The 144,179-nt window shown below is 45.8% G+C and overlaps 1 long non-coding RNA gene and 2 pseudogenes across 1 annotated transcript; 1 reads left to right on the forward strand and 2 right to left on the reverse strand.

Annotated features, from left to right (window-relative positions):
• Positions 1–55,211: 55,211 nt before the first annotated feature.
• LOC134944564 (5S ribosomal RNA) lies at positions 55,212–55,330 on the reverse strand (annotated as a pseudogene).
• A 1,679-nt stretch (positions 55,331–57,009) lies between these two features.
• LOC134947651 (5S ribosomal RNA) lies at positions 57,010–57,128 on the forward strand (annotated as a pseudogene).
• An 8,733-nt stretch (positions 57,129–65,861) lies between these two features.
• LOC134948636 (uncharacterized) lies at positions 65,862–102,313 on the reverse strand. The gene is made up of 3 exons (XR_010182990.1): positions 102,158–102,313; positions 89,230–89,294; positions 65,862–66,533 (listed from the first exon to the last, which is right to left on the reverse strand). It is a non-coding gene; the product is annotated as an uncharacterized LOC134948636 (long non-coding RNA).
• Between the last annotated feature and the right edge of the window lie 41,866 nt (positions 102,314–144,179).

The raw sequence follows: 144,179 nt of genomic DNA on the forward strand, positions 1-144,179 counted from the left end.
AGCTATTTACATTTGATTGTATTTTATTATTGAGGAACATTTTCCTTTTATTCTTACGAATGTGCAGAAATTAAATTTGAGATTTTTAATCATATTGGTATAGTTAATTTTCTTTGAACTTCAGCCGGCGCCAGTACTTATACTCCCCAGGAACGTCAAGAGTACTGCAGGCCATGTCACTGGCAAGACTGAGGAGTCCTCTCCTATCCGGGATTCCTCCGGAGGATCCTTGGGTGGTACGCCTACTGCTACTGTTGCCGCTGCTGTTGTTGCTGCTGGGATTCGATCGTCATTCCAGAGGGGAACTCAGAAGACCACTTGTACTACTTCCAGTAAGCAATTGACTGTCCAACAGTCCTTTGTGAGGAAGATGAAATATGACAGCAGTCATCCTGGTGCAAAGCGGATAACTGAGGCCTTGACAGCTATGTTGGTGTTAGACGTGCGTCCGGTATCTGTCATTAGTTCAGTGGGACTTAGAGAATTGATGGAGGTAGTGTGTCCCCGGTACCAAATCCCATCTGTGTTCCACTTCACTAGGCAGGCGATACCGAGAATGTACACGGACGTCAGAAAAAGTGTCCTAAAAAATGCAGTTGTACCCACTGTCCACTTAACCATGGACATGTGGACAAGTGGAACATGGCAGACTAAGGACTATATGACTGTGGCAGTCCACTGGGTAGATGTATTGCCTCCCGCAGCAAGAACAGCAGCGGCGGCACCAGTAGCAGCATCTTGCAAACGCCAACTCGTTCCTATGCAGGCTACGCTATGTGTCACCGCTTTCCGTAAGAGGCACACCGCTGACAGCCTCTTACGGAAACTGAGGGACATCATCGCACAATGGCTTACCCAATTAGACTCTCCTGGAGATTTGTGATATCGGACAACGCCACCAATATTGTGCGTGATTACATCTGGGCAAATTCCAGCACGTCCCATGTTTTGCACATACAATTAATTTGGTGGTGCAGAATTTTTTGAAAAATGACAGGGGCATGCAGGAGATGCTGTCGGTGGCCTGAAAAATTGCGGGCCATTTTCGACATTCAGCCACCGTGTGCCGAAGACTGGAACGCCAGCAAACACTCCTGAAATTGTCCTGCCATCACCTGAAGCAAGAGGTGGTAACGAGGTAGAATTCAATATACTTCAGTGGATGGAGGAGCAGCAAAGGCTATTCAAGCCTATACATCCACCTATGGTATAGGCCAGGGGTGGGGAACCTCCGGCTCGCGGGCCGTATAAGGCCCGCAAAGCCGTTTGCTCTGGCCCACCCGCTTCTCTCAGTGAGACACGCCGCCGCTCAGTCCGGCGGCAGTGTGTCTCAGCTGCCAGGACAGGGAGGAGAGCGCGGCAGCGGCGTGTAGGACTTGAAACCAGCCGCCGGTTCGTGAGCCAACCAGAGCTCGCGGACTGGCAGCCAATCAGGAGCCGCAGCTGCCGGTCCGTGAGCTCTGATTGGCTCTCGAACCGGCGGCTGGTTTCAAGTCCTACATGCCGCCGCCCAACATAGCCGCGCTCTCCTCCGTGTCCCGCCGAAAGGAGCAGCAAGCAGCGGTAATCAGCACTGGGGGGTGACATTTGTATACCTGGCACTGTGGGGGGCATCTGTATACCTGGCACTGTGGGGAAACCTGTATACCTGGCACTGTGGGGAAATCTGTATGCCTGGCACACTGTAGGGGGCATCTGTATACCTGGCACTGTGGGGACATCTGTATACCTGGCATGGTGGGGGGCATCTGTATACCTGGCACTGTGGGGACATCTGTATACCTTGGCACTGTGAGGGGCATCTGTATACCTGGCACTGTGGGGGCATCTGTATACCTGGCACTGTGGGGACATCTGTATACCTGGCACTGTGGAGAAATCTGTATACCTGGCACTGTGGGGACATCTGTATACCTGGCACTGTGAGGGGCATCTGTATACCTGGCACTGTGCGGGCATCTGTATACCTGGCACTGTGGGGGCATCTGTATACCTGGCACTGTGAGGGCATCTGTATACCTGGCACTGTGGGGACATCTGTGTACCTGGCACTGTGAGGGACATTTGTATACCTGGCACTGTGGGGGCATCTGTATACCTGACACTGGGGGGGGGCATTTGTATACCTGGCACTGTGAGGGGCAATTGTGGATCTGGCACTGCACTATTAGGGGCATATGTTTATCACGTCCCATTTTAACTGGTCACACCCATTTTTTGGGAGCGCGCGCCTTCGGCGCGCACGCTCAGTACCTCTAAGGGGCAGACCTACTGGTGGGCAGGGTAATTTTTTAAGTTGAGAATTTTTGTATGGCCCCCGAAGGATTTTATAAATATCCTAATGGCCCTCGGTAGAAAAAAGGTTCCCTACCGCTGGTATAGGTAAAGGAGGGGGAATGCACCTGACTCAAGCGCAGTGGAGAATGATTTCCGTCTTGTGCAAGGTTCTTCAACCCTTCGAACTTGCCACACGTGAAGTCAGTTCAGACACTGCCAGCTTGAGTCAGGTCATTCCCCTCATCAGGCTTTTGCAGAATCACATGGAGAAATTGAAGGAGGAGCTAAGATGGAGCGATTAAGCAAAGAATGTGGGACTTGTGGATAGAGACCTTCATTCACTTTGCCAAGATTCAAGGGTGGTCAATCTGTTGAAATCAGAGCACTACAAGGTCAATCTGTTGAAATCAGAACACTATATTTTGGCCACTGTGCTTGATCCTAGGTTGAAAGTCTACATTGTATCTCTCTTTCTCTTATATACTAGAGGATACTGGGGTCCATTTAGTACCATGGGGTATAGACAGATCCACTAGGAGCCATGGGAACTTTAAGAATTTGATAGTGTGGGCTGGGTCCTCCCTCTATGCCCTTCCTACCAGACTCAGTTTAGAAAATGTCCCCGGAGGAGCCAGTCACGCTAAAGGATGCTCCCGAAGAGTTTTCTGCATTTATTTTTCATGTTTGTTATATTCAGGCAGGGCTGGTTGGCACCAGCCTGCCTGCTTCGTAGGACTTAGGGGGTTAGAACGGTCCAACCTCTTGAAGGGTTAATGGCCCGTTCCCCGCTGACAGGACACTGAGCTCCTGAGGGACATATTTGCAAGCCCCACCACGGTGAGCGTACAGTCCCGCAGCACGCCGCCATCCCTAACAGAGCCAGAAGAATGAAGAGTGGTGAGTACTGAGCTGGCGCCCCGTCTAGCGGGGCGCCGGCCATTATGGCAGCATGAGGGTACGGAGACGCACGGCATCTACACGGGGTAGAATGTGTCTCCGGACACGGTACACGACTGTGTCCCCGTACACTGTACACAGTACTCATACTGGCACCACAGCTTTAAAACGGTTTTCTCCATTTTAAGCACCAGATTGCTCAGCCAGTATAAAAAAGGGGGGAAGACCGCACGCCATTGAAGGGGTAGGGCTTCACTATGAGAGGATCCAGCAGCTCACCAGCACCATTTTCCCTCTGCAGTGGACACAGATGCTGACAGGACAGGGACGAGCAGCTCCTCCAGTGTGACTCCAGATTAACTCAGCGGTACCAGGCGGTCTTAGAAACCCAGCTAAGCTTGGCATTAGTGATAAGGGTGCAGTGGGGGCTGGCTCCAAACAACTCTGTGTCTCCCTGAAGGGCTCTTTGTGGGTTAATTGTGCTTAACCTTTTCCTGTGTGTGTGTGCGCTGTCACATTACATTATGTCAGGCAGAGAATGCGTTTCTTATACCGCAGAGTGTTCCTCTTCACCGGGGGGCTCACTACTGGGTACTCATGGTTCACAGTCTAGCGGGGCTGAACCGAAATGGATTCATTCTCTTAAGGGAATGATCTCAACTCTTTCTACAAAATTGTCCTGCAATGAGAAAGAGACTCAATACTTAAAGCAAACTGTGAATGAGTTTATGAACAAAGACCCAGTCCAAAACAGCGTCTCAGTCCCCTGCCATATGTCCGCAAAAGCTCATCTCTGGTCCATATCCTGCAGTCTGACTCTGACAGGTCAGACATGCAGGAGGGGGAGGTGGACTCAGAGGGGAAGGGATACAGCTCTGTCACAGGGAATAAAGGCTCTTATAGAGGCTATCAGAGATGTTTTGCATATTCCCGATAAAGTGTCAGAAGAGAGTGAGGTATTATTTTAATGTAAAAAAGAAGTCCTCAGTCACTTTTCCTGCGTCAAAGTAACTGAATACCCTGATCGAAGAATCATGGGTTAATCCTGATAAGGAGTTTCAGATCCCTAAAAGGTTGCTCTCATCTTTTCCTTTTCCTCTGGAGGATAGGAAAAAATGGGAAAATCCACCGATAGTGGACACATCAGTCTTTAGGCTGTCACGTAAAATTGTATTGCCTGTTACTGGTGCAGCCTCACTGAAAGACACGGCTGATCGTAAAATTGAAACTACACTGAAATCATTGTACACAACTGCTGGGGTGGCCCAAAGACCCACTACTGCATGTGTGTGAATTACTAAAGCCATTGCTAAATGGTCAGGTAACCTAAGTGAGGGGTTAGATTCCTTATCTAGGGGGGATGTTGTCTTACTCCTGCAGCATATACAGGACTCTGTGAACTTTATGGTGGAAGCCATAAAGGAAATAGGAGTGCTTAACGCACGCACCACCGCTATGGCAGTGGCAGCACGCAGGGGCTTGTGACTGCTGACGCGGATTCCAGGAATGGCATGGAAGGCCTACCATTCACAGGTTAGGCCTTGTTCGGAGATGAATTAGACAAATGGATCTCCACAGCTACTGCTGCTAAGTCTACGTATCTTCCTTCTGCAGCCCCCCCAACCAAGAAGACTTATTCAGCTTCTAAGTTACAGTCCTTTCGGACGGCCAAGTTCAAGGGCAAATCCAGAGGTGCTTGAACGTCCTCCAGCGGCGCTGGAGGTAAACCACACAAACCAGCAACAGCAGGTGCTCAGGAACAGAGTGCAGGCTCTGCTTCCTAAAAGACTTTAGCATGATGGTGGACCACAATGCCTGGAAGGCTGTCAGGTGGGAGCACGCCTACAATTCTTCAGTCAGATCAGGTCAAATTCGTGCCATAAATCTTATTTCCCAGGGCTACAGATTGGAGTTCCAAGAGCTCCCACCTCACAGATTCTTCAAATTAGGCTTGCCAGTTTCACAAGAATAACTTTACAACATGCCATCCAAAAACTGGTACAGACTCATGCCATTGTTCCAGTTCCATCTCATCAGTTAAACAAGTGGTACTATTCCAACTTGTTTGTTGTGCCGAAACTGGACGGTTCGGTGAGACAAATTTTGAACCTCAAGTCGTTGAACTCATACTTACGAGTGTTCAGATTCAAGATGGAGTCTCCGCGAGTGGTGATCTCAGGTCTGGAGGAGGGGGAATTCTTAGTGTCTCTGGATATCAAGGATGCGTACCTTCATATTCCGATCTGGCCGCCTCATCAGGCTTATCTATGGTTTGCACTGCAGGACTGTCACTACCAGTTCCAGGCCCTGCCATTTGGTCTCTCCACGGCACCGAGGGTGTTCATGAAGGTGATGGCAAAGATGATGTTTCTACTCCGCAAACAGGGAGTGACTATAATTGCGTACCTGGACGATCTCCCGATAAAAGCACCATCCAGAGAAAGGTTGCTGGACAGCATTGCTCTCTCAAACTTCTCCAGGATCATGGGCGGATTCTGAACCTTCCAACATCTCACCTAGAGCCAACACGGAGGCTTCCATTCCTGGAAATGATACTGGATACGGAGTCGCAGAAGGTGTTCTTTCCGTTGGGAAAGGCATTAGTAATCCAGTCGATGGTTCGGGATGTCCTGAAGCCAACCCGGATATCGGTGCATCTGTGCATTCACCTTCTGGGGAAACTGGTGGCCTCTTACGAGGCTCTTCAATACGAAATGTTTCACGCAAGACCCTTCCAGCTCGATCTGTTGGACAAATGATCCGGATCGCATCTTCACATGCACCAGAGGATCCATCTGTTGCCAATAGCCAGGATCTCCCTTCTGTGGTGGCTACAGACTTCTCACTTTGTCGAGGGCCGGAGGTTCGGAATTCAGAACTGGATTCTGCTAACCACAGACCCAAGCCTCCGAGGTTGGGGAGCAGTCACTCAGGGGGTGCAGTTTCAAGGAAGATGGTCAAGTCAGGAAGTCGTCCTTCCAATCAACATTCTGGAACTCTGGGCCGTATTCAACGTCCTTCTGCAGGCCTCACATCTTCTTCAAGATCGGGCAATTAAGGTCCACTCGGAAAATGTGAAAGCAGTAACGTACATAAACGTGCAGAACGAAAAGCAGAGCAGCAATGTCAGAGGTGTCAAGAATTCTCCTCTGGGCAGAAGAAATGCTGTGGCGTTGTCAGCGGTCTTCATTCCGGGAGTAGTCAACTGGGAAGCAGACTTCCTCAGCAGACACAACCTGCACCCGGGAGAGTGGGGCCTTCACCCGGAAGTGTTCAGGTGCTTGACAAGTCGATAGGGATATCCACAAATCGACGTGATGGCCTCTTGTCTCAACAAGAAGCTCATGCGGTATTGTTCCAGGTCAAGAGACCCACAGGCGGTGGCGGTAGACACCCTGACGACTCCATGGGTCTATCAGATGGTGTACGTGTTTCCTCCACTTCCTGCACTGCTACTTAGTTAAGTAATGTTGGTTCAGCCGTTGCTGTTCCTGTTTCAAGTTTGGTTAGCTTGGCTTTCCTCTTGTTCTGTGTGCTGGTTTGTAATCTCACCACTATCCTTATCTATCCTCTCAAAGTATGTCCATCTCCTCGGGCACAGTTTCCTACACTGAGTCTGGTAGGAGGGGCATAGAGGGAGGAGCTAGCCCACACTATCAAATTCTTAAAGTGCCCGTGGCTCCTAGTGGACCCGTCTATACCTAATGGTACTAAATGGACCCCAGTATACTCTACAGACTATGAGAAAAGGATTTATCGGTAGGTAATTAAAATCCTATTTTCCTGCATACACAAGTCTGCAGAGGTTCAAAGACCTGCTGGTGAGAAAATTCTCAACTCAAGCGGAACGTGACCCGTCAACAGCTCCTCCTTCATTTTCTCCCGCAACTGGGACTGCGATGAAAAGGATAAGATTTCCTAGCCCACACGCTGGCAGTGATGCAGGGCAGTCAGGAGCGAGTGCTGACATCTGGTCCGGACTGAAGGACCTGTCAACGATTACTGACATGTCTACTGTCACTGCATATGATTCTGTCACCAGTGAAAGAATGGTGGAGGATTATATGAGTATCCAAGTAGGCATGTCAGACTGGCAGGAAAAAGAGGCAATTTGGATGCCCTTGCACAAACTGGCTTTATTTTACCTAAGTTTCCCCCCCTCCAGTGTGTACTCCGAAAGAGTGTTTAGTTCAGCCGGTATCCTTGTCAACGATCGACGTAGGATGTTACTTCCATAAAATGTGGAGAAGATGATGTTCATCAAAATGAATTAAAAATTCTTCCGGGAAGATGTTTACCAGAAATTGCCTCCAGAAAGTACACAGGGACCTGTGATGGTGGATTTCAGTGGGGACGAATTAATACTCTGTGAGGAGGAGGATGTACAACATGAAAGAGGTGAGGATTCGGAGGATGAGGATAAGGTCGACATCTTGCCTCTGTAGAGCCAGTTTGTGCAAGGAGAGACTAATTGCTGCTTTTTTGGTGGGAGCCCAAACAAACCAGTCATTTCAGCCACAGTCGTGTGGCAGACCCTGTCGCTGAGATGATTGGTTTGTTAAAGTGTGCATGTCCTGTTTATACAACATAAGGGTGGGTGGGAGATCCCAAGGACAATTCCATCTTGCACCTCTTTTTCTTCTTTGCATCATGTGCTGTTTAGTTTTTTAAAGTGCCATCCTGTCTGACATTGCCATACAACTCCAGGGGTACTGCCGTATAAGTCCAGGGATACTGCCATATAAGTCCACTCCAGTGGTGCTGTCTTGTGCTGCATAAGTCCAGTGGTGGTGTCCTGTGCTGTATATTATTTACTCCAAATAAAAGGGTTATATACATTACTTATATTTCTCATACATCCTAGAGGATGCTGGGGTCCACTTCAGTACCATGGGGTATAGACGGTTTCGCAGGAGCCATGGGCACTTTAAGACTTTTTCAGAGTGTGAACTGGCTCCTCCCTCTATGCCCCTCCTCCAGACCTCAGTTTAGAAAATGTGCCCAGGCAGAATGGATGCACTCCAGGGGAGCTCTACTGAGTTTCTCTGAAAGACTTTATGTTAGGTTTTATATTTTCAGGGAGGACTGCTGGCAACAGTCTCCCTGCTTCGTGGGACTTAGGGGGCAGAAGTAGGAACCAACGTCCTGAATAATTTCATGGCTCTGCTTCTGGCTGACAGGACACCATTAGCTCCTGAAGGGTACCAAACACTAGCTGCGGCTATGCGCTCACTCCCACAGCCCGCCGTCACCCCCCTTACAGAGCCAGAAGTCAGAAGACAGGTGAGTGTACAGAAGAGGATCTTCAGTCATCGTGATGGCTAAAAGGTACCGTGCAGTGGGTGGGAACGCTGCGCTCCATGCTACCCATCAACACAGGCACAGCAGGGCACGGGGGGGGGGGGGGGGGGCTGGGCAGCATGAACCTACTCAAAACTGGCTAAAAAGGGGACATAAGATGCTGAGGCACAGTACTACCCACGCCAGTATAAAAAATAGTATTGGAAAGTATGAGGGGAAACGCGCCATTACGGGGGCAGGGCTTCCTCCTCAGTCAGCCAGCACACTACTCAGCGCATTTTTTCTCCTAGCAAGCTGCAGAGAAGAACGCTGGTCCTCCTCCACTTCTGAACCAAGTATCAGGGTGCAAAACAGGGGGGACACAGTATAATTTGGTGCTGTATGGTGAATTTGTCATTATAAAAGCGCTACAGGTCTGTGGGCATTTTGTGTTACACAGGGATTATATCACTAGCGCTGAGTTGTGAACTGGCAAATCCTTTCTGTGTCCTTCTGACAGATTTTACTGTGGGTCTGTCCCCTATAAGTTCCGGAGTGTCTGTGGTGTGGTTGTGCACGTGTGTGACATGTCTGAGGCAGGGAGCTCTTCCCTTGAGGGAGCCATTTTAGGGACACAGAGTTGTAATGTGGTGGTGCTGCCGGCACACCACGAGCCTGAATGGTTGAAAGAATTGGGTGGTCTTCAGTATGCCAGCGGTCGGGCTCGCGGCGACCAGCATACCGGCGCCGGGAGCCCGACAGCCGGCATACCGACACTTATTCTCCCTCGTGGGGGTCCACGACCCCCCTGGAGGGAGAATAAAATAGTGTGGCGCGCGTAGCGCGCCACCGTGCCTGTAGCGTGGCGAGCGCAGCGAGCCCGCAAGGGGCTCATTTGCGCTCGCCACACTGTCGGTAAGCCGGCGGTCGGGCTCCCGGCGCCGGTATGCTGGTTGCCGGGAGCCCGACCGCCGGCATATCGTAGTGAACCCGAAAGAATTATGTGATAGTGTGAATCATATCAGTAAGAGATTGGATAAGTCTGAGTCATGCAGAAAAACTGGAGAAAATCAGTGGAAGATGTGATTTTTCATAGTTCTGCCTTTTCATCCACAGGGGATACCTCTGGGTCACATAAGAGGCCATTTGCACAAATAGTACATACTGATACCGACACGGACTCTGATTCCTGTGTCGACACTAGTGATGACAGGGGAATAGATCCTAAATTGGCAAAAAGCATTCAGTATATGATTGTTGCTATAAAGGAGGTCTTAGAAGTTACGGAAGCCCCTCCTTTACCTCAGGAGAAGGCTTATTTTTAAAAGGAAAAGATAATTAACGTAACTTTCCCTCCTTCTCACGAGCTAAATACTCTCTCTGAGGGAGTTTGGGCAGGCCCTGGGAGGAAGTTTCAGATTCCCAAAAGAATTCAGGTTGCTTATCCTTTCCCGGCAGAGGACAGGAAAAGGTGGGAGTCACCCCTCCCGTTTTAGACAGTGCCCTGTCACGATTAACTAAAAAGGTGATTCTCCCTGCGCCTGGGACGGCTTCACTAAAGGAGCCGGCAGACCGCAAGTTGGAGCCTACGTTAAAATCTATTTATGTGGCCAATGGTACGCCACTCAGACCCACCATTGCTTGTGCGTGGGTGAGTAGTGCTATCGAAAAATGGTCAGATGATACGATAGAGACGAGATACTCCTAACGTTAGGTCATATCAAAGACGCTGCTGCATACATGCTAGAAGCCATGAAAGATATTGGGCTCTTAGGTTCAAAAGTCGTTACCATGGCAGTCTCAGCTCGGAGGGCGTTGTGGATTCGCCAATGGAATGCTGACGCAGATTCCAAAAGAAATATGGAGGCTCTTCCGTATAAAGGTGAGGCCTTGTTTGGAGATGGGCTGGATGCTTTAGTATCTGCGGCTACCGCTGGTAAGTCGTCATTCTTGCCTTATGCTCCTGCGCCGGCGAAAAAGACACATCACTCTCAGATGCAGTCCTTTCGGCCCAACAGATACAAAAAGGGTAAAGGTTCCCCTTTCTTTGCAGGTAGAGGGAGGGAAAGAGAAAAAAAGTCCACAGCGTCCCCAGGATCACAGGAGCAGAAATCAACCCCTGCTTCTGCCAAATCTGCAGCATGACGCTGGGGCTCCCTTGCGGAAGTCCGCTCGAGTGGGAGCACGTCTGAAACTTTTCAGTCAGCTCTGGGTTCAATCTGGCCTGGACCTATGGGTCTTGCAAATAGTGTCCCATGGATACAAACTGGAGTTTCAAGACGTCCCCCCATGCCGATTTTTCAAATCGACCTTGCCAGCTTCTCTCCCGGACAGAGAAGTAGTAACAGCTGCAATTCAAAAATTATGTCAGGATCAAGTCATTGTCCTGGTGCCCTTGTCACAACAGGGAGAAGGGTTTTATTCAAGCCTCTTCGTAGTTCCGAAGCCGGACGGCTAGGGCAGACCAATTTTAAACCTGAAATCTCTGAATCTCTACCTGAAAAGGTTCAAGTTCAAGATGGAATCTCTGAGGGCAGTGATTTCCAGTCTGGAGGAAGGGGACTTCATGGTGTCAGTGGACATAAAAGATGCCTACTTACATGTCCCCATTTATCCTCCTCATCAAGTTTATCTGAGATTCGCAGTACAGGATTGCCATTACCAGTTCCAGACGTTGCCGTTCAGACTCTCCACGGCACTGAGGGTATTCACCAAGGTGATGGCAGAGATGATGGTCCTCCTTCGACAGCAAGTGTCAATATAATCCCTTACCGGGACGATCTCCTGATAAAAGCAAGATCCTGGGAATGGTTGGTGCAGAACTTTGCACTCTCCCTGTCCATACTCCAACAACAGGGTTGGATCATGAATTTTCCAAAGTCACAGTTGAAACCGACGACAAGATTGTCCTTTCTGGGGATGATACTGGACACAGAAGTACAGAGGGTATTTCTTCCAGTAGAAAAGGCTCTGGAAATCCAGAGAATGGTCAAACTAATTTTGAAACCAACAAGAGTGTCGATCCATCAATGCATTTGGTTGTTGGGAAAGATGGTAGTGGCCTACAAGGCCATACAGTTTGGCCGATTCCATGCCAGAGTATTCCTGTGGGACCTGTTGGACAAGTGGTCCGGATCCCACCTACACATGCACCATAAGATAATCCTGTCTTCCAGAGCCAGGATTTCGCTCCTGTGGTCGCTACACAGTTCTCACCTACTAGAGGGACGCAGGTTCGGGATTCAGGACTGGGTCCTAGTAACCACGGATGCAAATCTCCGAGGCTGGGGAGCAGTCACACAGGGAAAAAGCTTCCAAGGAAAATGGTCAAGTCAGGAAACCTGTCTTCACATAAACGTTCTGGAATTGAGAGCCATTTACAACAGCCTTCTACAAGCGGTACATCTTCTTCAAGAGCAACCCATACAGATCCAGTCGGACAATGTAACAGCAGTTGAATACATTAACCGTCAGGGCGGATCGAAAAGCAGAGCGGCGATGGCAGAGGTGACAAAGATCCTCCTCTGGGCAGAAAGACATGCAAAAGCTCTGTCTGCAATTTTCATTCCGGGAGTGGACAACTGGGAAGCAGATTTCCTCAACAGACACAATCTCCATCCAGGAGAGTGGGGCCTCCACCAAGAAGTCTTTGCAGAGGTGACAAGTCTTTGGGGAGTTCCTCAAGTAGACATGATGAGGACTCGTCTCAACAAGAAGCTTCAGAGATATTGTTCCAGGTCGAGAGACCCTCAAGCAATAGCAGTGGATGCACTGGTGTCACAGTGGGTGTTTCGGTCGGTGTATGTCTTCCCTTCACTTCCACTAATACCAAAAGTTCTCAAGCTCATAAGAAGAACAAGGGTTCGAGCGATCCTCATTGTCCCAGACTGGCCAAGGAGGGCTTGGTATCCAGATCTTCAGGAGTTGCTCATAGAAGATCCTCTGCCTCTTCCTGAGGACCTGCTGCAGCAGGGGCCGTGCGTGTATCAATAATAACTACATTTGAAGGCATGGCTGTTGAGCGCAGGATCCTAGCCCGAAAGAAGTCATCCCCACTCTTATTCAGGCCAGCAAAGGAGTAACGTCTAGACATTACCACCGTATTTGGAGAAAGTATGTGTCTTGGTGTGAATCCAAGAAGGCTCCTATGGAAGAGTTTCAGTTGGGACGTTTTCTCAATTTTCTGCAGGCGGGTTTGGATGCTGGCTTAAAATTGGGTTCAATCAAGGTCCAGATTTCGCCTTATCAGTTTTCTTACAAAAACAATTGGCCTCCCTTCCAGAAGTTCAGACATTTGTGAAAGGGGTGCTGTACATCCAACCTCCATTTGTGCCTCCGGTGGCACCATGGGACCTTAATGTGGTGTTGCAGTTCCTTCAATCGGATTGGTTTGAACCTCTACAGGAGATAGAATTGAAGTTTCTCACTTGGAAAGTGGTCATGCTGTTGGCCTTGGCATCCACAAGGCGGGTGTCTGAGTTGGGGGCCTTGTCTCACAAGAGCCCTTACCTGATCTTCCATGAAGATAGGGCAGAGTTAAGAACTCGTCAGCAATTTCTTCCGAAGGTGGTTTCGTCTTTCCATATAAAAAAACCTATTGTGGTGCCAGTGGCTACTGACACCTTCACTGCGTCAAAGTCTCTTGATGTGGTCAGAGCTTTGAAAATTTATGTTGCTAGAACAGCTCGGATACAGAAAACAGAGGCTCTGTTAGTCCTGTATGCTCCCAACAAGATTGGGTGTCCTGCTTCTAAGCAGACCGTTGCGCGCTGGATCAGAGGGACGATTCAGCACGCTCATTCCACGGCAGGATTGCCGATACCGAATTTGGTAAATGCCCATTCTACTAGAAAGGTGGGCTCATCCTGGGTGGCTGCCCGGGGGGGTCTCGGCATTACACCTTTGCTGAGCAGCTACTTGGTCAGGGGCAAACACGTGTGCAAAGTTTTACAAGTTTGACACCTTGGCCGATGAGGACCTCAAGTTTGGTCAATCGGTGCTGCAGGGTTATCCGCACTCTCCCACCCGTACTGGAGCTTTGGTATAACCCCATGGTACTGAAGTGGACCCCAGCATCCTCTAGGACGTATGAGAAAACAGGATTTTAATACCTACCGGTAAATCCTTTTCTCCTAGTCCATAGAGGATGCTGGGCACCCGACCCAGTGCGTACTTTACCTGCAGTGGTTAGTTTTGTAGTTACACAAGTGATGTGTAACACTTATTTTCAGCTTGTTGCTGCAATTGTTCATGCCCGTTGGCATGGGTTATGTTGAATGCCATGTTATGCGGCATGGTTGATGTGTGAGCTGGTATGAAACTCACCGTTAAATTAAAAGTAAATCCTTTCCTCGAAATGTCCATCTCCCTGGGCACAGTTCCTATACTGAGGTCTGGAGGAGGGGCATAGAGGGAGGAGCCAGTTCACACTCTGAAAAAGTCTTAAAGTGCCCATGGCTCCCGCGGAACTGTCTATACCCCATGGTACTGAAGTGGACCCCAGCATCCTCTACGGACTAGGAGAAAAGGATTTACCGGTAGGTATTAAAATCCTGTTTATTATCCAAATAATTTTTACAAGGTTTACCCTGTGTGGTGTAGGGGTACGCTCGCCTGTGCTGAATATTATTATAATAGCTCCAAATAAAAGGGTTAATATTGTCCAAATTAAATTTACCGGCTTTGCTGTGTGTGTGTTTGTGTGTGTGTGTGTGTGTCTGTGTGTGTGTGGTTTAGGGGTACGCTCTCCTGTGTCACCAATATTGTGTGCGTGTATTACATCTGGGCAAATTCCAGCACGTCCCATATTGTGCCGCACACTTGTGTCGCTTAGCTTAGTCATACAGCTACCTCATTACACCTCTTTTTCTTCTTTGCATCATGTGCTGTTTGGGGCCTAGTTTTTAAATCTTACATTCTGTCTGCCATTGCAGTGCCACTCCTAGATGGGTCAGGTGTTTGACTGTTTGTGCCGCACACTTGTGTCGCTTAGCTTAGTCATCAAGCTACCTAATTGCACCTCTTTTTCTTCTTTGCATCATGTGCTGTTTGGGGCCTAGTTTTTATATCTGCCATGCTGTCTGCCACTGCAGTGCCACTTCTGGATAGGCCAGGTGTTTGTGCCGCACACTTGTATCGCTTAGCTTAGCCATCAGCTACCTAATTGCACCTCTTTTTCTTCTTTGCATCATGTGCTGTTTGGGGCCTAGTTTTTAAATCTGCCATCCTGTCTGCCACTGCAGTGGCACTCCTGGGGGTACATTTACTAAGATGGGAGTTCTACTTAAGATGGGATGTTGCCCATAGCAACTAATCAGATTCTACTTCTCATTTGTCTAGCACCTTCTAGAAAATAATACCTGAAATCTGATTGGTTGCTATGGGCAACATCCCATCTTAAATAGAACTCCCATCTTAGTAAATTTACCCCCTAGATGGGCCAAGTGTTTGTGCCGCACACTTGTGTCACTTAGCTAAGTCATCCAGCCACCTCGGTGCAACCTTTTGGTCTAAAAACAATATTGTGAGGTGTTCTGGAAAAGACTGGAAATGAATGTTATCGAGGTTAATAATACTGTGGGATCAAAATTACCCCCAAATTCTGTAATTTTAGCTGTTTTTATGTTTTTTTCAAAAATCATCCAGACAGATCCAAAATCAAAACACGAAAGGGTGGTTTTCGCAAAACCAATCCAGATCCAAAACACGCACATGGAACTAGAACCAAAATCAAAACACAAAACATGAAAAGTGCCCACTGCATTCTCTACTAAATATAACAAGCATATAGAACATTAACAAGTTTGAAAATAGTCCAGTAAATGGGGGAAAGAAGAAGGTAATATGGCATAACCCTTGAAAAAGTCTAGCCAGAAGAAAAGTGTTGTACAAGTATACATGTCCACTTACCAACCACATGTACTTTTTGTTATTTTTGTTAATACATTGATTGTTTAACTTGCTAGCAGAGATTGATTTAACATGCTTAGCAGTGCTCTCAGTGGAAGCTACTGCAAGTAGATTTAATTTATAACACCCCAATAAAACTGTGTACATTTTATTAAGTGCAGTATTTTTTTATTAATACATAACCTTCCCCATCCCCCCAATAAGAACAATGAGACACCAGGACTAGCAGAAGCAGCAGAAACTACAGTATGTAGTCACCCGGGTAAGTAACACCATTTTACCTATACCCTGTGCAGTAGTGTCATGCGTTAGTTCCTAATACTGTGTGGTTGGATTATTTAAAGTGGAGAGATGGTGAGATTATGGAGCGGTGACATTACCACATACGGAGAGATGAGATCTGCAGACTATTATAGTTTACAGAAGCAAGATATAATTAGATTTCGGAACACTGCCAGCATCAATTTATATTCTAAGAACACCCCACCTACAGATTTTAAAGTAATTTTCATTCAAATTGAATGAAGATATTTCAGGAAATTTACTTTACCATATTGTTACACAATGCAGTATGGTAAAGAGCTACTTTTGCTGTGGTAATCGTTTAACCAGTGTTCATGGTCTCAAATCAAAACAGATCTTGAATAACACTGGTATCAGTTGAAACACGTTGGTGGAGGGGCCTGGCGACTATTGCCATGACTAAGTGGATCAGAACCTGAAATCTCTTTAGATCTCCTTATTTATACCCAAGACAAGGATCCATTACTTTACAGTATTAGGCCTCTGATATGCAGTGATGAAAGAGATACTCTTGTGAGTAGGACCTATAGTGTGACATATTTTTTACATAGGTTAAGTTATTACTACACAGAGGTGTGCTCTCTTTCTCTCTTTTTGACATTTGTCAAGGTCCGATCTGTTTTGGCTTGATTTGATACGACGAACACTGGTTAAACTACCCCAGCAAAAGTATTACTTTGCCAAAATGCATTGTGTGACTTTATATTCTACTGGTGAAGGTGATCACCTGGTGGTATCAAGCGACTACTATAGCAAGCACAGGAATACATAGATTCTTTTTACCATATCGTTATCTATACTTATCATCAGGACATTTGGGCTAGTGGTGATAGGGTGATATTGCAATAGACTTAGGTACCAATATTCCTATAACAGAGCAATATTTCCAATATTAGCCTCTGCTACCTACTGATTACTTCGTCCCACTCCTGCCTCCAAGATTTTTCATGTTCTGCTCCCTATCTTTGGAATTCTCTACCTCTTCCTATCAGACTCTCCACCTCGCTACAAAACTTTAAATGAGTTCTCAAGACCCACTTCTTCACCAAACCCAGGCATCTCTCAACCTAACCCTTTGTTACACGCTTACTGTCTACCTCATCTGTGTAACCCCTGTCTGTCTGCCCCTCCCCTTTAGAATGTAAGCTCTCACGAGTAGGGCCCTCTTCCCTCATGTGCCTTTCCTTCTTACTTAAACTATTTTCTACTCCTAATCCCATCGATGGCACCAAATCCCTCAGTTTTCTGCCACCCTGATACTTATTTCAGTGTCCTCTGCTGATGCAGATATGTTTATATACCCTGTACTTGTCCTTTATTATCTCTAACTTAAGTCACTGTTTTCTTGTTTTGCTTATTTGAGTACTTTGTAACTAGGCACTGCAAATCCCTTGTGGTGCCATATAAATAAAGGATAATAATAATAATAATAATAATAATAATTATAATATTAATAATATGTATTTGACTTTAGAAATGTAATTTAGTAAAAAAACCGAGTGGGCAAATTAGAGAAGAAAATACCCATGGTAACTATGCATCAGGCCCTGTGCGTGCTATATAAAATGCTGACTATAGAGCTAATCATATTTACTGCTTTAAATGGAGGCTCCTATAAAAGCTGTTGATTCTATGGAGGATATGGTATTGTGTTTTATATTCAGCATATTTTAGCGAATTATTATTATTATCCTTTATTTATATGGCGCCACAAGGGTTCCGCAGCGCCCAATTACAGAGTACATAAACAAATAATCAAACAAGAAAACAGCAACTTACAGTTGACGACAATATAGGACAAGTACAGGGTAAATACACATAGCTACATCAGCAGATGACACTGGAATAAGTATCAGGTGGCAGAAGACTGCTGGATTTGGTGCAGTTGAAGATTATTAAAGTAAGAAAAGGGTAAGCACATGAGGGAAGAGGGCCCTGCTCGTGAGAGCTTACATTCTAACGGGGAGGGGTAAACAGACAGGGGTGAGACAGATGGGGTACATAGAGAGCGTGGAACAGAGGTTTAGGATGAGATTTGGCTGGGTTTGGTGAAGAAGTGGGTCTTGAGAGCCCGTTTGAAGTTTTGTAGAGAGGTGGAGAGTCTGAGGGGGAGAGGTAGGGAATTCCAGAGAAGTGGTGCAGCGCGTGAAAAATCTTGGAGGTAGGAGTGGGAGGAAGTAATCCTTAGGCAGGAGAGTCGGCGAGCATTAGCAGAGCGAAGAGGACGGGTGGGAGTGTAAAGCGAGATAAGATCAGAGATGTAGATGGGAGAGGAGTGGGTGAGGGCTTTGTAAGCAAGTGTGAGAAGCTTGAAATGGATTCTGAAAGGGAAGGGGAGCCAGTGAAGGTCTAGTAAGAGAGGAGAGGTGGACGTAGTGCGTTTGGTGAGGAAAATGAGCCAGGCAGCAGCATTGAGGATAGATTGGAGTGGAGAGAGGTATTTGTCAGGAATGCCAGTCAGGAGGAGATTACAGTAGTCCAGTCTGGAGATGACCAGTGAGTGGATAAGAGTCTTAGTAGCATCCTGGGTCAGAAAGGGTCTGATCCTGGAAATATTTTTTAGATGAAAACGGCAGGTTTGTGAGAGGTGCTGAATGTGTGGTTTGAAGGAGAGGGAGAAGTCAAGAATTACTCCAAGACAGCGCACTTGGGGGGTAGAGGAGATAGTAGTGCCATCAATAGATAATGAGATTGTAGGAGGTGAGGTTATGCGGGAGGGAGGGAAGATGATCAGCTCGGTCTTAGACATGTTAAGTTTAAGAAAGCGCTGGGACATCCAGGAAGAGATAGCAGACAGTTGGAGATACGAGTGAGGAGAGTAGGGGAGAGGTCTGGAGAGGAAAGATAGATTTGAGTGTCATCAGCATAGAGATGATATTGGAAACCAAAAGAACTAATGAGCTTACCTAGTGAGGACGTATAGAGAGAGAAGAGAAGAGGACCAAGGACAGAACCTTGGGGTACCCCTACAGTTAGTGGAAGTGAGGGGGAGGTGGAGTCATGAGAGGAGACAGAGAATGAACGGTCAGAAAGGTAGGACGACAACCAAGAGAGGGCAGTGTCACGCAGACCAATGGAGTGAAGGATTTGCAGTAGGAGAGGATGGTCCACAGTGTCAAAAGCAGCAGAGAGATCAAGTAGAATAAGTAGAGAGTAGTGTCCCTTAGATTTATAGAATCAAAATGACTTTTCAGGAGTATCACTGATATCGTCTTCTTCTTTGAGGAAATCATCTCCTACCAGGTGTAACCCATTACTGTTGTAACCCAGATTTACATTATCATCTTTTCAACACGGTTACTTGTTAACTTGATATGTGCATTGGCTAAAAAAAAAACCATCAGCTAAGAAAAGCATTTCCACAGACTATTGTACTAATCAGAGGAAACTTACTAAACCATAAATAATCATAATCTCTTGTTTCCTGTGTTGTTGTTATATCATCCTTTAGTACTTTGCTAAAGTCTAGTTGAAGAACAAAGCAGTTTGACCATGCTCTCAGTGACCTTGGCAGACTTTGCTCTGTGCTGACAGCATACATTTATTTAGATATTTTAAATGCAAAAATATAATTAGTTACTTCCATGTGTCAACTAAGCCTTAAAACAAGTATTCCAAAAAGGCGGATATCTTACTACATTTTCATAAGGGGAATTGCATTTAACATTTTATTTCTTTTAATGCTTTTCCCATCTGTATCTGACGCAGGTAAACTGATATGTTGTAATTGTCTAGTGCAGATTTGTACTGTAGCTGTCATGCAATTGTGAATGAGATGTCACTTCTGCTTAACTGTTTCCTCCAAGTTAGCTGAGCCTTGACTGATGCGGTCTCCAGAAAAAAGAATGCTGGATCGTCATACTATGATTTTGTCCAGTGAAATATGAAATAAAATTAGTTACAAGTAATTGAAGGGCACTCAATACGGTAGCTTTGGTAGGTCAGCAATCACTCACCCATTAAATCACAGCATTCCTTCCTGGGAAGCACAAGGGCTGGAAAATGTTGCCAGTGGCCTTGATCCAAGTCAGCTCTGTTGGATGACACAAGCTGAAATGTTGCATTAATGACTAGAGATCTCTGTGGTGTAATTTCCCTTATTTCCATGGATCATATTGGTCTGCAGGCCTTACTGTTGATTTAGTTTCATAGCAAGGCCAGCAAATACAGAAATACCCTAAAGTGTATTTACAAGCTTTATGCAACTTTTTCAAAAGTCATATTTTAAATATTGCATTCATATTCAATTTTCAGATTGCATAGGCCTGCTGAGTGTTATGGTATTGTTTTTAGCCCACATATATTTTAGGTAATGTGTTAGACAGACATCAAGCATTTTATGCTGTATGAATATGGAAGAACAAACACAGTTATATACATATATACAATGTAAAGGGATTTATTTAGGAATTCTTATCACTGATCTGCGCAATTTGACATCTAAAGATAAAAACAACTACATTTTTTCAATATTAATTACCATTGTAAAACTAACTTTACTAACCCTCAATTAAAATACATGGAAGAAGCGGATTTAGGGGGTCATTCCGAGTTGATCGCTAGATAAAAATGTGCGCAGCGCAGCAATTAAGTGAAAAAGCGGCCCTTCTGCGCATGCATATGCGGCGCAATGCGCACACGCGACGTACTTTCACAACAGCCAATGTAGTTTTACACAAGATCTAGCGAGGCTTTTCATTCGCAATGTCCGCCGCAGAGTGATTGACAGGAAGTTGGCGTTTCTGGGTGTCAACTGACCGCTTTCAGGGAGTGTTCAGAAAAACGCAGGCGTGCCAGGAAAAATGCAGGCGTGGATGGGAGAACGCAGAGCGTGTTTGTGACGTCAAATCCGGAACTGAACAGTCTGAAGTGATCACAAGCACTGAGTAGGTCTGGAGCTACTCTAAAACTGCACAATTTTTTTTTGTAGCCGCTCTGCGATGCTTTCGTTTGCACTTCTGCTAAGCTAAAACACACTCCCAGTGGGAGGCGGCATAGCGTTTGCACGGCTGCTAAAAACTGCTAGCGAGCGAACAACTCGGAATGACCACCTTAATTGTAGCTGTGAGATGTTTTATATCCATCTCTACCCGCTTTGCACATCTTGACAATGCAAGTGTGCCCATTTCTCTTTGCAATATCACTTGAGTTCCATCAGTATGGATCTGTCCACATATTTTTGAGGTCTGTGTTTTGACTTCATCACTCGAAGACATTTTTTTGACAAAAAAATGCTCTAATGTTGCTTTAGCTTTATGCTTTGGGTTGTTGTCCTGATCTATATATATATTAATGTGAAAGCACTCACTCACTCACTCATCACTAATTCTCTTACTCCCCGATACGCTAGGAAGCTGAGATTTAGCCAAACTATTTTTCAGGTGGGAAATTGGAAAACTACGTGATTAGAATTTTAATAAACTTCCCCTAAGAGGATGAAAAGGGGGTTGACATAATGACATCATTACCAATGCGTGGACCCCCAAGAGGGAAAAAAAGTGTTGGTATGCCGGTTGTCGGGATTCCGGCTCTGGTATACTGTGCGCCGGGATCCCGACTGCCGGCACACTGAAGACCACCCATATAGAATATAGTGAGCCTCGCCATAGTATAGAATATTAATTGCCTTCCCATAGTATAGAATATAGTGACCCTCCCCATAGTATAGAATATAGTGAGCCTCCCCATAGCATAGAAGAATATAATGTGCCTATCACACCCCTGTAATATGGAATATAATGTCCTGCCCCCTTCATATAGTATATAATGCCCACCAGTAGGTACTGTAACTTTCCTGGCCTCTGCCTGTCTTGATCCTGGCCTCTGCTTGTTGCTGATGCGCTCTGTGTCCCTGCACAGCCAGCTCCTCTCCGCATGCGCGGGCTTTCGCTACTCACGCGAAATCCCCACTGCAGTCCGGAGCCGGAATCTGCCACAGCCTGAGGCATGACTGTCCCTGCTGTGATGTATGGGCATCTACACCATGCAGCTGTTGAAATCAACAGCTGCAGGTGTCAGAACGGTCAGCGATGCTGACCGTTCATACATTGCCCAAGCATAACGGCCTGCTATCTTATAGATAGCAGCTCCGATATGGACAGGAGCACTGATATCCCTAGCCCCCATATCGACAGTTCTTATGTTTACCCCTATGCACCTTAAAGTTTGACCATGTTTTTGCCAGCCCCGCCATCTTACAACTGATGTTGGGATAGTATGATACAGGGGGAGACAGAATTGTGTTCTGTCAGTTATATTTGGTGGTGAAACTCTTTCCAACTCCACCTTGCCTGGCTACAGGACTCAGTACAGACAGTGCTGCCTGATTGATTAGACTGTCCCCTCTCTGTGCTGCGGCTCACACATTAATAGATGAAGCAGGCTGGTAGCGCTAAACAGTGACTCCCTTAAGTTGGAGGTCGTGGCTTGATTTAGCATGGAGTACAGAGCTGGATTAAGGGGGGGGGGGGGGCCTGGGGGTAAGTACCCCGTGCCCCCTTCCTAAAAGGGCCCCTGCCATCTGTCACAGGTCGGATCTTTACCGATCCGATCTGCAGTGATCCCGGATCCCCACGGGACTGGCAGGCAAACTCGTAGCCGCTGGCACCGCATAGAAGACAGGACAGCTGAGCGCAGCAGGAGGTGGAGGAAGTGGCCAGCCTGCTGCACTTATAGATGCTGCTCCCGTCCCTACTGTAGCCCTGCCGGGCACCCACGTGCGATGCACCCGGCTCTCATCCTTGCTGCTGCCGGGCTCCCACGTGGGGTGCTCCCTGTTCTTGTTCCGGCCGCCACCGGGCTCCCACGTCGTGGTGTGCATGGTGCACCCGGTTCCTGCCGCCACTGGAGCCATGCAGTGCGCCCACTGGTAGGCTTTAATTTTAAATCAAAATCATCATACAGTATATGTTCCTTTCCCACCCTGCACAACCCCCTCTCACCCTGCATCCTCTATCACCTTGCACACACCCCTCTCACCCTGCACAACCCCCTCTCACCCTGCACACACCCCTCTCACTCTGCGTCCTCTCCCACCCTGCACAACCCCCTCTCACCCTGCGTCCTCTCCCACCATGCACACCCCCTCTCACCCTGCATCCTCTCCCAACTTGCACACCCCCCTCTCACCCTGCGTCCTCTCCCACACTGCACACCCGCTCTCACCCTGCGTCCTCTCCCACCCTGCACAACCCCCTCTCACCCTGCGTCCTCTCCCACCCTGCACACCCCCTCTCACCCTGCATCCTCTCCCAACTTGCACAACCCCCTCTCACCCTGCATCCTCTCCCACCCTGCGCACCCCCCTTTCACCCTGCATCCTCTCCCACCCTGCACCCCCCCTCTCACCCTGCGTCTTCTCCCACCCTGCACAACCCCCTCTCACCCTGCGTACTCTCCCACCCTGCTCACCCCCTCTCATCCTACATCTTCTCCCACCCTGTACAACCCCCTCTCACCCTTCATCTTTTCCCAACCTGCACACCCTTCTATCACCCTGCATCCTCTCACCCTGCACAGCCCCTCTCACCCTGCGTCCTCTCCCATCCTGCACAGCCCCTCTCACCCTGCGTCCTCTCCCATCCTGCACAGCCCCTCTCACCCTGCATCCTCTCCCACCCTGCACAACCCCCTCTCACCCTGCATCCTCTCCCACCCTGCTCAGCCTCTCTCACCCTGCGTCCTCTCCCACCCTGCTGTCGAAGTCGAAAATATTATAGTCACACACATCACGTGCAAACACCACACAAAGTGGCCTCCGTGCGCGTGCTTGTTCTGCCGTGCGTGCGCATACTTACATGTTGCGTATATTGGCTCACGAAGTCCTGCGTATTAGCGCGTAGTATGAGTAAATACAGTAGCATATGCATTCGCATGGAAAAGCCACAAACACATCTCATATTTAATCCACATAGCACATAATTTACACATAGCTTACATGCACCACACCAGCGAGTTACATTTGCTCCAAAGGTGCAACAACAGAGGGATTTGACTTTACAGGATATGAGGGGATAGAATTAGGTTAGGAGGTGGTGTTTGGTATCCAGCTGTACAGTATTTCAAGGGCAATATTCCGATAACAGTTTGCAGAAGGTAGCATGCTCCTGCGCATAGATATGCGCAGGACCAGAATATTAATATTACACTGTATTAACTGTACTCTTGATATTCGGCGAGAACCCAGTGGAAAACATCTGCAAGTGCACCTGAACCAGGCATCGCCCACCTATTCAAACCGACCTATGACCCCTCCTGTACTGTAAATGACCAGCCCTTTGACCTATGGGTGAAGAGATTACAGTTTCCATTGTTTCATGATTTGGACTAATGTATAAAAGCCAAGCCTCCTGGCCGGTCAGACACATTCTCTGAAGGTCATCTATCCAGATTGACTGAGGACCGGAACCGGGTGGCGCTGGCGAACAAACATATGTATCCATTGATTGTAGCCTTTTCTCTTATGTGATTGTATTTCTGTTGTACCCCCTTTTGAGTAAATATTTGTTGCTGGGTTAGACATCAACATTACATATACAATTGGTGTCGCATTCCTTTCCTGTTAGGGATTATAAAGTGTATTCCGCCACACGTGTAGCTACTTTGTGCTTACAGCGTGACTGCGTGCTTACGCAACGTGTATGCATTTGATAGGGGTTTCACAAGCACATACGCTTGGCGGTCGCAGCGGCCTGAACATTTGTGCATTTAAGGTATTGCTGTTTTCCTGAAAGTTAAGCGAACTTAACAATTGGGGGCTCTGTCCGGTTCTCCACATACTTATAGACTTACAGGCCATAACAGACTTTGACCTACCAACAAAGGGTGGAGATGCATTGTGTTTGAAACTCTCTTTTGTGTTGTTAGGCCACGTCTGTTCTGTAGTCTTGGAGGTGCTGGTGTAACCCGAGGGACACAAAAAAAAGTTGTTTATTATCTATGTGTAATTTTTGGCACGAAAGCGTACACAAAGCATACCGATACTTTGCATGCATTCTCACATATTGTTGACATAGGTTATTAGTCATTATAGATCTGTGTGAAATCGGATACATTTGTTTGCTACATATATATATATTTGAAATAGTGTGTTAAGGGTGTAATTGTAAAACACGAAACGCAGGTCCGGCCTAAAATGTTTAGGTTTACACTCAAAAGAGGATTGCCCGTGTGGGTCACTTCCGGCGAGCATACGGAACAAATGTGTGTTGTGTTAGTGAGCAATAGTAGTTTTACTGCTCACATTTATCGAGATTGTGTGGTTTATTGAATTGCGAACGCACGTTTGTACACGTGGTACGGAACGTGAGGACAGCATACAGAAGCGTGCATGTGGCGCAGGGTCACACACGTGGCATAGAGACACGGATGGTCACGTGTTTACGAAAGGTTGCGTAGAGTTGCGTGCGCAAGGTATAACCACATGATAGCTGTTCAATTTAAGGCGGGATAGTATACATTTAATACTGTAGCATATAACTATCCGATTTCAAAAGCAGATTATTGTAAAACTTTGTTTAAACTGTACTACCTCTGGGGTAAACCTATCAGTCAGAGGGAGTGATATTTTTCTGTACAGAAAAACACTGTGTATTTGTGTGAGCTGAAAGTAAGAGTGAGAGGATTTAACCCCAGAAATTCAGGATCCTGTGGAAACACTTGAGTTGGCAGAGGCTCAGTGGTGTGAGGTTCGCTACCTTACGTTAATTGATAAATAGAGAAGTACGCAAGTTGTGAGGAAACTTGCACAGGAGCGTGATAGAGTATAGAATTGTGAATTGAAGTATAAGGTTTTTGTGTTACGCTCCAGCTGAGGAGTGCAGCTTGTGAATTTGACTCCCGTGATCGTAGGGCATATAGATAACAAGTATCTATAGGCCGTGCGATTGACCCACACATCCGTGTGTTCTACACAGCACAACGTGATACCATTGTGTCATATGCGCTGTGGAAAGCATACGCAGACGTGACTGTGTAAACAAGGGTTTTTTCACTTTACAGGAAATCTCCCTGGTGGGCGTCCACTGGAAAGGGGGAGCGATAGTCTGTTTCTCTCCCTACAAAAATTCCAGTGGAAAGATACCGAAAAGGAATTTTTTGCTGTTTCTCTTTCAGGAAAATATTCCAACAGAACCTCCACCTAAAGAAATTACGGTGCTAAAGGGTCTGATAGGAGTCCAAAGTTGGGTACACTGGGTTTTCCACTAGTGGAGTGGGTCGGAGTACTGGCCAGCGTGGGCAGGAGCGAGTGAAAGCGCTAGGTTGATTTTCACAGTCTACTCGTATTGTGCATTTGGGTATTGTGTTTAAGGAAAAAAGTCCGCGATGGGATCCAATTGCACAAGCGGTGGGCGTTCGGTAGCCAGGGTTCAGGCTGGAGAGTTGCGGCCCAGGGGGTTAGCAAGGTTGATAATGTGTGAGAAGTATGGTCCACACACAGATGCTTTTTGTGACGAATGGGTACGTATGACTGCAGAAGATAGGGCATCATTCCCTAGTGTGGGTAGTTTTGAAACAGAGGTACTGCAGAGCATAAGGATTAGAATATGTCTGATCAAATCTAGAAAACAGAGGATCAGACATACTGACTGTTTAAATCTGAGGCAACAAGAGGGAGATGTGCTCGCACAGCAAGTTCCAAACCTGGCAGGAAAACGATTGCGAGCGCACCACCACCGCCATATGTCGATGGGGAGAAATTGGCTACAACCAATGGTGCATCGGTAAAAAATATCAAAATGCTTAATCAATGTGTTAACCCTAACCCTTGCCAGTTGTATCCCATTTTGAATTTTCCCCAAGGTTGTGAGGAAGATGACGAGCCCAGCACGATATCGGCACTCTCTTTAGCAGCTACCATACAGGACACAGGTGGGCACGGCCCAACCACCAAGAGCAGTGATGATGCCCCCCAGTGGAGGGGTGAGTGAGGTCATGTCCACCGGTAAGTACGGCACCATACATTATGCAGAGACAATAGTTCCCCATATTATAGAGACAAACAGAAATGAAGTGGTTGAGCTAAACCCAGTCAGGGTGATTGCAGTCCCCAATGGGAAGACAGATAATTAGGGAGTAACTCCCATCAGGAACATTGCAATGCATTGTCCTTGGTCCCGATCAGAACTGAGATCAATTATGTCAGAATTCCCTGATCCCAGCAAAGATCTAGTCGCATGCCAGACATTTATTAGAGAATTGGGTAATGCCCATGAGCCCACAAACAAAGATTGGCAGACAGTGCAATGAGCAAGTTTACCCTCAAATATTGACATCCCAAAATTCATAACTGATTGTAAACTAGATGTAGAATTGCCTCTCACTGATGAGTACAACCCGGAGAATGTAAGGCAAATTAACATACAATTAGGATTGTATTTCCCTACTGTTGTTAAGTGGAGCAAACTTTTCTCCATAAGACAGAAGGACAGTGAATTGGCATCCAAGTACTTCCATAGAGCACTACAGGAAATGGCTAGATACACAGGGATAGTGGATATAAAGGAAAATGCCAACCACAGGGAGGTAGCTGTCTCTGTACTAATGGATGGACTGAAGGAGGCACTGAGGACCAGAGTGCAAACCTCTCTGGCAAATTGGAGAGGTATCATGGTAGCTGCACTGAGAGAGTCTGCCATCGAGCATGATCGCAACATCAGTAAACACAGGGAGTCGCAAGAGGATAAGCTGATGATGGTAAGTATACAGGCTCTTTCAGGGAAGTCCCATCAGCCTAAACCCCAGACCCCTGATGGTAAGCAACGGTCAATGATATGTTTCTTTTGCAAGAGAGAAGGGCATTTTGCAAGGGATTGTAGAAGTAACGGGACACATAACGTATATAGAGCCCCTAGACCTGAATATGAACCATGTTACCAGACACATAGTTGGGATCAGGGAACACATAGAAGGGATTATGAGCTGCATAGAGGGGAAACAAGGAGGTACCCACCGAGAAGGGACTGGCAGACCCCCGAAAACCCACAGTTACCACCCAAACTTATTGTAGCTGCCAATGCCCTGCTGGAGGGTCCCACTACACAATAGAGGTTAGGCCATACCTGTAGTCTGCAGCCAGTGAAATTGATTGCTGGCCTTGGTAGTGAACCTGAAGTCATGGTTGATGTAGCTGGTGTACCACTACCTTTTCTTGTAGATACAGGGGCGGCCACATCAGGGTTAAATTCAACCACAGGTGTAAAAACCACGGGTAAAACGATTTCGGCAATGGGAGTAATGGGAAAGGTGCAGCAATACCCTTTGAGTAGACCTGCAGAGCTTACGATAGGGCCCTTGCAAACCAAACATTCTTTCCTGTTGGCTGCATCGGCTCCGACTAATCTACTTGGCAGAGATTTGTTGTGTAAAATACGGTGTGTCATATACTGTACCCCTGAGGGTGTGTTCTTAGATATCCCTGAGAACCATGCACAGGAGGTACAAGACATATTAGACACCCCTCAAAGGCTAATGTTACACTCCACCGTTATAGACACATGTCCATCGCAGGTAGAGGAAATGATCTCACAAATACCGGGTTCCCTTTGGACCAAAGATGGACAGGACACTGGATTGATGGCGAATGTAGTCCCAGTAGCAGTACAAATAAAAGATGGCAGGATAGCTCCAAAAATCCCTTAGTACCCTCTGAAACCAGAGGTGGAATTAGGAGTATACCGCCCTCATAGAACGGGTGCTACAGCAGGCCATCCTAGTCAGGACGTCCAGAACAGCCAATAGTCCCATCTTCCCTGTGAAAAAGAGTGGGGGGAGGGGTTACAGGCTAGTGCAGGATCTAAGGGGTATAAACAAGATAGTTTAGAGTCAATTCCCCGTAGTGCCCAATACAGCTGCCAGATTACGAGAAGCCCTTTGAATTGTACGGTACTGAAAGCGCTGGGTGCGCGGCAGGAGTCTTAACACAGAAACATGGTGATGCCAGTAGACCGGTAGCCTACTACAGTGCACAGCTGGACACTGTAGCACGGTCTCTCCCCACTTGCCTGTGAAGTGTTGCAGCCATAGCTTTGTTGGTAAGCAAAAGCGAGGACGTAGTGTTAGGACACGACTTGACCATACATGCACCGCATGCAGTATCAGCCTTACTAAACTCCACCCAAACCTGACATGTCTCATCCGCTCAGTTTACAAAGTGGAAACTATCACTGATGCCCCCTGTAAACATCACCATAAAGAGGTGCAGCACACTAAATCCTGCAGCTTACTTGCCGAGTGTGCCTGGTCATGCACAAAGGGTGGAGGATGAGAATGATGGTGAAGGAGGATTTAGTGCAGACACTATTACGCATGATTGTATGGAATACCTGAACCAGACATTCACTGCGAGACCTGACATCAGTGACAACCCACTGGAAGGAGTAGACTTTACCTTCTACACTGATGGTAGTTGCCACAGACAGACAGAATCAGGAGACCTGTGCACCGGATACGCAGTTGTAGATGACGAAGGTATCATAGAAACTGAACCCCTTGGCCCACCTCACTCAGCACAAGTCGCTGAGCTGGTAGCACTGACCAGAGCATGTGAGTTGGCAAAGGGTAAGTCAGCTAATATATACACGGACTCTAGGTATGCCTTTGGAGTGGTGCATGATTTTTGGCCCCTGTGGCACCGCAGAAATTTCATGACGGCAGCTGGCACACCTGTAGCGCATGCGTCATACATCAAGAGGCTTCTGACAGCCATACAGGAACTGGACAGAGTGGCTGTTAACAAGTGTAAAGCACACACTTACAACCAAGACCTAATTTCACTTGGTAACAGCCGGGCAGACGAAGCTGCAAAATCAGCAGCTAGCATCATCACGCAAACCAACATCACACAACTGACAACATTTAACACAATAAACATGCAACAGTTAATTGAAATGCAAAATTTGTGTTCCCTACAGGAGAGGGCGGTCTGGAAGGCAAAAGGATATGGTCAGGAGTCCTCAGAACTTTGGACAGATGGACATGGTAAGCCAGTGGCCCCCAGGGCATATCTCCCGAGCCTAGCTGAGGCGGCACATGGTCTGACTCATCTGGGTAAGGAAGGTATGTGGAAATTGGTAAGAGCCTACTGGAGTGCACCAGGGTTCTCTTCTCATGCAGGTAAGAAAGCAATGACATGTCTTACTTGCTTGAGGAAGAATATTGGTAAGACAATACCAACGGAGCCATCCCATATCCCTCCTACAGACGGACCTTTTCAGGTAATACAAATCGACTTAATACAGTTACCACCCTGTAGGAATTTAAAGTATGTGTTCGTTTGTGCCGATGTCTTTTCAAATTTGGTAGAAGCATTCCCCGCTGCAACAAATACTGCCCTGTTCACTGCAAAGAAAATCGTGCAGGAATTTGTGTGCAGATATGGTATCCCTAGAATGATTGAAAGTGATAGGGGTACACATTTTACAGGTGAAGTCTTTCAGGTCATGTGCAAACTGATGGGTATTAATAGTAAGCTGCATACTCCATACCGGCCACAGGCAAGTGCGAAGGTGGAGAGAATGAACAGCACTATTAAGAACAAGCTGAGCAAAGTGATGGCTGAAACTGGAATGTTGTGGCCAGAGGCATTGCCACTAGTGTTGTACAGCATCAGAACCACTCCCAGGTCACCGCTTAACTTATCACCCTTCAAAGTTCTTTTTGGGCGACAACCCCATGTAATGATAGACCCCCTGGATGATTTGAAGTGCAATAATGAAATAACTGTGCAATATTTGGTTAGGATGAGCCAGCACCTGAGAAACCAGCAAAGTAATCTAAAACTGGCGATTCCTGACCTACCGAACAGTAATTGTCATGACATTGAACCTGGGGATTATGTGATGATTCAAAATTTTCTACGCTCAGGTTGCCTTATTGACAGGTGGGAAGGACCGTATCAAGTTTTGTTGACCAGCACGACAGCACTAAAGGTCGCCGAGAGAGAGACTTGGGTCCACTCGTCCCACTGCAAGAAGGTTGCTGACAAGGAGAAAACTCATGACAAAGAGAAAGGTGAAGAGAACCTCGAATCACTAGAGAATCTGTTCCGGGAAAGCTAAAAGGCAGGACTGTTGGAAGGCACCTAAGCAAGGAGAACAACAAAATCAAGGACGGTTGTCGTACTATTTTTCTTTTTTCACCCCCCCCCACTGCATTTTTTTTTCTCTCTTCCTATTTTTTTTCCTTAACGAAATGGATCCACACCAAGAGACTGTGTTCCGGCTTTTTCTTGTGACTCTGTTTTTGATCAGGACAATCTGTTTTTGTGAGGGCCCCCGATATGTCGAGCAAGGATCTGGAATGGGTTCTGATGGAGAGTACGGATTCGTAGGACCCCAGGATCAGCGCATCACTTTGGTCAAGGCTGGTATCAGTAAGAGATCTGGTAGTCACGGAGCTTGGAGGCAATGTGAAGGGTTATTGTCTGATGAATATTGTATATGTAGGTATTGCGAAAACATAGTCGAAGATGGGTGCATCCAGAGATGTCAGTCAAACAGTAATATCGACATTGGCCGACATCCTTTGAGTGATTACCACTCATTAGTGGGTACGGTCTTAAACCAAACAGAATGCTGGGTGTGCTCACAAGTACCTCAAGGACAGAGTAAATCGGGATTAGTGCCATACCCTTTAACGATAGATGAGGTACTCGAATTACGAGGTGGGAGACCGGTGGACAAGAAATTCAATATATCTAGGCCCCCTAGCTTGAAGCTCCACCAGTACCACATAGATAGGTCACTATTGTGTTTTAACGTGTCCAATTTCCAGAAACCAGGAAATTGGGAAGTGACATAGAATAACCAGACAATGACCTTTTCACATAGAGCTGATAAAGTACCTATCGACTCTGAACTTGTATGTAAGATAGCCACAAGTGGGAAGTATTTTCGGAATAGGTATACACGTGGGATCAAAACCATGAGGGCTGGAAAAGTATCGCAGGGGTATTGTGCCCACATCATCCAGCCCGATACTTGTACTGAGCAAATGAGAGAACTGGTGATGGTTTATTTATCAGGAAAATATGTGATATGGTGTTGTTGCATTTTGTACCTTATGTTCTCCCAGATGATGCCTACTTCATATGTGGAAGGAAAGCGTACAAGTGGCTTACTTCGAGCTCTGAAGGGTTGTGTTATATTGGCAGAGTACTACCAGAGGTTATGACCATAGCACACGACAAAATGAAAGACATTCACCGCAACGCTCAGACTCCTTATACTCATACCTATTATGAACACATCATCAAGAGACACCTCATAGATAGGACAGAGCACGCAGCCTCTGATTTGATCCATGAATCCACCGGGATTCAGTTCCTTCTTGCATTAGATATCACCCGTACTGCCAGAGGAACTATAAATTATAGGTACAGCCATGCGCTAGCGAGCTTGATAGCTAATATCACCGAGATGTATGATGACACCTTCAGGTATACGGGTAGGGAGCTACAAGCCTACAAGAAGGAGCTGATCCTGCACAGGATGATCCTGAATTATGTCACGACTGTGACAGGTGGGTACTGTGTTACTCTGGCAACTCAATATGGTGTGAGTGCTGTACGTATATTACGAATAGCACTGACGACCCCACGGAGATCATCGATCAAAAGATGGACGAGATCTTGAAGTTAAAGTGGGAGTTCAGAAGGAAACACAACCTTACCTTGACGGCTGTGGGTAATGAATTGACCGGCTGGGCCTTGTGGTTGAACCCACTCAAATGGTTTTCTGGATTAGGAGAGTGGGCGCAAAATGTAATTGCGAGTGTAGGAAAGTTTCTCCTTTGTATCCTGGGTGTCGTCATAATTATTGGTTTGATATTCAGATGTGTTCAAATTTTGACGCAGCGCAAACACAGGACAAATTTGATGAGTCTAAGGAGTGAGGGCATTGTTACAGTAGCAGATTTGATTTATGACCCATCTGTAGAAACAGTGGTATGATAAGGATTGCAAATGAATTTCATGGCCTGTTTCACCATCTCTTTCTGTTTCCCCCTCTACCCAGAAACATCCAACCGGAAAAGACTTCAACCATACCCAAATGTGAATGTATTTTTATGTGTCTTACCTTCATCTCTGCAATCTTCAGTTAATGACACACATAGTCGATAAATGTTATCTACACAGTCGATAAATGTTATCTACATATAGTAGCATACACATACATTTCCCTTCCATGTATCATCAGAAAAATGTGCTCCCCATTTGTTGGTATAAGAAGCCGGAAAGGTGAGGGCTAATGGCATTTGCCCGAAAAGAGCTCGGTAGTGTTTGTTTGCCCATGTACAGACCCTTAATACGGGATGAGAAGGATTTAATGTATACTTTGCAATACCTCGAAGCTTACTTAGAACATATACGGCACGATGATACATGCCCCTCAGACATTAATTCATACATACATGCTTTTTCCTATCCCACTAGGCTATACATTTCCCACCTACAACTCTCCCCGGTCACCCGAACTTTGTATATAATGTATATATAATATTTTCAGTTTTATTAGTAATATGTGACAGTTATTGTTGACTGCCAAAGGGTGGACTGTCGAAGTCGAAAATATTATAGTCACACGCATCACGTGCAAACACCACACAAAGTGGCCTCCGTGCGCGCTTGTTCTGCCGTGCGTGCGCATACTCTCACGTTGCGTATATTGGCTCACGAGGTCCTGCGTATTAGCGTGTGGTATGAGTACATACGTAGCATATGAATTTGCATGGAAAAGCCACAAATACATATCTTATATTTAATCCACATAGCACATAATTTACACATGGCCTATATGCACCACACCAGAGAGTTACATTTGCTTCAAAGGTACAACAGAGGGATTTCTGTTGTACCCCCTTTTGAGTAAATATTTGTTGCTGGGTTGGACCTCAACATTACATATACAATTGGTGTCACATTCCTTTCCTGTTAGGGGTTATAAAGTGTAATCCGCCGCACGTGTAGCTACTTTGTGCTTACAGCGTGACGGCGTGCTTCGCAATGTGTACGCATTTGATAGGGGTTTCACACGCACATACGCTTAGCGGTCGCAGCGGCCTGAACATTTGTGTATTTAAGGTATTGCTCTTTTCCTGAAAGTTAAGCGAACTTAACACTGCGCACACCCCTCACCCTGCGTCATCTCCCACCCTGCACGCACCCCTCTCACCATGCATCCTTTCCCACCCTGCACACATCCCCTCACCCTGCGTCTTCTCCCACCCTGCACACACCCCTCTCACCATGCGTCCTCTCCCACCCTGAACACACCTCCTCTCACCCTGCGTCTTCTCCCACCCTGCACAAATCCCTCTCACCCTGTGTCCTCTCCCACCATGCACAAATCCCTCTCACCCTGCGTCCTCTCCCACCCTGCTCAGCGCCTCTCACCCTGCATCCTCTCCCACCCTGCACAACCCCCTCTCACCGTGCATCCTCTCATACCCTGCACACCCCCCTCTCACCCTGCATCATCTCCCACCCTGCACAACCCCCTCTCACCCTGTGTCCTCTCCCACCCTGCACAACTCCCTCTCACCCTGCGTCCTCTCCCACCCTGCACAACTCCCTCTCACCCTGTGTCCTCTCCCACCATGCACAAATCCCTCTCACCCTGCGTCCTCTCCCACCCTGCACAACCCCCTCTCACCCAGCGTCTTCTCCCACCCTGCACTACCCCTCCTCACCCTGCACACACCCCTCTCACCTGGTGCCCCTCTCCAATCCTGTGTCCCCACTCTTCCTCTTTCAATCTTCTTTGCGGTCCGTCCTGCGACCGCTTTCTTCTTTAGCCGTGACGTAACCCGGCGACCCCTGTCGCTGGGCAACGTCGCGCACATGCACTGCATCCACCACGCATGCGCATTCTGCACCCGTTCGCACCACAGCGATAAACCTCTGCGTGCGATCAGGTCGGAATGACCCCCATAGTCTAATGGTTGTGAGGGTAAGCAGTGGTCTACCTGCTCTGGCCTGGCATATACACAATATGGTTATTTTTTTTCAGTAGTCAATTAATCCACGTGTTTTTAAGATTGTGGGAGGAAACCGATAGGCTCTTGGTAGGTAATTGAATTAATGAGCTCAGAAGTTGTGAGGCAGTGACGCTAACCACTATGCAACCGTGCTGCCCAAGACTTGCATTTTTACTATATAATACATGATGCTTTGACACATGTTAAAATTAAAGATTTCAAAACATCAGAGCAGATTTCATTTCCCATGGCAGTGGGAACATATATCTAAATTAATTGCTGAATTTACACTTACACAAATTGATTTATGATTATAATTTAAAAAAAAAAAAAAAACAACAACGGGTGATGTTTATTAACCTTTCTGCATTTTTCTGTTGATAGTTTGCCAGTTTTAGAATCCCACCATAGACACAGTCCCAGACATGTTAATACAGGACAATATTTTATTAGTGTTATGTATCACAGAGAATACATCTAAAATCATGGCATGTAGTCACTTGTTTAGTTTTGTATTTTTATCAGTGGGCATAAGATACTATTCTTTGTATATATAATGCAACGATAAATCAGTAGAAATGGCATCGGTGCCCTCACAAACATATAATCCAAACATGAAAAAATTTGACATAGTGATGCTGTATTTCAGATAATACAAAGGAATATATATACATATATATATATATATATATATATATATTTATTTATTTTGTATTTGAAAGCTGAGCTGATGTTACAGAAGTGTGACTCACTAACGGAGGGATCGGGGTCACAATTACTTGACAAATATACACAATCCATTTATATGAGAATTGTCTCTGTGACATGCATTGCCATGTAGCCAAGAGTGCGACATCCATATATAAAAAATTATATCCAAGAGGGTACACCAGGGATATATTAAAGCCAGAGGGGCCCCATTTGAAATGACCCCCCTCCTCTGAGCAGCAGGCCACACCTCCAGCCCGTATCTTAACTTGCGCCAACTAGCGGGTCGCTACTCTTCTGCAGTATCATTTTACCAGAGATATTCAGGAAGATGATGCATGCACACAAGAGAGTCTTTGCTCTCACTATGTGGCGCCATCTTCTCGAATAAGTCACTGGGAAGATGATGCAATGGAGCAGGAGGGACCTGCTAGCCTGTGCAAGGTGAGTATACTCTGGGTGCAAGTTGTGCGGTGCAAACCCCCATGGGTCCATGTGGTACCATGCCCCCATTATAGGTATGTCCATCAGAGCTGGATTAAGGCTTTGGGGGGCCTGGGGCACTTAAGACTGGTAGGGACCTAAAGAGCATTATTTGGGACATGGATCGGGTTCTCATGCGCAAGCTTATGGCATACACAGGAAAAGGGAACATGGCCACACATCATGTATCCATTTTATGTAACACTGGAGATGTGTAAATCTATTACCTAGCCTCACACAGCAGATAAGATAGTTCCCTCCATACTTGTTCCCCCCTTCCGAAATGCAGGATATTCCCGCCAAAGGGGGTCATTCTGACCCGTTCGCACGCAGCGGTTCTTCGCTGCGGTGCGAACGGGTCGGGACTGCGGCCATGTGGTACCCGCAATGCGCACGCACGTCGTTGCCTGGCGACGGTCGTCGCCGGACAGCGACACAGCCAGCGCTGAAAGTGATCGCAGCGGCGATTGCAAGAAGATTGATGTTGGGGAGCATTCCGGGGCGTCTACTCACCGTATTCCAGATCTGAACGCAGGCGTGTCCAGGCATTTGGAGGGCGGATATCTGACGTCAATCTCGGGACCTTTGTCGCTGGATCCGTCGCACAGGATAAGTAGGTCTGACCCTGGTCTTGTTTTGCAGGAAACTTTTTTAGCATAGCAGGGCTGCACAAGCGATCGCAGCCCTGCTATGCTAAAATACACTCCCCCATAGGCGGCGTCAAGTTGAACGCACGAGCACCAAAAAGTTGCTTCGTGCAATCAACTCGGAATGACCACCAAAACTGGGGTGGTATTGCTTTTGAATGCAATAAATCTCGCCACTTACTGTATGCTCAGCATTTATTAACGCTGTCCTTTGCAAAGTGTCCTAAATGTAAAAGTCCTACTGTGCATGTGCAGCTGCGGGGGACACTGGGAAGAATCCTGTTGGAACTCTTTTGGGGATTTATGCCAAAAGAAGCTCATAGTTTCTATATCTGTAGAAGGCCTTGTCTACCGGGTACAAACTTCACAAATGTTTGCTTTCCAGAGCTTGATACATATAGGAAATGTGGTCAAACCGCATTTTGCCATTAGTACATCCCACACATAATCACACACACACATATATATACTTTAGTTACACACATGCGCACCTATATAGATATAACAAAGATATATACATACAGCCACCTACAAATTGGAGGGACACTGAGCCCCCTACACCCACGAAGCCCCACTCCCAGGTTCTGATTGGCCATCGGGCCAGTCAGTGAAAAAACAAGGAAGACCATAGGTGGTGAAACTATCTAAGGTAAACACAACGATGGCCGTACCTACCTCCACCCCCTCCTCTCTCTCACCATGCTGTTGGCTGGGCACTGACTGAATGCCATGTAGCCCCCAAACCCTGCTTTGACTCCACCTCCCTTTCAGTCTCCACTCTGTAGTCAGTTCGAAGCCTCGCTGTGTAGTCTGATGCACTGCAGTTGTAATCAATGGCCGGGGAGCGCCTGAGAAAGGGAGGCCCTGTGTGACGTGCCCCAGGTGTCCCCATTTATACATATGAAGAAGAAAGAACAATTATTATAAGGAAGTAAATATTAAAATGATGGCAATTGTAACCTTTTATTGGCTGTGTTATTCTTCTCTTGTAACTCGCTAAATATCAGAGATAAATTAACAGACAATTTCTGGGGGGGGGGGGGGGGTTTCTGCAATGTAGCTGATTTCCTCGGTTTCAGAAAGATTGCACCTATATATTTTTGGGAAATCACACTGTCACATTGCATGATGTGAAATGGAATCTGTTTCATGAAAAGGTAGGAAATTCTCTGGTGGGGATAGTATAGTGTTAAATTTTGCTGTCTGAAAGGACTGCAGAGTTGGCGCAGAATAGGTTTTCGTAGCTGAGGGGGGCTGTGGAAAGAAGGTATGTAGTCTTACCTGCCGTAGCCTTGGAAATCATCGTACCAGTTCATCTCCAAACAGGGCCTCACCTGTAAAGGGTGGGTTTTCCACGCCTTTCCTGGAATCCGTATCCGCAGTCCACTGGCGTAGCCATAGGCCCCTGCGTGCTGACACTGCCATGGCCGTGATGCGTGCATTGAGCAAACCTATTTCTTTTATGGCCTCTACCATAAAATTTTCAGAGTCCTGTATATGCTGTAGGAGTAAAACTATCTCCCCCCTGGATAAGGAATCTAACTCGTCAATTAGATTACCTGACCATTTAGCAATGGACCTAGTGATCCATGCGCAAGCAATAGTGCGTCTCTGGGCCACCCCAGCAGCTGTGTACAGGGATTTGAGAGTGTTCTCAATTATGCGGTCAGCCGTGTCCTTTAAGGAGGATGCCCCAGGGACAGGTAAGACTATCTTACGTGACAACCTAGATACCGATGCGCCATCAATTGGTGGGTTTTTCCCATTTTTTTTCTATCATCCTGAGGAAAGGGGATGGATGTGAGTAATCTCTAAGGGATCTGAAAATTTTTATGAGGATTAACCCAGGTTTCTCCAAACAGAGCTCTTTTGATGCAGGAAAAGTAGCAGAGGATTTCATTTTTACATTAAAATAAGATACCTCCTCCTCCTCTGTCACCTTATCAGGAATCTGCAGAACGTCTCTAATAGCTTCTATCAGAGCCTGTACCCCCTGTGACAGAGCTGCCCCCCCCCCCACCACCACCACTGAATCCACCTCACCCTCCTCTGAGTCTGATAAGTCATCATCAGTATCAGCATGCAGGATTTGAGCCAGTGTACGCTTTTGTGGATAAATGGAAGGGGTCTGAGGCGCTTTTGTGATGCCTGAATCTCTATTCATCAGGTCATCCACAGATTGTCTTAAGGATTGCGTCTCTTTCTCATTCTGGGATCATTTGTTAGAAATAGTCGAGATCATCCCTTTCAGTGAATCCAACCATGCTTGTTCGGACCCACTAACCTGAGAATGTGTACTATCCTGAGTACATTGTAGTGATCCCCCTGGGGAAAAACACTCTGCCGTGCATGAAACACACTCCTTTGACATTGTAATTGTGAAATCACACCCCACACACAGGAAAAGGTTAAGCACAAGTAACCCACACAGAGCTCTGCTAGGGAGACACATAGTATTTTGGAGCCAGCCACACAGCGCCCTTACTGCTAATTGCAAGTTTAGCTGGGTCGCAGTCTAAGTACCCTGATAGGTGTTTAGTACACTAAGACGCCCCCCCCCCCCCCCTGCTATGACCCCCTGGGACCGCTGAGGTAATCTGGAGTCCCTCCGGAGGCGCTGCGCTTCTCTGTCAGTCTGTCACTGTGGAACTGCAGAGGGAAAATGGTACTGGTGAGCTGCTGAATCCGCTCATAGTGAAGCCTCGCCCCCTCAATGGCGTGCGGTCTTCCCATTTTTTTTAATACTGGCTGAGGTGTTTGGTGCTTAATACAGTGAACCAGGGGCCCTGTAAGCGTATTGCCAGGGTGGGTATTATTATTATTATTACATTTTATTTATAAGGCGCCACAAGTGTTTTGCAGCGCCATACAAAGGACAGTACAGGGAAACAAAAACTTAGCATTACAGTAAATAACAGAAATAGAGTACAGGTAACAGAGAGCACCACAATTCTCAAGACATAATACAGCTAAGATGTAAGTAGTGAGGGAGTGATCATCGTACTACTAGGAGCTGGCGGCCATAGGTAGAGATGAGCCTTTACCAGCAGGAGAAAGAGCGGGTAAAGATGGTCGCTGAGTAGGTGAGAGCTGCAAGTGAAATGTGTTGAGAAGAGGGCTTAGATAACAAGAGGAAAGAAGGCCCTTCTCTGAAGAGCAAACAATTTAGTGGGAAGGGTCAACAGACAGATGACATGAGGTGCAAGCGGGAGGTAGCCTGAAGGCAGTATGTAATAAGAATGCCAAATTGATTTCTCACAAATATTTAAAATGCTCGCTCTAATATATATTGTAAATGCCTGCACCTCTTATTACCATATACGATAAAAGTGCGCTGTACATCGCAAAACACTGTATCCCATAAGAGAAAACAATACACCCACACATTATCTGAGTTCCAAAGCTCATTGATGTATATATTTGTTATTAAAAAGGATATGGATTTAATATATATTACAAAGTACAGTATACCTATAGTTACATGGTTACACTCACACAGTAAGCAGTTAAAACATAGTTAAAACACAGTTACATATAGTTACAGTTAAATGCCAGCGATACAATACCATATCTTTCTCATATAAATTTGTCCCTCCATATGACTCTCTCTCTCTCTCTCTCTCTCTTTCCTCTGTAAAATCATGCTGAGACTTCAGCTTCCTCTGAGACCAAAAAGGAACTACTTTCCTGTGTGACCAGCAGAGTGTGTTAACTAGTTTCTGGGGGAGGGGTTCATGTTGAGTCACTATTCTCTTTGTATATGCTGATCAGGTTCAGCCTTGAAGACTGACAAAGGGCTGGCCTGAGTTCCCTGTCCACTGTAACATTCATTGTTCTAACAAAGTGATTTTAGCTTTAATACATGTAATCATAACTATTTGCTGCAATGTCCTACAACTTCATAACAAGTATCAAATTAATCCACACATTAAGCTGGTTGTTTTAATAGTAAACATGACCGGTCTATCTTGTTTAGTTCAAATAATACACATTCATGACATTAATTCATTAGATAATTTTAAATCATCATGATGTCTGGCGCTTGATATTATTATAATTATGTACTGTATGAAATAAGTGTCGAATCCATCTCTGTGTCATGTCCGTGTAAATGCGAGTGTTACCATATATGGCTGTGCTCGCTGCGCGTATTTGCAAGTATAGCGACTTAAATGTGTGTAGTTTGTATGTTCTCTTTATGTAATATTTTTGACTTTGACAGTCCACCCTTTGGCAGTAAACAATAACTGCCATCAATTATTAACATAAGAAAAAAATATTTCATACCATAATCGGTGACCTAGACACAAGTATGTATGCATTTCGCAAATCAGACACTTGACTATATTTGGGGAAGACAGGGAGGAGGACGAGACATCCTCTATATGCACTCGGCGGTCACGGGACCACTGGTTGGGTGTGGGACAACATTCAACCTATAGAGTATGCTGGGACAGTGCTTTGGCCTATAATGTCTGATTTGCGACGAACATTTCACACATACATGTACCTACGTCTTTGTACACTGATGTTTGTATTCAATTGAGGTTCTGCTGGGTAGGTGAAGAAGACACAAACAAATCGTGACAGTGACATAAAATTTTCATGATCAACATATTCCTATCATTTTCTGAACATTGTTTCCATTTCTGGAACGTATGCTAGGTCTGTTTAATCATTGAACAAGGGTTATAAGTAGTGTCCTTCCTAAATAACGTAAACATTCGGAGTTCGGGGAGAGCCACTCATAAACCTTTCTTCCACATATATTAGTGAGCTCTTTATCTGCAATGTGTGAATAGCCATTGTCTGGCTGTTCCTGATTACCTCTGAACTCCATAACTACTAGAACTTTGATTTTTCTCTGACTTTAACAAACTGATCAGCGAATCCTGGGATCCTATAAGGAAATCACTCCTTCCTACAGAACCAGTTCCAGTCCCACACTCGACTCCTCATAAAAAAACCTCGCAAAAATAGAATATCCTGAAAGAAAATGTTTGTCAGCGGGAAAGAGAGAAAAGAGAAATAGAACAAAACAACTCTTGTTCATAACAAATCAATTACAATGACCGGTCTTTCTGCAGTCCTTTAGTACGCTCAGGTAGTGTTCAACAGTGCCGCCTCTCAGTCTTCACGGAACAGAGTCTCTGGTGATACTTTTGCGATCTCTTTGCCTTGCTCTTTGAATACACAGTTCACTTTGAACACACAGTTCACTTTGCTCTCCACCTTGCTCTTTGAACACACAGTTCACTTGGAACACACAGTTCACTTTGCTCTCCACCTTGCTCTTTGAACACATAAACTCGATGAATGTGAGCAATAAACTACTTTGTCACGAGTTCTCTCCGGGTCAGCGACCTTCTTGCAGTGGGATGAGTGGACCCAAGTCTTTCTTTCGGCGACCTTTAGTGCTGTCAACAAATCTTGGTATGGTCCTTCCCACCTGTCTATTAGGCAACCTGAGCGTAAGGGCAATCACACAGTCTCTTGGTTCATAATCAATACAGTTAGCATTTGGCATACCAGCAATCAACAGTTTCAAGTTCTTTTGTCAAGTTTTCAAATGCTGGCTCATCTCAACAAGGCACTGTACTGTCACCTCATTGGTGTATTTCTGATCATTGTGCAGATCAATCATGACATGAGGTTGTCTTCCAAAAACAACCCCAAAAAAAACACAAATACCAAAACCAAAACAAATTTCGAAGAGGGTGATTCGTAGAGTGAAGATCTGGGAGTGGTTCCGAAGCTACATAATTCTAGTGGCAGTATCTATAATCTCAATAGTACAATTTCAGGCTTTGCTCCTACTTCTAGGCGTACCATTATCTACACACAAATTTCTGCGCAATTTTTCTTTGCGGTAAACACAGCAGCATCCGTGGTGGCAGGAAATGCCTCTACCCAGTTTGAGAAAACATCAGTGCACACCAATACATAACAATAATTCCTAAAGGGTGTTAACTGTACGAAGTCGATTTGTATTTCCTGAAAAGATCCGTCTGCAGGAGGGATATGGGATGGCTCTGTTGGTATTGCTTTACCAATATTCTTCCTCAAGCAAGTAAGACAGGTCATTGCTCTCTTTACCTGCATGAGAATAGAATCCTGGCACACACCAGTAGGCTCTCATCAGCCTGCACCTACCCTCGTTGCCTAGATGAGTCAGACTGTGTGCCACCTCAGCTAGACTTGGAAGGTATGCTCTGAGGGCTACTGGCTTACCGTGTCCACCTGCCCACAGTCCTGAGGACTCCTGGCCATACCCCTTTGTCCTCCAGACTGCCTCTTCCTGCAGGGAACACAAATTTTTGTATCTTAATTTAACTATCGTGTGTTTGCAATGTAGAGTACCATGAGCATAACTCCAAAAAAAAAGAAGAAGAAAAAAAAAGAAACATCTCTAGAGGAGAGAAGGAAGAAGAAAATGAAAAAGAAAATGTCAGGTTCGCCATTCACCAACAGACATATCAGTGTCTATACAAAATTTCCCTTCACCAGTTTTCCCATTCTCCACCCTTTGTGCATGACAAGGCACACTGCAGTAATACTGGTGTCATCGTGCTGTTGAGATATACTGGGTTCGGGCAGAACTCTGAAGGACCTAGGCATGTGGAGTTTGAACTGTACTTGGGTCCATGTATTGTACCACCCTGTGTGAACGCAAAAGATGAAGAGGAAACTGTAGAGAAACAGAATAGAGGTTGGTGACAGATGAGTTTGTAGAGGTGAAGAAGATTTTATAAAAATTTGACAACTGGATTGGGCACTACGGGGAAGTGATTCTCTACTTGGTCTACTCCTTAAAAAAATTTCTGTGTGTCTTATCTCTACTGGGACTATCCCAGCCATCAATCCAGTGTCCTGTCCATCCTAAGTTCATAGGGAACCCGGTATCTGTGAGTTAATTTTCTCTACCTGTGATGGACATGCATATAGAACAGTGAAATGTAACATTAGTAAGTTGCATTTATTCTGTTCGTCCCATTAACCGAATCTGTGTTTTCTATATGGCTTATGATTCCTTACTATATGTCCCTTGGTCCCGTCTATGTGTTTAATAATGTGTCTTGTGTTTTCTGTCTAGGGGATCTATATTGACTATGTGTCCTACTACTCCTACAATCTCTGGCAAAATGCCCTTCCTTCCTACAAGTGTAACATATTATTGACCATTAGGGATCTGGGGTTTTGACTGATGGGTCTTTCCTGTATGTGCCAGTATACTTACCGTCCTCAACCTCTCCACCTGTTGTTCTCTGCACCTAGCACTATTCTTGTGATGTTTAATAGCACACTATCTAAAATTAGCTACTGTGACCCCTTTCCAATTTTGCAAAGAAGTCTGCACCCTGACACTCAATGCCTTATTGAGCCCGTCCATTTGCACAGAGACAGCCACCTCCCACTTGCCGAATTAGTGTTTACCAGTGGTCTTATCCAGATGGAGAGTTTTCTATTTCTGCAAAAGACAAAAACAAAATTTTTTTTAACAAGCTTCTAGGTCATGCAAAGTATTTCATTCAATCCTTCTCATCCCGTATTAAGGGACTGTACGTGGTCCAACAAACATTTCCAAGCTCATCTTTACTAGGGGCATTACTAGGAATGAATACTTCTTATATGGTAACTGAAAGAAATACCCTGGGGTTTCCTTGTCTCTGTCCGCTTTCCTACTGGCAAATACTAATGTGCGGACAGGTTTTTCTCCATTTCTGATGTTACTTTCTTTATTTTTTTTATTTTTGGGTTTTACTATATATGTACACGAATTATACCATACTTACCTGTTCCACTGGTCTCAGCCACTTCCCCCACAGGATACTGCTCTTCTTTTACCGGTTGGATACTCCTCTGGGTACATGATAAATGGCTGAAAACGATCAGGTCACCTTCTCCTCCTAAATAAAACTTCAACATTCATTAGTACATATATAGGTTACAGTCATATTTTTCAGATTTTTTATTATTTTCTATAGTTTGTATGCTGGCCGTAACTGCTTCCACATCTACATAAGGCGGTGTACTTGCATTCTCTTTTCTTTTTTTCCTACTTATTTATTGTTGCTACAAGTTCAAACAGTTCTTATATTTCCATTCTTGTCTTATATGACTTTGGTTAGACATACCACCTGCAATACCTTAGGATCAAACTCACCAACCCCTCTTGCTGTCACAGTTTTAAACAATTTGTATGTCTGACCCTTTGTTTTTTGGATTTTATCAGACATATTCTTATCCTTAAGTTCTGCAATACCTCTGGTTCAAAGCTGCTCACCTTAGGGAATGGTACCCTATTTTTGTCAGTCATACATTCCCATTCAGACAAAAAGTCTTCAGCGTGTGGACCATATTTCCCACACATAATACTTTTTCCTTTAAACTTTGCTGACCCCTTGGGCCGTGGCTCTTCAACCTGAACCCTGGTTACAAAACGTCCATCGTTTGTGCAATTGGATCCCATCACAGACTTTTTCCTTTTACGCAATCCCCAATGCACAATACGAATAGACGGTGAAAGTTCTCAGAGCGCTTTCACCCACTCACCGCCCACGTTGGGCAGTACTACCATACACTGTCGATAGCCAAGGCAATGTACCCAACCTAGGGCCCTATCTGACCTATATTTACTGGAAGTTTTTTAGGAATAACTTACCCTTTCCAGTAAAGTATCGGCCGTTGCAGATTATCCTGAGAGAGACCAGCGAAAACTCCCTATGCACTTTATAATACACAAATCACGCTTTCGTATGCTCTATGCAGCGCTAATGATACCGCGATTTTATGCAAAAGCTCGTAAAAAGGATATCAAGTTGCGCTACCTATCGCACCCACAAACGCGCGGTCCAATCGCACAGCATATAGGTACTTGTTACTTATCTGCCGTACAACCACGGGTCGTTATACAAACTGGGACCCTCAGTCCGGAGCGTAATACCAAAAAAACAACCTTTTAACTTCAATACTTCGCAATACAATGCACTATCACGCTCCTCTACAAATCACCTCACGATTTGCGTATTAAACCTTATACTAATGTGAGTCAGCCTTCTCACGCCACCAAGCCTCCACTCACTTGATGTACCGAACGACGGGATCCCGAATTACTGGGTTCGAATTTCACTCACTCCTACGTTCGCTCACTCAAGTATACTTGGTTTTTCTGTACAGAAAATATTTTCATACAGATAGGCAGCTTTACCCCAGAGGCAATACAGTTTTTTTAAACTAAATTTAGAGTAACCTGCTATTGAAATCTGATAGTTATGTGCTATTGTATTAAATGTCTACTATCCCACCTTTGAACTAAACAACACTATTGTATAATTTGTACTCAGCGCACGCATTCTTATGCACTTTGGCAAACACGCGACTGTGCGTGTCTCTTACGCTGCGTGCGCAGTCCTTTACTTTGTCCGAGACACGTGTACAAAACCCTGCGTCCGCAATAAAACAAATCATACAACTCTATAAATGTGAGCAATAAAACTACTATTGCCCACTAAACACAACAGTTTCTTTCTGTATAAACCTTTACAACTAGGCCAGACTATGTTTGTGCTTTACGCTTACTTCCTTAAATATTTATTTTAGTTTTAACTATATAGCAACAAATATCTCCGGTTTCACACAGGTCTAAATGAATCTAGCAATAATCAATCATTTAAATGATATGATTCAGATTTGATAGCTATCTTGCAGAACATACACTGATATAAATATACACATAATTATAATAATATTATATATAATATATATTTATATAATATATATCACTTGACTCTCATAGAACCCCCACACAGTACACACCTACTGAATGAATGCATTTCCTTTAAAGTCTCTAATTTGCATATCAACAGAGGTTCATATGCCTGTTCAAGAGAGTAGTGGGACAGGTTAATTAACATTTCAATGTCTATCCTAAACTAGCAAGCAGAGTTAACTGAATCCTAGAGGTAAAAGAAAAAAAAACTTTTTTTTTATCTGTGTGTAATTCTTACACTAAGTATTCATCTCTTAACTCTCACTAGGCCCAGCTGAAACTATTTGTAATTGACTATGGCATGGGTTAAATAAATGCATTGGTAACTCATAAATGGTGTTTCATGTGACCAAGGAAAGCTGATTATTGAAAAGCAGACTGAAAATCAGCCATTTAGAAAAATGACCTTCCCAAAATGGCCACTGCTCCTCCCCCTTCCACATCCATGAGGGTTACACAAAATGGTGGACAGGCCATGTGGTTAGTCCAAAATGGAGGACAGACCATGCGGCTTTCTTTGTCACAAAGTAATCACACATCATTCAAGCATCAGAAGTTATTTTAGGCCTGAGTTAAAAATAAAAACTATATCAAGGCTATGCAGCAACTTTTAAATGTACTTTTAACCCTACTTAACAGATAAGCAATCCAATCTGAATCAAACACAATATGACTTATTTGAACCTTGTTTTGCAACAATAAAAATACATTTTAGCATCTTAAATACTATGAGAAACGCATTGTCCCTTGAATTTCATATCAGCGGCTTACTGATACCACAACAATACATTAACGTGGATGTTATTTTCATCAGCTTCTCAATGCGCCCATTGGAGCCGGTCAATTACAGCCGCGTTTGTAATGTACAGTGCATCATTAAGAACGTGATATCGCGGACCAGCGCCCATCTAAGAATGCCAAATTGATTTCTCACAAATATTTAAAATGTCCGCTCTAATATATATTGTAAATGCCTGCACCTCTTATTACCATATACGATAAAAGTGCGCTGTACATCGCAAAACACTGTATCCCATAAGAGAAAACAATACACCCACACATTATCTGAGTTCCAAAGCTCATTGATGTATATATTTGTTATTAAAAAGGATATGGATTCAATATATATTACAAAGTACAGTATACCTATAGTTACATGGTTACACTCACACAGTAAGCAGTTAAAACATAGTTAAAACACAGTTACATATAGTTACAGTTAAATGCCAGCGATACAATACCATATCTTTCTCATATAAATTTGTCCCTCCATATGACTCTCTCTCTCTCTCTCTCTCTCTCTCTCTTTCCTCTGTAAAATCATGCTGAGACTTCAGCTTCCTCTGAGACCAAAAAGGAACTACTTTCCTGTGTGACCAGCAGAGTGTGTTAACTAGTTTCTGGGGGAGGGGTTCATGTTGAGTCACTATTCTCTTTGTATATGCTGATCAGGTTCAGCCTTGAAGACTGACAAAGGGCTGGCCTGAGTTCCCTGTCCACTGTAACATTCATTGTTCTAACAAAGTGATTTTAGCTTTAATACATGTAATCATAACTATTTGCTGCAATGTCCTACAACTTCATAACAAGTATCAAATTAATCCACACATTAAGCTGGTTGTTTTAATAGTAAACATGACCGGTCTATCTTGTTTAGTTCAAATAATACACATTCATGACATTAATTCATTAGATAATTTTAAATCATCATGATGTCTGGCGCTTGATATTATTATAATTATGTACTGTATGAAATAAGTGTCGAATCCATCTCTGTGGCATGTCCGTGTAAATGCGTGTGTTACCATATATGTCTGTGCTCGCTGCGCGTATTTGCAAGTATAGCGACTTAAATGTGTATAGTTTGTATGTTCTCTTTATGTAATATTTTTGACTTTGACAGTAAGCAAAGCTGAGATGTTCAAGGCATGAGGCAGGGGGATGGAGGGAGGAGGGGGGAGTATGAAGGGAGAGGAGGTTGGAGATATAGGGAGCAGTGGAATTAGAGATGGCCTTGTATGTGAGGGTGAGGAGTTTGAAGAGGATTCTGTAGGGGAATGGGAGCCAGTGTAGATTTTGTCGAAAGGGATTGACAGATGTGGAGCTGCGGGAGAGGAAGATAAGCCTAGCTGCGGATTTCAGGACAGATTGGAGGGGAGCAAGATGGGAGCAAGCTTGGCCAGTGAGAACATTGAGTAGTCAAGCCGTGAGATGACCAGTGAGTGGATGATAAGTTTATTTGCACTGTGGGAGAGACATGGCCTGAACAGTTGCATTCTGGGAGAGAAAACTGGGTACAGTTTTAGATGGCTCAGTACGCCCCCTCATAAGCGATGCAGCCACGCTGTTCTGAGCTTGGAGACACAGCCTGCTCTCAGAGCCGCGCTCCGTACCCTCATGCCGCCATAATAGCCGGCGACCCACTAAACGGGACACTGGCCTAGTAATCACCACTCTTCAGTCTTCTGGCTCTGTTAGGGGTGGCGGCGTGCTGTGGGAATGTATGCTCGTCGTGGTGGGGCTTGCGAATGGTTCCCTCAGGAGCTCAGTGTCCTGTCAGCGGGGAACGAGACCATTAACCCTATAGGAGGTTCGGCCGTTCCCCAAACCCCTAAGTCCTACGAAGCAGGCAGGCTGGTGCCAACCAGTCCTGCCTGAAAATAACAAACAGAAAAATAAATGCAGAAAACTCTTCAGGAGCTTTCATAAGTGTGACCGGCTCCTCCGGGCACTTTTTCTAAACTGAGTCTGGTAGGAGGGGCATAGAGGGAGGAGCCAGCCCACACTATCAATTTCTCAAAGTGCCCATGGCTCCTAGTGGACCCGTCTATACCCCATGGTACTAATGTGGACCCCAGTATCCTCTAGGACGTAAGAGAAATATAAAGAAGCTAAATAAATATACTGTACTGTACATGCTGGGAATTAACGTTAACAAAAGTAGTGAACCTTTCCCAATAAAACGAGAAGGTAGCCATTTTCTCATTTGAACTTATATATAGCTTATTAATTCATTTGAAAGTAGTGAAACCACAGAAACATAATGATGTTACTACTACATATTAGGGAGCTAAGTTGCATGTTCATAAATACTGAGACCACAAAATACTTGGCTCCACTGAGAGAAGGAAATGGGTACACATGAACACACTATTACAGCAAGACTAAACTATATAAAATGTATTGCTCAATAATTGCTCCTTGAGACAAAAACAAACATATTTCTCATGCACTACGATTATCCCCAGAGGTATTTGAAGAAAACCAGTAGCTAATTAGATAATAAAAACGTCAAAACTAAATAACACAGAATTTCTTTTCTTTATATATAAATTCATTAGGGGAAAGTTTATAAGAAAATCAACCACTGTAAATTATATACTATTTATTGAACTTAATAATACATTATTTAAACAACTTTTACTTTCATTAATCTGACTACGTATGGTCCTATCCTTTTGGTCAATGCAAGCTCTGGGCAGGACACCAAAGGCCCAAGGACATAAGCAGACTTAGAGGCGCAGCCTTAATTGCACTGCTTTGCAAGTGCAACCCTGCCTATGGGTGGAGGACAACGTGATCATAGCCCTGTCTGAATTTTAGTACTAAAGCTTTATCACATACATTCCCTGTGAGAGGTAAAGAGACAGGCAAAACGGTGAGGATCGCAAGAGCTGACCTGAGTATAGCTGGTGTAGATTGTATATGTATGCTGTATGTGGAAGGATGGAAGTCGCATCGTTATCATCCATTTGATATACAGGAAATGCCTCTGCAGCTGTTAGTAGAGACACACTTCTGCAGATCACCTGAGTACTATGGTGATTTGCAGAAAGGCCACTTTATATGTTGTCAGAGGTCTGGATGTGATGAGTCTGACACAAGGTTTCCAGCACATAGATCAGTCAATAAGGAATGGTGTGTATACTACTGTGAAGGACTCTCAGACAAGTCAAAAAGGTACATTCATATACCTTGCTCATCCTAGCTGGGGCTGAGGCTGTTGATAAGGCAGACCTATTTATCTACTCAGAGGAGGAAGATGAGGAGGGTCCAGAAACTGTAATAAAAAATGTTTGATGTTGTAATAGACAGCTATGCATTTAACAGTGCTGCAAAGACTCTCTCTCTCTCTGAGAATATCCAGTCATATGCTGCCAGATTGAAACTACTGTAAAAGGAAAAAAAAATGTGATTATGGTACATTATCAAGTGAGCTCATCAGGGACAGGATTGTGTTTAGTACTTATAATGATGTAGCTCATGCACATTTATTAAGTGAGAAGGAATTAACACTGGACACTACTATACTCATATGCATGTGGCATGAGCAGTATAATAAAAGTGTGGAGTTTAATAACAGTCTGATGTATGGAATACGTGCAGCAAGATACACACTGTTCATATATTGGCATCCAGTGGTGGTTGTGACAGACGACCAACCCCTGATTACCATTCTCAGCAAACACCTGCATACTGACTCAGCACAAATTCAATGTTTCATGCTCCAGCTCCAAAGGTACCATCTGGGTGTGGTGAACAAACGTGGAAAGGGCCTACATGTCGCTGATGATTTATCACATGCTCACCTCCCAGACTCCGGTGTTCCTGATGCTGATAAAGACCTTGATGGCATGGAGGCACTGGCGTATCTATAATGGGTACAGTGTGTGCAGTGCACACGGGCCCTTGGGTCCAGAGGGGGACCACACCGCACACACTGCACCCATTTCTTCTATACTTACCTTTTAGGGGTCCATCGACAACTGTGTGTGGGCCCCCTCCACTCCTGTAGCCATCACCGCCACTGCTAGCGCACTGAGCACTAGAGACTCTGGCACTGTGGCAGAGTCTACAGCGCATGCGCAGGACTCTGAAAAAGTGGCGTGGTGGCCATTTTTCTGAGTCCTGCACATGAGCTGTAGACTCTGGCACTGTGCCAGAGTCTCAGGGCTGAGAGCACTAACAGAGGCGGTGACGGCTACAGGAGAGGAGGGGGCCCACACACGGAGTCTGCAAACGGGTCCCTCCTCTCTAGAAATGCTGCTGCATGGAGGAGATCCGTGTTGCGACACTCAAGGATGAAATCTGCCAGCAGTTGTCTTGTGTTGGTCTGCATAGCTGGCCTTCGTCCTTCAGGGACCTGCTTCATGATCTCAAGTCTTTCTTTGCCTTCTGCAATGAATTAACCCTCTCAAGCAATGCCAGAAGATGCAAAACGTAAATCTCCTAGAGATGCTGCCATCTTTTCCCAATCATTTCTGTATACCTTATAGAAAAGCATAGATAGATGCATAATGTCAAATAATGTAACAAAATGGCATTAGTGCTTTGAACCTGCTGATTGCTCTTCTATAAATTAGACAATAAGGAGAAAAGAAGACTCTTTTGTGGGCGCACTCTTAACTTTAAACAATATGTAGATTAGTCAGAATAGATTAAAAATCAAATTTTAATGGTTTCACAAAATTAAGATAGTCAGTGGTTTATGAAGAAAGTAACAGTCAAAAGGTGACAATATATTCAAATAGCACAAAGTGCTGATACGTGATGGAAACTGAATTCCGGCTGACAGAATAAGTTCTGAGTGTTGTAAGCAATAGCTTAAATATTAGACGGTACGTTCCAATGGTAAGCAAATCCCTGTTTTGTGTTCCATGTCAGAATATACAAATAATACAGTATGGATACTGATTTATCTTAAGGGCAGGGCCGGCGCTACCACTAGGCAGCTTTAGGCAGCTGCCTAGAGCGCCGGCCACTGGAGGGCGGCACTTAGCACAGCAGCACATTAACATGAGGGATGAGCGGGATGTCCCCACGCAACCCACAGTACCAGTTTTAAAAAATATAGATTTCTGCGGGTTCCGGAGGGGCGGGGTGATTGAGGATAAACGCCGGCAATTGATCAGCGGCTGCAGCCGCCCGTCCCTCAGCAGCTGCAGCCGCCCGCCCCTCACTAGCCGCAGCCGCCCGCCCCTCACTAGACACAGCCACCCGCCTCTCACTAGACGCAGCCACCCGCCCCTCACTAGACGCAGCCGCCCGCCTCTCACTAGACGCAGCCGCCCGGCTCTCACTAGCCACAGCCGCCCGCATCTCACCAGCGTCAGCGTCCACTATGGACTATGGAGCCGACACAAGCAACGGGAGCAGTGCCTCCCCGCCAACAGCAGCAGTGCTATCCTGGACGGCATCGTGATCCGGGAGATGGTGGCAACAACAGCATGGAGCAGTATTCCCACCATGGCTTCCTGGCCAGCGGTAAAAGATGCCGCTGCCTGGAGTCACACCCTGGACAAGTGACCAAAATTCACCCTGGCTGGGGGAGCAGGAGGGTTGGATTTATGTATATATGACTATGTATATATGGAGGCAGTGTATATATGGAGGCAGTGTATATATGGATGTATATATGGAGGCATTGTATGGATGGATGTATATATGTATGTATGTATGTATGAGAGAGACAGTGGATGTATGTATTTATGTGAGAGGCAGTGTATGTATGGATGTATGTATGTATGAGAGACAGTGTATGTATGTATGTATGTATGAGAGACAGTGTACGTATGTATGTATGTATGTATGTATGTATGGGAGAGGCAGTGTATGTATGAGAGAAGCAGTGTATGTAGGAGAGAGGCAGTGTATGGATGTATGAGAGAGTCTATGTATGTATGAAAGAGACATTGGATGTACGTATGTATGTATGTATGGGAGAGGCAGTGTATGGATGTATGTATGGGAGAGGCAGTGTATATATGTATGTATGTATGTATGCATGTATGTATGAGAGAGACATTGGATGTATGTATGTGAGAGAGAGGCAGTGTATGGATGTATGTATGTATGTATGTGAGAGACAGTGTATGTATGGATGTATGTATGAGAGAGACAGTGTGTGTATGTATGTATGTATGTATGTATGTATGGATGGGAGAGGCAGTATATGGATGTATGTATGGGAGAGGCAGTGTATATATGTATGTTTGTATGTATGTATGTATGAGAGAGACATTGGATGTATGTATGTATGTATGTATGTATGTATGTGAGAGAGAGGCAGTGTATGGATGTATGTATGTATGTGAGAGACAGTGTATGTATGGATGTATGTATGAGAGAGACTATGTATGTATGTATGTATGTATGTATGGGAGAGGCAGTATATGGATGTATGTATGGGAGAGGCAGTGTATATATATATATATGTATGTATGTATGTATGTATGTATGTATGAGAGAGACATTGGATGTATGTATGTGAGAGAGAGGCAGTGTATGGATGTATGGATGTATGTATGTATGTATGTATGTATGTATGTGAGAGACAGTGTATGTATGTATGTATGTATGTATGTATGGGAGAGGCAGTATATGGATGTATGTATGGGAGAGGCAGTGTATATATGTATGTATGTATGTATGTATGAGAGAGACATTGGATGTATGTATGTGATAGAGAGGCAGTGTATGGATGTATGGATGTGAGAGACAGTGTATGTATGGATGTATGTATGAGAGAGACAGTGTATGTATGTATGTATGTATGTATGTATGTATGGGAGAGGCAGTATATGGATGTATGTATGGGAGATGTAGTGTATATATGTATGTATGAGAGAGACATTGGATGTATGTATGTGAGAGAGAGGCAGTGTATGTATGTATGTATGTATGTATGTATGTATGTGAGAGACAGTGTATGTATGGATGTATGTATGAGAGAGACAGTGTATGTATGAATGTATGTATGTATGGGAGAGGCAGTGTATATATGTATGTATGTATGTATGTATGTATGTATGTATGTATGAGAGAGACAGTGGATGTATGTATGTATGGGAGAGGCAGTGTATATATATATGTATGTATGTATGTATGTATGAGAGAGACAGTGGATGTATGTATGGGAGAGGCAGTGTATGAATGTATGTATAGGAGAGGCAGTGTATATATGTATGTATGTATGTATGTATGTATGTATGAGAGAGACAGTGGATGTATGTATGGGAGAGGCAGTGTATGCATGTATGTATAGGAGAGGCAGTGTATGTATGTATGTATGTATGAGAGAGGCAGTGTATGTATGGATGTATGTATGTATGTATGTATGTATGTATGTGAGAGGCAGTTTATGTATGTATGTATGTATGTATGTATGTATGTATGAGAGAGGCAGTGTATGTATGAGAGAGGCAGTGTATGGATGTATGTATGTGAGAGGCAGTGTATGGATGTATGAGACAAAATCAAATAGAAAGAGATAGGCAGCTGGATAGTAGGGTGCCAGGATCTGGGAAGGGGATACCCATCAAATAATTAAGGATGTCTTTGAGAGGGGTGGTATTCATGTGACCGCCGGTCAGCTGACCGACAGTCACATGACCTCCTCCATGAGCCCGACGGCTCACTATCCCGATGGTCGGCATGCCGACCAACAGGGACTATTTCCACTCGTAGGTGTCCACGACACCCATAGAGTGGGAATAGAACCCGTGGCGACCGCAGGTCGCCACCGAGCCCGAAGCGTGGCGAGCGCAGCGAGCCCGCAAGGGGCTTGCTGCACTCGCCCCTCCCCGCCGGGATCCCGGCGTCGGTATGCTGCCGGGATCCCGGCGTCGGTAAGGTGACCGCCGGTCAGGAGACCGCCGGTCACCAGTACTACACCCTTTGAGAGATACATCCTTGTTGTAGTCAATGCAGTCAGACGACTGGGAAATGTATAAGACTCTGCCTAATCACTTTCACCTTACTGACTGGGAAAGTGATAGTGTTGGGGGGCAGTAGGCAGATGTTTTGCCTAGGGTGCCAAGAAACCTTGCACCGGCCCTGCTTAAGGGCAGTATATATATCTCTCATATCCAGCCAATTTATGAAAGGAAAGAAAAAGAGTGGAAAATGAGATGGCAGTGTGAATATTCTGTCAGTGTTAGACACTGTGCGTGCTAAACCAATGAGCTCTACTAAACTGAGTATTCCTCACTGGTCACCCACTTGAGTACTGACCCAGCCCAACACTGATTAGCTTCCGAGATCGAACGGCTTCGGGCGTTTCCAGTGTGGTATGATAGTAGAGAGAATGAACAATGATTGGAAGCTCTGTAATCACTGATGAGAGTTCACGAATTTACATAGTTATTCAGGACAGATTACAGAGATAAGCCAATAGGGGAAACCAGATGGATCTGCTGCCCATGTTAGACAGGGACGTGGCCCTGAATCAATGGTGAGAGTGATCATAGGTAATGGAGTGATCCTTATTGCTGGATTTGGCAAATCATTTTTTTAATAATAATTTACGGCCAAAGAGCCTGAGATCTTTTTCCCATTAAACCTATTGAATGGTAATGTGGGTGAGAATGAGAGTCCTTTACTTAGGACTTCCACCTGATCTTCCGTTAGGATTCTGGTACTAAGATTAATAATTTGTAGCCTATCTGTGGTCAATACTTCCTGGTTTTCCGTATTGGGTAACGAGAGGTCCTTGGGGGATCCCAATCGCGATTGTTTTTGTCGGTGTTTCGCCCCCCCTCGTCTTGTCTTCCTCGATATTTGTTTCTGCCTCTTGAACGTTGACCTTTCCCTAAAAAAGGATCCTCACTGTTGTAGCGTTTGGATGTCAGTGAGGCTCCTTCCAAATGTTCTGTGGAGGAGTCTTCACTGTATGAGGATTCTCTTTCAGAAGAGGTGATGTCCTCCCTTGTGGGTCCTCCTCTACCTCTTGGGATGTAAAAATTCCATCGGAATATATTTCCTTGGGAGAAATCGCTTTTATCTCTGTGGAACTTATTGCATTTCCGTTCTATTATAGAGGTTTCATACGTATCTAGTTCCTTTTGTACTTATCAAATGTATTTTGGAAGGTGAGGTCCTTCTCCCAGGTTTCTAATGTTGTGCCTAGTTCCTCAATACTCTTTTCAACTTGATCTAAAACTAAATTGTCATGTTTAATGAGTATCAGGGTCAACTCATAGGAGCATTTCAGTAAAGCCGCTTCCCACTCAGCCTTTAAATTCTCTGTGGCCAGGGGAAAGGAAGGGGAAAGGAAGGGAAAACACGGGGTCATAGACCTCTAGGTGAGATTTTGGTTTTATGATAGTTCTCTAAGGTAGTAATGTCCCACATGAGTCTAATCCTTTTTTGTAGGTTTTTCTGTAATTTAGAAAGATATGATCTCCAATCTTTGGGAGTAGCTGGGTTCTGAAAGGTGTCTGAAAAATATCGCCGTATTCATCTAAATTTCTGCGTTTAGATATAAGTACTGTCTTTAATGAAAATGTAGTCATAGTATTCAGTAAGGTTGTGAGTATTAAAAACAATTGTAGGAAGTGTAACAGTTCTCATAGAACCACTGAGAAAGAGAAAGGTTATATTGTTATCTTCTTCCATTTGTCTCTGTTTTCTTTATCTCAGACATCCTGTACTTAGGCATTTTTTTTATTACTATTTAATAGACAAATCCAGCCAATTTCAGAATTAATATTGCATTCCATTCAACTATTGCCACCAATTAGATTTTTTGTGAAAGAATTCTCATCAGTCTAATTAGACTGGTATCATTGCTTACTTATTTTTCCCCCTTTCCTCCATTTCATGGACTCTCACCATTGATTCAGGGCCACGTCCCTGTCTAACATTGGCAGCAGATCCATCTGGTTTCCCCTATTGGCTTATCTCTGTCATCTGTCCTGAATAACTATGTAAATTCGTGAACTCTCATCAGTGATTCCAGAGCTTCCAATCATTGTTCATTCTCTCTACTATCATACCACACTGGAAACGCCCGAAGCTGTTCGATCTCGGAAGCTAATCAGTGTTGGGCTGGGTCAGTACTCAAGTGGGTGACCATTGAGGAATACTCAGTTTAGTAGAGCTCATTGGTTTAGCACGCACAGTGTCTAACACTGACAGAAGATTCACACTGCCATCTCATTTTCCACTCTTTTTCTTTCCTTTCATAAATTGGCTGGATATGAGAGATATATATACTGCCCTTAAGATAAATCAGTGTCCATACTGTATTATTTGTATGTTCTGACATGGAACACAAAACAGGGATTTGCTTACCATTGGAACGTACCGTCTAATATTTAAGCTATTGCTTACAACACTCAGAACTTATTCCGTCAGCCGGAATTCAGTTTCCATCACGTATCAGCACTTTGTGCTATTTGAATATATTGTCACCTTTTGACTGTTACTTTCTTCATGAACCACTGACTATCTTAATTTTGTGAAACCATTAAAATTTGATTTTTAATCTATTCTGACTAATCTACATATTGTTTAAAGTTAAGAGTGCGCCCACAAAAGAGTCTTCTTTTCTCCTTATTGTCTCATGTTCCCATACTGACTCAGGGTGCACCGCCAAGTAACATTAGAATTAGAAAACAGCGTTTTCTTTCAATCATTCGATTTTGGTATTTAGAAAATCACTCTCTGACATCTACTATATCCTGTGCGGTATTCCCTCCTTTCCATCTTCTATAAATTAGTCTTTAATCAGGAAAATTAACTGAGCAGGATATTTATATGCAGTTTCAAACTGCTGCGCATCACACAGTTTTCAGAGCTAAACCACCGTATTCACAGTCCAGCGTTTGAAGTCTAAAAACTCAAACTGGATGGGATATGCTGTCCTAAGGAAACCACATGCAGCCAATTGCCAGATCACCAGTAAGAGGGTGATTTATTTTTTTGTCTCAGCTACTTATCTCACCTATTAGGACCACTCTGGAAAAACCTACCAGTTTTCAAGAGCTTTAAATAATGTGGTTTTGATTTTTGTAAATCACATGCTCAATAAACACATTTTAGTAAATCTCTTAACAAGTTAACTCAGAGTTAACTTAGAAATCTGCATCTACATTGAAAATAGATCAGAATTTGTATATCATCTATGGTACATCCCATGACAATGGGGGTAATTCTGAGTTGATTGCAGCAGGAACTTTGTTAGCAGTTGGGCAAAACCATGTGCACTGCAGGGGAGGCAGATATAACATGTGCAGAGAGAGTTAGATTTGGGTGGGTTATTTTGTTTCTGTGCAGGGTAAATACTGGCTGATTTATTTTTACACTGCAATTTAGATTGCAGATTGAACACACCACACCCAAATCTAACACTCTTGTTATATCTGCCTCCCCTGCAGTGCACATGGTTTTGCCCAACTGCTAACAAAGGCCCTCATTCCGAGTTGTTCGCAGCAGATCATCGCATCGCAAACGGCAGGAAACCCACAAACTGCGCATGCGCAAAAGCGAAAATACGCATGCGCAAGCATAGCGATACGACACTTGTGCAGAATTACTACAAAGAAAACTGCTCGTACTACACAAACGAAAACGGGGAGTGACGGAGGCGTGGCAGAGGTACGGCTTCGCAATCCTACGACATGGGCGTGAAAGTGGGCGGCTAGTGTGGGAGTATGCATCCAGCAGTAGGCGTGTTTTTGGCAAAAATGCGTATCCTATGTTAAAAGTACATAACAAATTTTCGCTATCTTCACGCAGCAGAAGAGTGAGTCTGCAGCTACTCAGCACTTGCGAAGTACTGTTACAAGTGTGTGTGTGCTCTAATTAGCAATTAATTAGCAACTGAATTCACCTGTTGAGCATTTACTTGCAAAACACTGCTCTTACAAAATAATACAAGCAGCAATTATATGGCCACTTCATATTTGTATTGTTAGCACAAACAAATCTGACAAACTCACAAATAATGCACTGTATTTTTTGAACTAATAAAAATTAACTGATGTTAAATGCATGTTTAAATTATTTGTTTTATAATCTCAAATGTGACTAAACTAACTAATAAACTACATCAGCTAAATCTTCTCAACATAGACATATTCCTTTGTACACACCAAATAACATGAGCACCATAATGCAGCCTACATTTAATGTGACTTATTTAAAAAATAAATAAATAAAATAATAAAAAAATATGTGTCCATATCTAATACTATGGCATGTTGCCCCTAGTAACCCAAGTTTTTTTTTGGTTAATTTTTTTGTATATGTTAATTTAAGTGTTGTGCAAGGCATACAGATTTAAAATTACACTATGCAATGTTTGTCTTAATATTCTGATTGTTCCCTTGTTCCACAAATGTCAATATGCCATGTTCAAGTTTACAGGGCACAGTTTTCATGAGTGCATAACCTTTAATAAAACACACAAACAATTGTAAAGTAATTTTTTTTTACTTCAAATAAAGTTCAAAATCAACACAACATGGCTACAAATGAGCATCACATACAGAGATGGACATAGCAGCAAGCAGATGGCATTGGGCAAATGCACATAGCAGAACCCAGTACTATGGTAACCCCTTATTCTGCCAGAATTAGTTTTTTTCAATTAAGTAAGTGAACCCCCAGCCAGACTAAACTTTTAGGGGAACTGAGGTAGATTCCGGAACAAACACACAAACATACACAGCACGCTAGGGAGAGGAAGATGGCTCAGGTGTAGGCACAAATAACTCACAGGCTACAATTTAAAGAAAACATTTCACTTTGAGGGAGTTCTACATTCTGGCCACACAAGCCAAAATAAAAAAACACATCGAGGCAATATGTAAAACATGGGTGCTGCCCATCTGGAGAGACATCACTTTCTCTTTTTTCCCCCCGCCTGATGATGTTCTTCTTGGCTTGGTCTGCGGAGCGACCTTCGAGGGCCCTGCCCAGTGGGATGTTCTTCCTGGGCAGGGGGAGGGGAGGGAGCCGATGTGGCTGGCTCTCTGCCACTGTGGGCAAGGGAGACAGCGATGTCCTGGAGCCCTTGCCGCATGGAATTGGCAAGTTCATGGAAGGAGGAGGCGAGTTGATCTTGTCCCTGCCTGATCTCTGCCAGACCTTGGCAGAGTTGAGCTACACCTTGCTCCACACTGGTTCTGTGCTCAGTGAGCCGGAGCATCCTGTCCTGAAAAGCATTCAGGCTCTCACCATACCTGGCTATTTCAGTCAGGATTTCCGGGATAGCAGAGGGTTGGGTGGGGGGGGCCAGTTGGAATCTGGATGGGTGGGATTTGTGGTCCCACGCTGCCAGACACACTAGGTCCCTCCACCTCAGCCTCAGCCACATAACCCTCCTGTGACTCTACCTGCTCACCCCCCTGTGCTGTGTTATGTGCAAAGCAAATAGAAGAATGAGTGGAAAAAGAGTAGATAAAAACAATATGAGATTTTTGTTTAAATTAAAAAAAAAAATGTGTGTAAATTTACCTGGCAAGTCATGTGCATGGAGTATTTCAGGCAGGTCCGTGTCCATATAAGACACCCCAACCCCCTCCTCGTAGCTCACACAGTCCATCGCTATCTCCTCCAGATCTGTGTATTCCACAGTGGCAGCTGGTCCTCCCCCTGTTGCCCTCGAGGCATTCCACTCCGCAGACCTCTTGCCCTTCAGGCGGGATTTGAAGTCGGCCCAACTACATATGTGGTGAAAAACAGGGGCAAGGTAGTGTTACATTTTGGAAACCTGCTTTAATATATAGTACACATGCTATGCATTTGGTTGCTATAGGCAACATCACATCTAAGTTACTTTTTAATAATACTTGGCACAGAAAATGGACTGGCAATATACACTTACCGTCTTCGAACTTCCTGCGAGGTGCGGACTATTGAGCCAACTTCATTAATAGAATTAGTGATGTCCCTCCAAATTCTGTCTTTGGTTGCAGCACCCATGTTTTTGGGTCCTCGATGTATTTTTTGCATGGCCTGTGTGACCAAAATCCGTAACTCCCTCTTAGTGAATGCGGGCTGTCTTTTTTTTTTCTGGAAGTAGCCTGTGAGCTATCATCCTGACCTTCATCACCATCTTCCTCTTCACTAGCTGCTTGTGTAGTTTGTGTTTGAGCTGTTAGTCCAGAATCACCCTCAGTTTCCCCACTAGCTATGTCTTGCAGGGGATTCACTCCTAACTCCTGGGTAGCAGAAGGAGTTTGTATAGTACTGGGTCCTGGTATTTCTGAGTCTGCATTTGCAAAATCAAGCATCTGCCTCCGCAGTGCTAATCTTCTCTGTGTTAGTGCTGCCATCTGCTTCTGCACCTCGTCCATCTCTGCTGCCGTCTGCTCACGAGTAGCCACATTGCTGGTAGCATGTGTGTATGCACGAGTGTTCAGGTATTTATAGCTGCTTGCGTTTTCCGGTGCGGAATTCCGCGCAGGTGTATATTATGCTAATTGGTGCAGTAATTGCTGCACTGGCTATATGAACGCCTTGCATGCAGCCTGTGTGTGGGTGTATGCAGAAAATTACTAAAGCACGGTGGACATTTCTGAGTGAGCACATTTGAGTGAGTTTTGAGAGTATTTTTTTATTTTGTTTCAGTACATTTTTTTATGGCAATATTCTCCTTTTCATGTATGTTGTGTAAGATTGTTGTATCCAATAGTTTTTAATAGTTTATAAAGTATTTATTTTATATATGTGTGAAGACTAATATGTTTATGATGTGAAGTCATATTTTAATAATACGTGTGTGTGTTTGTGTGTGTGTGTCCGCATGTGCCCGTGAGAACTATACAAACTGTCCTGCACATCAATGTACACATATCAATAAAGTTGATTACAGATGACACCATACATTTCCAACCAATCACATGCAACCACAAACTATAAATATAAGCCCATATATGGAAAACGCCATTGCCATGATGCGCGCAGCAGCATTCACACGCCGCGAGCTGCGCGTACTAGTGGCAGTGATGGACCGCCGCGTAGGCCGCGCAGGGCCCTTTGTCCCAAATAGGGTGAAGCGTGAGGCCTACGCGGAGGTCCGGCGCTTATTGCGGACCCGCGTCCGCAGCCGGAGGACCGTTACACAGTTGGAGAGGCGCTGGAGCGACCTCCGCAGGCGTACGCCGGACCTGTTGGCGGAGCTCCGCCAACAAATCCGTACCCTACGTAGGCGCAGTAAGTAAAATATTACAGTGCATAACAGATTTTTAGCAAATACTTTGCATACTTTCACTAAGTGAGAGTGTGTAAATTAGCACACTTACAATAAACTTGTACAATAAACATGAGTGTGTGGGTAGGGCAAGCAGTACTGACTGTGTAGCAAGGTGCTTCTGAAAAAGTGCATGTTGTTGTACAGAGTTGCTACACAGGCTGTCAATTGAACCCAATAACTTGCTCAGTGTGGTAATTTTAATAAGGTTGGTTTTTTTTAGAACTGGAGATGTTGCCTATAGCAACCAATCAGATTCAATCTATTATATTCTAGAAGCAGCTTAATAAATGTTACATATAATCTGTTTGGTTGCTATGGGCAACCTCACCAGTTTCAAAATAAGAAAAACCTATTAATGTTACCCCTGTGTCTTTAACATGGGACAGAACAGAGTAATTGAAAAATGCTGTTGTTAAAAATTTTCATGCTACAAACAAAATATTACATATGTCATTCTAGGCCGAGCACAACGGCAAGCTGCTGCTGCTGGGAGCCCCGACCAGTCCCCTTCTGAGCCCCCCTCCCCTTCTCACACCCATTCCCCCTCTCCTTCCCAGTCCCCTTCTCAGCCCCCCTCCCCTTCTCACACCCATTCCTCCTCTCCTTCCCAGTCCCCTTCTCAGCCCCCCTCCTCTTCTGTCACCCATTCCCCCTCTCCTTCCCAGTCCCCTTCTCAGCCCCAATCTTTTGCCTTCGGAATGGGCAGCAGAGGCCCCGGAGGCACTTCTGGTAGGTGATCAAGTGGCACAGGACAGTAAGTTGACACTCATTGACATTTAATTTTTAACCAAATTTAACTACACATCCTAATAAATGCAGTGTTGTACTGGGTAAAATCTTTTGCCAAGGTAAAATGTTTGTCTTCTTCATCATGGTATGGATGTTGCATTTACATTTGTGTGAGGAACATTAGATGTACAGTGTCTACGTCTGCAATGTTGAGGATGCCCACTCTAGGTCGACACTCATTATGTCGACAGGGTTGCCCAGGACAACAGGGTTTGTATGTGCAACATTATCTGCTAAACAGTTAGACGTGAGTGGAGTGTAGTATGTTGTTGGACTTTTACACTTGTGGTTGGGTATTCCAATATTTGCACATTGAATTCGCATGCTTCACTTTGTTAGGCTGGCTAAGGACACAGTGATTTTTGTTGTGAAATTTACGCTCAAAAATAAATAACATTTAATTTAAAAACATGTTGGAACTTATGTAGTAAGTAAGGCAGGCTTTCAGGGAGTGTGGGTATGCTACGATATGTTGTCCTTCTGAAGATGTTGATATGCAGTGTGATGATGCAGGGCCAATCCCCAAAAAGATAAGTCGGCTTCACTCCAGATGTGAATGAATGCCAACATGGTGTTACATTTACTAAGATGGTAGTTCTCTTTAAGATGGGATGTTGCCCATAGCAACCAATAAGATTATACTTGTAATTTTTGTGGCCCCTTCTACAAGATAATATGTTGAATTTGATTGGTTGCTATGGTTAATGTCCCATCTTAAATAGAACTCCCATATTAGTAAATTTAACCCATGGTGTGGTACACTTTATTAAAAAATAATAGTTAAAAACAAACATTGCTGAGCAGGCTTCTGTGTTGTTCTGCTACTGATTTATCCTTAAAACAGACATGATGTAGTCACTTAGGCATTAAAGCAGGCCTGTCCAAACTGCGGCCCTCCAGCTGCTGAGAAACTACACATCCCAGCATGCCCTGACACAGTTTTGCATTCTCTGACCCCAAAACTGTGTCTTGACATGCTGGTATATGTAGTTTCACAACAGCTGGAGGGCCTCAGTTTGGACATGCCTGCATTAAAGTGTGCTTTGTGCCTTGCTTGTAAAATAAATAATGTGAGTAAGTTAGTAATGTTTATGTTGCCTCTTAATTTCAGATGTTGCAGTTGGAGATCCCACAACTTTTGTGGGCATTCTGGCCACCATGTTTCAAAATCTGGAAGCCTTGCTGGCTAATGTGGACCAGCTGCAAAAATTTGCATAATTTTTATTTATAAACATTTTATATTTTCAGTTTAAAAAAAAAATATGACAAACAATAAAAACTATATATTTCAAGTTAAGCGGGTGTTGTGTTTATTAATGCAATAAAGGAACAGCAGATTGCCTAGCAGAAATTGATTACCTTAAACATTTCACACATCTAACGTAAGATTTATTTAAAAAGCAAAAATACAGTTAGGAGGTTATTGTCTAAATAAACATGTAAACACCTTCATTCACAAACTAAACCTCTACACAAAAAACAAAAACAAAAAAAATTAGACCAGGCACATTTAAAACATCTATATTTATAATTTAAACATTTAAATGTTGATGGCCAATTATGCCTACAAAGTGTTCTTCAGGTATTTTTTGAAGACTTAATTGGTCATGAACATTATCATTCATTACACTAATTGGATTCGTAATTAAGGAGGGCTTGTGGACTTTAAACTGAAAGGTGTAATTTCACTTAATAGAAAAAAAACCCATTGTTGTGCGTTTTTCCGCAAAAGTGTGCACTTTTAAGAAAAATGTGTAAATCTACTAAAACTTAGTAATTTTACGTTGACGTTTGTGTTAATGCGATGCCTTCGCATTGCTGCGATGTCATTTGGCGTACGCCCACATTGTGTAATACTGCGAACGAATTGGCAAAAATATGTTGGTGGCGGATATTCACAATTTTGCAACATGTTGGCAATTTTGCTCATACCTTGTGCGAACAAAAAAATAGCGAACAACTCGGAATGACCACCAAAGTTCCTGCTGCGATCAACTCAGAATTACCCCCAATACTATTTCTATTGATGAATATTGCATTTTTACCTTCTTTAATTATTATTTTCTAGTATCTCATAGGGGAGATGCTGTGATTGAGAGAATATGTGGGGCAATTAAGTGCGGCAAGAGCTGATACATCTAATTCTCTTTCAATGGGCACTTCTTAGACATGGTACAGTAGTTAGCAGACTTCTGGTTCAAACCTTTCTGTTGTTTTTTGTTTTGTTTTTTTGAAGTTCAGAGTTTGGATGACAGCCCAGAATTCTGCTGGTATTAGTTTAATTAAATATACATTTCTAGTCAGCGACTGGAGATTAAATACACAAGAGTTAGTAATTGTGTGTACTATGTACATGCTTATGTTTAAACAGGTGTGAACAGAACTATGTATATTTTAAGGTGTCTGGCCCCAGTCTATCTGGTTTAGACTGAAATGCCACAGTTTAGTGTCCGCTTGCCATTTGCTGGTTCATCTTTTATTGTTCTTTCTGTGGTTTGCTGCTTGGCGTTGATCCAGGAGGAGAGGAAATGTTGAATTCACTACCTGAGGTTTACAGACAGAATGGTGACAACTCCACTAACATCTCTCATCACTGTGATGCTATTCTGGTGTTGTGGCTTTAAAATCTGATCACACATAGTCACATACATCTTTGTAAACTATTTCACATCTCGGTTCATTATCCCTTCTGCACCTGCCTACAGCCCATTACTCACTTTTTGTATGAAGAGATTACAGAACAGGTGCAAATGAAACACATTCGTATAACTCTTACATTTTAATCACGCAGTTTTATTTAGAACTGCATTCAACAGACTACTACGGCTACGGTATTGCTATTATTTTTAAGGATTTTACAATGTTTCTTTGTCTACTGTTATCAAGTCTAATGAGAGAACGATTAATAAGATGAGCAATTATGTAGTAACGATCTAGATTTGTTGCATTTTAATTAATGGGTGACGATTTTCCAGATATCTTACTGTACATCTGTTGCTGCCGCTACTCTTGCTGATAAAGGCTGCAGTTTAGGGGCAATTTATCAATTTATTCATGTCAGGATAGCTGCTCTGATAAGCAGTGAATGCTGAAACCTGAACTTTCGCTGTTGATTGCAGTGGTTAAAGATTTCACTTCCAGGATCAGACCCTGACCTTGCTTTTGGCTAGCGCAGATCGTAAAAATACAAAATTAAATGAAATAGCAAAGAGACAGAACCTATCAAACCAGAAGGGCGTGTTACTAGACTCAGTCAACTTTTTATAACAATTATCGACCGGTTACCAGGAATTTAAAAGTTGATGATTTGTGTCAGTTTTTAATAAACACCATGATTTTGTACTTCTTTTCCCATTGATTTTTAATGCAACTGACCAGTACATTCAGTGATTTGATTGCTGGTGTATTGATTTAGCAAAATGGCTTATTTCATTGTTCTTTCCCAGATTCCTTTAGATTAAAAATGAGCCAACTTCTTTATTGAGCAGGTCCTGAAAATACACAGAATTTCTGCCTGAAGCAAAGAGGAAAGTAAATCTGGTTATAGTTCTCAAAAGAAGTGTGAACGAAAAATAAAGTGTATATCCACTCATATTTGAGTTACTGTACAGTATATACATCTTAAGATGGCACTGTCTCTAATGCCCTTATTTATCAATGAGTGATACATTTCACTGTTAGTGATAAATTACACCAGCCAACCCGCTCCTGTCATTTTTCAAACCCAGCCTGTGACATGGAAGTTAGGAGCTGATTGGCTTGTGCAATTTATCACTCACAGTGAAATTTTATCATTCATTGATAAATAAGGGCATTTGTGTGTACCTGGTATGCTATTAATCATCATTATCAGAGAGCACTGGCGCCTGTCCTACACTAGGTACATTAATACACCTTCAGACAGGGATATTTTCCCTTAAATCCAGGTCTGCATGGTTGCCAGAGTTGTCCCATTCATATGGGCCGGGATGTAATGAAGTACAAGTTTGGCAGCCGTGTTGGATGCCGGCTGAACTCGGACGTTTTTTTAAAGGAGCAATCATGTACAAGGCTAAACCATGCCTTATACATGATTCCCCTTTTAAATCAGTTAATAACCCTCAAACCAACAGGAAACAAAAATACTAAACCAAGTCTACAAACCTAGGGGTTTTGCCTTTGAACATCAGTCAGACTCGGCATACAGTTGCTTATAAAAATACTTCCCGTTCAACTATTGGGCCATCACCATCATTTATTGTTTGTGGAAGGCATGTAAATGTTCTTTATTTTATTGTACATCAGATGTATGGAAAGTAAACTTTATGACAATTTCAAGTCAAGTGTCTAAAATTTGGGAAAAATGGCCAAGAAACGGTAATAAAAAGCAGTAGCTTCGTCTAAAATAAATCTCATTAAAGTGTTCCCAAATATCACATTGGGGAAAACAGTATTATACTAGAGTAAAATGTGAATTTCAACCTAGTATAATAAACTTTGATTACATTCTGATAAATTGGATCCTAAGATTCATTGAACATTATAAGGTCATTGACATCATTAATTACAGTATACAAATGCAATTTACTTACTGTACTTACTGAGAATAACAAATGTATCCTGAATCCAGCTAAAGGTTTTGTTCAAACAGCTAAAAACTCAGTTATGGCTAAATTGTAAAAGGCTAAAGGACCTCTGACATCACTACCCGTGACCCGTGCCAAGAGGTGGGAGAAGGTCGGAACATGGGTCCCTAAATTTACCCCTGCTACGCTTCAGGCTCAGTGGCTAACTCTGCTTCGCTCTCCACCAGGGGCTATATTTACTAAAGGTCGATTTTGTTTGTTTTTGTTCAATGTTAGTTCGATATATTTTTTATTATTATTTTTTTCATCTATTTTAAACGATGTTGGGCTTCCAGGGTTAAAACACACATTTACTAGCAGATGATTTTTTATATTAATTTTCAAATGTTAGTACTGTAAATGTGTGTTTTAACCCTGGAAGCCCAACATTGATTGAAATCTATTTAAAATTGATCTAACATCAAATGAATACAAACAAAATCGACCTTTAGTAAATATCCCCCCCGGTTACTAAAGGGAATAGATGGTGACATGGACAGTGAAAGTGCAGCCCACCGACCTTACTCCTCCCACAGTAGCGTCAGAAGTCCTTTAGCCCACTAGGATCTACTATTTATCAAGGTTATCATCTATTCTGTTCTAGTACACAGACAACCAGATTATGAATTGCAGAAAATCTCCTTTTCAGTGAGGATTCTTGCAATATTTGAATCACTAGAAGTAATGTGGGCGGAAACAACATTCCTAGATATTGTAGATGTACAGTTGATATTGTAAAGCTGCATCCCAGCAAGCCCAGCTGATGACTCTCCAAGTACCAGATGCTGAGGTTTGTGCCCCATATAGTAGCTGCTGGTCATGAGTAATTGACAAGCAGACCAATGCCATTGTGCCCGGTGCAGGGTCAGATTATCGACAAGGCAGAACAGGAACTCACTTAGAGGGCCCACATACTGACTTTATGTCAAGATGTCTGGATTTTTCAAGGCCCCATTGTCCATTGCAACATCACAAAGCTTCACAGTGCTAGAAGTGGTCTGGACATGAGTGGGCATTGCGATCGTGCACTACACTGTGAAGCATTGTGGTGCTGCAACAATGGTTTATGCAGGCATGGATGTGTCTGTGTTGCTTTGCACAGGCAGAAGCAGAGGAGGTCCCAGCAATGCTGTTACAGAGTTCCTCTAATCAGAGCACAAAGATAAGGAGATTGTGCTCTCCAATCTCTCTCCATAGGAAGATAAGATCCAGCAACACAATTCAAGTGGAGGAGAGAGAGAGATGGAATATAAGTGGGTACACACAAGGTTTTGTGGGTACATCTCATGGACATATAAGGGGCATGGGGTATATCTGCTGAGCATATAAAGGGTTATGGGAACATTTGGTGGGCATATAAAGGGCATGGGCTGAACATCTGATGGGTATATAAGGGACATGGTAGGTCATGTGATGGCCATATAAGGCATGGGTATGGGGGACATCTGATGGGTATATAAGGGAAATGTGAGGAACAGCTGACAGTCATATAAGGATCATGGTGGGGTATAAGTGATGGGCGTATAATTGTCATGGGGAGAACATCTGATGACCATACAATGGGCATGGGGAAGTCTAATGATGTGCATGAGGTCTGATGGAATGTGGGTCGATCTGACAGGAATGTTAAGGGAATTTTGGGAAGGTCTAATGGTATGTGGAGGTCAGATGGGCACAAAAGAAGCATGTGGTGATGTCTGATGGCATATAAGGAGAAGTTGAGTGGTCTGATGGGCATGTGGGTAGCTTCGATGGCATGTAGGTATACTGTATATTATAGGCATGTAAGTATTATGTGTGAGATGTCTGATTTCATTTAAGGAGAAAGTAGGGAGGCTCAATGGGTCCGTAGAGAGGCCTAACGGTGTCTGATGGGCATGTGAGAGTCTCACTGCATGTGTGAGGCTTATGGCATGTGTGTGTGTTAAATGTGTTTGGGCGAGTGTTGGAATCATAGGACTAGTGCATAAATGACAGGGGCTTGTGGCCGTGTTCGCTTTATTTTTCCCCCTGCTTGTGTGTCTACATGTTTCCTAGGTGTTCTGTTAACTCTTGTATTTTTGGTGCTTCAACTCCACCTAACTCACAAACCGGTCTCTCTAATCTCTGCCACGGTGGTCCTGGGTTGGTGGACATGGGGGTAGGTGTTGAGCGAGGGGCTGTTGTCGGCTCCAGGTGCTGACAGTATTTTTTTGAAGAGTCCTATGAATCTAAGCAGAGCTGGTGAAATGCAGACTTGAAGTCAGCCAGCCACAGGACATGTGTATTTCATGAGTGTCCTAGTTCAAAGGTGGTTGGGTATAGGGTATTGGCAGTTAGGATGCCGGCGGTCAGAATTCTGATCCTGGCAGCTATAATCCTAACTGGGACGAGAAACTAAGCTAACCGTTACCCTCCCCCTATCTCTCCCTTCCCACAGCCTAACCCTTACTGTTCCTGCCTGCAGTCTAACCCTAACCCTTCCTACCTGCAGCGTAACCCTAACCTCCCATCCCCCTCACCCAACGGCTCCTCCCCCTCACAGCCTAACCCTAAATTCCCCCTTAAATTCGGGATTCTGGTGGATGGGATTCCGGCGTCGGGATTCTGACAGGTGTCGAGATTCCGGCGCTGGTCTCCAGACCGCCATATCCCATTCATTGGGATGCCAACTACATCCCTTTAAAGGGATAGTATGGTAAGCCTAATTTTTAGGGTCACTCATTGCTGTGAAAAATGCTATTTTTATTTTACAAAATGATATATTTCACAGCAGCTCAGATCTATCACAAATGCTATATATAGTAAGGCAGTCTTGAGGTCTCTTTGCTCTTATGATTTAGACCATAAACAAAACTAAATAGTGCAATATTTTCTCTGGTTCACCTCATTGTCGCACACTGTGATGTTGTGCATGGAAATGGTGTGACGGCATGGACCAGTAACCAACAGCAAGCATGGAGATCTCTGTATTTATTCTACATTGCTGATTGCTCTGTAGCGTCATTAGTGCTACATAAATCATTTGCATTGTTTGCAAATATTTTTGAGTGAATAAATTGATATATAGAGGATTCTGATATATTCTGACAGATTTACTTTTGTTGCTTACGAACACTTGCATATAGCAAATTTATATTAATATAGACAAATGCTGAATACGCCGTACTATTCTTTGTGAAAGATGAGCCACTTCTGTTGTCAATTGACAATACAGTTTCACAGCTGTTGTCGTTGTGTTGTAGTCTGAATACCAACCACAAAACATTTGCATCAAGTCCATTAGATATTGCATTCTACAATAAGGCTAGCAAAATCCACTTTCACATCTCCAGTTTCCAAGTGCAGGCAGGACTTTGGAGCAGGAGACTGACAAGAGAGACAGGTGTATTAGGGCTGACAAGCTTTCTGGCTTAGCTGCACTTTGACAGAGGCAAAACATAAAGCAACTGGCAGCCAGGCACTGGTTTGTCTGATTCATAAGGAATGCAAGCACAGATCTCAGTCTGTTTAATAAAACATGAAACTCACAACACACATTTATGTTTGAATAAAAGTATAGTTAAGTAACAGCACCATGCCAAGAGATGCATTTTTCCCCAAGTAACATATACAGTAAGTATGTTTATTTATTGCTTTAAACTAAACAGGAATTCCTGTGAATACAAATGAAATAGAACCCAAAGGGTCAGTGGCGTATCTATAATGGGATAAGTGTGTTCGATGCACATGGGCCCCTGGGTCCAGAGGGGGCCCACACCGCACACACTGCACCCATTTCGTCTATACTTACCTTTCTGGTGTCCATCGGCGTCTTCGTGTGTGGGCCCCCTCCTCTTCCGTAACCGGCAGCGCAGTTAGTGCTCTGAGCACTAGTGTCTAAAGCGCTTGTGCAGGTCTCCAGAAAAATGGCCAGATCCGAAGACGCAGTATCGGATTACCATCGTAAAACGGCCCTCAGCCATCCCAGAAATCTTCTGTCAAGGCAAGGAAGTCTGCATCTAACAAAGCAGACCCTAGGCTTGGCTGTCGCTGCCCCTGCTCTATCCCTCAAATTCCAAGGCATGTCAATCATGCTCCGGCTAAGGGGGGATTGCAAGAAATCATGCAGGAGTCATTCTGCATACGCAGTTCCCCCACCGTTGGGTTAGTACATAGACCATCGAGTTTACGTACTAACCTGAATAAACATCTAGCCACAAGTCTCAATACACCAAGCAGCACAAGATACTGGTACCAGTGCGCCGCCAGGTCCCGTGAAAATATGCTAGTGTCAAGCGTCTTTTTGGAAACTGTGCTGATTAACTTATTATGGCACACTGAGCTGAAAACTGACAATTCTATACCAATAAATGAGTTTTTGTAACAAAGCTGAGTTCTACAGTTCTATAGCAAGAGGAAGAGCGACCCGGCACCAGTCTATAAATTAATTGTTGATTAAAGAAGAAACCATAAATTGGACAATTTCTAAGTAAATCTTAAGTTTAAAGTCCAGTATGGGGGTGCGCCCAGAGCCAGAAACACATATGTAAACAGAGGGAGAAGAAAGAAGGCTCTTGTGTGGGCGCACTCATTACTTAGTAGAAATCACTTGGAAGATTAACCCGTTGGGTTAATCAGTCGCTGATAAAATACAATTTATTATGAAAACATATACTTAAAATTAATTTAATTGCCCCTTATCCAAAAAATGTGAATGATCCTAGATATATGGATAAAAATTTTCTGGTCCTGCCTCAGGAAATGAGATAGAGAAGGGTGAAGACACAGTGAGTCATAAACCCATCTCATCCGACCAGTACAGATAATCTGTATTAATGAGACCAAATGGTCAGTAGATTTATAATCCTGTCATAAACCAAAGCAGGAATTGGCAGCTTTGTTTTAACAATATGAAGATAATATAATATTGGTATATCGTAATTTATGAAAAGGAGAGGAAAAATATCCTAATTAGAGATGAAAAGGATAGACACAATTGGTGATACTGCTGTTGGAGTCACCTGCCACCTACCATACAGGATGATTGTTGCTCTACAACACTGGGTATTCCCTGTGAGTCTCCTCTTCAGGTACTAACTCAGCCCACACTGTTTCGCTTCCAAGATCGGACGAGATCGGGCATTAGCAGTGTGGTTTGATAGTAGAGAAAATAGGGCCAGACTCCAATGAGAGTGCACCTATATATGACAGAGTGACGGTTAGGTCACAGAGATGCAGTGTGGATCTGCTGTTTATGTTAGGCAGGAGGCATCAAATTCCACTGGGGTGGTACTGTGCCCCTGGATCATAAATGAGAGTCCACGAAAAGGGAAGAGGAAAGGAGTATGTACACTATAGCGTATAGTAGTGTGCACCTTTCTCCAAATTGATGGATATAGGATATAGGTATAAATTTAATGCATATATATCAGAGTGTACCAAAACGGAAGTTATTTGGTTATATATGCAGTGATACTGTGATTATTGACAGGGAAAAAAATCTACAAGTAAGTATTTAAAGTTTAGATTATTCTTGCTGGTATCAGAATTATAATTCTGGAAATATAGTCACTAGAGATACAAGATGTAAGCTGTAACTGTTGCAATAAATGGTACATTAGGTAACATTGGTGGATTCATGCTTGGTCTTAAGCAGCAGTAAAGTGCTGGGATTACTAGGAGAAAATCACAAGAAAAAGTGCATTATTGTCTTCTTAACAAATATAACTTATTCCTAGTGAAAAAATCTATGTATCGTCACAATTTGTGATATCAGACCTGTATAATTCCAGGGATATAGATACAATTCTAAGACAGCTGGGCACAATGACCCAAAATGACCAGATGGAATAATCTGACCTGAGGCTGGAAAGATATTTCAAATGCAGCTGGACAAACCTAGACCCATTTGGACTGGAATTAATCTTCCAAGTGATTTCTACTAAGTAATGAGTGCGCCCACACAAGAGCCTTCTTTCTTCTCCCTCTGTTCTACAGTTCTATACCAAGCAGTGAGTTTCATAGCAAAGCTGAGTGACATAACAAAGTCTACTGAGGTGACAAATTTCATCTTGCGAACATGTAACCACATCTATCTATCTATCTATCTATCTATCTATCTATCTATCTATCTATCTATCTATCTACAGTGCCTTGCTAAAGTATTCAACCCCCTTTGCATTTTTCATGTTTTGTTGAATCACAAACGGGAATTAAAATGGATTGTTTAGGTTTGCATCATTTCATTCACAGAACATGACTACATCTTTGAAGATGGGTTTTTTTTTATTGTGAAGCAAACAACAAATAGGACCAGAAAACAGAAAACTTCAGCGTGCATAACTATTCACCCCCCTAAAGTCAGTACTTTGTAGAGCCAACTTTTGCGGCAATTACAGCTGCAAGCCGCTTTGGATAAGTCTCTATGAGCTTAAGCGCCACATCTTGCCACTGTGATTTTTGCCCATTCCTCAAGGTAAAACTGCTCCAGCTCCTTCATGTTGGATGGTTTCTGTTTTTGAACAGCAATCTTCAAGTCTGACCACAGATTCTCAATTGAATTGAGATCTGGGCCTTGACTAGGCCATTCCAACACATTTAAATGTTTCCCCTTAAACCACTCGAGTGTTGCTTTAGCAGTATGCTTCGGGTCATTGTACTGCTGGAAGGTGAACCTCCGTTCCAGTCTCAAATCATAGGCAGACTGAAACACGTTTTGCTTAAGAATATCCCTGTTTTTAGAAACATCCATCTTTCCCTCGACTTGAAACAGTTTACCAGTCCCTGCTGCTGAAAAACATCCCCACAGCATGATGCTACCATACTACCATGTTTCACTGTGGGGATGTTGTTCTTGGGGTGATGGAATGTGTTGGGTTTGTGCCAGACATAGCGTTTTCCTTGGTGGTCGAAAGTTAAATTTTAGTCTCATCTGAGCAGAACACCTTCCTCCATACATTTCGGGAGTCGTCCACTTGCCTTTTGGGAAACTCAAAATGTGCCTTCTTATTTTTAATGGCTTTTTTCTGGCCACTCTTCCATAAAGCCCAGCTCTATGGAGTGTACGGCTTATTGTGGTCACATGCGCAGATACACCAATCTCTGCTCTGCTGTGGAACTCTGCAGCTCCTTCAGGGTTACCTTTGGTCTCTGTGCTGCCTCTCTGAGTGATGCCCTCCTTGCCCGGTCTGTGAGTTTTGGTGGCCGGCCCTCTCTTGGCAGGCTTGTTGTGGTACCATGTTCTTTCCATTTGAAGATGATGGATTTGCTCCAGGAGCTCATAAAATATTTGGATATTTTTTTTTATAACCCAACCCTGACTTGTACTTCTCAACAACTTTGTCCCTGACTTGTTTGGAGAGCTCCTTGGTCTTCATGGTGTGATGCCTCTTGCTTAGTAGTGTTGCAGCCACTGGGGCCCTTTCAGAAAAGGTGTTTATACTGACAGATCATGTGACACTTAGATTGCACACAGGTGGACTTCATTTCACTAATTATGTTACTTCTGAAGGTAATTGGTTGCACCAGAACTTTTGAGGGGCTTCATAGCAAAGGGGATAAATACATATGCACATGACAATTTTCACATTTTTATGTATAGAAATTCTTTTTTATATACATTTTTCTAATTTCACTTCACCGACTTAGACTATTTTGTGCAGATCCATCACATAAAATTCAGATAAAAAAAAAATATATATATTAAATTACAGGTTGTAATGTAACAAAATAGGTAAAAAGCCAAGGGGGGTGAATACTATAGCAAGGCACTGTACAGTATCTCTTTATCTATTTTGCATATAAAATTTTGTTTTCAATATACTTACCTTGCATTGTGAGATGGACATCAGCAGATACAGCTGATAACTGCTGATAACTGACACTTCTATACCAAACAATAGTTTTTATACCAAAGCAGATTAACATTACGAGGACTGTTTCTAATGTATTGAATAAGATTTGCTTGCTGAGGCAATAAAGCTGAACCTGCATGCAATTCAGTGATATCTATCTCTTATCTTTCTATCTACCTACCTACCTACCTACCTACCTACCTGCCTACCTACCAGTGAAGGCAGCTTACCATGGGATACAGTGCACATCACATATAGAAGGGTGGGCAGATTAATATATAAGCCTTATGGTACCTTTAATGTTGTCTTATAAAAATGTTCAATGGCTGACTGTCCCTGGGGATCAGCCACACTGTGGATCACAGCCGCTGCAGCTGGGAAGCAGCGCTCAGATTCAGTTCTCCTTTCTGTGTAAACCTTCCCAATTGCGCCCCCCCCCCCCCCCCCACCCTTCCATTCCTACCCATTGTCTCTTTCCCACTCAGACCTTCTCATATGCCCCTCTGTCCTCCTGGAAAAGCCAGTCAAGCCACGATGAATGTCACACACAACTTAGACCTCCTGCATCCCACTGAGACAACCTCACAAACTGTCCACACCACCGTATATACCTCTCAGACCACACCCCATGCCCCAAACACATTCCTTTATGCCACTGTGACATTCTAATATTCTCACACACCTCCTACATTCCACAGGCCACCTCATACATTTCCCATATGACTTTCAGAACTCCTCACATGCCACTTAGACCTACCTGAATTTCACTCACACCATTTCACATTCCTACTCACATACAGTACCCAACACCTCATAACATGCCAGGCAGTGTGCGGATTAGATTACATGAGGCACAAGCAGGAAATTCCATACAGACTATTCTCTGCTGTGTTAGAAAGGAGAATATGTCAGAGTGGGGCGCAACGCTGTGGACTGCAGTTCCACAACCCCATTATTAATACGGCTCTTGTTGTAGTAGAAATCAGATTAGATATTGTAGAAGGCCCTCTAGGCCCTCTGGGCCTTCTACGGAGGACATACTCCTTGAAAAAGTAATTGGTGCTTCCACAATATTGGCGTAGCATCACAGCCAGCAATAGGCACTGTGGAACCCTTGTTACGCCATATAAATAAAGGATAGTAATAATTATTTGTGTTGCAATATCTCAGCATACACCATTTGGAGACAACTCCTGTAGGCTGAGACAGGTTTCCAGCTGTTTGAGATTGATTTCACACATGCAACCAAATAATCTGTTTGTGTTCAGATTTCCACCCCATAACATTTATATGAGCAGTCAGTGCTAGGTGATTGCTCTGTGAACCTGAACTTGTGTATAACTGAGTTCTTTGAAAGAGACAATGGCTTCTGACGTTCTGGTTTGCTTCTTGACTGCTTTTCTGTCTGCTCAGTTACTGAACTATTGTGTACAGGGGTTCACTACGGCTGGCCGGCGGTCGGGCTCCCGGCGACCAGCATCCCGGCGCCGGGAGCCCGACCGCCGGCTTACCGACAGCTTGGCGAGCGCAAATGAGCCCCTTGCGGGCTCGCTGCGCTCGCCACGCTACGGGCACGGTGGCGCGCCACGCGCGCCACACTATTTTATTCTCCCTCTATGGGGGTCGTGGACCCCCACGAGGGAAAATAATTGTCGGTATTCCGGCTGTCGGGCTCCCGGCGCCGGTATACTGAGCGCCGGGAGCCCGACCGCCGGCAAACAGAAGACCACCCGTGTACAGAGTACAGACCTGGCTGAACTATTGTGCACAGACCTGGGTTGTTACTTGACCATACTTTGCCTTAACCCTTGTCTGCTATACACTCTCTGCTACAGTATACACTAAACCTTGAGCTTGTTTCTGGAGTACATTATGTCTAATCCTGGCCTGATACTATTACCTGTCTGCGTGCCAGACCTCTCTGCTTCCCAGTGGACCTCACTTTGCATAATAGTTGAAAAAGGAAGGTACACTGACTGCACAGGTCTGGATACGGTATAAGTGTGTTGTAGTCAGTTAAGGTGCCACAAAATATCAGAAGATCCTAGAGTGTATGAAACTTGCTCATTATCTGTGTGGTGGTGCTCCCTGAGAGTGATACAATGTGTGCTGGGGGAAGGGTCCGTGAAAGCACGGCAAAAGACTCTCTTGGGTGACTCTCTTGTTAACCTGAGTATAAGTATATGAATATGGTAAACGTCAAAAGAAAAGATCCTAAGAATAAAACTTAACTTTTATTGAGTTAATAAGATAAAAAAAAGCTTGAGTAGAGAAACTCACAGTTATAATTAAGAGAAAAGTAAACACATAAATAGTACACAAAAAAACATGTACATAAAAATAACATACAGGCTCACAATACTGCAATATAGTCAGAGAAAAAGATCTCTTAATCATAAATAGGCATATGGTACTATCATGGCATCTGTATGAAAAAAAGGCAGGCAAGGCTACAACGGTGTTTTGGGGGTTCTGCTGCCCCGTATTTGCAAAAGCATTGAATACACGGGGTGAGAGATCCTTATTCACACCAGCCAATGGAAAGGCAGAGAGAAAGTCATGTTATAGGTGTGTAAATTTGTTTGGTGGAGATGACATAGCTAATATTGTTGTACAGCCACAATGGGTGATATTAATACAAAACAGCCTTAGTAATCAGAGGTTTTGTGATACTTTGGTCCACAAAGCATGAAAAGTATCCCCACACATAAAAGCATTCCATCAGTGATACACAGATGTAACTATCATAACAGAGGCGTCACTAGGGTTGGTGTCACCCGGTATGGTAACTCATGGTGTCACCCCCAAGGACCTCCTTCTGTATCACACCACAGGGAACCCTTAGTAATGTTTTTGTACTAGTTTAGAGAACTTGTGTACAATATTGTGAGTCCAGGACTTGCACTTATAGATGTGTCCTCTAACACTCTTGCTGCGGGAGGCAGATTATCCTGGTGCTGCTGTATCGCAGCATGCCATAGCTTCCCGCAACTAACAAAGGACCTACAGTAATTCAGACCTGGTCGCAATAGCAAATTTTTTTCTCTAATGGCAAAACCATTTGCAGTGCAGGTGGGGCAGATGTAACATGTGCAGAGACAGAGTTATATTTGTGTGGGGTGTGCTAAAACTGAAATCTAAACTGCAGTGTAAATATAAAGCAGCCAGTATTTACCCTGCACAGAAACAAAATAACCCACCCAAATCTAACTCTCTCTGCACATGTTATATCTGCCCCACCTGCAGTGCAGCATGGTTTTGCCCATTAGAGAAAGATTTTTCTTTTGTTCCATCTGTGTCACCTTCTACCCCCTGCATCTCTCAGCTACACCATTATCTTCCCCCTGCGTCTCCTAGCCAGACCATCATCTCCCCCCTGCGTCTCTCAGCCACACCGTCTTCTCCCCCCTAAAACTCTCAGCCACACCATCATCTCCCCCAGCGTCTCTCAGCCTTCGCCCCGCCCTCCTTCATTCTGTGTCTCTCAGCCTGCATTCCACCCACTCCTTCATTCTGTGTCTCTCAGCCTGCGTTCCCCCCCCTCCTTCATTCTGTGTCCCTGAGCCTGTGTTCCACCTTCCCCCTTCATTCTGTGTCTCTCAGCATGTGTCCCTTCCCTCCTTTATTTTGTGTCTCTCAGCAGCCTGCATTCCCCCCACGCCTTCATCCCGTGTCTCTCAGCCTGCGTCCCTCCCCCTCCGTCATTCTGTGTCTCGCAGCCTGCGTTCCCCCCCTCTTTCATTCTGTCTCTCAGCCTGCGCCATACTTGCCGACTTTAAATATCTCCTCTCCGGGAGAAGCCCGGAGAGGAGACACTGCACAAGACTTTGGAGGGCGGAGCCGGGCTATGACATCATTAAGCCCCCGCCCCCGCATCGGGAAACATCACAATTCGCTGGTCCTTGGGAAGGGGGCGGGGCTAAAAGGACGCATTTTGCATAATATTAACCCCTTCCCCGCCCCACGGACTTGCGTATGTTTATCTCTTCATCCTGCCCGCATCACTTGGATGCGAGCAGGATGCGGGAGACCTGCCTACTCTTCTGGGGGCGCGGGGGGCTACCCAAAAAAACATGAGCCTCCCACAGCTTCCGGGAGAGTAGGCAAGTATGGCCTGCGTTCCCCCCTCCTTCATTCTGTCTCTCTCAACCTGCATTCTCCCCACTCCTTCATTCTGTGTCTCTCAGACTGCGTCCCCCTCCTCCTTTATTCTGTGTCTCTCAGCCTGCATCCCCCCCCCTTCATTCTGTGTCTCTCAGCCTGCGTTCCCCGACTCCTTCATTCTGTGTCTCTCAGCCTGCGTTCCAACCACTCCTTCCTTCATTCTGTCTTCTCCCCCCGATACTCTCAGCCACACTGTCATCTCCCCTCAGCGTCTCTCAGCCCTCGTTCCCCCGCTTTCATTCTGTGTCAGCTTGCGTTCCCCCCTCCTTTATTCTGTGTCTCTCAGCCTGCGTTCCCCCTCCTTCATTCTGTGTCTTTCAGCCTGCATTCCCCCCCCCCTCATTCTGTCTCTCAGCCTGCATTACCCCTTCTCTCATTCTGTCTCTCTCAGCCTGCGTTACCCCCCTTCTGTCTCTCTCTACCTGCATTACCCCCCATTCTGTCTCCATCAGCCTGCGTTGCTCCACCCCCCCTCATTCTGTCTCTCTCAGCCTGCATTTCCCCCCCAATCTTTTTTCTCAGCCGGCATTACCCCCTCTTATTCTGTTTCTCTCAGCCTGTGTCCATCCCCCTTATTTTGTCTCTCTCAGCCTGCATTACCCCCCCTTTTTCTGTCTCTCTCAGCCTGCAGTACCCCCCTTTTTCTATCTCTCTCAGCCTGCGTTACCCCCTTATTCTGTCTCTCTCAGTATGCGTTACCCCCTTATTCTGTCTCTCTCAGCCTGCATTACCCCCCTTATTCTATCTCTCACAGTCTGCATTCCCTCCCCACCCTCTTATTCTGTCTCTCTCAGCCTGCGTTTGCCCCACTCCTTACCTCTGTGTCTCTCCCACTTTCACTCCTTTCCAGACGCCAGCAGAGGGAAAGCAAGGTAGGTGTGCAGCAGGAGGAAGCAGCGTCTCTTCCTTCCTGCTATGACGCTACGCTCCCAGCACGCAGCGCTGAACCAGGAAGAGCCGCTGCTTTTGGCTGTGTGCCCATAGTACGGAGATGTGTGGGCGGGTGTATAGCTAGTTTTGAAACTGGCTATACAGTCGGCGGGGGTGCGGGCATGATTCTGGCACTTGGTGCCAGGTAGAGGGGGGCGTGGATGCCGCCGTGGACGTGTCCCAGGTCAGTGGATGGGAGGGGAGTGCGCGGCTCTGTTTGGTGTCACTCCATGGAAGTGTGACACCCGGGTGTGGGCTGCACCCCCCTCATGATGCCACTGCATCATAACATGTATCATTTTGCACGTGCTTAGACACAATAATAACAGACACAGGGGGTCATTCAGATCTGATTGCTGGGCTGCGATTTTTGCTGTCTTGCATACAGATAGTTGCTACAGTGGCTCTTCCTTCCTGCTATGATGCTGTGCTCCCAGCACGCAGCGCTGAACCAAGAAGAGCTGCTGCTTTTGGCTGTGTGCCCATAGGACGGACCCGGCCGCGGTTGTGTTGTGCAGGCGGGTGTATAGCTAGTTTTGAAACTGGCTATACAGTCGGCAGGGGGTGCGGGCATGATTCCGGCACCTGGTGCTGGGTAGGAGGGGGTGTGGACGCCGCCGCGAACGTGTCCTAGGTCAGTGTATGGGAGGGGAGTGCGGGTGTGAGTGCGCGGCTCTATTTGGTGTCACCCCCATGACGCACTCCCCTCATGATGCCACTGCCTCATAACATGTATCAATTTGCACAAGCTTAGACACAATAATAACAGACACGGGGGTCATTCAGATCTGATCGCTGGGCAGCGATTTTTGCTGTCTTGCGTTCGGATAGTCGCCGCCTACAGGGGGAGTGTATTTTTGCTGTGCAGGTGTGCGATGCTATGTGTACGCCGAGCTGCTAAAATTTATTCTGTTCAGTCTCTGCGCAGCAAAGGACTTACTCCTCCCGTGCGATAGAATCAGGCTGACGTCAGACACCCTCCCTGAAAACGCTTGAGTCCACCTGTGTTTTTCCAAACATTCCCAGGAAACAGTCAGTTACCACCCACAAACGGCTTCCTCCTTGCAAATGCCCGTGTGAATGGATTTATCGCACCATCCCATCGCTGACCGGCGAAGCCCGTTGCTGTCCGACGCGTGTGCGCTTTGTGTTGCATACGCATGCGCTGTTATAGCCTGTCCAAAGCACATAATCAGTCAGCCCTCTGTAGCTTGCTAAAGAACACACATATGGGTGTATTCAATTCAAGTCGGAACTGGTCGGAAAATTCAAGTCGGAACTGGTCGGAAAATTCTGACTTGTCAGTAAATAGGTGGATCGGCAGATTAGCCGCGGATCCACGTGTTTTGTTGAATTTGCAGCCAAATCCAACAGCAGTTAGCCCGGTTTTCGACATTGTCAATCCGACTTGAAAAAAATAATATTCCATTGAATAGACCCCATAATCAGTTAGCCAACTATGTAGCCGAATCCAATCTTAAGGGTACAAAGTATAGAGAGACACTTGCTAAATGATGCCAGGGTGTATCATACGGAACCTGTGTGACGGGCACCCGCTATGCACAGTCAGCGGGACCGCTGGGAAAGCTCCTTAACGTACGTTTCGCCGTGGGGAGCTTGTTCACAAGGAGAACAGCACCATATTGCAGTATTGAGAGCATGTGTGTCATTTTTATGTACATTTTTTTTGGGGTGGTCTTCTGTATGCCGAATGTCGGGATCCCGGTGCACAGTATACCGGCGCCGGAATCCCGACACCCGGCATACCGACAACTATTCTTCCTCGTGGGGGTCCACGACACCCCTGGAGGGAGAATAAAATAGTGTGGCGCGCGTAGCATGCCACCGTGCCCGCAGCATGGCGAGCGCAGCGAGCCCGCAAGGGGCTCATTTGCGCTCGCCACGCTGTCGGCATGCCGGCGGTCGGGCTCCCGGCGCCGGTATGCTGGTCGCTGGGAGCCCGAGCGCCGGCATACCGTACTACACCCGTTTTTTTGGCTAGTATTTATGTGTTTATATTTCTCCTCTTAATTATATCTCTGAGTTTCTCTACGCCAGTTTTTTTTAATCTCATTAACTCAATAAAAGTTAAGTTCTATTCTTAAGATCTTTTGTCATTTACCATATCCTTATACTTAAACTCAGGTTAACAAAGAGTGCTCCCACCCAAGAGAGTCTTTTGTTGTGCTTTCACGGACCCTTCCGCTGCACACTTTGCCTTATAGTTGTCTAGTTCTCTCTGCTAGCTGCTATATTAAAACTGCACTGACCATAAAATGTGTGTGTCCTGACAATTCAACAGGTGAGCAACATCTCTTATTGCTAGAGATAAGCGGGTTCGGTTCCCTCAGAACCGAACCTTACGGAACCTCTCTACCCGAGTCCAGATCCGAGTCAGGTTTGGTTTTCCCGCCTGACTCGGAAACCAGAACGAGGCAAAACGTCATCATCCGCTGTCGTATTCTCGTGGGGTTTGGATTCCATATAAGGACCTACGTGTCGCCGCCATTTTCACTCCAGTCTAGGAGAGTGTAGTGAGAGGACGTGTCTCCGTCCTCAGTGTCTGTGTGGGCGGGAAAGTGGGGTGGCGATTCCAGTGCTGTCTTGTGCTGCTCTGTCCAGTGTACTGTCTTATGCTGCATCAGTCCAGCCAGTCACAGTGGTGGTGTCCTCTGCTGCTATATGTCCCCAGTGCTGTTGAATAAGTCCCTTGCAGTTTTGCTGTGTTGTCTTGCATCAGACCAGGGGTAGTGTCTTATGCAGCATCAGTCCAGTGACCAGTCACAGTGGTGATGTCCTCTGCTGCCATATATCCAGTGTTACTGCCGTATAATTCCCGTGATACTGGTGTAAAATTCCCGTGATACTGGCGTATAATTTCAGTGATACTGGCGTGTAATTTCAGTGATATTGCCGTATAATTCCTGTGATACTGGCGTACAATTCCAGTGATATTGTCGTATAATTCCTGTGATACTGGTGTATACTTCCTGTGATACTGGTGTATAATTCCAGTGATATTGCCGTATAATTCCCGAGATACTGCCGTATAATTCCAGTGATTTTGCCGTATAATTCCTGTGATACTGGTGTATACTTCCTGTGATACTGGCGTATAATTCCAGTGATATTGCCGTATAATTCCAGTGATCCTGCCATATAATTACAGTGATACTGGCGTATAACTACAGTCCAGTGATACTGCCGTATATGTCCATTGATACTGCAGTATATGTCCAGCGGTACTGCCGTATAATTCCAGTGATCCTGCCGTATAATTACAGTGATCCTGCTGTATAATTCCAGTGATCCTGCCGTATAATTCCAGTGATCCTGCCGTATAATTCCAGTGATCCTGCTGTATATTTACAGTAGTACTGGCGTATAAGTACAGTCCAGTGATACTGCCGTATATGTCCAGTGATACTGCTGTATATGTCCATTGATACTGCCGTATATGTCCAGTGATACTGCTGTATATGTCCATTGATACGGCTGTATATGTCCAGCGGTACTGCCGTATAATTACAGTGATCCTGCTGTATAATTACAGTGATCCTGCCGTATAAGTCCAGTGATCCTGCCGTATAAGTCCAGTGATCCTGCCGTATAATTCCAATGATCCTGCCGTATAATTACAGTGGTACTGGTGTATAAATATAGTTCAGTGATACTGTCGTATAGTTCCAGTGATACTGCAGTATATGTCCATTGATACTGCCCTATATGTCCAGCGGTACTGCCGTATAATTCCAGTGATCCAGCCGTATAATTACAGTGATCCTGCCATATAAATCCAGTGATCCCCCTGTCTAAGTCCAGTGATCCTGCCGTATAATTGCAGTGGTACTGGCATATAAGTCCAGTCCAGTGATACTGCCGTATATATATATATATATATATATATACACTGTTACAAAGCGGATTACTGAGGCCATAACAACTATGCTGGTGTTAGACGTGCATCCGGTATCCGCCATTAGTGAGTGGGACTGCAGTGTCAACCCTAGATGGTTCAGGAGTTTGTGCCGCACACTTGTGTCGCTTAGCTTAGTCATACAGCAACCTTGGTGCACCTCTTTTTCATCTTTGCATCATGTGCTGTTTGGGGCATGGTTTTTTAAAGTGCCATCCTGTCTGAAACTGCCGTATAAGTCCAGGGGTACTGCCGTATAAGTCCACCAATTGCAGAATTTTTTAAAAATGACAGGGGCGTGCAGGAGATGCTGTCAGTGGACTGAAAAATTGCGGGTCACTTTCGACATTCAGCCACTGCATGCCACTACTAGATGGGCCAGGTGGTTGTGTCGCTTAGCTTAGTCATACAGCAACCTCGGTGCACTTCTTTTTCTTCTTTGCATCATATGCTGTTTGGGGCCTATTTTTTAAATCTGCCATCCTGTCTGACACTGCAGTGCCACTCCTAGATGGGCCAGGTGTTTGTGCCGCACACTTGTGTCGCTTATCTTAGTCATACAGCAACCTCGGTGCACCTCTTTTTCTTCTTTGCATCATGTGCTGTTTAGGGCATATTTTTTAAATCTGCCATCCTGTCTGACACTGCAGTGCCACTCCTAGATGGGCCAGGTGTTTGTGCCGCACACTTGTGTCGCTTAGCTTAGTCATACAGCCACCTCCGTGCCACCTTTGGCCTAAAAACATTGTGAGGTGTTCAGTGTTCAGAATAGACTGGAAATGAGTGGAAATGAATGTTATTGAGATTAATATTACCGTAGGATCAAAATTAACCCCAAATTCTGTGATTTTAGCCATTTTTATGTTTTTTTCAAAAATCATCCAGATCCAAAACCAAAACATGCAAGGGTGGTTTTGGCAAACCAACCAAAAACCAAAACACGAGTGGGGAATTAGAACCAAAACACGAAAAGTGCCCGCCACACATCTCTACTTATTACCTGTTCCAGAGTGTTTGCTCACCTTATATTGTGGTATCTACGTGTGTTTCCTTGCCATTGGGATCCAACCTTAGAGAAAGCCTAATGATACATTGTTGCCACTGATTATTTTTGCTTCGCCAGTAATAGGAGCCTAACTAGATATAATATTATTTATTTATTTATTATTTTATTACCAGTTATTTATATAGCGCACAAATATTCCGCAGCGCTTTACAGAGAATATTTGGCCATTCACATCAGTCCCTGCCCCAGGGAAGCTTACAATCTTTATTCCCATAATATGAATGGTCTCTTGTTCATTCAGACTTTTCAGCTTTATTAATAGGTAACAAATTGTAATGAAGAGTCTCATCATTACTGCTGAATGGGTGATTATGATGTCAGCATTTTTTCTGCCCTTTTCTCGGATAGATGAATGTCATCTAGTAGTTTCATCCATAGTAATAACTTTTTAGTATCATCTTAAATCTGGTGATGTTGTACTTCTGTTTAATTCAACGATGTCCACCCAGCACAAGAATTTATTCACCCTGCTTTAAGTGTGTCAGAATGGCCTCTGTGTTGGACATACTGGCACATTCTCCTGTGAAATCCATGTGTGGACAAACTATTATGGCAGGATTGGTACAGTATGGAACTGCGGGACTAAGGGGGACATGTACTAAACAGTGATAAAAGTGGAGAAGTGAGCCAGTGGAGAAGTTGCCCATGGCAACCAATCAGCATTGACGTAACATTTCCAATTTGCATACTATACAATCGTACTGAGCAGCTGATTGGTTGCCATGGGAAATTTCTCCACTTGCTCACTTCTCCACTTTTATCACTGCTTAGTACATGTCCCCCTAAGTCCTCATGTGTTCAGTAAAGGTAAAAGATTCCAGTGGCATGGTATGAGAAGCCCGACCGAAGGCTGAATATATATATGTAAGCACTGAGGTCATCTTAAACCACAAGGGGTTTTGAGGGTTGCCACTTTAAGGATGTGTTATGATTGTTTTTGTTTGTAATGGCATGATTAGGGGTCAGCCAATGGTGGTCAAGTGGGGAGGAGAGATTTGTTTGAAGCTAGGCTGAGGCAGATTATCTGCCTCTTGTTTCCTGTTTTTCCACCCAGTTTGTGTGGTTGGTTAGTTGGTTCAATACGTGGCGGTAAAGAACGGTTGGTTGTTAAGTTTTTAGGCTTTAGTGGGTGCACTCTCCTTGCAGTCGGGTATAGCGTAAACCAATTGTCCTGGACGGGAAATGGTTACACCACCTGAACGGGTGGGTTGTGGAGTGGAGAGTTGAACACCAACGCTTGGTTTTGTGTGTGTGTTTGTTTTCCCTGTCTGTTCTTTAGTGCCACCACCATTTAAAGTAAAACTGGAAAATAGTACCTGTTAATAAATTTGACAAAGATTTTAAACGCCAGCACTGTTGTCTGTGTCTTTATTTTAGTTGTTACGTTATAATAGGTAGTTATGATTAAATAGAGGTAAAGGGATAACACGAAAAATACCCCGATAGTGGGTTTATTGGGATGCAGTCAAAATGCACGCAGTCGAGATCCTGTAATTCAGAAACTCAATGCCAGAATCCCGACAACCGCCATTTTACTGACATCCGGCCCTAATTCCCACTCATTTGGTGGGTCCACGCCACCAACCGGGTGGGAATAGAACCTGTGGCAAGCAAAGCCAGTGATTCTGAAGCATGCCGAGTGCAGCAAGCCCATGAGGGGATTCACTACATCGCTGCGAGTCCCCTCGCAGGCCGGATGCCACTGACGGTATAGTGAAAGCTGGCATCATGTCTTCCGGTATATCATACCGGATCCTAAAGGGCCGTATTCACGGGCCTATTTGGGGAGAGATGTGTGCTGAGCGGTTCGCTCAGCACACATCTCTCCCCCCGCTCAGCACAGCGCAATGTGTGCTGAGCATGCGGGGGGAGACGGGGGGCCGCTCATTTCACCCAGCGGGCGAAGTGAGCGACCTGCTAGATTGACCTGCATACAGGCCAATCTAGCACCAGCGATAGCGATGCGTGGGGCTGCGCATCGCTATCGCTGTGAGGGGTACACACGGAGAGATCACTGCTTAAAATCTAAGCAATCTAGTCAGATTGCTTAGATTTTAGGCAGCGATCGCTCCGTGAGTATCCCCCTTAAGAATCAGTGTACAGGTCTAGATAATAGAATCAGGTAGATTCAGGGTAAATGATGAAGTAGAGAATCAGGAAAGTGTTTACCCAGAGTGATGGTTGGAGATTTCAGTCGATAAATCTGGATAGCTGAGGTCATACACGTAAAATCAAATCAGGAATCCAGTATACACAGGATCAAAGCTGATAAACTCAGTAATCTGGCAAAGTTATAAACCCACATAATGCAGACAGGAAGAGGGTAGTATGCTGATTTCAGTTTGTTTCAAGACAATGCCTAGGTTACACGCTTTCTAGCATGAAGACTGTAATGAAAAGCTGCCGCTGTGACTCACCAGACACCACCACTGCTCACAGGAACAGAAAACTAGTCCTGTGCAGTCTGTCTCCACTTTCTTTCTTGGTTTATAGTGGCTGTCATTTTTGGCAAGAGACATAGCAGAACATGACATTTCTGTCACCTTTACCTTTGAGGATTTGATTATATTTTATTCTCGCTTTTATTTTTCCCTTAAGGGATAATAGCAGTTGCTATTTTTTTTTAAATCGGCCATCTTGAATCTAAGTTAGTTTTCCCATTTCCTGCAAAGTTTTTGAAACAAAAGGGTGTACTGCGACTTTTGAATCACCCTGTAGATAGATAAATAGATAAAGAGATAGATAGATACATACATAGATAGAAACAATCATTATTACAGGTTGAGTATCCCATAACCAAATATCCGAAATACAGATTTTTTTTGAGTAAGATTGAGATAGTGAAAGCTTTGTTTTCTGATGGCTCAATGTACACAAACTTTGTTTAATACACAAAGTTATTAAAAATATTGTATTAAATGACCTTCAGGCTGTGTGTATAAGGTGTATATGAAACATAAATGCATTCTGTGCTTAGACTTGGGTCCCATCACCATGATATCTCATTATGGTATGTAATTATTCCAAAATACGGAAAAATACGATATCCAAAATACTTCTGTTCCCAAGCATTTTGGATATGGAATACTCAACCTGTAATGCCTTCAACTCAGTTAAGCCATAATCATACTATGGCATCTTGCAAAAGTTGCAGTATAATAAATAATTTTCATGTATTTATATATAGAAAAAGATATTAATGCAATGGCCATTATTAATCATAAATAAATTCTGTCACACACTACATATAGTAGTGTCTCCATGTCCCAGTTCAGTTGACCTGTGTGAAGGACTGACTAAACAGTTTGGGCTAGATGCATCATCGCTTGGAGAGTGATAAAATGGAGAGTGAAAAAGCACCAGCCAATCAGCTCCTAACTTCCATGTCACAGGCTGTGTTTGAAAAATGTCAGTTAGGAGCTGATTGGCTGGTACTTTTTCACTCTCCATTTTATCACTTTCCAAGCGATGATGCATCTAGCCCTTTAACTCACATACGTTTGGTGCCTTGCATGCAGACTGAGAATGAGTCTCTGGCATTCAGGAACACATGCAGTGCATGAATGATTGTCAGCAGCAGAGCCAGATTAACAACACATGGGGCCAGTGGCAAGTAACTGGTTTGGGTCCCCCAAAAAATGACATTTTACATCACTGCTTTCGACCACTATAGCAAGGTTATAGCGTAAAACTTAATATCAGAAGTCTGCACTTACCTGACATCCTCAGATTCTGCCATGTTGCTCCTGATGGCAGCCAGCAGGGGACAAGTCACTTTCAGCTGAAGAGGAGGAGGAAGGTAAGGTGTGGAGAAATCAGAAGTAGAAGAAAAGGGGTGGCAGGCTAGAGGAAAAGTTGTTTAATGAAGGGGAAAGTTGGGTATTGAGGTGCACAATTGAAATGTGGCTATTGGGAGTAAACAGTAATTGTACGCAGGGCAGAGGCGGAACTACCGGCAGTGCAAGCAGTGCGTTGCACTGGGGCCCGCCTCTGTCCAGGGGCCCAAGCATGTAATGAGTCAAACTGACTCATTACATGCCGCTGTGCGCTGCGGGCAACCGCTGTGCGCTGCGGGCAACCGCTGCCCGCAGCGCACAGCCGCCCGGAGAGGAGAGGAGCGGCGCGCACTGCAGCGGTACGGGGTAAGGTGGAGGACGGAGGTGAAGGAGGGAGCCGCAGCAGCGCTTTGTTACTGGTGGAGGCGCTGCTGCTGCTGCCCCTCTGCTTCACTATAGGCTGTCTCTGAGAACAGCCTATAGTGAAGCAGAGGGGCAGCAGCGCCTCCACCAATAACACAGCGCTGCTGCGGCTCCCTCCTCCACCTCCCTCCTCCTTCTTCTCTACTGCCCGGGAAGCTGCACAAGGAGCCTGAGCCAACAGAGAGGGTAAGTATAATTCTTCTTTCTTTCTCTTTCTTTCTTTCTTTCTTTCTTTCTTTCTTTCTTTCTGTCTCATTCTTTTTTTATTTGTTGGGACTGCCTGCCGCAATGTGTAAAAAGGGGGAATCAGCCTGCCGCAATGTGTAAAAAGGGGGGACTGCCTGCCGCTATGTATAAAAATGGGGAATCTGCCTGCCGCTATGTATACAAATGGGGAATCTGCCTGCCGCAATGTGTAAAAAGGGGGAATCTGCCTGCCGCAATGTAAAAATGGGGAATCTGCTTGCCGCAATGTAAAAATGGGGAATCTGTCTGCCGTAATGTGTAAAAAGTGTATGCTGTCTGCCGTAATGTGTAAAAAGGGGATGCTGTCTGCCGCTATGTGTAACGAGGGCACGCTGTCTGCCATTATGTGTAAAAAGTGTATGCTGTCTGCCGTAATGTGTAAAATGGGGACGCTGTCTGCCGTAATGTGTAAAAAGTGCACGCTGTCTGCCGCTATGTGTAACGAGGGCACGCTGTCTGCCGTTATGTGTAAAAAGTGCACGCTGTCTGCCGTTATGTGTAAAAAGGGGAATCTGTTCGCTGTAAGGTGTAAAAGGGTCTCTACCTGGTGTAGTGGTGCTACTGTGCGGCGTAATTTGAAGAATGGAGACTACTGTGCACCGTTTTATGAATTGGTATTATTTTGTGGACACACCCCTTCCCCACGAAGCCACGCCACTATGTATTTTTGCGCGCGCCTACGGCGCGCACTGCCCATGGGGTGGACTTGGATGGGATGCGGGGGGGGGCCCAAAGCATTTTGTCGCACCTGGGCCCACCGCTTGCTTGTTCCGCCACTGACGCAGGGTGTTATATAATGTGTAATAAGACAGTTATTGGAGACATAGGCAAAGGAGGAAGAATAAAGGAAAGGCATACAGATGTTACATAGACACACTGGGCGGGACATAGACACATGCACACTTGGGGGGATTTACATGTAGACATTGGGTGATGGGGAAAATAGTGCTAAACATTAAACAGAGATCTAAACTAAGCAGGGAGTAGAACAAAGATGCGCACACAGGAGCTGAGTACAGGGTGGAGAGGGAGCAATAAGCAGAGCAGAATGCAAGAGCTGTTGATTGTAAATGGGGGTGCACCCGCTTGCACCATTGTATTTTTGCACCACATACTGATACCTTTTGGGGAGTAAAATGATGGGCCATATGTTCCCACCTGAGCCAACTCCCTACCCCTTGTTGGCACCAAGACATACTTGCCTACTTTCAGGGAGATTGGTGTGTTAGACTGAATGTATGTTTAGCTCCACCCATGAGAAGTACTTGGTGCTGCCCCTCGTATGTCCAGCAGCAGTGAAAACACCCTTTTTCACATTATTTTACTAAAAATAATATTAATAAATATACTTCATAGTATTAATCTGTATCTTGGTATTTAACTTTATTGAATTTCTAGTTTTATCTGTAATATGCAGTATTATTATTTGATACTGTTTTCTCTTGTGTAATTATGGAATGTTGTTTCATTCAATTGTTTTTACTATTCTGATGAGTTATTCTGATTCGTTTTGTATTACATTATTATGGCAATCTACTTATGTAATTACTGAATTTTTTTGCATTTGATTTTGATGATTATACTGATTAATTGTATTTATTTTTTATTTTATTCTATTTTGATATATTGTGTACTGTATATATTTGTATTATTGATAAGTCTCCTTTCATAGTTTATATACTGGTGTTAAATGACATACTGTAGGCTGTGTATAGTCAGCGCATGTTAACAATATTGCCACTTAGCCAGACTTCAGCACAGGCACATATGCACTTGTCAGGGGGTCTATAACTTGCAGGTGCTTGATCTTTGGTGCAAAAATATACTTCTGAGTACATCTTCATCCCTCCTGCTGATGCTACATCAACTGTACTTGCCTACTCTCTTAGAATGGCCAGGAGGCTCCCGTAAAATTGAGTGGCACTGCTGGCCACCTGGAAAAATTTGCATTGATTGCGTCATCGTAGTCCCGCCCCCCACTTTACAATGTCAGTAATGTGGGCATTGTACAGCGGGGGGTGGGGCCGCGATGGCTCAATCACATTTCCACACCCCCGGACCGCCCATATTCTGGACCCATTGTCCCCTGTTGTGCCATAAGGCCGCCAAGTATATATGAATTATTAGTGCGGCTGCTGTAGATCAGCACTTGATTTTTAAATGAGAAGACAAAAGATGTTTAAAATTATTTAAACTTAAGGTGAATACACACAGTGAGATTCAGGCTGTGCCTGATTCTCACTATGCGACAGGGACTAGGTCGGTATCGCAAGCATATAATGACTGTGCATGTGATACTGGCTTTGTCCGTTTTTGACTAAGTGTCAATTTTGACAATCTTTTATTCGAGATAGTCAAAATTTACTTGCCTGAACAGTCTATCTAGGCATGCGATACAGACCGCGCGGGACCGCGCATCGGCATCGCATCAGGATCTTGCGAACTGCACTAACTTTCTTTGCGATTTTGACTATATAGTCTAAATCGCAAAGAAATATCTCACCAGTGCCGTAACTAGGCATTTTAGCGCTGTGTGCAAGAAACGGCATTGGCGCCCCCCCCTACCTATTCAAGATAGGGGCAGTGCGCGCCGCAGAAGCGTGAAAATTATATAGGTGCGTGGCTTCATGGGGAAGGGGCGTGGCCACAAAATAATAAGATTTTACTTACCGATAAATCTATTTCTCGTAGTCCGTAGTGGATGCTGGGACTCCGTAAGGACCATGGGGAATAGCGGCTCCGCAGGAGACAGGGCACAAAATAAAAGCTTAAGGATCAGGTGGTGTGCACTGGCTCCTCCCCCTATGACCCTCCTCCAAGCCTCAGTTAGGATACTGTGCCCGGACGAGCGTACATAATAAGGAAGGATCTTGAATCCCGGGTAAGACTCATACCAGCCACACCAATCACACCGTACAACTCGTGATCTGAACCCAGTTAACAGTATGATAAATGCAAAGGAGCCTCTGAAAAGATGGCTCAAACAATAATAACCCGAATTTTTGTAACAATAACTATATACAAGTATTGCAGACAATCCGCACTAGGGATGGGCGCCCAGCATCCACTACGGACTACGAGAAATAGATTTATCGGTAAGTAAAATCTTATTTTCTCTGACGTCCTAGTGGATGCTGGGACTCCGTAAGGACCATGGGGATTATACCAAAGCTCCCAAACGGGCGGGAGAGTGCGGATGACTCTGCAGCACCGAATGAGAGAACTCCAGGTCCTCCTCAGCCAGGGTATCAAATTTGTAGAATTTAGCAAACGTGTTTGCCCCTGACCAAGTAGCTGCTCGGCAAAGTTGTAAAGCCGAGACCCCTCGGGCAGCCGCCCAAGATGAGCCCACTTTCCTTGTGGAATGGGCTTTTACTGATTTTGGCTGTGGCAATCCTGCCACGGAATGTGCAAGCTGAATTGTACTACAAATCCAACGAGCAATCGTCTGCTTTGAAGCAGGAGCACCCAGCTTGTTGGGTGCATACAGGATAAACAGCGAGTCAGTTTTCCTGACTCCAGCCGTCCTGGAAACATATATTTTCAGGGCCCTGACAACGTCTAGCAACTTGGAGTCCTCCAAGTCCCTAGTAGCCGCAGGCACCACAATAGGTTGGTTCATGTGAAATGCAGAAACCACCTTAGGTAGAAATTGAGGACGAGTCCTCAATTCCGCCCTGTCAGAATGAAAAATTAAGTAAGGGCTTTTATATGATAAAGCCGCCAATTCTGACACCCGCCTGGCTGAAGCGAAGGCTAACAGCATCGACACCTTCCACGTGAGATATTTTAAGTCCACAGTGGAAAGTGGTTCAAACCAATGTGATTTTAGAAAACTCAATACAACATTGAGATCCCAAGGTGCCACTGGAGGCACAAAAGGAGGCTGTATGTGCAGCACCCCTTTCACAAATGTCTGAACTTCAGGTACTGAAGCCAGTTCTTTTTGGAAGAAAATCGACAAGGCCGAAATTTGAACCTTAATGGACCCTAATTTTAGGCCCATAGACAGTCCTGTTTGCAGGAAATGCAGGAAACGACCCAGTTGAAATTCCTCTGTAGGGGCCTTCTTGGCCTCACACCACGCAACATATTTACGCCAAATGCGGTGATAATGTTTTGCGGTTACTTCCTTCCTGGCTTTGACCAGAGTAGGGATGACTTCTTCTGGAATGCCCTTTTCCTTTAGGATCCGGCGTTCAACCGCCATGCCGTCAAACGCAGCCGCGGTAAGTCTTGGAACAGACAAGGCCCCTGCAGTAGCAGGTCCTTTCTTAGAGGTAGAGGCCCCGGTTCGTCCGTGAGCATCTCTTGAAGTTCCGGGTACCAAGTCCTTCTTGGCCAATCCGGAACCACGAGTATAGTTCTTACTCCTCTCCTTCTTATGATTCTCAATACTTTTGGTATGAGAGGCAGAGGAGGGAACACATACACTGACTGGTACACCCACGGCGTTACCAGAGCGTCCACTGCTATTGCCTGAGGGTCCCTTGACCTGGCGCAATATCTGTCCAGTTTTTTGTTTAGACGTGACGCCATCATGTCCACCTTTGGTTTTTCCCAACGGTTTACAATCAGGTGGAAGACTTCCGGGTGAAGTCCCCACTCTCCCGGGTGAAGGTCGTGTCTGCTGAGGAAGTCTGCTTCCCAGTTGTCCACTCCCGGAATGAACACTGCTGACAGTGCTATCACATGATTTTCCGCCCAGCGAAGAATCCTTGCAGCTTCTGTCATTGCCCTCCTGCTTCTCGTGCCGCCCTGTCTGTTTACGTGGGCGACTGACGTGATGTTGTCCGATTGGATCAACACCGCCTGACCCTGAAGCAGAGGTTTTGCTTGACTTAAGGCATTGTAAATGGCCCTTAGTTCCAGAATGTTTATATGAAGAGATGTTTCCATGCTTGACCACAAGCCCTGGAAATTCCTTCCCTGTGTGACTGCTCCCCAGCCTCTCAGGCTGGCATCCGTGGTTACCAGGATCCAATCCTGAATGCCAAATCTGCGGCCCTCTAGAAGATGAGCACTCTGCAGCCACCACAGGAGAGACACCCTTGTCCTTGGCGACAGGGTTATCCGCTGATGCATCTGAAGATGCGATCCGGACCATTTGTCCAGTAGATCCCACTGAAACGTTCTTGCATGGAATCTTCCGAATGGAATCGCTTCGTAAGAAGCCACCATTTTTCCCAGGACCCTCGTGCACTGATGTACTGAGACCTGTCCTGGTTTTAGGAGGTTCCTGACTAGCTCGGATAACTCCCTGGCCTTCTCCTCCGGGAGAAACACCTTCTTCTGGACTGTGTCCAGAATCATTCCTAGGAACAGTAGACGTGTCGTTGGAATCAGCTGCGATTTTGGAATATTTAGAATCCACCCGTGCTGACGTAACACTACCTGAGATAGTGCCACTCCGACTTCTAACTGTTCCCTGGTTCTTGCCCTTATCAGGAGATCGTCCAAGTAAGGGATAATTAAGATGCCTTTTCTTCGTAGAAGAATCATCATTTCGGCCATTACCTTGGTAAAGACCCGAGGTGCCGTGGACAATCCAAACGGCAGCGTCTGAAACTGATAATGACAGTTTTGTACTACAAACCTGAGGTACCCTTGGTGAGAAGGGTATATTGGGACGTGGAGATAAGCATCTTTGATGTCCAGAGACACCATATAGTCCCCTTCTTCCAGGTTCGCTATCACTGCTCTGAGTGACTCCATCTTGAATTTGAACCTTTTTATGTAAGTGTTCAAAGATTTCAGATTTAAGATTGGTCTCACCGAGCCGTCCGGCTTCGGTACCACAAACAGCGTGGAATAATACCCTTTCCCTGTTGTAAGAGGGGTACCTTGATTATCACCTGCTGGGAATACAGCTTGTGAATGGCTTCCAAAACTGCCTCCCTGTCGGAGGGAGACTTTGGTAAAGCAGACTTCAGGAACCGATGAGGGGGAAACGCCTCGAATTCCAGTTTGTACCCCTGTGATACTACTTGTAGAATCCAGGGATCCACTTGCGAGTGAGCCCACTGCGCGTTGAAATTCTTGAGACGGGCCCCCACCATATCTGAGTCTGCTTGTAAAGCCCCAGCGTCATGCTGAAGACTTGGCAGAAGCAGAGGAGGGCTTCTGCTCCTGGGAAGCGGCTGCATGGTGCAGTCTTTTTCCCCTTCCTCTGCCCCGGGGCAGAAAAGAGTGGCCTTTTGCTCGCTTGTATTTATGGGAACGAAAGGACTGAGTTTGAAAAGACGGTGTCTTTTTCTGTTGATGTGAAGTGACCTGGGGTAAAAAGGTGGATTTTCCAGCCGTTGCCGTGGCCACCAGGTCCGATAGACCAGCCCCAAATAACTCCTCCCCTTTATACGGCAATACTTCCATGTGCCGTTTGGAATCTGCATCCCCTGACCACTGTCGCGTCCATAACGCTCTTCTGGCAGAGATGGACATAGCACTGACTCTTGATGCCAGGGTGCAAATATCCCTCTGTGCCTCACGCATATATAGCAATGCATCCTTTAAATGCTCTATAGTTAACAAAATACTGTCCCTATCCAGGGTATCAATATTCTCAGTCAGGGAATCCGACCATACGACTCCAGCACTACACATCCAGGCTGAGGCGATTGCTGGTCGCAGTATAACACCAGTATGTGTGTATATACTCTTTAGGATATTTTCCAGTCTTCTATCAGCCGGTTCTTTGAGGGTGGCCGTATCAGGGGACGGTAACGCTACTTGTTTAGATAAACGTGTGAGCGCCTTATCTACCCTAGGGGGTGTTTCCCAGCGCGTCCTAACCTCTGGCGGGAAAGGATATAGTGCTAATAATTTATTAGAAATTAGCTGTTTTTTATCGGGGAAAACCCACGCTTTATCACACACCTCATTTATTTCATCTGACTCAGGAAAAACTATTGGTAGTTTTTTCACCCCCCACATAATACCCTTCTTTGTGGTACTTGTAGTGTCAGAAAGGTTCAATGCCTCTTTCATTGCTGTGATCATGTAACGTGTGGCCCTGCTGGACATCACGTTTGTCTCGTCACCGTCGACACTAGACTCAGTATCTGTGTCTGGGTCTGTGTCGACCCACTGAGGTAACGGGCGTTTTAGGGCCCCTGACGGTGTCTGAGACGCCTGGACAGGCACTAATTGATTTGCCGGCTGTCTCATGTCGTCAACAGTTTTTTGCAAATTGCTGACATTATCACTTAATTGTTTAAATACAATCATCCAGTCAGGTGTCGACTCCCTAGGGGGTGACATCACTAACACAGGCAACTGCTCCGCTTCCACCTCATTTTCCTCCTCATACATGTCGACACACGCGTACCGACACACAGCACACACACCGGGAATGCTCTGATAGAGGACAGGACCCCACTTAGCCCTTTGGAGAGACAGAGGGAGAGTCTGCCAGCACACACCCAGCGCTATATATATATACAGGGATAACCTTATATAAGTGTTACTCCCTTATAGCTGCTGTTAATATATTTATTTGCTGCCAAACGTGCCCCCCTTCTCTTTTTTACCCTGATTCTGAAGCAGGACTGCAGGGGAGAGTCAGGGAGCCGTCCTTCCAGCGGAGCTGTGAGGGAAAATGGCGCTTGTGTGCTGAGGAGATAGGCTCCGCCCCTTCACGACGTCCTTATCTCCCGCTTTTTCTGTGTAAAATGGCAGGGGTAAAATACATCCATATAGCCCAGGAGCTATATGTGATGTATTCTTTTTAGCCACCTAAGGTATATACTGTAATATTGCGTCTCAGGGCGCTCCCCCCCCAGCGCCCTGCACCCTCAGTGACCGGAGTGTGAAGTGTGCTGAGAGCAATGGCGCACAGCTGCGGTGCTGTGCGCTACCTTAGTCTGAAGACAGGATCGTCTTCTGCCGCCGATTTCACCGGACCTCTTCGTCTCTTCTGGCTCTGTAAGGGGGACGGCGGCGCGGCTCCGGTGACCCATCCAGGCTGAACCTGTGATCGTCCCTCTGGAGCTAATGTCCAGTAGCCTAAGAAACCCGATCCACTCTGCACTCAGGTGAGTCCGTTTCTTCTCCCCTTAGTCCCACGATGCAGTGAGCCTGTTGCCAGCAGGACTCACTGAAAATAAAAAATCCTAAACTAAACTTTTATTCTAAGCAGCTCAGGAGAGCCACCTAGATTGCACCCTTCTCGGCCGGGCACAAAAATCTAACTGAGGCTTGGAGGAGGGTCATAGGGGGAGGAGCCAGTGCACACCACCTGATCCTTAAGCTTTTATTTTGTGCCCTGTCTCCTGCGGAGCCGCTATTCCCCATGGTCCTTACAGAGTCCCAGCATCCACTAGGACGTCAGAGAAAATACCAATTCATACTACGGTGCACAGTAGTCTCAATTATTCAAATTACGCCGCACAGTAGCACCACTACACCAGGTAGTGCCCCTTTTTACACATCACGGCAGACAGCGTCCCCTTTTTACACTTTACGGCAGTCAGTCCCCTTTTTTACACTTTACGGCAGACAGTCCCCCTTTTTACACATTACGGCAGACAGCGTCCTCTTATTACACATTACGGCAGACAGCGTGCTCTTATTACACATTAAGGCAGACAGCGTCCTCTTATTACACATTACGGCAGACAGCGTCCCCCTTATTACACATTACAGCAGACAGCGTCCTCTTATTACACATTACGGCAGACAGCGTCCTCTTATTACACATTACAGCAGACAGCGTCCCCTTTTTTACACATTACGGCAGACAGAGTCCTCTTATTACACATTACGGCAGACAGCGCCCCCTTATTACACATTACGGCAGACAGCATCCTCATTACACATTACGGCAGACAGAGTCCCCTTTTTGCACATTACGGCAGCAGTCTGCCTTTTTACACATTACAGCAGCAGTGTCCCCTTTTTACACATTACGGCAGCCAGCATCCCCTTTTTACACATTACAGCAGCAGTGTCCCCTTTTTACACATTACGCAGCAGTCCCCCTTTTTTACCCATTACGGCAGACAGCGTCCTCTTATTACACATTACGGCAGACAGCAACCTCTTATTACACATTACGGCAGACAGCGTCCCCCTTATTACACATTACGGCAGACAGCGTCCTCTTATTACACATCACAGCAGACAGCGTCCACTTTTTTACACATTACGGCAGACAGCGCCCCCCTTTTTACACATTACGGCAGACAGCATCCCCCTTTTTCCACATTACGGCAGACAGCGTCCCCTTTTTACACTTTACGGCAGACAGTCCCCCTTTTTACACATTACGGCAGACAGCGTCCCCCTTATTACACATTACGGCAGACAGCGTCCTCTTATTACACATTACGGCAGACAGAGTCCCCTTTTTACACATTACGGCAGCAGTCCGCCTTTTTACACATTACGGCAGCAGTCCGCCTTTTTACACATTACGGCAGCAGTCCGCCTTTTTACACATTACAGCAGCAGTGTCCCCTTTTTACACATTACGGCAGCCAGCATCCCCTTTTTACACCTTACAGCAGCAGTGTCCCCTTTTTACACATTACGCAGCAGTCCCCCTTTTTTACCCATTACGGCAGCACTGTCCCCCTTTTTACCCATTACGGCAGCAATCCGCCTTTTTACACATTACGGCAGCACTGTCCCCCTTTTTACACATTACGGCAGCACTGTCCCCCTTTTTACACATTACGGCAGCACTGTCCCCCTTTTTACACATTACAGCAGTACTGTCCCCCTTTTTACACATCATGGCAGCAGTCCCCCATTTTTACACATTACGGCAGCAGAGTCTGGGGGGGTAGAGAGAGAGTGAGAGTGTAAGTTTGACAGCAGACACAGCAGTCAGAAACCTCCCCCCTCCAGCCCCCTACCCCAATCCGCCAGCCCAGCTACCTGTTTTTGTGGGGTGGCTGGAACTTGAAGATGCGGTGACCTGGCCTCAGAGTTGACGTCAGTGCCCGCTCCCCTCCAGGGATCTAACAGCGTGATCTCTTGTCCCCGGCGGATGCTGGTCTCAAAGAGGAGCCAGGGGTGGGGAGGGGCGAGGAGGAGCCGTGCAGCAGTGGCAGCGGCCAGCCGGGGTTAGAGTCAGTGTACCAGCGTGGCCATGCGGGTGTGGTGCCATATGGTGCGCCCTCAGTGCATTTGTGCTGTGGGCAATGCACCATTGGCCCCCACCTAGTTACGGCACTGTATCTCACCATGTGTACACGCCATTAGTTCTTTTATTTTGTATTTGCATCTGTATTTAATTGTATTTTACATGGTATATGCAACTTTTATATTTATTAATAAGACTGTCCACAAACATACAGTCTGTTTTATACTATATCACACGTCATTGAAATACTATATTGTGTACTGTAACTTTAGCATTTACTACTAACACTGTCAGGTCACATCTGACATAAACTGGTCAAATAAGCTACTGTTTCCTTCTAGTAAAAACCTAGCTAATGTGCTACCCTTAAGGGGGGAACACACGGAGAAATCCGTGCTTAAATTCTAAGCAATCTGACAAAATTGCTAAGACGTCAAGCACGGATTCCTCTGTGTGTATGCCCCACAGCGATATGGTACTAGATTGGCCCCCAGGCACTAGATTGCTGGTACTAGATTGGCCTCCAGGCACCGCTGGGTGAAATGAGTGGCCCCCCTCGCTCAGCATACATTGCGCTGTGCTGAGCAGTGGAGAGATGTGTGCTCTGTGATCACTGATAGATTGCTCAGCACACATCTCTCCCTGTGTGTACGGGGCTTTACAGAGATGCATGAATTTTGAGATATGTCTGACAAAGCATACTTTGCAAAATGAGTCTTTTTTTGGGTGCAGTTTTAAGTGAAAACTGCTTCCAACTTCACATCAGCCTTGGTACATGAATGTATAGGTTTGTGGAATTTCTAGTGTACAAAAAGAGCTTGGATGACAGACAGCCACGTGCAGTGTGGCACATTTTAGATGGAACAAGTTCAAAAACTTTATAGTATAAAATAGTCTTGCGATCTCTATACTTTAGGCTTGTAATGCATCATGGATGTTTTACTACTGTTTAGTAAGTGGACACCTAAACCTTTTAAGTAAAAAAAAGTATTTTGGGGTTCTACATTCCCTTCTAACGCCTGGGACACTCTACCATGTGATCAGCGGGAAGCTGGAATGTCACTGACAGGTGCTGCAACAAATCTTTCTGCAATCAAAGCATCAATATAATCAGTGGCGTAACTAGAAATTTTTCTCCCCCAAGCCAAAAAATGTTTGGCGCCCCCCCCCCCCCCCCCCCCCCGCTGCATAACTGGGAGCAAGAAAGGGACAAATATGCGCGCGCCGAAGGCGCGCGCTGCAAAAAAAGGGGCGTGGTTTTGTTGGAATGGGCGTGGTTTCTCGTAAAGGGGCGTGGTATTGCAGGAAAAGACTACCTTATACCCCAGTTTTGCAACCTGCACGCCCAGACGTTAGCCACCACAGGAAAGAAAAATAATCCTGATTCATGCCCCTTACATTATTTGTCATTTTTCCTCCTTATAGTAATGTCCAGTATACATTATGCCACATACTGCAATGGCCCTTAGACATTATGCCGCACACAACAATGCACATGACACAATATGCACACACTGTAATGCCCCCGACACATTATGCCACACACCGTAATGCCCCCGACACATTATGACAGGAATCGCAATGCCCGTTATACATTATGCTACACACTGCAATGCCCCTGATACATTATAGCACATACAATGCCTGTGACACATTATGACACACACCGCAATGACCTTGAGACATTATACCACAATGCCCGTGATATAGTATACCATACACCGTAATGCCTGTGACACATACCGCAATGCCCTGCCCGTTATACCCTATGCCACACACCGCAATGCCCGTTATGTATTATGCCACACTGCAATGACCCTGAGACATTATACCACATACCACAATGCCCGTGATATAGTATACCACACACCGTAATGCCTGACACATTATGACACACACCGCAATGTCCGTGATACATTATGCCACACACTGCAATGACCCTGAGACATTATACCACATATCACAATGCCCGCGATATAGTATACCATACACCGTAATGCCTGTGACACATTATGACACACACCACAATGTCCGTGATACATTATGCCACACACCGTAATGCCCATTACACATTAAGTCCTACAGTAAGGCTTCTAATTACTTTTCAATTACCTTCTCGTTGTCAGGGGTTTCATGCACTGGGTGTCATGCTCGTTGCCAGGTGTTTCATGCACTGGGTGTCATGCTCGTTGTCAGGTGTTTCATGCACTGGGTGTCATGCTCGTTGCTAGGAGGTAGTCCTTGTTGCTAGGGCTGTGCTCCCAGTGCCACATATGTCCCCAGTGCCAGATATTTCCCCACGGTGCCAGGTACTCACATGCCCCCGGTGCCAAATATAGCCCCCCCCCCCATGTGCCAGGTACACATATACCCCCCCAGTGCCAGATATGCCCCCAGTGCCAGATATTCCCCCCCAGTGCCACATATGCCCCCAGTGCCAGATATTCCCCCCATGCCAGATATGCCGCCAGTGCCATATATTCCCCCCCAGTGCCACATATGCCCCCAGTGCCAGATATTCCCCCAGTGCCAGATATGCCGCCAGTGCCATATATTCCCCCCGAGTGCCATATATCCCCAGTGACAGATATTCCCCCCCAGTGCCAGATATTCTCCCCCAGTGCCATATAAGCCCCAGGGCCAGATATTCCCTCCCAGTGCCAGATAACCCCCCCCCCCCCAGTGCCACATATCCACCCCGTGCCAGATATCCCCCCCCCAGTGCCATATATGCCCCAGTGCCAGATATCCCCCCCAGTGCCAGACATCCCCCCCCCCCCAGTGCGATATGCCCTAGTGCCAGATATCCCCCCCCCCCCCCAGTGCCATATATGCCCCAGTGCCAGATATCCCCCCCCCCCTTCCCCAGTGCCAGATATGCCCTAGTGCCAGATATCCCCCGCCCCCCCCCCCCCACAGTGTCATATATGCCCCAGTGCCGGATATCCCCCCTAGTGCCTGACATCCCCCCCCCAATGGCCATATATTCCCCGGTGCCAGACACCCTCTCCTCTCTCCCCCCCCGTGACAGATATGCCGCAGTGCAGCCGCCGCTTGTTGGAGAACTTGGAGGGACACGGCGGGCGCAGCGTGTGCCTCTCCTGTGTCCCTCCTGAGTCCTGCATCATCTCCGGCGGCCGCGGGTCTGATAGGGGGAAGTGCCGTCCGTGAGCTCTAATTGGCTCACGGACGGCACTTCCCCCTATTAGACCCGCGGGCCGCCGGAGATGATGCAGGGCTCAGGAGGGACACAGGATAGGCACACGCTGCGCCCGCCGTGTCCCTCCAATAAAGCAGACTGACATGCGGACGTTCGTCCGCATGTCAGTCTGCTGTAATCAGTGGCGCCCCCGCAGCCCCTCGCCCCCAAGCCACCGCGAGGACTGCGGGGGCAGTAGTTACGCCACTGAATATAATTCAGTAGCTCTGCTGAGAAACAGTTATGATCCATGTTTTATGGTGGGATAAAAGGCCTATGTAACCATTATGACAGATATCTTAGTCGTAAAAAAAAAAATCCTTTGAAATGCCCAGTTTTAATTAAATGAATGGTCATCTTAAACAAAAATATAGTAGGTACATATATTATTATCAGTTAGGATACATATTATAATGAAGCCTTAGGGACAAATTTCATTTTGTCCCATAAACAGCTATAATGTCAAAAAGTGTTTTTGTTTCCTTTTAGTCTATAAGCAATAGTGTTTTTTTCAAATCAGTAAGACTAAACTGAGTTTCCTAATTATAAAACATATGGAAAAATAATGAATAAGTATTACAGTCCCTGTTAAAAGCTCTCCAGAGACTCTTGCTAACATGGGCTACGCTTCAACATGAATTTTGTTTAGCTAAGTTCAGAACTGCAAATAGATTTGAGACTACACATATTTCTCCCAGGAGTACTTCCTAACTTGAGTGCATATGTAGGAACTTGTCGTGAGAAGAAAAACAAGTTATGGTATCAACATAAACTTGATGGTTCACTTGTAATGAATGCTTGAGATCACTGCTTCCGCTTTAGCATTGCCTATATGTCTGGTGTTAAGCACGTTCTAGAGCAAGCTTAGACTTCCTGTGAATGTCCAGCTAAAGACGGAGTGATATTCCCAGTACACTTTCCTAGCCATTGTTAATCACTCAGTAGCCAATAGTGAATACATTTTATTGTTGTAGTTCGTTATAGCACACTTTTATAAATGAAAAATGAATACATCACCCCACAACTTGTATGGTGATGGGATGTGGATCATAGGGTCGACCACACTTAGGTCGACAGTGTCTAGGTCGACCAGTACTGGTCGACAGTAACTAAGTCAACACAAGCATTAGGTCGACATGAACAAAGTCGACATAATAAAAGGTTGATATGAGTTTTTATTTTTTTATGGTGTCCTTTTCTTCATAGAGTGACAGGGAACCCCAATAAGTGCACCGTGTCCCCTCAGATGGCTCGTGCTTTGGGCAAGGTGACTCGCTCCGCTAACGCTGCGCTCGGCTCAGGTTACTGTTCCCAATTGTAGTCCACGTGGATCGTAAAGTATGAAAAAGTTAAAAAAATGAAAAAAATTGTTAAAAACTCATGTCGACCTTTTGTCATGTCAACCTAGAAACCATGTCGACCTAATGCATACTGACCAATAGTGGTCGACCTAATGCATGTCGACCTAGAGACCGGATACCATAGTGAAGAACCCTCATCTGACTGACATTTTCTCTCTGCTTGCAGTACATCTATAAACATACATCCTCATAAGGAAGATATAGATTACTGATTCATTTTGACAAGTAATGACTTTAAAGAGAGGTAAAGTAATTGAAATGGCAAACGATTTAGCCAATGATGCAGTGGGGCCAGGCTCAACCGGACACTCTACTGTTGGGATTCCCTTTGTGGAGGCTTGATTCCTACATAGGCTCTACCAGTCAAATCGAGAGTGACCCACATATATAAGTACAGTGAATGACATCACATCATACGTAGGTGGCAACCCTAGCTCTATTATTGTACTTTTGTTACTTTAACAATGGTGAGCTCTAGCCAATTGGAGTTCATTATAGGCAATATAGGGCAATACATGGTGTCATTCATGTGGCTGCAAGATAGCAGTATTACGGAGAGCTGCATATGATTAAGTGAATTCATGATTAATGATTTGTAACAAAATGCTCTTGCTAAGTATTCCTTTTTATGGTGCTACATATAGTATTAGAAACAAACATTGCATAACACTAATTTCTGGCAGATTTTTCATTCGTTCATACAGTAACAAGGAGTAACCCCCCCCCCCCCCCCAGCCTCTTCAGTGGTGCCTAGACCTAACCCACCCTTCCTAATCTCCCTCCCTGCAGCCTAACCCTAACCCTCCCACCCTTGCAGCCTAAATCTAACCCTCCCGCCCTTGCAGCCTAAATCTAACCCTCCCACCCATAGGCGTGCGCAGCACATTTTATTAGGGGGTGCACCGTCGAAGGGGCGTGTCTAGCACCATCTATTGATGGTCAACGCAATATAAAATATCCACCCTTGTACCAATCCTAATAAAGCAGATACATTGTCAGATGTAGTGGTATGCACCAAACAAACACCCCTGATGGCACTCACTGCAATTACACTGCTCCTCCTCAGCCTGGTCTGGCTCCACCTTTCTTTCCCCTGCAAGCTGCTGAAGCTTACTTACAAGTAAGTCACTCACTGACACTAACAGTCGCAGACTAGTACTGCTGCTGCTGGAAAACCGAGTGATGTGTCAATGCTGCTGCCGACCGCCTGCCAGTATTGAATTTGTCTTCCTAAGAGGAACGCTGGCTGCATGCTGATCCTCATCAGTGGCTGGTGTTGGCATAGCATAGAAGGAGAGAGGTGAGCATGTGGCGGGTGGGCGTGCGAGCAGCATGATGTAATCACGTCACATCACCCTGTTTTTGTACATGGAGGTGGAGCTGGGAGTTTGAAAGCCGGTGGCAGTGGCACCCTTGATTAACCCAGGCGTCCGGTCAGTAATGCAGTCCTGACAGGGTGCAACACAGAGGGGACAGTAATCAGCCTGCTCTGCGATCGCTGCATCAGGCATGTGAGATTGGGGTGCCAGACATTAGGGGGTGCCTGTGTGCACCAGGCACCCCCCCCCCTGCGCACACCTATGCTCCCACCCTCACAGCCTAACCCTGACCCTCCCACGTGGCTTGCCATTGAAGACTTTGGCATCAACTCGATCCGGGTTTTGGCATTCTGCATCGCTATCTATGTTGGGATGCCAGCATCAGCATTCCGAGCAGTTTCGGGATGCTGGCGTCAGCTTTCTGACTGCCGGAATGCCAAACACCGGCATCTTGACTTCCCGAATGAAATGCTAATGAGATGCTGTGAGATGAGCCTCAAATGAACCCAGCCATTAATCAAACACCATTAGTTGGATGGTAGACGTGCTTCCTGTAAGAAAAAACATCAGGGTGCCATCACTTCCAAGATAAAATGATCAATTATATAATTAACTGATATACATTTTCTTGAACCTGGCCTTGAAATAGGTAAGATATGTATTTTCTTGATTACACTCAACAAGTTAAAGTTTTCGCTTACTTACTACTTACTTACATCTAGAGATGAGCGGGTTCAGTTCGTCGAGATCCAAACCCCCCGAACTTCACCTATTTTACACGGGTCCGAGGCAGCCTCGAATCTTCCCGCCTTGCTCGGTTAACCCGAACGCGGCCGAACGTCATCATCCCGCTGTCGGATTCTCGCGAGATTCGTATTCTATATAAAGACCCGCGTGTCGCCGCCATTTTCACTCGTGCATTGGAGATTGAACGGAGAGGACGTGGCTACATTCTCTGCCTGAAAAGCTCCATATCTGTGCTCAGTGTGCTGCAAATATCTGTGCTCAGTGTGCTGCAAATATCTGTGCTCAGTGTGCTGCAAATATCTACGTTCTCTGCCTGAAAAGCTCCATATCTGTGCTCAGTGTGCTGCATTTTGGTGACCAACAGTATATAGTTGTACAGTACAGTAGGCCATTGCTGTATCTTGCAGCTCTGTGTCACTGCAAGTATCATATCCATTCCATATCTGTGCTGCATTTTTGTGAGCAGTATACTGTATATAGTAGTACAGTGCAGCATTTTGGTGACCAACAGTATATAGTTGTACAGTACAGTAGGCCATTGCTATTGATATAATAATATTACTGGCATATAATTCCACATTAAAAAATGGAGAACAAAAATGTGGAGGGTGAAATAGGAAAAGATCAAGATCCACTTTCACCTAGTGCTGAAGCTGCTGCCACTAGTCATGGCAGAGTTGATTCAATGCCATCAACGTCGTCTGCCAAGGCCGATGTCCAATGTCATAGTAGAGAGCATATAAAATCCAAAAAAGTAAAGTTCATTAAAATGACCCAAAAATCTAAATTAAAAGCGTCTGAGGAGAAGCGTAAACTTGCCAATATGCCATTTACGACACGGAGTGGCAAGGAACGGCTGAGGCCCTGGCCTATATTCATGGCTAGTGGTTCAGCTTCACATGAGGATGGAAGCACTCATCCTCCTGCTAGAAAACTGAAAAGAGTTAAGATGGCAAAAGCACAGCAAAGAACTGTGCATTCTTCTAAATCACAAATCCCCAAGGAGAGTCCAATTGTGTCGGTTGCGATGCCTGATCTTCCCAACACTGGACGGGAAGAGGTGGCTCCTTCCACCATTTGCACGCCCCCTGGAAGTGCTGGAAGGAGCACCCACAGTCCAGTTCCTGATAGTCAAATTGAAGATGCCACTGTTGAAGTACACCAGGATGAGGATATGGGTGTTGCTGGCGCTGAGGAAGAAATTGACAAGGAGGATTCTGATGGTGAGGTGGTTTGTTTAAGTCAGCACCCGGGGAGACGCCTGTTGTCCGTGGGATGAATATGGCCATTGACATACCTGGTCAAATTACAAAAAAAATCACCTCTTCGGTGTGGAATTATTTTAGCAGAAATGCTGACAACAGGTGTCAAGCCGTGTGTTACCTTTGTCAAGCTGTAATAAGTAGGGGTAAGGACGTTAACCACCTAGGAACATCCTCCCTTATGCATCACCTGGAGCGCATTCATCAGAAGTCATTGACAAGTTCAAAAACTTTGGGTGACAGCAGAAGCAGTCCACTGACAACTAAATCCCTTCCTCTTGTACTCAAGCTCCTGCAAACGACACCATTAACTCCCTCAGTGTCAATTTCCTCCTTAGACAGGAACACCAATAGTCCTGCAGGCCATGTCACTGGCAAGTCTGACGAGTCCTCTCCTGACTGGGATTCCTCCGATGGATCCTTGAGTGTAACGCCTACTGCTGCTGGCACTGCTGTTGTTGCTGCTGGGAGTCGATCATCATCCCAGAGGGGAAGTCGGAAGACCACTTGTACTACTTCCAGTAAGCAACTCACTGTCCAACAGTCCTTTGCGAGGAAGATGAAATATCACAGCAGTCATCCTGTTGCAAAGCGGATAACTCAGGCCTTGGCAGCTGTGTTGGTGTTAGACGTGCGTCCGGTATCCGGCGTTAGTTCACAGGGACTTAAAGAATTTCTTGAGGTAGTGTGTCCCCGGTACCAAATACCATCTAGGTTCCACTTCTCTAGGCAGGCGATACCAAGAATGTACACAGACGTCAGAAAAAGACTCACCAGTGTCCTAAAAAATGCAGTTGTACCCAATGTCCACTTAACCACGGACATGTGGACAAGTGGAGCAGGGCAGACTCAGGAATATATGACTGTGACAGCCCACTGGGTAGATGTATTGCCTCCCGCAGCAACAACAGCAGCGGCGGCACCAGTAGCAGCATCTCGCAAACGCCAACTAGTTCCTAGGCAGGCTACGCTTTGTATCACCGCTTTCCATAAGAGGCACACAGCTGACAACCTCTTACAGAAACTGAGGAACATTATCGCAGAATGGCTTACCCCAATTGGACTCTCCTGGGGATTTGTGACATCGAACAATGCCACCAATATTGTGCGTGCATTACATGTGGGCAAATTCCAGCACGTCCCATGTTTTGCACATACATTGAATTTGGTGGTGCAGAATTTAAAAAAAAAACGACAGGGGCATACAAGAGATGCTGTCGGTGGCCCGAAGAATTGCGGGCCACTTTCGGCATTCGTGCCTAAGACTGGAGCACCAGCAAACACTCCTGAACCTGCCCCGCCATCATCTGAAGCAAGAGGTGGTAACGAGGTGGAATTCAACCCTCTATATGCTTCAGAGGATGGAGGAGCAGCAAAAGGCCATTCAAGCCTATACATCTGCCTACGATATAGGCAAAGGAGGGGGAATGCACCTGACTCAAGCGCAGTGGAGAATGATTTCAACGTTGTACAAGGTTCTGCAACCCTTTGAACTTGCCACACGTGAAGTCAGTTCAGACACTGCCAGCCTGAGTCAGGTCATTCCCCTCATCAGGCTTTTGCAGAAGCAGCTGGAGATATTGAAGGAGGAGCTAAAACAGAGCGATTCCGCTAGGCATGTGGGACTTGTGGATGGAGCCCTTAATTCGCTTTAACCAGGATTCACAGGTGGTCAATCTGTTGAAATCAGAGCACTACATTTTGGCCACCATGCTCGATCCTAGGTCTAAAGCCTACGTTGTATCTCTCTTTCCGGCAGACACAAGTCTGCAGAGGTTCAAAGACCTGCTGGTGAGACACTTGTCAACTCAAGCGGAACGTGACCCGTCAACAGCTCCTCCTTCACATTCTCCCGCAACTGGGGCTGCGAGGAAAAGGCTAAGAATTCCAAGCCCACCCGCTGGCGGTGATGCAGGGCAGTCTGGAGGGAGTGCTGACATCTGGTCCGGACTGAAGGACCTGCCAACGATTACTGACATGTCGTCTAGTGTCACTGCATATGATTCGGTCACCATTGAAAGAATGGTGGAGGATTATATGAGTGACAGCATCCAAGTAGGCACGTTAGACAGTCCGTACGTATACTGGCAGGAAAAAGAGGCAATTTGGAGGCCCTTGCACAAACTGGCTTTATTTTACCTAAGTTGCCCCCCCCCCCCTCCAGTGTGTACTCCGAAAGAGTGTTTAGTGCAGCCGGTCACCTTGTCAGCGATCGGCGTACGAGGTTACTTACACAAAATGTGGAGAAGATGATGTTCATCAAAATGAATTATAATCAATTCCTCCGTGGAGACATTCACCATCAATTGCCTCCAGAAAGTACACAGGGACCTGAGATGGTGGATTCCAGTGGGGACAAATTAATACTCTGTGAGGAGGGGGATGTACACAGTGAAAGGGGTGAGGAATCGGAGGATGATGATGATGATGAGGTGGACATCTTGCCTCTGTAGAGCCAGTTTGAGCAAGGAGAGATTGATTGCTTCTTTTTTTGGTGGGGGCCCAAACCAACCAGTAATTTCAGCCACAGTCGTGTGGCAGACCCTGTCGCTGAAATGATGGGTTTGTTAAAGTGTGCATATCCTGTTTATACAACATAAGAGTGGGTGGGAGGGCCCAAGGACAATTCCATCTTGCACCTCTTTTTTTTTATCTTTGCATCATGTGATGTTTGGGGCCAATTTTTTTAGTGCCATCCTATCTGACACTGCAGTGCCACTCCTAGATGGGCCAGGTGTTTGTGCCGCCCACTTGGGTCGCTTAGCTTAGTCATCCAGCGACCTCGGTGCAAATTTTAGGACTCAAAAATAATATTGTGAGGTGTTCAGAATAGACTGGAAATGAGTGGAAATTATGGTTATTGAGGTTAATAATACTATAGGATCAAAATTACCCCCAAAGTCAATGATTTAAGCTATTTTTGGTGGGTTTTTGAAAAAAAACACCCGAATCCGACAAAAAATTTTCAGGGAGATTTTGCCAAAACGCGTCCGAATCCAAAACACGGCCGCGGAACCGAATCCAAAACCAAAACCCGAAACATTTCCGGTGCATACTTACATCTAACATGCATGAAAATCTGGTAATTTTCCAGGTAATACAGTCCCTTCTCCCAAACACTGCCACTTTTTTTATTATCTTCAACAACAAATAGATCTATAACACTGTGCTATGTAACAATTGCTGTGTACCTGGTCAGAGTCTGTTACTGCCGCCGTGGTCCCGGTGTCTGTCAGCACCGCACTGCACTAGTGATCAGACTAGTGTCCAGCAGCACCGCACTTGTAATCAGACTCAAAATAAACTACAGTTCCCAGCAGCCATTGCTGCCGGGAGCTCCCAGCAACAAGGGCTGCTGGGAGCTGTAGTTTATTTTGAGTCTGATTACAAAGTGCGGTGCTGCTGGACACTAGTCTGATCACTAGTGCAGTGCGGTGCTGATGGACCGGGGCAGCGGCGGCAGTAACAGACTCTGACAGTACTACTTTTCTACCCTTTGGATGCGGGTGGCACTGCCAGGCGGCGCCCCCGGCGAATGCCATCCTGACCAATGGGTAGATACACCCCTGGGTTTCAGGGCATATTATGGTGTCAGATGCATAACTTTAGGGCTTAATTTGTAAAGAGACATAATTGTGTGGGGCACAATATGGGGGCATAATTGTGTTGCATAATTTGTATGGGGCATTATTGTGTGGGCCATAAAATGGTGTCAGAGGCATAACCGTGGGGTATAATTTGTTTTTTATTTTTAATAAATTTGCAAAAAACACCCCAAAAATGTTTTCATGTCATTATGGGGTATTGTGTGTAGAATTTTGAGGGAAAAAATTAATTTATTCCAGATTGGAATAAGGCTATAACATAACAAAATGTGGAAAAAGTGAAGCACTGTGAATGCTTTCCGGATGCACTGTACATGATGTGTTAGACATTACATTAACCCCGGATCCCTCTCTGGCCCTTTTACATTGGTATCATAGAAACATACATAGAAACATAGAATTTGTCGGCAGATAAGAACCACTTGGCCCATCTAGTCTGCCCCTTTTTTTTTTTTTATATATTATTTTTATCTCTAACCTTATTTGATCCTTATTTCTTTGTAAGGATATCCTTATGTCTATCCCATGCATGTTTAAATTGCTCTACCGTCTTAGCCTCTACCACCTCTAATGGGAGGCTATTCCACTTGTCCACTACCCTTTCTGTGAAATAATTTTTCCGCAAATTTCCCCTGAACCTCCCCCCCTCCAGTCTCAGTGCATGTCCTCGTGTCCTATTGCTTCTCTTCATTTGGAGAATGTTTCCCTCCTGAACTTTGTTAAAACCCTTGATATATTTCTATCATGTCCCCCCTTTCCCTTCTCTGCTCCAAACTATACATATTGAGATTTCTTAGTCTTTCTGGGTATGTTTTGTGATGTAGGCCATGCACCATTTTAGTTGCCCTCCTTTGCACAGTTTCTAATGTATTAATATCCTTTTGAAGATATGGCCTCCAGAACTGAATACAGTATTCTAGATGAGGCCGTACCAATGACCTATACAGTGGCATTATTACTTCTTTCTTTCTGCTGCTGATTCCTCTCCCAATGCAGCCAAGCATCTGACTAGCCTTCCTCATTGCCTTGTTACATTGCTTACCTGCCTTTAAGTCATCTGAAATAGGGACTCCTAGATCCCTTTCCTCCTCAGTAGTTTCCAGTATAGTGCCATTAATACTGTATTTAGCTTTAGGATTTTTGAGACCCAAGTGCATGATTTTGCATTTTTTGGCATTAAACTGTAATTGCCAGACTCTTGACCATTCCTCTAGTCTACCTAGATCCTCAATCATTTGTATCCCAATAGCGTTCCCAAATCTGCCAGTTGTGTCATTGGTCACATTCTCAAATATGCTAGGGCCACTATTGCTCAACATTGGAAATCTCCCTCCACTCCTCCATTAGTGATAATTATCTCTAAAATCCAATTTCATTTCGAAATGGAGACTAGAGAGGTTCTGTATTCTGTGGCCCCCCTTTCTCCCATTGTCCCATTGTGAAATGGCTCCTGTGGCACATATATTTAACAGGGGATGAGTGTGCTACCCCTGCACGTACTACCTCACAGAGCTCCCCCCCCCCCCATTCAATTTGAACAATGTTTGGTCTCTACATTTTGTGATTTCCTGTTTAATGCTTGATGCCTTTGGATAACCTGTCTCCTCTGTCCCATCTGTGTGTTTGCCCCCCCCCCCCCCCCCTTCCGTTATCACTTTTCCTTTTTGTAACTCCATACTTAGTTTTGTATATTTTCAATAAAAATGTAAGGTTTAATAACGATAATACACTCATACATCTTCATATCTAACATTTTTGATAGGGGTCTATTTATCATCACTTAATTTCTACAAAAGCAGGTGAAAATGAACAGTTTCACTCTGCAGCTGCAAGACGTAGCGATGGGGACCTGTTCTCTGCCACCCAGCGCTCCCCCTCCTTCCTGGCTTCAGCTCTGTGACTGTCCACTTGCCACAGCACACAGGTTTCCAGTCTCTGATGATAATGAGCGAGGAGACCATGCATGGGAGAGTGGAGAGGGTGAGCAGACACCAGGGGAAGGGATGCAGGGAGGGAGCAGAGACACTGGGAGAAGATGTACTTTAGGAGAGCAGGCACAGGGGACAGGATGCGGGTAGGGAGAGCAGACCCCCAGGGAGTGGGTACAGAGAGATAAAAGAGACACAGGGGAGAAGAAGGGAAAGCATTCCGCATTTCCATAAATCTGTCTCCGCAGAAAGAGCCGCTTTTCAAAAGTGATACTTTCAAAAGTCTCCTCCAATGTTGACTCTGGACTTGATGCTGGGTGAAAACATACAGTATTTAGCACATAATAATTTTTTCACTTGATGAATAGGCCTCGTAGTGATGGTATATCTACAACCCCCTTAAAGGAATAATTCTAACTTATGTCTATACAGTAATGTCTTTGGGGAAGATGTTGCTCTACTACCACTTCATAATACAGAAGTAAAATGGCAATTCTTTGTCCTTGTATATTTAGAGGCTGATTGCAGATAAGAATCACTTGGCCCATCTAGTTTGCTGTAAACACATGACCGCACACTTACACACTAAGGTTTTTTTGGGGGGAAATCAAACGCATGACCTGAGTGCGGTGAGGCAGTAATGCTAACCATTACACCATTCGTATGTAGCAAGACTTAAACATGACAAGAACTGTGAGCTAGCGTCGATCATAAAATCCATAAAACAAGCTGTGACTGATGCAGGGAGCCCTCCTAAAGTGCAAGGAGCTTGCTAAATAAGGACCACACACACACACACACACACACACACACACACCTCTAATACTGGTGTTGAGGATAAAAAAACAACATGAACAGCTGTTTTCAAATTAGTATTTTATATTGATAATGTCAGAGCAAGATTACAATAAAGTGACCGTCAGCATGCACTTACAAGTAATATTACAAGAGCGCTCAGTCTGCCCAGAACATGGCAAAGAAAGCCCTTACTATTGCATACTCCAGAAATTCCTCCACCCAAGGCTTCAGTGGCGTAACTACTGCCCCCGCAGTCCTCGCGGTGGCTTGGGGGCGAGAGGCTGCGGGGGCGCCACTGACTTTGCACAGATTGACATGCGGACGAGCGTCCGCATGTCAATCTGCGGTCTCCTTCCCTCCGCTGCTGTAAGGAGGGACACGGAGCGCACATCGCGCGCCTCTCCTGTGCCCCTCCCTGGCTCTCCCCCGGCCTGTCTAATAAAGGAAGTGCCGTTCGTGAGCTCTGATTGGCTCACGAACCGGCACTTCCTTTATTAGACCGGCAGGAGAGCCAGGAGGGACACAGGAGAGGCGCGCTATGCGCTCCGTGTCCCTCCAACACAAAGGAGCGGGGGGGGGGGGGGGGGAGCAGGCACTGTGGGGGAATATCTGGCACTGGGGGCATATACCCGGCACTGTGGGGGAATATCTGGCACTGGGGGCATATACCTGGCACTGTGGGGGAAGATCTGGCACTGGGGGCATATACCTGGCACTGTGGGGGAATATCTGGCACTGGGGGCATATACCTGGCACTGTGGGGGAAGATCTGGCACTGGGGGCATATACCTGGCACTGTGGGGGAAGATCTGGCACTGGGGGCATATACCTGGCACTGTGGGGGAATATTTGGCACTGAGGGGGCATATGTGGCACTGTGGGGGAATATCTGGCACTGGGGGGCATATACCTGGCACTGGGGGGCATATACCTGGCACTGGGGGCATATACCTGGCACTGTGGGGGAAGATCTGGCACTGGGGGCATATACCTGGCACTGTGGGGGAAGATCTGGCACTGGGGGCATATACCTGGCACTGTGGGGGAAGATCTGGCACTGGGGGCATATACCTGGCACTGTGGGGGAATATCTGGCACTGGGGGCATATACCTGGCACTGTGGGGGAATATCTGGCACTGGGGGGAGCAGGCACTGAGGGGGCATATGTGGCACTGTGGGGGAATATTTGGCACTGGGGGGAGCAGGCACTGAGGGGGAATATGTGGCACTGGGGGGGTATATGTGGCACTGGGGGCATGTACCTGGCACTGTGGGGGAATATCGGGCACTGGGGGCATATGTGGCACTGGGAGCATGGCCCTAGCAACAAGCACTACCCCCTAGCAATGAGCATGACACCCAGTGCATGAAACCCCTGGCAACAAGCATGACACCCAGTGCATGAAACCCCTGGCAACGAGCATGACACCCTGAGCATGAAAACCCCTGGCACCGTGCATGGAACCAAGAGCATGAAACCGCTGGCAACGAGCATGACACCCAGTGCATGAAACCCCTGGCAACGAGCATGACACCCTGAGCATGAAAACCCCTGGCACCGTGCATGGAACCAAGAGCATGAAACCCCTGGCGACGAGCAGGTAATTTAAAAGTAATTAGAAGCCTTACTGTAGAACTTAATGTGTAATGGGCATTACGGTGTGTGGCATAATGTATCACTGACATTGCGGTGTGTGTCATAATGTGTCAGGCATTACGGTGTGTTGTATACTATATCACGGGCATTGTGGTATGTGGTATAACGTCTCAGGATCATTGTGGTGTGTGTCATACTGTGTCACAGACATTGTATGTGCTATAATGTATCAGGGGCATTGCAGTGTGTAGCATAATGTATAACGGGCATTGCGATTCCTGTCATAATGTGTCGCAGGCATTACGGTGTGTGGCATAATGTGTCGGGGGCATTACAGTGTGTGCATATTGTGTCATGTGCATTATTGTGTGTGGCATAATGGCTAAGGCCATTGCAGTATGTGGAATAATGTATACTGGGCATTACTATAAGGAGGAAAAATGACAAATAATGTAAGGGGCATGAATCAGGATTATTTTTCTTTCCTGTGGTGGCTAACGTCTGGGCGTGCAGGTTGCAAAAATAAGAATTTACTTACCGATAATTCTATTTCTCATAGTCCGTAGTGGATGCTGGGGACTCCGTAAGGACCATGGGGAATAGCGGCTCCGCAGGAGACTGGGCACAAAAGTAAAGCTTTAGAACTACCTGGTGTGCACTTGCTCCTCCCCCTATGACCCTCCTCCAAGCCTCAGTTAGGATACTGTGCCCGGACGAGCGTACACAATAAGGAAGGATTTTGAATCCCGGGTAAGACTCATACCAGCCACACCAATCACACCATATAACTTGTGATCTATACCCAGTTAACAGCATGATAACAGAGGAGCCTCTAGAAAAGATGGCTCACTACAACAATAACCCGATTTTTTGGTAACAATAACTATGTACCAGTATTGCAGACAATCCGCACTTGGGATGGGCGCCCAGCATCCATTACGGACTATGAGAAATAGAATTATCGGTAAGTAAATTCTTATTTTCTCTGACGTCCTAGTGGATGCAGGGGACTCCGTAAGGACCATGGGGATTATACCAAAGCTCCCAAACGGGCGGGAGAGTGCGGATGACTCTGCAGCACCAAATGAGAGAACTCCAGGTCCTCCTCAGCCAGGGTATCAAATTTGTAGAATTTTACAAACGTATTTGCTCCTGACCAAGTAGCTGCTCGGCAAAGTTGTAAAGCCGAGACCCCTCGGGCAGCCGCCCAAGATGAGCCCACCTTCCTTGTGGAATGGGCTTTTACAGATTTTGGCTGTGGCAGGCCTGCCACAGAATGTGCAAGCTGAATTGTACTACAAATCCAACGAGCAATAGTCTGCTTAGAAGCAGGAGCACCCAGCTTGTTGGGTGCATACAGAATAAACAACGAGTCAGATTTTATGACTCCAGCCGTCCTGGAAACCTATATTTCCAGGGCCCTGACAACGTCTAGCAACTTGGAGTCCTCCAAGTCCCTAGTAGCCGCAGGCACCACAATAGGTTGATTCAGGTGAAAACGCTGAAAACCACCTTAGGGAGAAACCGAGGACAAGTCCTCAATTCCGCCCTGTCCGAATGGAAAATCAGATGAGGGCTTTTACAGGATAAAGCCGCCAATTCTGACACGCACCTGGCCCAGGCCAGGGCCAACAGCATGACCACTTTCCATGTGAGATATTTTAACTCCACATATTTAAGTGGTTCAAACCAATGTGACTTTTGGAACCCAAAAACTACATTTAGATCCCAAGGCGCCACTGGAGACACAAAAGGAGGCTGTATATACAGTACCCCTTTCACAACGTCTGAACTTCAGGGACTGAAGCTAGTTCTTTTTGGAAGAAAATTGACAGGGCCGAAATTTGAACCTTAATGGACCCCCATTTCAGGCCCATAGACACTCCTGTTTGCAGGAAATGTAGGAATCGACCTAGTTGAAAATTCCTCCGTCGGGGCCTTACTGGCCTCGCACCACGCAACATATTCTCGCCAAATGCGGTGATAATGTTTTGCGGTTATATCTTTCCTGGCTTTGATCAGGATAGGAATGACTTCATCCGGAATGCCTTTCTCCTTCAGGATTCGGCGTTCAACCGCCATGCCGTCAAACGCAGCCGCGGTAAGTCTTGGAACAGACAGGGTCCTTGCTGGAGCAGGTCCCTTCTTAGAGGTAGAGGCCATGGATCCTCCGTGAGCATCTCTTGAAGTTCCGGTTACCAAGTCCTTCTTGGAAAATCCGGAGCCACGAATATAGTGCTTACTCCTCTCCATCTTATAATTCTCAGTACCTTGGGTATGAGAGGCAGAGGAGGGAACACATACACTGACTGGTACACCCACTGTGTTACCAGAGCGTCTATAGCTATTGCCTGAGGGTCCCTTGACCTGGCGCAATACTTGTCGAGTTTTATAAACATGTGGAAGACTTCTGGGTGAAGTCCCCACTCTCCCGGGTGGGGGTCGTGTCTGCTGAGGAAGTCTGCTTCCCAGTTGTCCACTCCCGGAATGAATACTGCTGACAGTGCTATCACATGATTTTCCGCCCAGCGAAGAATCCTTGCAGCTTCTGCCTTGCCCTCCTGCTTCTTGTGTCACCCTGTCTGTTTACGTGGGTGACTGCCGTGATGTTGTCCGAATGGATCAACTCCGGGTGACCTTGAAGCAGAGGTCTTGCTGAGCTTAGAGCATTGTAAATGGCCCTTAGCTTCAGGATATTTATGTGAAGTGATGTCTCGAGGCTTGACCATAAGCTCTGGAAATTCCTTCCCTGTGTGACTGCTCCCCAGCCTCGCAGGCTGGCATCCGTGGTCACCAGGACCCAGTCCTGAATGTCGAATCTGCGGCCCTCTAGAAGATGAGCACTCTGCAACCACCACAGGAGAGACACCCTTGTGCTTGGTGACAGGGTTATCCGCTGATGCATCTGTAGATGCGACCCGGACCATTTGTCCATCAGGTCCCACTGGAAAGTTCTTGCGTGGAATCTGCCGAATGGGATTGCTTCGTAGGAAGCCACCATTTTTCCCAGAACCCTTTCATTGATGTACTGAGACTTGGCTCGGTTATAGGAGGTTCCTGACTAGCTCGGATAACTCCCTGACTTTCTCCTCCTGGAGAAACACCTTTTTCTGGACTGAGTCCAGGATCATCCCTAGGAACAGAAGACGAGTCGTCGGAATCAGCTGCGATTTTGGAATATTGAGAATCCAATCGTGCTGCCGCAACACTACCTGAGATAGTGCTACACCGACCTCCAACTGTTCCCTGGATCTTACCCTTATATCAGGGAATCGTCCAAGTAAGGGATAACTAAAATTCCCTTCCTTCGAAAGAGTATCATCATTTCGGCCATTACCTTGGTAAAGACCCGGGGTGCCGTGGACCATCCATACGGCAGCGTCTGAAACTGATAGTGACAGTTCTGTACCACAAACCTGAGGTACCCTTGGTGAGAAGGGTAAATTGGGACATGAAGGTAAGCATCCTTGATGTCCCGAGACATCATGTAGTCCCCTTCTTCCAGGTTCGCAATCACTGCTCTGAGTGACTCAATCTTGAATTTGAACCTCCGTATGTAAGTGTTCAAGATTTTAGATTTAGAATCGGTCTCACCGAGCCGTCCGGCTTCGGTACCACAACAGTGTGGAATAATATCCCGTTCCCTGTTGCAGGAGGGGTACCTTGATTATCACCTGCTGGGAATACAGCTTGTGAATGGCTTCCAAAACTGCCTCCCTGTCAGAGGGAGACATCGGTAAAGCCGACTTTAGGAAACGGCGAGGGGGAGACATCTCGAATTCCAATTTGTACCCCTGAGATATCACCTGAAGGATCCAGGGGTCTAATTGCGAGTGAGCCCACTGCGCGCTGAAATTCATTGAGACGGGCCCCCACCGTGCCTGATTCTGCTTGTAAAGCCCCAGCGTCATACTGAGGGCTTGGCAGAGGCGGGAGAGGGCTTCTGTTCCTGGGAACTGGCTGATTTCTGCAGCCTTTTTCCTCTCCCTCTGTCACGGGGCAGAAATGAGGAACCTTTTGCCCGCTTGCCCACGAAAGGACTGCGCCTGATAATACGGCGTCTTCTTATGTTGAGAGGCGACCTGGGGTACAAACGTGGATTTCCCATCTGTTGCCGTGGCCACCAGGTCTGAAAGACCGACCCCAAATAACTCCTCCCCTTAATAAGGCAATACTTCCAAATGCCGTTTGGAATCCGCATCACCTGACCACTGTCGTGTCCATAACCCTCTACTGGCAGAAATGGACAACGCACTTAGACTTGATGCCAGTCGGCAAATATTCCGCTGTGCATCACGCAAATATAGAAATGCATCTTTTAAATGCTCTATAGGCAATAATATACTGTCCCTATCTAGGGTATCAATATTTTCAGTCAGGGAATCCGACCACGCCAACCCAGCACTGCACATCCAGGCTGAGGCGATTGCTGGTCGCAGTATAACACCAGTATGTGTGTAAATACATTTTAGGATACCCTCCTGCTTTCTATCAGCAGGATCCTTAAGGGCGGCCATCTCAGGAGAGGGTAGAGCCCTTGTTCTTACAAGCGTGTGAGCGCTTTATCCACCCTAGGGGGTGTTTCCCAACGCACCCTAACCTCTGGCGGGAAAGGATATAATGCCAATAACATTTTAGAAATTATCAGTTGTTATCGGGGGAAATCCACGCATCATCACACACCTCATTTAATTTCTCAGATTCAGGAAAACTACAGGTAGTTTTTCCTCACCGAACATAATACCCCTTTTTGGTGGTACTCGTATTATCAGAAATGTGTAAAACATTTTTCATTGCCTCAATCATGTAACGTGTGGCCCTACTGGAAGTCACATTTGTCTCTTCACCGTCGACACTGGAGTCAGTATCCGTGTCGGCGTCTATATCTGCCATCTGAGGTAACGGGCGCTTTAGAGCCCCTGACGGCCTATGAGACGTCTGGACAGGCACAAGCTGAGTAGCCGGCTGTCTCATGTCAACCACTGTCTTTTATACAGAGCTGACACTGTCACGAAATTCCTTCCAACAGTTCATCCACTCAGGTGTCGACCCCCTAGGGGGTGACATCACTATTACAGGCAATCTGCTCCGTCTCCACATCATTTTTCTCCTCATACATGTCGACACAAACGTACCGACACACAGCACACACACAGGGAATGCTCTGATAGAGGACAGGACCCCACTAGCCCTTTGGGGAGACAGAGGGAGAGTTTGCCAGCACACACCAGAGCGCTATATATATACAGGGATAACCTTATATAAGTGTTTTTCCCCTTATAGCTGCTGTATTTTTTTTTATACTGCGCGTAATTAGTGCCCCCCTCTCTTTTTTAACCCTTTCTGTAGTGTAGTGACTGCAGGGGAGAGCCAGGGAGCTTCCCTCCAACGGAGCTGTGAGGGAAAATGGCGCCAGTGTGCTGATGAGATAGGCTCCGCCCCCTTCTCGGCGGCCTTATCTCCCGTTTTTCTGTGTATTCTGGCAGGGGTTAAATTCATCCATATAGCCCAGGAGCTATATGTGATGCATTTTTTGCCATCCAAGGTGTTTTTATTGCGTCTCAGGGCGCCCCCCCCCAGCGCCCTGCACCCTCAGTGACCGGAGTGTGAAGTGTGCTGAGAGCAATGGTGCACAGATGCAGTGCTGTGCGCTACCTTGTTGAAGACAGGACGTCTTCTGCCGCCGATTTTCCGGACCTCTTCAGTCTTCTGGCTCTGTAAGGGGGCCGGCGGCGCGGCTCTGGGACCTATCCATGGCTGGGCCTGTGATCGGTCCCTCTGGAGCTAATGTCCAGTAGCCTAAGAAGCCCAATCCACTCTGCACGCAGGTGAGTTCGCTTCTTCTCCCCTTAGTCCCTCGATGCAGTGAGCCTGTTGCCAGCAGGTCTCACTGAAGATAAAAAACCTAAAACTAAACTTTTCACTAAGCAGCTCAGGAGAGCCACCTAGTGTGCACCCTTCTCGTTCGGGCACAAAAATCTAACTGAGGCTTGGAGGAGGGTCATAGGGAGAGGAGCCAGTGCACACCAGGTAGTTCTAAAGCTTTACTTTTGTGCCCAGTCTCCTGCGGAGCCGCTATTCCCCATGGTCCTTACGGAGTCCCCAGCATCCACTAGGACGTCAGAGAAACTGGGGTACAAGGTAGTCTTTTCCTGCAATGCCACGCCCCTTTACGTGAAGCCACGCCCATTTCAACGAAGCCACACACCCTTTTTTGGCGCGCATATTTGTCCCTTTACTAGTGCCAATTATGGGGGTATGGGGGGGGGGGGGGCACCGGAGGATTTTTTGGCTTGGGGGAGAAAAATTTCTAGTTACGCCACTGCAAGGCTTGGACCAATTCGAGCAGGCCTTGAGGCCAGTTCCTCCATATCGAACACCATCTGGTCCTGGCTTGGGGACATGACGTACAGAATTTCCTGAAATCAGCAGGGCTAGGCTGACTTAGCGAAGCAAGCAAGTTCTTGTCACGAACATACATTACTTGTCAAAACATGTTTTTCGTAACATTGCTTTAAGTATTAAATGATATTAAAAGACAGGGCAGAATGCTAGAAATTGCTTAATTTCCTTAACATTTCTCACCATTTTGATAATTTTATTATCACACATATATAAAAACATCACCTAAAAGGTAACAATAAGAATTTACTTACCGATAATTCTATTTCTCATAGTCCGTAGTGGATGCTGGGGACTCCGAAAGGACCATGGGGAACAGTGGCTCCGCAGGAGACTGGGCACAAAAGTAAAAAGCTTTAGGACTACCTGGTGTGCACTGGCTCCTCCCCCTATGACCCTCCTCCAAGCCTCAGTTAGGATACTGTGCCCGGACGAGCGTACACAATAAGGAAGGATTTTGAATCCCGGGTAAGACTCATACCAGCCACACCAATCACACCGTACAACTTGTGATCTGAACCCAGTTAACAGCATGATAACAGAAGGAGCCTCTGAAAAGATGGCTCACAACAACAATAACCCGATTTTGTAACAATAACTATGTACAAGTAATGCAGACAAACCGCACTTGGGATGGGCGCCCAGCATCCACTACGGACTATGAGAAATAGAATTATCGGTAAGTAAATTCTTATTTTCTCTAACGTCCTAGTGGATGCTGGGGACTCCGAAAGGACCATGGGGATTATACCAAAGCTCCCAAACGGGCGAGAGAGTGCGGATGACTCTGCAGCACCGAATGAGAGAACTCCAGGTCCTCCTCAGCCAGGGTATCAAATTTGTAGAATTTAGCAAACGTGTTTGCCCCTGACCAAGTAGCTGCTCGGCAAAGTTGTAAAGCCGAGACCCCTCGGGCAGCCGCCCAAGATGAGCCCACTTTCCGTGTGGAATGGGCTTTAACAGATTTTGGTTGTGGCAGGCCTGCCACAGAATGTGCAAGCTGAATTGTACTACAAATCCAACGAGCAATCGTCTGCTTAGAAGCAGGAGCACCCAGCTTATTGGGTGCATACAGGATAAACAGCGAATCAGATTTTCTGACTCCAGCCGTCCTGGAAACATACATTTTCAGGGCCCTGACTACGTCCAGCAACTTGGAATCCTCCAAGTCCCTAGTAGCCGCAGGCACCACAATAGGCTGGTTCAAGTGAAAAGCTGAAACCACCTTAGGGAGAAATTGAGGACGAGTCCTCAATTCTGCCCTGTCCGTATGAAAAATTAGGTAAGGGCTTTTATAGGATAAAGCCGCCAATTCTGAGACACGCCTGGCTGAAGCCAGGGCTAACAGCATTACCACTTTCCATGTGAGATATTTTAAGTCCACAGTGGTGAGTGGTTCAAACCAATGTGATTTTAGGAATCCCAAAACTACATTGAGATCCCAAGGTGCCACTGGAGGCACAAAAGGAGGCTGTATATGCAGTACTCCCTTGACAAACGTCTGAACTTCAGGAACAGAAGCCAGTTCTTTTTGGAAGAATATTGACAGGGCCGAAATTTGAACCTTAATGGACCCTAATTTGAGGCCCATAGACAGTCCTGTTTGCAGGAAATGCAGGAAACGACCCAGTTGAAATTCCTCTGTAGGGGCCTTCCTGGCCTCGCACCACGCAACATATTTACGCCAAATACGGTGATAATGTTGTACGGTTACATCCTTCCTGGCTTTGATCAGGGTAGGGATGACTTCATCCGGAATGCCTTTTTCCTTCAGGATCCGGCGTTCAACCGCCATGCCGTCAAACGCAGCCGCGGTAAGTCTTGGAACAGACATGGTCCCTGCTGGAGCAGGTCCTTTCTTAGAGGTAGAGGCCACGGGTCTTCCGTGAGCATCTCTTGAATTTCCGGGTACCAAGTCCTTCTTGGCCAATCCGGAGCCACGAGTATAGTCTTTACTCCTCTCCTTCTTATGATTCTCAGTACTTTTGGTATGAGAGGAAGAGGAGGGAACACATACACTGACTGGTACACCCACGGTGTTACCAGAGCGTCCACAGCTATTGCCTGAGGGTCCCTTGACCTGGCGCAATATCTGTCCAGTTTTTTGTTGAGGCGGGACGCCATCATGTCCACCTTTGGTTTTTCCCAACGGTTCACAATCATGTGGAAGACTTCTGGGTGAAGTCCCCACTCCCCCGGGTGAAGATCGTGTCTGCTGAGGAAGTCTGCTTCCCAGTTGTCCACTCCCGGAATGAACACTGCTGACAGTGCTATCACATGATTCTCCGCCCAGCGAAGAATCCTTGCCACTTCCATCATTGCCCTCCTGCTTCTTGTGCCGCCCTGTCTGTTTACGTGGGCGACTGCCGTGATGTTGTCCGACTGGATCAACACCGGCTGACCCTGAAGCAGAGGTCTTGCCTGACTTAGGGCATTGTAAATGGCCCTTAGTTCCAGGATATTTATGTGAAGTGACGTTTCCATGCTTGACCACAAGCCTTGGAAATTTCTTCCCTGTGTGACTGCTCCCCAGCCTCTCAGGCTGGCATCCGTGGTCACCAGGACCCAATCCTGAATGCCGAATCTGCGGTCCTCTAGGAGATGAGCACTCTGTAACCACCACAGGAGAGACACCCTTGTCCTTGGAGACAGGGTTATCCGCTGATGCATTTGAAGATGCGATCCGGACCATTTGTCCAGCAGATCCCACTGAAAAGTTCTTGCGTGGAATCTGCCGAATGGAATCGCTTCGTAAGAAGCCACCATCTTTCCCAGGACCCTTGTGCATTGGTGTACAGACACTTGGCCTGGTCTTAGGAGGTTCCTGACTAGGTCGGATAACTCCTTGGCTTTCTCCTCCGGGAGAAACACCTTTTTCTGTACTGTGTCCAGAATCATCCCTAGGAACAGCAGACGTGTCGTCGGAATCAGCTGCGATTTTGGAATATTTAGAATATATCCGTGCTGTCGTAGTACTACTTGAGATAGTGCTACTCCGACCTCTAACTGTTCCCTGGACCTTGCCCTTATCAGGAGATCGTCCAAGTAAGGGATAATTAAGACGCCTTTTCTTCGAAGAAGAATCATCATTTCAGCCATTACCTTGGTAAAGACCCGGGGTGCCGTGGACAATCCAAACGGCAGCGTCTGAAACTGATAGTGACAGTTCTGTACCACAAACCTGAGGTACCCTTGGTGAGAAGGGCAAATTGGGACATGGAGGTAAGCATCCTTGATGTCCAGAGATACCATATAGTCCCCTTCTTCCAGGTTCGCTATCACTGCTCTGAGTGACTCCATCTTGAACTTGAACCTTTTTATGTAAGTGTTCAAGGATTTCAGATTTAAAATGGGTCTCACCGAGCCGTCCGGCTTCGGTACCACAAACAGCGGGGAATAATACCCCTTTCCCTGTTGTAGGAGGGGTACCTTGATTATCACCTGCTGGGAATACAGCTTGTGAATGGCTTCCAATACCGCCTCCCTGTCGGGGGGAGACGTTGGTAAAGCAGACTTCAGGAACCGGCGAGGGGGAGACGTCTCGAATTCCAATTTGTACCCCTGAGATACTACCTGCAGGATCCAGGGGTCCACTTGCGAGTGAGCCCACTGCGCGCTGAAATTCTTGAGACGGGCCCCCACCGTGCCCGAGTCCGCTTGTAAGGCCCCAGCGTCATGCTGAGGACTTGGCAGAAGCGGGGGAGGGCTTCTGTTCGTGGGAAGAGGCTGTCTGCTGCAGTCTTTTTCCCCTTCCTCTGCCCCGGGGCAGATATGAGTGGCCTTTTGCCCGCTTGCCCTTATGGGGACGAAAGGACTGAGCCTGAAAAGACGGTATCTTTTTCTGCTGCGAGGTGACGGGGTAAAAAGGTGGATTTTCCAGCCGTTGCCGTGGCCACCAGGTCCGATAGACCGACCCCAAATAACTCCTCCCCTTTATACGGCAATACTTCCATATGCCGTTTGGAATCCGCATCACCTGACCACTGTCGTGTCCATAATCCTCTTCTGGCAGAAATGGACATCGCACTTACTCTTGATGCCAGAGTGCAAATATCCCTCTGTGCATCTCGCATATATAGAAATGCATCCTTTAAATGCTCTATAGTCAATAATATATTGTCCCTGTCTAGGGTATCAATATTTTCAGTCAGGGAATCCGACCAAGCCACCCCAGCACTGCACATCCAGGCTGAGGCGATTGCTGGTCGCAGTATAATACCAGTATGTGTGTATATACTTTTAAGGATATTTTCCAGCTTTCTATCAGCTGGTTCCTTGAGGGCGGCCGTATCTGGGGACGGTAACGCCACTTGTTTTGATAAGCGTGTGAGCGCCTTATCTACGCTAGGGGGTGTTTCCCAAAGCGCCCTTACCTCTGGCGGGAAAGGGTATAATGCCAATAACTTTTTAGAAATTAGCAGTTTTTTATCGGGGGAAACCCACGCTTCATCACACACCTCATTTAATTCATCTGATTCGGGAAAAACTACGGGTAGTTTTTTCACACCCCACATAATACCCTTTTTTGTGGTACTTGTAGTATCAGAAATGTTCAAAACCTCCTTCATTGCCGTGATCATGTAACGTGTGGCCCTACTGGAAAATACGTTTGTTTCCTCACCGTCGACACTAGAGTCAGTGTCCGTGTCTGGGTCTGTGTCGACCACCTGAGGTAACGGGCGCTTTAGAGCCCCTGACGGTGTTTGAGACGCCTGTACAGGTATTAACTGATTTGCCGGCTGTCTCATGTCGTCAACAGTCTTTTGTAAAGTGCTGACACTATCACGTAATTCTTTCCATAAGACTATCCAGTCAGGTGTCGACTCCCTAGGGGGTGACATCACTAAAACAGGCAATTGCTCCGCCTCCACATCATTTTCCTCCTCATACATGTCGACACAACGTACCGACACACAGCACACACACAGGGAATGCTCTGATAGAGGACAGGACCCCACTAGCCCTTTGGGGAGACAGAGGGAGAGTTTGCCAGCACACACCAGAGCGCTATATATATTTAGGGATAACCTTATATAAGTGTTTTTCCGTAATATAGCTGCTGTATATATTTATATGCCAATTTAGTGCCCCCCCTCTCTTGTTTTACCCTGTTTCTGTAGTGCAGGACTGCAGGGGAGAGTCAGGGAGCCTTCCTCCAACGGAGCTGTGAGGAAAAAATGGCGCCAGTGTGCTGAGGAGATAGGCTCCGCCCCTTTTTCGGCGGCCTTTCTCCCGCTTTTTTATGTAAAAATAGGCAGGGGTTAAATACATCCATATAGCCCAGGAGCTATATGTGATGTATTTTTTTGCCAAAAAAGGTGTTTTTATTGCGTCTCAGGGCGCCCCCCCCCAGCGCCCTGCACCCTCAGTGACCGGAGTGTAAAGTGTGCTGAGAGCAATGGCGCACAGCTGCGGTGCTGTGCGCTACCTTAGTGAAGACAGGACGTCTTCTGCCGCCGATTTTCCGGACCTCTTCAGTCTTCTGGCTCTGTAAGGGGGACGGCGGCGCGGCTACGGGACCCATCCATGGCTGGGCCTGTGATCGTCCCTCTGGAGCTAATGTCCAGTAGCCTAAGAAGCCCAATCCACTCTGCACGCAGGTGAGTTCGCTTCTTCTCCCCTTAGTCCCTCGATGCAGTGAGCCTGTTGCCAGCAGGTCTCACTGAAAATAAAAAAATAAGATTTTACTTACCGATAAATCTATTTCTCGTAGTCCGTAGTGGATGCTGGGGACTCCGTCAGGACCATGGGGAATAGCGGCTCCGCAGGAGACAGGGCACAAAAGTAAAAGCTTTAGGATCAGGTGGTGTGCACTGGCTCCTCCCCCTATGACCCTCCTCCAAGCCTCAGTTAGGATACTGTGCCCGGACGAGCGTACACAATAAGGAAGGATTTTGAATCCCGGGTAAGACTCCTACCAGCCACACCAATCACACTGTACAACCTGTGATCTGAACCCAGTTAACAGCATGATAACAGCGGAGCCTCTGAAAAGATGGCTCACAACAATAATAACCCGATTTTTGTAACAATAACTATGTACAAGTATTGCAGACAATCCGCACTTGGGATGGGCGCCCAGCATCCACTACGGACTACGAGAAATAGATTTATCGGTAAGTAAAATCTTATTTTCTCTGACGTCCTAGTGGATGCTGGGGACTCCGTCAGGACCATGGGGATTATACCAAAGCTCCCAAACGGGCGGGAGAGTGCGGATGACTCTGCAGCACCGAATGAGAGAACTCCAGGTCCTCTTTAGCCAGGGTATCAAATTTGTAGAATTTTACAAACGTGTTCTCCCCCGACCACGTAGCTGCTCGGCAGAGTTGTAATGCCGAGACCCCTCGGGCAGCCGCCCAGGATGAGCCCACCTTCCTTGTGGAATGGGCCTTGACAGATTTAGGCTGTGGCAGGCCTGCCACAGAATGTGCAAGTTGAAATGTGCTACAAATCCAACGAGCAATCGTCTGCTTAGAAGCAAGAGCACCCAGTTTGTTGGGTGCATACAGGATAACAGCGAGTCAGTTTTCCTGACTCCAGCCGTCCTGGAAACCTATATTTTCAGGGCCCTGACAACATCTAGCAACTTGGAGTCCTCCAAGTCCCTAGTAGCCGCAGGTACCACAATAAGCTGGTTCAGGTGAAACGCTGACACCACCTTAGGAAGAAACTGGGGACGAGTCCGCAGTTCTGCCCTGTCCGAATGGACAATCAGATATGGCTTTTGTGAGACAAAGCCGCCAATTCTGACACTCGCCTGGCCGAGGCCAGGGCCAACAGCATGGTCACTTTCCATGTGAGATATTTCAAATCCACAGATTTGAGCGGTTTAAAATGTGATTTGATCCCAGAACTACGTTGAGATCCCACAGTGCCACTGGAGGCACAAAAAGGGGGTTGTATATGCAATACTCCCTTGACAAACTTCTGGACTTCAGGAACTGAAGCCAATTCTTTCTGGAAGAAAATTTACAGGGCCGAAATTTGAACCTTAATGGACCCCAATTTGAGGCCCATAGACACTCCTGTTTGCAGGAAATGCAGGAATCGACCGAGTTGAAATTTCTTCGTGGGGCCTTCCTGGCCTCACACCACGCAACATATTTTCGCCACATGTGGTGATAATGTTTTGCGGTCACCTCCTTCCTGGCTTTGACCAGGGTAGGAATGACCTCTTCCGGAATGCCTTTTTCCCTTAGGATCTGGCGTTCCACCGCCATGCCGTCAAACGCAGCCGCGGTAAGTCTTGGAACAGACCTGGTACTTGCTGAAGCAAGTCCCTTCTTAGCGGCAGAGGCCATGAGTCCTCTGTGAGCATTTCTTGAAGTTCCGGGTGCCACGTCCTTCTTGGCCAATCCGGAGCCACGAGTATAGTTCTTACTCCTCTACGTCTTATAATTCTCAGTACCTTGGTTATGAGAAGCAGAGGAGGGAACACATACACCGACTGGTACACCCACGGTGTTACCAGAACGTCCACAGATATTGCTTGAGGGTCTCTTGACCTGGCGCAATACCTGTCCAGTTTTTTGTTCAGGCGGGACGCCATCATGTCCACCTTTGGTCTTTCCCAACGGTTCACAATCATGTGGAATACTTCCCGATGAAGTCCCCACTCTCCCGGGTGGAGGTCGTGCCTGCTGAGGAAGTCTGCTTCCCAGTTGTCCACTCCCGGAATGAACACTGCTGACAGTGCTATCACATGAATTTTTCGCCCAGCGAAGAATCCTTGCAGTTTCTGCCATTGCCCTCCTGCTTCTTGTGCCGCCCTGTCTGTTTACGTGGGCGACTGCCGTGATGTTGTCCCACTGGATCAATACCGGCTGACCTTGAAGCAGAGGTCTTGCTAAGCTTAGAACATTGTAAATTGCCCTTAGCTCCAGTATATTTATGTGGAGAGAAGTCTCCAGACTTGATCACACTCCCTGGAAATTTTTTCCCTGTGTGACTGCTCCCCAGCCTCTCAGGCTGGCATCCGTGGTCACCAGGACCCAGTCCTGAATGCCGAGTCTGCGGCCCTTTAGTAGATGAGCACTCTGCAGCCACCGCAGAAGAAACACCCTTGTCCTTGGAGACAGGGTTATCCGCTGATGCATCTGAAGATGCGATCCGGACCATTTTTCCAGCAGATCCCACTGAAAAGTTCTTGCGTGAAATCTACCGAATGGAATCGCTTCGTAAGAAGCCACCATTTTTCCCAGGACCCTTGTGCAATGATGCACTGACACTTTTCCTGGTTTTAGGAGGTTCCTGACTAGCTCGGATAACTCCCTGGCTTTCTTCTCCGGGAGAAACACATTTTTCTGGACTGTGTCCAGAATCATCCCTAGGAACAGCAGACGTGTCGTCGGAAACAGCTGCGGTTTTGGAATATTTAGAATCCACCCGTGCTGTCGTAGAACTACTTGAGATAGTGCTACACCGACCTCCAACTGTTCTCTGGACCTTGCCCCTATCAGGAGATCGTCCATTTTCTTTGAAGAAGAATCATCATTTCGGCCATTACCTTGGTAAGGACCCGGGGTGCCGTGGACAATCCAACCGGCAGCGTCTGAAACTGATAGTGACAGTTCTGTACCACGAACCTGAGGTACCCTTGGTGAGAAGGGCAAATTGGGACATGGAGGTAAGCATCCCTGATGTCCCGGGACACCATATAGTCCCCTTCTTCCTGGTTCGCTATCACTGCTCTGAGTGACTCCATCTTGATTTGAACCTTTGTATGTAAGTGTTCAACTATTTCAGATTTAGAATAGGTCTCACCGAGCCGTCTGGCTTCAGCACCACAATATAGTGTGGAATAATACCCCTTTCCTTGTTGTAGGAGGGGTACTTTGATTATCACCTGCTGGGAATACAGCTTGTGAATTGTTTCCACTACTGCCTCCCTGTCGGAGGGAGACGTTGGTAAAGCAGACTTCAGGAACCTGCGAGGGGGAGACGTCTCAAATTTCCAATCTGTACCCCTGGGATACTACTTGTAGGATCCAGGGGTCCACTTGCGAGTGAGCCCACTGCGTGCTGAAACTCTTGAGACGCCCCCCCCCACCGCACCCGAGTCCGCTTGTACGGCCCCAGCGTCATGCTGAGGACTTGGCAGAAGCGGTGGAGGGCTTCTGTTTCTGGGAATGGGCTGCCTGCTGCAGTCTTCTTCCCTTTCCTCTATCCCATGGCAGATATGACTGGCCTTTTGCCCGCTTGTCCTTATGGGGACGAAAGGACTGAGGCTGAAAAGACGTTGTCTTTTTCTCCTTTATACGGCAATACTTCCATGTGCCGTTTGGAATCTGCATCACCTGACCACTGTCGTGTCCATAAACAACTTCTGGCAGATATGGACATCGCACTTACTCTTGATGCCAGAGTGCAAATATCCCTCTGTGCATCTCGCATATATAGAAATGCATCCTTTAAATGCTCTATAGTCAATAAAATACTGTCCCTGTCAAGGGTATCAATATTTTCAGTCAGGGAATCCGACCAAGCCACCCCAGCGCTGCACATCCAGGCTGAGGCGATCGCTGGTCGCAGTATAACACCAGTATGTGTGTATATACTTTTTAGGATATTTTCCAGCCTCCTATCAGCTGGCTCCTTGAGGGCGGCCCTATCTGGAGACGGTACCGCCACTTGTTTTGATAAGCGTGTGAGCGCCTTATCCACCCTAAGGGGTGTTTCCCAACGCGCCCTAACTTCTGGCGGGAAAGGGTATACCGCCAATAATTTTCTATCGGGGGAAACCCACGCATCATCACACACTTCATTTAATTTATCTGATTCAGGAAAAACTACAGGTAGTTTTTTCACACTCCACATAATACCCTTTTCTGTGGTACTTGTAGTATCAGAAATATGTAACACCTCCTTCATTGCCCTTAACAAGTAACGTGTGGCCCTAAAGGAAAAGACGTTTGTTTCTTCACCGTCGACACTGGAGTCAGTGTCCGTGTCTGTGTCTGTGTCTGTGTCGACCGACTGAGGTAAAAGGACGTTTTAACGCCCCTGACGGTGTTTGAGACGCCTGGACAGGTACTAATTGGTTTGCCGGCCGTCTCATGTCGTCAACCGACCTTGCAGCGTGTTGACATTATCATGTAATTCCTTAAATAAGCCATCCATTCCAGTGTCGACTCCCTAGAGAGTGACATCACCATTACAGGCAATTGCTCCGCCTCCTCACCAACATCGTCCTCATACATGTCGACACACACGTACCGACACACAGCACACACACAGGGAATGCTCTGATAGAGGACAGGACCCCACTAGCCCTTTGGGGAGACAGAGGGAGAGTTTGCCAGCACACACCAAAAACGCTATAATTATACAGGGACAACCTTTATATAAGTGTTTTTCCCTTATAGCATTTTAATATATATAGTCATATCGCCAAATAAGTGCCCCCCCCCTCTCTGTTTTAACCCTGTTTCTGTAGTGCAGTGCAGGGGAGAGCCTGGGAGCCTTCCCACCAGCATTTCTGTGAGGGAAAATGGCGCTGTGTGCTGAGGAGAATAGGCCCCGCCCCCTTTTCGGCGGGCTTCTTCTCCCGTTTTTCTGAGACCTGGCAGGGGTTAAATACATCCATATAGCCCCCAGGGGCTATATGTGATGTATTTTTAGCCAGAATAAGGTACTATCATTGCTGCCCAGGGCGCCCCCCCCAGCGCCCTGCACCCTCAGTGACCGCTGCTATGAAGTGTGCTGACAACAATGGCGCACAGCTGCAGTGCTGTGCGCTACCTTATGAAGACTGAAAAGTCTTCTGCCGCCGGTTTCTGGACCTCTTCACTTTTCGGCATCTGCAAGGGGGTCGGCGGCGCGGCTCCGGGACGAACCCCAGGGTGAGACCTGTGTTCCGACTCCCTCTGGAGCTAATGGTGTCCAGTAGCCTAAGAAGCCAATCCATCCTGCACGCAGGTGAGTTCACTTCTCTCCCCTAAGTCCCTCGATGCAGTGAGCCTGTTGCCAGCAGGACTCACTGAAAATAAAAAACCTAACAAAACTTTTACTCTAAGCAGCTCTTTAGGAGAGCCACCTAGATTGCACCCTTCTCGGCCGGGCACAAAAATCTAACTGAGGCTTGGAGGAGGGTCATAGGGGGAGGAGCCAGTGCACACCACCTGATCCTAAAGCTTTTACTTTTGTGCCCTGTCTCCTGCGGAGCCGCTATTCCCCATGGTCCTGACGGAGTCCCCAGCATCCACTAGGACGTCAGAGAAAACCTATTTAAACTTTTACTCTAAGCAGCTCAGGAGAGCCACCTATATTGCACCCTTCTCGTTCGGGCACAAAATCTTAACTGAGGCTTGGAGGAGGGTCATAGGGGGAGGAGCCAGTGCACACCAGGTAGTCCTAAAGCTTTTTACTTTTGTGCCCAGTCTCCTGCGGAGCCGCTGTTCCCCATGGTCCTTTCGGAGTCCCCAGCATCCACTAGGACGTTAGAGAAAATGGCAGTACTAGTAATGCTAAAAAGGTGGTGTGACTGTGACTGCAGATGATATTGCCACAGATGCACCTGGGCCTACCCTGACTCTGTTGCCACACCCCGCAGTCAATTGGTACCTGCAGGTCAATGTCTTGTCCTATAGCAGCCTCTTTACCTGGGCGAACTAGGTCCACCCAGTACTCTGCTGCCACCAGGTTTTTGTTGGATTAAAAAGTACCAATTGAGACAGGGTATAAGCAAAAGGAAGAACTGACTAAGTACTGCATCACGGTTGCTATTCAGCTAAGCATTCACACACCTTTGTTGAAGCATTCACACACCTATCTAGCTGTAAGAATAATAACAGCAGCCGGTGGTGCACTAGGGCACAGAGACCACTCTGTGAATTCGCTGGAATCAAAATGACTGACTCGTCGAAATCACTTCTCAGGAGAAACTTCCTCTGGGGTGGTGTCCAAACTATCGAAGTGCACCTGCGGGACCCTCTTTCAGAGATTATGTTTTCCACCCAACTCTTACAACAACTGAGGGGTCTCTCAGAAGAGATGGGCAGTTGGGCTAGGCCATCAGACGGTCATCCCTGTGGCTGTTATCATTCTTTCTATTAAGCGAGCGGATCTATATTTTTCCTGAAATGAGAAATACAGCACATTAATAATTACCAAGCAATCAAAAGAAATACAATCAATCCTATCACTACCACTATGGGTTTTACTAAATCTTACAACAGATTGTTAAACCATGCACCAATTGACCCCATCCCAGAGAAGGGATTCAATCCCTCCTTGGATGTCTCTAGCTTTTTTCTGTAATTCCTTTACTTTATTCATGTGCGCTTCTATGGGTTCATGCGAGTCCTCAATCCAGGTACAACATTCCTTCCCTATAATAGCACAAGTTCCTTCCTCCATGGCTAACAAGTAATCAAGAGACATTCTATTTTGCAGGGTCACTTTCCTAATTTGGGCCATCTCCTCATTGATAGAATGGATGGCACTTGTGGTCTCATTATTTCATCCATAATATTTGCACATTTATTTAACTTGTTTCGTAATTCAATTCCCCAGCCTGTCCAGACAGGGAACCACACCCAGGCTTTATCTGCTGCAGTAAACAATTATCTCTTGTAGCTAGTCTCTCTAGGGCCTGTTTCTATCAGATTGGTAAAATAGATGTTTTCACTAGAGATGAGCGGGTTCGGTTTCTCTGAATCCGAACCCGCACGAACTTCATGTTTTTTTCACGGGTCCGAGCAGACTCGGATCCTCCCGCCTTGCTCGGTTAACCCGAGCGCGCCCGAACGTCATCATGACGCTGTCGGATTCTCGCGAGACTCGGATTCTATATAAGGAGCCGCGCGTCGCCGCCATTTTCACACGTGCATTGAGATTGATAGGGAGAGGACGTGGCTGGCGTCCTCTCCATTAGAAATTAGATTAGAAGAGAGAGAGAGATTGTGCAGAGTCAGACAGAGTTTACCACAGTGACCAGTGCAGTTGTTGTTAGTTAACTTTTATTTATTTTAATATAATATATCCGTTCTCTGCTATATCCGTTCTCTGCCTGAAAAAAAACGATACACAGCAGCAGCCAGTCACACAGTGTGACTCAGTCTGTGTGCACTCAGCTCAGCCCAGTGTGCTGCACATCAATGTATAAAAGGCAAAGCTTATAATAATTGTGGGGGAGACTGGGGAGCACTGCAGGTTGTTATAGCAGGAGCCCCCAGGAGTACATAATATTATATTAATTTAAAATTAAACAGTGCACACTTTTGCTGCAGGAGTGCCACTGCCAGTGTGACTAGTGGTGACCAGTGCCTGACCACCAGTATAGTAGTATATTGTTGTATGTATTGTATACTATCTCTTTATCAACCAGTCTATATTAGCAGCAGACACAGTACAGTGCGGTAGTTCACGGCTGTGGCTACCTCTGTGTCGGCAGTCGGAACTCGGCAGGCAGTCCGTCCATCCATAATTGTATTACAATATATACCACCTAACCGTGGTATTTTTTTTTCTTTCTTTATACCGTCGTCATAGTGTCATACTAGTTGTTACGAGTATACTACTATCTCTTTATCAACCAGTGTACAGTGCGGTAGTTCACGGCTGTGGCTACCTCTGTGTCGGCAGTCGGCAGGCAGTCCGTCCATCCATAATTGTATTATTATTATAATATATACCACCTAACCGTGGTTTTTTTTTCATTCTTTATACCGTCATAGTGTCATACTAGTTGTTACGAGTATACTACTATCTCTTTATCAACCAGTGTACAGTGCGGTAGTTCACGGCTGTGGCTACCTCTGTGTCGGCAGTCGGCAGGCAGTCCGTCCATCCATAATTGTATTATTATTATAATATATACCACCTAACCGTGGTTTTTTTTCATTCTTTATACCGTCGTCATAGTGTCATACTAGTTGTTACGAGTATACTACTATCTCTTTATCAACCAGTGTACAGTGCGGTAGTTCACGGCTGTGGCTACCTCTGTGTCGGCAGTCGGCAGGCAGTCCGTCCATCCATAATTGTATTATTATTATAATATATACCACCTAACCGTGGTTTTTTTTTCATTCTTTATACCGTCGTCATAGTGTCATACTAGTTGTTACGAGTATACTACTATCTCTTTATCAACCAGTGTACAGTGCGGTAGTTCACGGCTGTGGCTACCTCTGTGTCGGCAGTCGGCAGGCAGTCCGTCCATCCATAATTGTATTATTATTATAATATATACCACCTAACCGTGGTTTTTTTTTCATTCTTTATACCGTCGTCATAGTGTCATACTAGTTGTTACGAGTATACTACTATCTCTTTATCAACCAGTGTACAGTGCGGTAGTTCACGGCTGTGGCTACCTCTGTGTCGGCAGTCGGCAGGCAGTCCGTCCATCCATAATTGTATTATTATTATAATATATACCACCTAACTGTGGTATTTTTTTTTCTTTCTTTATACCGTCGTCATAGTGTCATACTAGTTGTTACGAGTATACTACTATCTCTTTATCAACCAGTGTACAGTGCGGTAGTTCACGGCTGTGGCTACCTCTGTGTCGGCAGTCGGCAGGCAGTCCGTCCATCCATAATTGTATTATTATTATAATATATACCACCTAACCGTGGTTTTTTTATACCACCTAACCGTGGCAGTCCGTCCATAATTGTATACTAGTATCCAATCCATCCATCTCCATTGTTTACCTGAGGTGCCTTTTAGTTCTGCCTATAAAATATGGAGAACAAAAAAGTTGAGGTTCCAAAATTAGGGAAAGATCAAGATCCACTTCCACCTCGTGCTGAAGCTGCTGCCACTAGTCATGGCCGAGACGATGAAATGCCAGCAACGTCGTCTGCCAAGGCCGATGCCCAATGTCATAGTACAGAGCATGTCAAATCCAAAACACCAAATATCAGAAAAAAAAGGACTCCAAAACCTAAAATAAAATTGTCGGAGGAGAAGCGTAAACTTGCCAATATGCCATTTACCACACGGAGTGGCAAGGAACGGCTGAGGCCCTGGCCTATGTTCATGGCTAGTGGTTCAGCTTCACATGAGGATGGAAGCACTCAGCCTCTCGCTAGAAAACTGAAAAGACTCAAGCTGGCAAAAGCACCGCAAAGAACTGTGCGTTCTTTGAAATCCCAAATCCACAAGGAGAGTCCAATTGTGTCGTTTGCGATGCCTGACCTTCCCAACACTGGACGTGAAGAGCATGCGCCTTCCACTATTTGCATGCCCCCTGCAAGTGCTGGAAGGAGCACCCGCAGTCCAGTTCCTGATAGTCAGATTGAAGATGTCAGTGTTGAAGTACACCAGGATGAGGAGGATATGGGTGTTGCTGGCGCTGGGGAGGAAATTGACCAGGAGGATTCTGATGGTGAGGTGGTTTGTTTAAGTCAGGCACCCGGGGAGACACCTGTTGTCCGTGGGAGGAATATGGCCGTTGACATGCCAGGTGAAAATACCAAAAAAATCAGCTCTTCGGTGTGGAGGTATTTCACCAGAAATGCGGACAACAGGTGTCAAGCCGTGTGTTCCCTTTGTCAAGCTGTAATAAGTAGGGGTAAGGACGTTAACCACCTCGGAACATCCTCCCTTATACGTCACCTGCAGCGCATTCATAATAAGTCAGTGACAAGTTCAAAAACTTTGGGTGACAGCGGAAGCAGTCCACTGACCAGTAAATCCCTTCCTCTTGTAACCAAGCTCACGCAAACCACCCCACCAACTCCCTCAGTGTCAATTTCCTCCTTCCCCAGGAATGCCAATAGTCCTGCAGGCCATGTCACTGGCAAGTCTGACGAGTCCTCTCCTGCCTGGGATTCCTCCGATGCATCCTTGCGTGTAACGCCTACTGCTGCTGGCGCTGCTGTTGTTGCCGCTGGGAGTCGATGGTCATCCCAGAGGGGAAGTCGTAAGCCCACTTGTACTACTTCCAGTAAGCAATTGACTGTTCAACAGTCCTTTGCGAGGAAGATGAAATATCACAGCAGTCATCCTACTGCAAAGCGGATAACTGAGTCCTTGACAACTATGTTGGTGTTAGACGTGCGTCCGGTATCCGCCGTTAGTTCACAGGGAACTAGACAATTTATTGAGGCAGTGTGCCCCCGTTACCAAATACCATCTAGGTTCCACTTCTCTAGGCAGGCGATACCGAGAATGTACACGGACGTCAGAAAAAGACTCACCAGTGTCCTAAAAAATGCAGTTGTACCCAATGTCCACTTAACCACGGACATGTGGACAAGTGGAGCAGGGCAGGGTCAGGACTATATGACTGTGACAGCCCACTGGGTAGATGTATGGACTCCCGCCGCAAGAACAGCAGCGGCGGCACCAGTAGCAGCATCTCGCAAACGCCAACTCTTTCCTAGGCAGGCTACGCTTTGTATCACCGCTTTCCAGAATACGCACACAGCTGAAAACCTCTTACGGCAACTGAGGAAGATCATCGCGGAATGGCTTACCCCAATTGGACTCTCCTGTGGATTTGTGGCATCGGACAACGCCAGCAATATTGTGTGTGCATTAAATATGGGCAAATTCCAGCACGTCCCATGTTTTGCACATACCTTGAATTTGGTGGTGCAGAATTTTTTAAAAAACGACAGGGGCGTGCAAGAGATGCTGTCGGTGGCCAGAAAAATTGCGGGACACTTTCGGCGTACAGGCACCACGTACAGAAGACTGGAGCACCACCAAAAACTACTGAACCTGCCCTGCCATCATCTGAAGCAAGAAGTGGTAACGAGGTGGAATTCAACCCTCTATATGCTTCAGAGGTTGGAGGAGCAGCAAAAGGCCATTCAAGCCTATACAATTGAGCACGATATAGGAGATGGAATGCACCTGTCTCAAGTGCAGTGGAGAATGATTTCAACGTTGTGCAAGGTTCTGATGCCCTTTGAACTTGCCACACGTGAAGTCAGTTCAGACACTGCCAGCCTGAGTCAGGTCATTCCCCTCATCAGGCTTTTGCAGAAGAAGCTGGAGGCATTGAAGAAGGAGCTAACACGGAGCGATTCCGCTAGGCATGTGGGACTTGTGGATGCAGCCCTTAATTCGCTTAACAAGGATTCACGGGTGGTCAATCTGTTGAAATCAGAGCACTACATTTTGGCCACCGTGCTCGATCCTAGATTTAAAGCCTACCTTGGATCTCTCTTTCCGGCAGACACAGGTCTGCTGGGGTTGAAAGACCTGCTGGTGACAAAATTGTCAAGTCAAGCGGAACGCGACCTGTCAACATCTCCTCCTTCACATTCTCCCGCAACTGGGGGTGCGAGGAAAAGGCTCAGAATTCCGAGCCCACCCGCTGGCGGTGATGCAGGGCAGTCTGGAGCGACTGCTGATGCTGACATCTGGTCCGGACTGAAGGACCTGACAACGATTACGGACATGTCGTCTACTGTCACTGCATATGATTCTCTCAACATTGATAGAATGGTGGAGGATTATATGAGTGACCGCATCCAAGTAGGCACGTCACACAGTCCGTACTTATACTGGCAGGAAAAAGAGGCAATTTGGAGGCCCTTGCACAAACTGGCTTTATTCTACCTAAGTTGCCCTCCCACAAGTGTGTACTCCGAAAGAGTGTTTAGTGCCGCCGCTCACCTTGTCAGCAATCGGCGTACGAGGTTACATCCAGAAAATGTGGAGAAGATGATGTTCATTAAAATGAATTATAATCAATTCCTCCGCGGAGACATTGACCAGCAGCAATTGCCTCCACAAAGTACACAGGGAGCTGAGATGGTGGATTCCAGTGGGGACGAATTGATAATCTGTGAGGAGGGGGATGTACACGGTGATATATCGGAGGGTGAAGATGAGGTGGACATCTTGCCTCTGTAGAGCCAGTTTGTGCAAGGAGAGATTAATTGCTTCTTTTTTGGGGGGGGTCCAAACCAACCCGTCATATCAGTCACAGTCGTGTGGCAGACCCTGTCACTGAAATGATGGGTTGGTTAAAGTGTGCATGTCCTGTTTTGTTTATACAACATAAGGGTGGGTGGGAGGGCCCAAGGATAATTCCATCTTGCACCTCTTTTTTCTTTTCTTTTTCTTTGCATCATGTGCTGATTGGGGAGGGTTTTTTGGAAGGGACATCCTGCGTGACACTGCAGTGCCACTCCTAGATGGGCCCGGTGTTTGTGTCGGCCACTAGGGTCGCTAATCTTACTCACACAGCTACCTCATTGCGCCTCTTTTTTTCTTTGCGTCATGTGCTGTTTGGGGAGGGTTTTTTGGAAGGGACATCCTGCGTGACACTGCAGTGCCACTCCTAGATGTGCCCGGTGTTTGTGTCGGCCACTAGGGTCGCTAATCTTACTCACACAGTCAGCTACCTCATTGCGCCTCTTTTTTTCTTTGCGTCATGTGCTGTTTGGGGAGGGTTTTTTGGAAGGGACATCCTGCGTGACACTGCAGTGCCACTCCTAGATGGGCCCGGTGTTTGTGTCGGCCACTAGGGTCGCTTATCTTACTCACACAGCGACCTCGGTGCAAATTTTAGGACTAAAAATAATATTGTGAGGTGTGATGTGTTCAGAATAGGCTGAAAATGAGTGTAAATTATGTTTTTTGAGGTTAATAATACTTTGGGATCAAAATTACCCCCAAATTCTATGATTTAAGCTGTTTTTTAGGGTTTTTTGAAAAAAACACCCGAATCCAAAACACACCCGAATCCGACAAAAAAAATTCGGTGAGGTTTTGCCAAAACGCGGTCGAACCCAAAACACGGCCGCGGAACCGAACCCAAAACCAAAACACAAAACCCGAAAAATTTCCGGCGCTCATCTCTAGTTTTCACGTTGTCTTATGGCTGTTACAACTCTTCCTATAGTGCAGTTCCCCCATGCTCCCATAGGAAGCCATGAGTAAGCCCTATTGCAACAAATATAGTATAGCCCTTACTTTAGTACCCTGGGGATTATTTTACCATGGTTTCCCAACCAGCTCTGAAACCATACCATATTATTGTGCACTTGGGTTTTACAATCCCAATCATCCTCATCCGTCTGGTCAGTACAGGCACACCTAGGGGCACAACGAGCTTTCATATTTGCACACCAACATTGATTGTTATAGTTACCATTCACCTTGTCACATGTCGTTTCATTGTATTCCATGTTAAACACTAAGGCAGCATTTTTACAATTTGTTTCCCCAACGTATACCTTAGGTAAGTTGACTAGGTGACCTTTTATTTCGGCCATGTGGTTAACATACATAGGCCCTTTACACATAGTGGGCGGAGAGATTATACCAGCAATTTCTAAATATATTCCTAGGTCTGAAAGAGCATTGTGAGCAGTCTGATTTATGTCTTTTTCAACATTATAGCTATAATCTGTGAGGTTAAGATCGTTCAATGATATAGGGATACCAATCAAAGGGATTCCTTTATGATTTGCAGGAACATAAGAACATATCCGACAGTCAGTGGCGTTCAAATCCTTAGCTGTCTGCTGATGTAGAGTTCTTTTGTTTTTCTCCTTTCACCTGCACACTGATATAAAGCACAAACAAACAGGCATAAAAAACAAGCGTATCTTAACAGTCCATTCAGTTCTCTTCTCCCCAGGAGGCCCCACCCTTTTGGGACCAGTTTGCATCATTGACCTGAAAGTTAATTTTCTTACAGTGAGAAACGTGGAACCAGTTAGGCTTCCCTTCTACCTTGAATGTAGGTAGCTGTGGTCAGTAGCACCTGGTATGCGCCATCAAATTGGGGTTACAGATGTTTTCTGACGTGTCTTTTTATTACCTCCCAGTCTCCAGGTTGTAGGTGGAGGGTTCCAGATGTGTCTTGTGGATCTGATAAAGAAGAAAACACTTTGCCAGGCAAATTAGTCAGTTGCTTATGAAGCTGAACAATGTAGTCAGTAAGAGAAGCGTACTGTCCATGCAATTCTTGTGGAAAGAAAAGGCCTGTAAGTGGCGGCCTGCCAAACAGTATCTCAAATGATGAAAGTCCATGTAATCCCTTTGGGGTATACCTCATTGCAAAAAGAGCTACTGGTAAAGCTTGTACCCATGTAAGTTTTGTTTGCTCACAGATCTTAGCCATTTTGTTTTTTAAGATGCAATTTGTTCTCTCAACCTTCGCTGACGCCTGTGGTCGATATGGAGTATGTAGGTGCTGGTTAATTTGTAACCCTTTCAATACCTCTGCAAATACCTGTCCTGTAAACTGAGTCCACCTGTCCAACTCAACCATTTCAGGTAGGCCAAACCTGCATACAATTTCAGATATAAATTTCTTTGCTGTTATTACGGCCGTTGCCTTGGCAATAGGCCATGCCTCTATCTATGAGGAGAACATGTCTAGGCACACTAGGGCATATTCATAGACACCATATTTTGGTAGTTTGATATAGTCTATCTGCAACCTTTGAAATGGGTAATCAGGTTTTACAAGGTGTTTCATCTCTACCTTAGTAGTTTTGCCTGAATTGTGTTTAGCACAAATCATACATTTCTTACACATTCTGTTGCAAATTGTGGAAAACCCGGTGCAAACCAAAATTTATTGACACTAGCAATCATTTCCCCCTTGGAAACATGTGAAGGGAGATGGTACAGATTTGCTACAATAGGATACAGCAGAGACGTGCAGTCAGGGGATGCAGGGGAGTCAGTGCCTCCCCTGTCATTAATGATTAAATTAAAACAAAGAAGATAGTTATGACACATTCTGTGTCATAAGTATCTTCTTTAAATTAATGTAATAATTTTTTCAGTTTAAACCTAGTTTAAGTTGATTTAGGAGGCACCACGAATGGTGCCTCTCGCGGTCAATTATAAATGGCCAGAAGCATGGGGCGGACAGGGGGCTGAGCCAAGCAGATGGGAGGCAGGGGAGTCAGTGCCTCCCCTGTCATTAATGATTAAATTAAAACAAAGAAGATAGTTATGACACATTCTGTGTCTTAAGTATCTTCTTTCAATTAATGTAATAATTTTTTCAGTTTAAACCTTGTTTAAGTTGATTTAGGAGGCACCACGAACTGTGCCTCTCGCTGCAAATTATAAATGGCCGGAAGCATGGGGCGGACAGGGGGCTGAGTCAAGCAGAGGGCTGTAAAAGCTCATTAACAAAAACAGTGTAAGTGGCACCTCTACAAGTGCCTCAGTGCTGGGACATGGTTTCAGCTCATATGAAAGCACGCCCCTGTCACCGAAGCTGATGTGATTGGGCAGCAGATTCAGCTCTGACAGTGACTGTATCCGGCTGTCACTGTCAGTGCTGTACAGGGAGGGGAAAAAAGTAAGTGTCAGCTGCAGCGGTATCACATACGCTGCCCCATGCCCCCCCCCCCCCCCCTGTCATCACATATGCGGCCCCGTGCTCCCCCGTCATCACATATGTGGCCCCGTGCACCCCCCTGTCATCACATATCCCGCCCCATGCCCCCGGTCATCACATATGCGGCCCCGTGCCCCCCCTGTCAAAAGAAGAAGGCAGCGCAGTTCACCAGCGCCCGCCACGCTGAAGGGGCTAGTAGCAGCAGCAGCAGCAGTACTAATGAGTCAGACTGACTTATTACAGTATGCTGCAGCCAGCTGTAGTAAAGCAGGAAGAGAGGCTTTTCCCTTCCCTCTCCTCCGCTATTCCACAGTCCAGCGTCCACCTGTGCAGCCACAAGCGTCATGCAAGCTGCCGAGGGGGCCCCTGACCGGCAGCAACTCACCAACACCTGGCACCAGCAGCCCTCAAGGGCAAATGGTCAGTGAGTGGGTTTCGGGAGAGGGATTATATCTATATATATATATATAAATATAAGGACGCACTTTATTAATAGGATATATTAGGCTGCTTGATGGGATTAGGAGTCTCACATACCCTCTCTCTCCCTTGCTACTCTCAGCTATTGTGTTAAACCCCCATGTTTTCTTCTGTCTCCTCTTAGCGCGGCACCCACAGCGACCCTTACA

This window comes from Pseudophryne corroboree, chromosome 1, assembly GCF_028390025.1.
Source record: "Pseudophryne corroboree isolate aPseCor3 chromosome 1, aPseCor3.hap2, whole genome shotgun sequence".
Lineage (NCBI taxonomy): Eukaryota > Metazoa > Chordata > Amphibia > Anura > Myobatrachidae > Pseudophryne > Pseudophryne corroboree.